The sequence below is a fragment of the Sus scrofa genome, chromosome 8 (assembly GCF_000003025.6).
Source record: "Sus scrofa isolate TJ Tabasco breed Duroc chromosome 8, Sscrofa11.1, whole genome shotgun sequence".
In the NCBI taxonomy this organism is placed as follows: domain Eukaryota; kingdom Metazoa; phylum Chordata; class Mammalia; order Artiodactyla; family Suidae; genus Sus; species Sus scrofa.
In genome coordinates, this window is record NC_010450.4 from 40,753,529 (window position 1) to 40,868,757 (window position 115,229).

The 115,229-nt window shown below is 39.4% G+C and overlaps 1 protein-coding gene and 1 pseudogene across 1 annotated transcript; one reads left to right on the forward strand and one right to left on the reverse strand.

The window, feature by feature from the left end:
• On the reverse strand, positions 27,837 to 93,187 carry CHIC2 (cysteine rich hydrophobic domain 2). Its single transcript, XM_003128983.4, has 6 exons — positions 92,650 to 93,187; positions 71,667 to 71,721; positions 71,369 to 71,524; positions 43,292 to 43,348; positions 43,066 to 43,125; positions 27,837 to 39,908 (listed from the first exon to the last, which is right to left on the reverse strand). Exons 1-6 carry the CDS (start codon positions 92,766 to 92,768, stop codon positions 39,858 to 39,860), a joined length of 498 nt encoding a protein of 165 aa, XP_003129031.1. The 5' UTR covers positions 92,769 to 93,187; the 3' UTR covers positions 27,837 to 39,857.
• LOC102161838 lies at positions 46,009 to 52,946 on the forward strand (annotated as a pseudogene).

Sequence of the window (115,229 nt, forward strand, 5' to 3'; positions counted from 1 at the left end):
ACTTATGCCTTTCAGCTTAGGAAAGGTTTCATAGAAAGCTCTGCTTTCAAAGAGTGGGGGAAACCTATATTTGATTTTTTCACTACCTGGCCTTACAACAACTTTCGAGGAAAACCTATTTTTCAGTCTACTAACTATCATGAAAAGTAGTCTTACTTAACTTCAAAAAGTTAAATTTTTGTTAATATACATTTACAGACCACTTTGTTTGTGTTACTGTCCTTGGTCTTTCTCAACAGAATAAAACGACAGCAAGTTAGGGATTTCTAGGGCAGCTCTGTCTACTATCACTTTCTGCGAGATTGGAAATATTCCATATCTGCACTTTCCAAGACAGTAGCCACTAGCCACTTGTGGCTACTAAGATCTTGAATGAGACTAGGGCTACTGAGGAATGAAGACTTTTTGGTTTTTTGCAGGGGGTTTTTTGTGAGCCAATTTCCTTTTACTTTTTTGGCCTTCCTGCAGCATATGGAATTCCTAGGTGGGGGATCAGATCTGAGGCCCAGCTGGGACTATGCTTGCAAACTGTGGCAACAACGTTGGATCTTTAACCCACTGTACTGGGCTGGGGATTGAACCTGCCTCCTGGCGCTGCAGAGACACCACCAATCCACTGTGGCACAGTGGGAACTCCCAATTCCTTTTCTTAAATTTTGATTTTATATTTCAGTATAGTTTGACTTAAATGTTGTGTTAGTTTTAGGTGTATAGCAAAGTGATTCAGTTAATATTATATATATATATCTATTCCTTTTCAGATACTTTTCCCAAATAGGTTATTACAGAATATGAGTAGCATTCTGTGGCAATCAATAAGGACCTTCCTGTATAGCACAGAAAATGATGTTTAAATTTACTTACTTTGGATTATTTAGATGCTAAATTAAACAGCTAAGGTGGCCAGGGGCTACCATATTGGACAGCACTTTTTTTTTTTTTTTTTTGTCTTTTTAGGGCCACACCTGCAGCATATGGAGGTTCCCAGGCTAGGGTCGAATGGAGCTACAGCTGCCGGCCTACACCAAGCCACAGCAACACAGGATCTGAGCCGTGTCTGCAACCATACAGCACAGCTCACGGCAACGCCGATCCTTAACCACTGAGAGAGGCCAGGGATCAAACACACGTCTCATGATGCTTGTCATATTCACTTCTGCTGAGCCACAACGGGACTCTACTGGACAGCACATTTCTAGGAAATGTGGGTGAACCGTTATGTATACAGAGAAACTCTGAAGCAGACTCCCTGGACTTGAACCCTGATTCCTTCCACTTACTGGCGGTGTCACATTGAATGCATTACTCAAACCTCTCTGACTGTTTTTGCTCATCTGTAAAATGAGGATAACAGGGAAACACCCTACTGTGTTGTTCTGAGGGTTTCAGTGAGTTAGTATTTGTTAAAGCAACTGAACAAGTGCTTGAGCATATAGCTGCTCAGTAAACAGCAGATGTACCATTCTTCCCTAAGAAAGCAAATACAAGAGAAAAAAAAAAAACTTGAGGGAGGAGACTGGGAAGAAGTTTGAGTGAATAAAAGGGGTACGTACTGGACTTCCTTCGTGGCGCAGTGTAACGACTCCGACTAGGAACCTGAGGTCTCAGGTTCGATCCCTGGCCTCGCTCAGTGGGTTAAAGATCAGCTTTGCCGTGAGCTGTGGTGTAGGTTGCAGAACATGGCTCAGATTGGCGTTGCGGGCTGTGATGTAGCCCGGTGGCTACAGCTCGATTTGACCCTAGCTGAAACCCCATATGCCGCAGGTGTGCCTAAAAAGACAAAAGGGGGATTATCTCCCAGAAAGGTGAGCCAGCAATTCAAACAAACTTCGGAGGCCTCTCAGTGTAGTTTGGACCTGCCCTCAGTGATGGGGGAGGTGGGCAAAAAGTCTGGTCTGGAAATGAAGGGTCAGCCAGTTATTGAATTCTTCCTTTCCCCAGTGGGACCCTCCCTGCAGAGATGCTTGGAGCCCTCTGCCCAGCTTGAACCCTGCCTGAGGCCTTTTGAGACAAAGCCCCACTCAAGGCCAGCCACCCCTGAGGCCTCTGCCTCTGAGTCACCTCTGAGCCCAGGTGGCCACCCAGGCCTCCCGAGCCGGTGGGTGAACAGCAGGCACAGTCTTCCCAGCCCCCAGGGCAGCCAAGGTCCCGCGGCTGTTTTAAGGCTCATACCAGTAAAGGGCAGGAAAAATGAATCTAACTTTGTCACGGAGGTGGGATCTTTCTTCCACAGGGAAAAGAGAGTCAGGGTAGATAGAATGAATTGATGAAGTGAAGCAAGTCTTTCCTGCCCAGGCTGTTTAAGAGTTTACAGACTCATTTGGGCTGTTAGCTCTTCCCTCCTACACACACACACACACACACACACACACACATCCTGTCCAGAATGCTTGGAATGTGTTTCCCTGGTTATTGCCACCTCCTGAGACACCACTGCAGGCAGCAAGATCAACTGACCTATTTGTCTCTCTAACCCTTGCACAGAGTGTGATTCATGGATGGAGGAATGAATGAATGACAGAGAATGGAGTCCCAGAAAACATTCTAAAATACACAATCTGAACATTAACCTTCTTCTTTACACACAGAATTTGATAGAAGGATTCAATTGCTTGTTTTTTTTTTTTTTTTTTTTTTTTAGGGCCACACCAGCGGCATATGGAGGTTCTCAGGTTAGGGGTCGAAAATTGGAGCTGTAGCTACTGGCCTACACCACAGACACAGCAATGCTAGATCCAAGCTGCATCTGCGACCTATACCACAGCACATGGTAATGCCGGATCCTTAACCCACTGAGCGAGGTCAGGGATCGAACCTTCGTCCTCATGGATGGTAGTCAGATTCGTCTCTGCTGAGCCACAATGGGAACTCCGTAGGATTCAATTGTTATAGGCCGTGGGTCAGTGTGGATTATAAAGAATGCCAAGAAACACCCCTGTTTAGGAAAAGTCACCACCAGCCTGGCCAGAAGGATGACTGGTTTTAAGTTCTAACTTTGCCCTTCAGCCTCCACTTCTTTTCTGGTGAAACATGGGGGAGATACAGACAACCTCCATGATGCCTCAAAGCTCACACATCCTGCACCGCCTGGGCTCCCCCAATGGATGTCCGCCTTGACCCATCTGCCCACACTTTTCCCAGCCAGGAGGCCACTGGGCACCCTTTCTCAAGAATGGCAGGATGTCACTGCTCTTGCTACAGCTTCTAAAAAGGCCAGTTATCCCAGGGGCACAATGGAAACATCCACGGCAGTTATCTTAGGGGAGCCAACCCCAGCCCTCCAGACACCAGCGACAGCTCTGATCACCTCACTGGCTGATGAGGGGAGATTTCCGTGCACAAAACCCCATTCAGAGGCTTTTTGGAAGCCTTCTGTCCTGGGGCAATGAAGCAGGCTGCCTCTTTTTCCACCAAATGTCCAAAGGGAAATGACATGCACCAAGAATTTGGACAAACTTTTTTGGAAGAAGAAACAGTGTGAAAATTGCACAGATTCTTGTTACTTAAAGCATTTGAGAAGAAAACTGCAGGAAGTGGTAGATTCGGGACATAAAGGACATCATTTGCCTGCCTTATTATCTCATTTTTCAGTGGAACTGACAGGACAGCTGCCTGTTATTACAGGGCACACCAGGAAATGTTTAGCTGCCAAACAGAAAAGAACGAGTGAGGGATTAGCAGCCCTGTTCATGCCACACAAATAGAATTCTTGCACCTGGTAGTCATGCAGTTAGATTTATCATCTTCGCAGGGTATGTTACTTAAATCCCATTTACAAAGAAACAAAAACAACCCCAAAAGGCGCCTTAATGTCATTGTAATTATGATCAGTATTAGTAACCATTTTGCAGTTTTTTTAGTCTAGTTTAAATTAATTGGTGGCGGTTTTCATTTAATTGCTCATCTTTTATTTGGTTTCTAAAATGTTGTAAATTCACTCTTCCGTGTTTCAAAGCAAACGCATTCTTAGAAATGAAAGATGGATAACAGTTTAATCCGCCGGAAGGCTGCTGTCATTAATGATGTTGCGTAACAATAGCCGTCTCTGTGCAAGGTGGCAGATCACCTACAGAAGTGACATTTCAAAGAGTCAATAATCTGCTTCTCAGCTTCGTTTTCTAATGCTGGGGGATGGGGGTTTGGAAGGGTGGGGCCGGGAGGGGGCGGTGAAGGGATAGGGAGCCAGTCCCTTGAGCGGCTAACACAGCAGAGATACTGCACGCAGAGGTGGAAGAAGCTGCTGATGACAGCAGAGGCCCTAAAAGCCTGCTTTGTCCCCATGAGAGTGTCTTCACGTCCCTCATGCCAACCCCGGGGAGGAATCTAGCAGGAGGAAAAAGTGAGTCTTAGTTCCCATGAAAACTACCCTTGAGTATATGTAAGAATCGTTGAATTAATGAAACAGCTAAGGAGTTCCTGTCATGGCTCAGCGGAAAGGAATCTGACTAGTATCTATGAGGACACAGGTTCCATCCCTGGCCTTGTTCAGTGGGTTAAAGATCTGGCATTGCTGTGAGCTGTGGTGTGGGTCACAGACACAGCTCAGATCAGGCCTTGCTGTGGCTGTGGCATAGGCTGGCAGCTGCAGCTCCAATTTGACCCCTAGCCTGGGAAACTCCATATGTCATAGGAGCAGCCCTAAAAAGACCAAGAAAATAAAAATAAAATAAAATAAAAATCTAACCCCTCATGGACCCTTGTTGGTTAAATTACTAGGGTAAAAACCTGAGATGGTTAAGTTTTCATTCCTCTCTTGCCACTTCCTAGGGCCTCTCTGTACCAACCAACCTTTGATATAAAGGAGAATGGGACCACTCTGAGCACACCCACCTTGCCTGGAAACATTGGGAATATTTAAGTGTTCAAAGGGGTATTAGTTCTCTAGGGGGCAGGGATCAGGGGCATTCTGGATGGAGGGAACCATACAAAAAGTCTGAGGGGGGAGTTGCTAGGAGTCAGGTAGGATCAGTGCTCAGTCTGGCTACAGAGGAGTGAAGGCTGGAGCCAGAGACCAGAGGGCCGTGATTGCCCTTTTAAGGGGCATGGTCTCTGCCCGCCACATGATGGAGATGAGTGATAACGCATTGGTGATATTTGTGAAATTTGCTCCTACAGCATGAATTTTAAGGAAAAGAGGTTGAAGACGGGAAGACTTAGGATACCCTTAGAATAGTCCAAGTAGGAGCTGCAAGCAGAGAGCATGAACAAGAAACAGGTCCCAGAGAGCTCAAGGGTAAAGCTTAGACAAGAAGCTGCAAACTGGAAATAAGGAAGAGAGACTAGATTGCATCCTTGGGTGTGTGTGTGAAGCATGGTACCATTATTAGAGATGGGGGATTCAGGAGAAGAACAGACTAGGGAATGAGGGGAGAGTTGATTTGTGCCACTTGGGGTGCTGTGGCATGTCTGTGTGGAGGTATCTGCTCTGGACATGTCTGTCCATAGAGAGCATGAGCACTGTGTCCTGGGGCTCAAAGGGAGCTCAGGGAACAGACTTGGTACTTACTCTTAGAGCTAGTCTATGCCGACCTGAATAGAGACAGAGGTTGAGTCCACTGGATTCAGTATAGTCACTCAAGGGTGATGTGTAGTGAGACTAAATGCAGGCTGAAAACCAGAGTAAAAGAATACTGCTTGGGAGTTCCCGTCGTGGCGCAGTGGTTAACGAATCCGACTAGGAACCATGAGGTTGTGGGTTCGGTCCCTGCCCTTGCTCAGTGGGTTAAGGATCCGGCGTTGCCATGAGCTGTGGTGTAGGTTGCAGATGCGGCTCGGATCCTGCGTTGCTGTGGCTCTGGCGTAGGCCGGTGGCTACAGCTCCGATTCAACCCCTAGCCTAGGAACCTCCATATGCCACGGGAGCGGCCCAAGAAATAGCAGCAACAACAACAACAAAAAAGACAAAAAGACAAAAAAAAAAAAAAAAGAATACTGCTTGGAGTTCCCGTTGTGGCACAGAGGAAACGAATCTGACTAGGAACCCTGAGGTTTCAGGTTCAAACCCTGAGGTTTCAGGTTCTATCCCTGGCCTCACTCAGTGGCTAAGGATCCAGTGTTGCTGTGAGCTGTGGTGTAGGTCGAAGATTCGGCTCAGATCTGGCGTTGCTGTGGCTGTAATGTAGGCTGGCGGCTATAGCTCCCATAGACCCCTAGCCTGGGAACCTCCATATGCCACAGATACGGCCCTAAAAAGACAAAAAAGAATGCTGCCTATCATGAATGGAATGTTTGTGCCTCCTTAAACTTCATATGCTGAAGCCTAATTCCCAGTGTGATGGTATGCAGAGCTAGAAACTTTGGAAGATGATTGGGTCATGAGAGTGGAGCCCTCATGAAGGAGATTAGTGCCCTCACGAGACCTCAGAGGGCTCTTTTTCCCCTTCCACCATGTGAGGACACAGTGAGAAGACAGCCATCTGGGAACCAGGAGGCTGGCTCTCACCACACATCAAATCTGCCAATGTCTTTATCATTTATTTCACACCCACCAGAACGGTAAAAAATAAATGCCTGTTGTGTTAAGTCATCCAGTCTATGTATTCTTGTTACGGCAGCTGAAGGAACTAAGACACTTTTTTAATTTTATTTTTGCTTTTTAGGGCTGCACCAGAGGCATAGGGAAGTTCCCAGGCTAGGGATTGAATCAGAGCTGCAGCTGCCAGCCAGTACCACAGCCACAGCAACTGGGGATCTGAGCTGTATCTGCGACCTACACCACAGCTCATGGCAACATCAGATCCTTAATCCACTGATCAAGGCCAGGGATCAAACCTGCATCCTCATGGATAATATCTGGGCTTGTTTCCACTGAGCCACAACGGGAACTCTGTATAGTAAATACCGATATTATTATCATCATCATCATTATTATATTCAACTAGATAATCTCTGAGACCTTTTCTGCTTAAGTTCTAGGATTCTTTCTCTCCTAGTGCAAGCAGAACTTACCTATAAAATATGTGGTTTATTTGTTTATTTGTTTGTCTTTTTGCCTTTTCTAGGGCCGCTTCCCGCGGCATATGGAGGTTCCCAGGCTAGGGGTCTAATCAGAGCTGTAGCTGCCGGCCTATGCCACAGCCACAGCAGTGCAGGATCCGAGCCTCGTCTGCAACCTACACCACAGCTCACGGCAACGCTGGATCCTTAACCCACTGAGCAAGGCCAGGGATCAAACCCACAACCTCATAGTTCCTAGTTGGATTCGTTAACCACTGCACCATGACGGGAACTCCTGTTTGTTTGTTATCAATGGCCACAATCACAGCATATGGAAGTTCTTGGGCCAAGGATCGAATCTGAGCCACAGCTGTGACCTATGCCACAGCTGCAGCAACGCTGGATACTTAAACTCACTTTGAGGGCCAGGGATCAAACCCCACCTCCACAGCGACCCAAGCTGCTGCAGTCACATTCTTAACCCACTGCCCCACAGCAGGAACCCAATTTGCACATATATGATAATGCACTAAAGCCAGGAATTAGGGTAAATACTACACTTATTTTTCTTTTTTTTTCTTGGTGGCACCCACAGCATCCTGCAGCATGCAGAAGTTCCCAGGCCAGGTACCAAACCCACGCCACAGCAGTAACCAGAGCCACAGCAGTAGATGCCAAATCCTTAACCAGCTGAGCCACCAGGGAACTTCATCCTACACTTAAAATTCAAAGTAGGAAAAAAGTTAGCACTTGAAGCAAACTAAGAAAACAACCCTTCCATATTCCTTCCTGTAAATGTCTCCTGTAATTAGCGGCTATTAAGTTCATTCATCTGTTCACTATACAGATACTTTTTCAGCGCTTATGTGAAAATTGCTCGGAAGAAGCACAGGGAAATACAGGATGAATAAATACAAGCTTTGCTGTGAGGTACTCTGGGCTGGGGTAAATAATAAATATATACCAATCAGTACTATGTGATCTAAGGAGGTACCCAAAGAAATAGGAAATGCTTCAGGAAGAGAGAGGGTACAGCAACAATGATGATGAATCTGCACCAAGATCATCCATTTAGAGAAGCAAAAGCCTCCTGAGCTTGCTTTTCACCGTACTAGATGAAATCATCTGGAAAATTCAGGCTGTTTTTATGGACTTCCTTCTCTCCTTAGCTCCAATTCTTCAAAAGGTGGGAAAAGGGACAGAACTCTCAACATCCAGCACCCAATGGGCACAATGGCCAATGGCCCAATGGGGCTCTAGCAGACTGGTTTCAAGGTGATTTCTGTTATTAAGCCAGCTGGATTTATCAAGCTGCAGAGCGATTTCTAGAAAGTTGAGGTAAATCTTTTTTTTTCTCTTCTTCTTTTTTTAAAGTCCGCAGAAGAGCCAACAGAATCAGAGTTTGAAAGAGGCATTTTGGCCGACTGTGGAAGCCCACAGCTCCTTGAATTTGGATATCTAGCTGGCTCCCTGACATTGCCATCAGCAGGAAGGTAGACTTATGTCCAAGGAAAATACACTCTCTGCATGCCAAGCATCACCTTTTTGTTTGTTTGTTTGTTTGGTCTTTTTAGGGCCGCACCCAACCCACACACACATCTGTGACCTATGCCACAGCTCATGGCCCCACTGCTGATCCTTACCCACTGAGAGGGGCCAGGGATCAAACCTGTGTCCTCATGGAACTAGTTGGGTTCATACCACTGAGCCACAAGGAACGCCCCGAGTGTCACTTTTAAAACAGAATTCCAAACCTCTGCAATTTGTATACAGACTTCACTTCTGGGTTTTTGGAGAAGGAAGGGACAAACTGTGGGATTCTAATCAGTGATGTGGACAGCAGACATCACAGAAGAACATCATCTCTTGGTTCATTGGCTGGCTTCTCTTCTGCTGTCACGGTTTCCAGGTGTGAAGTGGTGGAGACTTAAACAAATGTTTGATGGTGCACTGATAGCAGGGAACCGCTCTAGACGACTGGCACAGTCTGTTGGCCAGTTATCTATGGATGGATACTGGAGAGCCTGATAGTATTGGCTTGGAAGTCTTGGTGCAAAGGATGTCCCACGCTTACCAAAAACATGCTCTTGGCTTATAATGCTAAACTTAACCACATACTGGTGACAATTTAATATTATGTCAATATGTTTTGGTGTCCTTATGGGAGCTAGAGCATAATGAAGACATTTGCAGATACCTTGAGCTTTTTAAGAATATGAGATTATTAAGAAGACATTTTAATAATTCTAAAATTTAGTTTTCTGGTGTTCCTGTTGTGGCTCAGTGGTTAACGAATCCGACTACGAACATGAGGTTGCAGGTTTGATCCTGCCTTGCTCAGGGTTAAGCCGGCGTTGCCATGAGCTGTGTGTAGGTTGCAGATGTGCTCAGATCTGGCATTGCTGTGGCTGGGCATAGCCAGTGGCTACAGCTCTGATTAGACCCCTAGCCTGGAACCTCCATATGCCAGAAGCGGCCCTAGAAATGGCAAAAGGACAACAAATAAATTTAAAAAAAAATAAATTAGTTTCCTTAACCTAAGTTCAATGTAGAAACCTTATTATCCTATTTATAAGTCAAGAATTTTAACATCAGTTGCAAGAGGATTAAGCTGTCAACTAAGGCTGCAGGAAATAAATTCTCCTAAATAGTCTTGTTTAAATACTCAACTAATTAATTCCATTAAAAATTTCAAGCTACAATATATATTAATATAGCGGATCTTTTAGTCCTCAGCCTCTAAGAACAAAATGTTCTCAAATACTTATTGACTCATAGCAAAATGAACTAATCTCCAGATTCTTAAACAAAAGGTTTAAAACTTAGTCAAAGCTTTAAATCTCTTTACATTTCAGCTAAAAATACAAATTAACTTTAAATTGGGATCATAATTCTCTAACAGGTTAAATCCTCCTTAGAAATATTTGAAATACCAAACACACACATCATCCTCAAGATTATAAACTCTTCCTGAATTTACACAAAAATGCTACTAAGTCTGAAGAGGATTAAAAGTCCATAAGAAAACAACTTACACTGTCCCAAACAAGGAGAAGTCACCACTCTAGTGGAATGAGCATTCATATTGGCTGGAGTTGGGCCAAAATCTCAAGTGTGAGATTTTATTCTGAACAATGATGAGCAACACACTGAATTTTTAGGGTATTGGCTTTCAGTTCAAGATACATCATTACTTGTTTATCTATAATGCGATCCCACCATTTGCTTACCACTTTATTGGCTAGAATAATATTTATCCTGATTCTATTTTGAATGTTTCCTATCTTATATCCTCCATTTTGACCAGACCATGACCTATAAATGCATAACTGACATCTAATGAAACCGTGCCTATTTCCCTCCTTTGTCTGGCTGCCTATCACTCGATCAAAGTGATGGCCCAACCAAAATTTCCCCATCAAATGACTCACCTTGTCTCCCAAGATGAGGGAAATTGACATGGTACTAGCAACTTAGATATAAGCAGTTCTTGTTTCCCAAAGCTCACCCAATAACACGCAGACCGAGTGAAGTGGCAAGTGGTCTTTAATAGCACTGCCTCTCAAACTCTGCATGAATATGAACAACTAGATTTCATTCAAGTGGCAGATTCTGATGCAACAGGTGGGCTGAGGCCCAAGATCTCATGTCTAACAACCTCTGGTGATGCTGATGCTGCTGTCCAGAGACAACAGAGAATAAAAGAATGTGCAACGATGGATTTGACTGTAAGGTCAATTTTTGGCCCATACTAGATCATGCATAGCAAACATCTAATTTTTTCTCTAAAGTTTCTCTCTCTCTCTCTTTATTTTTATTTATTTTTTTTTTTTTTCACCTTTTCTAGGCAGCTCCCACTGCATGTGGAGTTCCCAGGCTAGGGCTAATCAGAGCTGTAGCCGCCAGGCTACTCCACAAACCACACAAACGCGGATCCTTAAACCCCGAGCAAGGCCAGGGATAGAACCCACAACCTCATGTCAGATTCATTAACCACTGTGCCACGACGAACTCCTATCAAGTCTCTTTTCAGTCATGGGTTCTCACCTCATCATGTAACACACACACACACACAACACACACACACAACACACACACACGTATGTCTTCTTCTGCCTTTTTCAAACCTGCCTGTAGAATATAATACTTTAGCCACTTAAAAGTACTCACTATGCAGAGCTGGAAAGAAGGCTTTAGAGAAAGACACCCATTTCAGTTATGTGTTAACAATCAGCTATGTGTCAACAATAATAGTTTCTATTTATTTATTGATTTATTTATGTCTTTTTGCTTTTCTAGGCTGCCCTGCCATATGAGGTTCCAGGCTAGGGTTGAATCGGAGCTATAGCCACCGCCTACACCAGAGCCACAGCATGCAGGATTTGAGTCACGTCTGCGACCCTACACCACAGCTCACGCAACGCTGGATCCTTACCCACTGAACAAGGCAGGATGAACCCGAAACCCATGGTTCCTAGTCAGATTCGTTAACCACTGTGGCCACAACGGAACCCAATAGTTCCATGCTAACACATGCAGTCACTAGAACTATTGTCTCATATAATATAATCCTATGAAAAGGTATTATTATTTACACTTTCAAGGAAGAAGAGAAATTGAGGTGCAGAATGGTTAAATATCTTGCCCAAGTCAAAGAGCTAATACATGACTGAGTGTGGCAGCTGGTTAAAATCTTGGAAGGCCATCCACCAGGCTAGCCTTGTGACCAACTTTAACTGAGAGAATGTAGCAGAAGTGACTTTCGACCCCTAGCCTGGGAATCTAGGTGCTGCCCTAAAAAGACAAAGACAAAATAAATAAATAAATAAAATGAAACTCTTTTCTCAGAGTTCCTACTGTGGCTCAGCGGGTTAAGAACCCAACATAGTCTCCTTGAGGATGCAGGTTCAATCCCTGATCTCACTCAGTGGGTTAAGGATCCTGCATTGCCACAGGCTGTGGCCGGTTGCAGATGAGGCTGAGATCTGGTGCGGCTGTGTCGTAGGCCTCAGTGTAGCTCCAATTCGAACCTTAGCCTGGGAACTTCCATCTGCCACAGGTACGTTCTAAACAAAAACAAACAACAACAACAACAAACACACACCACAACACACACACACCACACACAAGAAGAAACTATCTTTGTTTAGTCACCAGAGTCTCTTTAATTAGTTGAATCCTGTGGGGTTTAAATCTACTGCGCTGATGCAATTTGATTGTAATACAGCAATTTGAGTTTAGGTGCCAATATTATGTTTGAAATGTAAGAGTGTAGTTAGTGTTTACTATCTGTATGTAGTGGAATGATGTGTCTTTAAAAGTGTTGCCCTGAGGGTTTGGGATGGAAATGCTATAAATTTGGTTGTGACGATCATTGTACAACTATAAATACAGTAAAATTCATTGAAATAAAAATAATAATAATAATAATAATAATAATGTGTGTGACTGGGCAGGCCACAGACCAATCCCTTTCTTTGCTGTCTTTTTTTTTTTCCTTACTGCAACCATGGCATATGGAATCTCCTGGGCCAGGCACTGAACCCGTGCCATAGCAGTGGCCCAAACTACAACAGTGATAATGCCAGATCCTTAACCACTAGGCCACCAGATGACTCCTGAACCCCTTTCTTAATAAGATCAGAGGTGCACACAGCTGACCCTGTAAATAAGGCCAGATAGTCATCTTATTTGACCTGAGTCTCTTTAGTATTTCTTTAGAGCAACTAGGCTCCAAAGAGGATAACTCTAGACAGACATGGCCATATACTGTTTGGATAGGTGCTTGGAAAATATCTGTTGTATTATTCAGGAATCTTTTTCTTATATCCCTTTTCCTCTTTGACTTGTTGAGGCCTCCTAAGAAGAATGCTCTCTCTCCCAGCTAGAAAAAGGGCCTAGTTCCCCAGACCAATTAGATGCAAGGACAACTCCATCTTCCTTTGACATGGAGTGCTGAGGAACTGTAATACTTCTCTCTCCAGCCAGGGAACCACCTCCTTTCTTTGGCCTCTAGAAGAGCTGAGTGGGATTAAATCTTGCTTTGTGTTCCGGGGGTTGTAGTATGAAGGCCTCCTTCTGGAACCATAAACTTAACCTTTAGTTAGCTTAAGACAGGGAGGCCCTGAAGAAGCAATGGTGTGAGACACACTCGATCCTCACTCGATGGCCTAGTGAGGGATCAAGACAACTTCGTGGACGCTAAAGAGGTACACACTATAGGAGTTCCTGTCGTGGCTCAGCAGAAACGAATCTGACTAGCATCCATGAGGACACAGGTTCAACCCCTGGCCTCGATCAGTGGGTTAAGGATCCTGCGTTGCTGTGGCTGTGGTGTAAGGCAGCGGCTGCAGCTCCGTTTGGACTCCTAGCCTGGGAACCTCCATACGCTGCGGGTGCAGCTCTAAAAAAAGACGAAAGACAAAAAAGAGAAGAGAGAGATACACTCTACAATGGGGAATACATGGTGTTAACCACAAGAGCACTTATGAAAGATACCCACGCTAGCCTTGGGAATGTTGGTGGATGGAAATAGGAAAGACTTTCCTAAAAATGATGTCACCTAACCCAGGTATTAAAGCATGCATAGCATTGAGCTAAGCAAAAAGAAAGGGAAGGGTGCCAAGAGCACGTGAAGGAGAAAAACCATTGAGTAAAAGAAGTGCAAACACATCGTTGAGTCAATCTCAAATCCAGGATCAATACAATTAGATATGTGGGCAGAAACTCAGTGGCACGAACTGGGCTGAAGATGGATTGGGGAAGAGCCTGGGGCCTTTTTGCTTTAAACTAGTTATATCTTACCATTATTTCCAGAAAATATAATAGAAAATGCAAAACATTCTATTTATCAGTATCTGGAGTTTTGCTCCATTCTTTACAACTGTGCTCATTTCCAGAAAGCAAGCTCCATATTGGAACGCTTCCTTGGAGAATATGTGATAATTGGACAAAGCTGGACTGAAATTTATCTTTGTTGCACCTACAAAGGATTTGTTTATGATAATGAATAGAGCAACCAAAAGCAAGGATGTATTTAATCTATTGCAAGGACACTTTCTCAGCATTTTATAAGCACACAATATGCAAATGACATTATGCATTAAATTAAAAACCAGCCTCATCCAATCACCAAAGCAAGTCATGGCTTAACATTACTAGGAAACACTCAACCATTATAAAATAAATGAATTTAATTACATAATGCAGCATTTCATAAGTACTTTCATTAAAACTTTGTATGAACTCAGCCCAACCTTGTTCTAACTTATTTGACCTGTGAGGTTGCACCAAATTTGATAGATACTAACATATTTGTGATTGATTTGGGAAAAAGTTTTAAAATCTTCTGTTACCAGTTTAAGCAGGATCATAATAGTCAATCAAAATAAATTTATTAATACAAAACATAGGCCCAGTCTTTTTTTTTTTTTAAGGGCCACACCCACAGCATATGGAAGTTCCAGGCTAGGGGTCAAATCAGAGCTACAGCTGAGACCTATGCCACAGCCACAGAAACATGGGATCCTAGCCATATCTGTGACCTACACCACAGCTCACCGCAACGTGAGCCTTAACCAACTGAGGGAGGCCAGGGATTGAACCTGAATCCTCATGGATACTAGCTGGGCTTGTAACCTGCTAAGCCACAACAGGAACTCCTAAATTTTGTATTTTAAAAATACCTGGCCTCAAAGTTTCTAGATAAATTATTATGAATTCCAATCAATAGCTATTTATTATTGAGTATCTGCCTTGTGCCAGATACAACCCTAAGATTTTAGATGCATTTTCATAATCTTTTGGACACATTCCATCCTGACCTCCACCACCTATCTGTCTAGCACACGATCTGCAGGTGCCCCATTCCTCCAATCCTTCAAATCCATGGGGATTTCTTTTCTTTTCTTTTTTCTTTTTTTTTTTTTTTTTTTTTTGTCTTTTTAGGGCCGAACCACAGTATATGGAGGTTCCCAGGCTAGGGGTCAAATCAGAGCAACAGCTGCAGGCCTACACCACAGCCACAGCAACTCGGGATCCAAACTGCATCTGTGACCAACAACACAGCTCATGGCAATGCCAGATCCTTAACCCACTGAGCAAGGCCAGGGATCGAACCAGCGTCCTCATGGATGCTAGTCAGATTCATTTCCACTAAGCCGTGATGGGAACTCCCCCTGGGGATTTCTAATCCATTTGGTCCTTCCCTCTTTTTACTTGAGGTCCTATCTTCTCTCCTTATTCAGCTTAAATTCTCTGGTCAACCATCATGTTGTAATTACTTCAGAACCCTTGAAGTCCCTTGCCCCTTTCTAGCTTTGTCATTCTTGGTTATCAGCAAAACCAACTCTTTGTACCAGAACAGTTGAATATGCCTGGGGAGAGACTCAACTGTGCTGACTGGCCTCATTTTGAGTTTGTGATCATTAACCATTAAGTGGACCCACAATGCTGCCTGGCATTCATATATTCCCCCCACCCCCACCCCCGGTCCATTCACTCTCCTGTTCTCCTAGAGGGCAAGTTCATACCCTTCGTCTCAGCTGATTACTCTGCTTCCTTCATCTCTAAGACATTTGAGAATACCAGAAGAAAACTTCCACAGACTCCCACAAACTACCCACCTACCAGCAGGAGCTGCACCCATGTTCTCTGCCTCTCTGCCAGTTGCCTTCGAATTCCCTGTGCCTCCACCTAGACGCAGTTACTTCTTCCTCTCCAAGCCACACTGGCTCCTTTGTTCTTTGCTTTCAAATATGCCTGGTATACTCCTGCCTCTGGCCTTTTGTACTGGTTACCCTTTGCCTAGGATTGTTTCTAGTACACACATGGCTTACTTTCTCATCAACCTCAAGCATCACCTTCCCAAAGAGGCCCACCTTGTCTCCCTCGTCTCCCCTCGATAAAACTGCAAGCCCACTTTCACCCTCTCCCATCCCCCAATTCAACCTTGGGAACTCTTACCCTGCATTACTCTTCTTCTCTTAGCACAAAGAACTTCTAACATATCACAGGTTTATTTTAATATGTTTATGGTTCTTGTTTGCCTCCCATTCCCTTACCCTAGCTAGATGACAACGACGTCCCAAACGCTGAATTACATCCACCACAAATATATCACCATCCAGTGACACAGCATCTATTATGTTCCATGGGGGCACATGACAGTTTGGGAGTTTTCGATAGGGATCGAGTAGGATAGCTACACAGGTAGTTGTAGTTCTGGAAGTCCCAGTAAGAGACCATAGATAGAGAGGGAAACTAGGAAATTTGGGGAGACCACTGTATGTTAATAATCACTCAAGAAAGCCATCAGAACATCTTGGAACAAGGCAGGCTTGCTTAACTATAAAACCATAAATAAAAGCAGGAGCTATGCTTTAAGTGAAAGACAAAATGAGGCCTGGATTCGCGTTCAGCTAGATAATGATCCTTAGGATCAAGGACAGGAATTTAAGGGAAAGATGAAATTCCAAAGTAGGAGACCCCATTATACAGAAATGTGAGATGATTCAACATATTTTAGCATGTGTAACTGCTCTTCTGCTGACTTGAACAAGCATCATGACAGTCCTAGTTTAACCTCATAGGGTCAAATACACTCTTATTGGATACAAAGAAGGAGCTAATGATATAAGCCTTAAGTTTACTGGAAGAATGAGGAAGAAGGCAGTCTTCTCTCACACTCCACTTTCCTTGGATTATAAAAATGTAGCCCCTAATTCTCAGGCCAGAGTTTCTTGGCCTGCCCCCCCATCTCTCACAAGTGTCCTATGTTAATAAATCTATTTCTTGCCTTTCACTTTGTCTCTCGCTGAATTCCTTCTGCACTGAGACAAAGAACCTGAACCTCATTAAGTCCAGACACCAGGTGAGTGGTTCTAATTTTAAGTGAATGAAGCTTTACGATAATATTTTCATGAATGAAATCGAGCATCAGACAGAAACAGCTAAACAACAAGAGTTGGACACTCTCCCCCACTGCCGTTAGCACCCAACTGACCCTGGGGCCGTTCGATCGCCAAAAGAAAGTGAACCTGAGGAAACTGTCCTGTGGCTTCACTGAAATTTCTGATAGATAACACCTCATCGGAAACCCCCAGCCTGACCGGTCTTGGATGGATGCTGCACCAGCGGCTTGCTATCAGTGCCTTGCTCATTCTGAATAGCCCTGTGCTGCATTTGAGGAAGTGTGCAGTGCTCAATATGAAGCTTGTTTGGCTTCAGGGATCATTTTAATTAATTAATTATCTCTAAAGGACACTTAGAGCTTTTGGTTCTAAACATAGGTACTTGTTCCCATTCCTAATAGGACTCATTGTGCGGCGTTCTCGTGGTGAGCTGAGGATAATACACCACCAGATACTGAAGGCAGGCCCTTGCCTCTCACTCCTTTTCCCCATTCTCTTCTGCTCTCTCCTCGCAAAGACTGTAAGGGCTTTCAGAGAGGACGGACGCAAAGCCTGGGAGATGTACATGTTTGGAATATACATAAGGGCACTTCAGTGACTTCCTAACTTGTCTCTGTCTGGTGCTTTGGTTGTGGAGAAGTGCACGTCAGGCCACTCGAGGTGGCTGTTCTCTTGCTCTCTGCACACCTAGTGTTCAATCTACACCTTTACTCACAGGAACTGAACCTTCCTACACGCCTGCCCCAGGTCCCGGCTAAGTGACTGTTTTTAGCAGAGGGGTGAGGGCACGTTGCCCCTCTGCTAGTTTCCCTGGTAACTGATGAGTCAGCCTGATGTAATGCCCCCTCTAACTGGTTACCAGATTAGCTTCACATAATGATATTAGGCAACTGGGTGTTGAAAGAGGTGGCTAAAACCCAGGCCACAGCCTAAACTGGTCCCATCTGTTTTTTGACTACCCGCTATTATTTAGCAAGCAGGGTTTGGTCAGCAGTACCAGCAGCAACTTCACTATTCTTGAACTAAGTGATAAGTAATAAATGACACACAGAATTATTTTTAAATTTTGTTTTGTTATATTTTAATTCATTGGCAAATATTGGAAGAAAAGAAGGAAAACAGGCTTATTTTATCTTCCATTGTTACTCATAGGAATAACAAAGTGTTTGGTTTAACTAAAATCTCATGACTAATTGTTAAAACCTGTTTGTTGTTTTTTCTTTTTTTTTTTCTGGCATGACCCATTCCCAACCTATCTTGCAAAAACCACTGCATTGTTTGGAACACATAGTAAAATTCCAAAATCTTTCAAAAGTCATTGTTTATAGATAATCAGGTGAGTAGATGAATAGCAAATGACCAGTTTTTAAAGTTTTTCTAATCTGTCTTGGCACCACTTGTTTAGTTCCCTAACAATACTGACACTAATCCACTTCTACAGGAAAGGAAAGCAGAGACGCAGTAAAGATTAATGGCAAAAATGAGCACTGTAATTGATTAGATTGAGACAACCCTCAATTCATGAATGCTAAATTTCATTTTATCCCATGAGTTTATTCCTAAGATTAACTATCTTAGGATACAAAGAATTTCCCTATTTCTTGTTTGTTTGCTTGCTTTCTTCTTTAACCTACGGGCCACCAGGGAACTCCAAGAGTTTCTATGATTGAAACCAAATTTTGACTAAGGAAGGGAAAAGAGATGAGTTAAAAGAGTAGTAAATCAGATTCGGTTTTGTTTTTTGTTTTTTCCTCTTTATGCCGTGTTTGTGACATATGGAATTTCCCAGGCCAGTAGTCGATTAGAGCAGCAGCTGCTGACTTATGCCACAGCCACAGCCACACCAGATCAGAGCCACACCTGTGACCTACACTGCAGCTCACAGCAAAGTCAGATCCGTAACCCACTCAGTGAGCCAGGGATCAAGACCCACATCTTACAGAGATATCGGGTCCTTAACCTGCTGAGCCACCATGGGAACTCCCACTTTCTACTTTTAAATGCTTAGTAAAGTTTACTGGCACATACACATCCTTACATAGGAAACCTGGGTGAATTACAACTAAGTTTCATTGCTTCATTCACTTGAAAAAAATGTTTAGAAGACAGTTTAGAGAAAGACGAAAAGATTATTCTGTGTTCAGAAGAGAGTATACTGCACCCTTGGGACTGTCCTCTACATTCTGCTTTGGACAAACACAAAAAGAGTAGAAATGTTTGTGCTGCTTTTCTAATGTTTTCCCTCATAGGATTGTCTGGGTGTGATCCAAAATCATGACCAAAGATTTACATTTTTTTTTCTTTTTTTCTTTTTGGGTTGCACCTGCAGCATATGGAGGTTCCCAGGCTAGGGGTCAAATTGGAGCTATAGCTGCCAGCCTACACCACAGCCACAGCAACACAGGATCCAAGCTACATCTGCAACTACACCACAGCTCACAGCAACACCGGATCCTTAACCCACTGAGCACGGGTAGGGTTCGAACTGGCAACCTCATGGTTCCTAGTTGGATTTGTTTCCACTGCGCCATGACAGGAACTCCAGATTTACTTATTTCAAAGTAGACTCAAGCTTTTGTCTCATCGCTCTTCACATCACATAATACTGCATTACCTTTCGTCAGACTTACCAGGGAAGTATATTTATTTAAATCAAGGGTCAAGCCAAGTACTCAACTGTATGGGCGATTTCTATGACAGCGTCTCTCTTTTTTTGGGAGGCCTATATTGATCACTTACTGATGAGCTTCCTCACTGATGTTTATTCAAAGATACCATACCATTCTTCTTTTCATTCTCAAGGGGTTTGGTATAGATGTAAAGAGCTGCAAAGCTTCTCAAAGTAAGAAATGAGGTAATGAAGCCATAGGAAACACGGGAGGCACATTTTCCTAGGGTCAAAGTTGTAGGGGTGAAATCAGTTTTACATTAAAATAAATAAGGTTATACATTTATTTATGCAACAAATATCCACTAAGTACTTATCATGTGTCAGGCAATGTTCTTAGTGCTAAGAATACAGTGGTAAGGTCCCCAATTTATAGATTGATACCCTAATAGCAGACATACCAAATGACAAAAATATGATTGAGATCAATCCAACAGTGAAAAGTATATCGAGACATACAGAGGGATGCTGACTGGGTAAAGGTGCTAACTCAGAGTATATGGTTAGGTAAATTTTCACCTTTCACCGATCCAGGACACTAGTTCTGAGACTTGAATGTCAGGGCTTAGCATTCCAAGCAGAGCCCATACTGAACCAAAGGCCCAAAGGAGGACTTTGTCTTTTTTTTTTTTTTTCAGCAGACTGCAGTGGGTGAGACTGGGTGCTGGGTGCTAGGAAATGTCAAAAGCTAAGAAACAGCCAGATGAGGTAGGAAGCTGAGAATAGTTAAGAGGTACCATAATAATTCAGATAAGAACTGACAGAAGATAATGGAAGCTTAGACGCAAGTGAAGCAATGGATTGGAGAGAAATGTACTGAGGATGTATGTCTGAGGTAGAGTATAGCGAGGCAGGGGAAATGGAGAGAAAAGGCCCACTCCGGGGTTCCTGTCCTGAATATCTATCTGAGTGAAAGGAGGTACCACATACTGAGGTGAGGAAGAATGAAGAAAAAACAGTTTTCACAGGGAGAAAACCAAGACTCCTGCTTTGGCCATTTTAAGTGTGAAATGCCTCTGTTTGTTTTGGCTGAAATTCCCAGGCCAGGGATAGAACCCATGCCACGGCTGTAACCAGAGCCCCAGGAGTGACAATGCTAGATCCTTAACCCACTGAGCCATGAGGGAGCTCCTGAAATGCCTATTTGTTATTCAAGGAGAGAAGGGTTAAGCTGACATCTAGATATCTAAATTTATAGCTCAGTGAAAAGGTCAGAGCTGGCAAAATAAGTTTGCATATAGATGGTATCTAAACCCAGGGATTCGATGATACAGAGTAGAAAAAAAAAAGAGAAGAGCTGAAGTCAAGCCCCAGACCTGAGCCTTGGAGCATTCCAACATTTAAGGGTAAAACGGAGGAGCTGCAGCCCATGGATGAAGCAAGGAGCAAGAGACTGGGAGAGCATGCTGTCAGGGAAGCCACGGATAGACAGCGTATGCATGAAGAGGATGCAGTGGTCAACTGAGTAAATGCTTCAGTCTAACCCAGAGGACTGACTATTGCCTTGGCAAAGCGGAGGTGTTTGGTAATCCTGACAAGAGCAGTTTCAGGGGAGTGTGTAATGAAAACCTAGTTAGGGTCAGGAGAGGTAAACTGAAATGTGAGGGAGCTTTTAAGATGCTTTCTGTGATGTGTGAGAGACATGGCAGAAGGGGCTGTGAGGCTCAGGAAGGGTTTTATCTTGTTTAAAGATAGAAGACAAAAGAGAATGTTCATATGCTGATGAAAGATCCAGTAGTAAGAGAATGGTGGTGCCGACGACGTGGGAAATGAAGGTATGACAAAGTAATTTTGGAGAGTAAGAGAACAAGATTATTTGTGAAGTATGGCAAGATCTTTGCATAGTACCTATTTGACATTTGGGACAACAAACCAAAAGGAAATTAGCAGCAGTTGTAGGTTTTTCTCCAGCCCCATTCAGCTGTTAGGTGCCAGCACAGGGTCGGGGCGGGGGTGGGGGTGGGGGTGGGGGGGGCTGTGTTTAAACCAATTTGAGACTCCCAGGTGATTATAACAGAGGGAGGGTAGCTGAAGGAGTCCATTTAATTACAAAGCAGCAATTGCTAATGACTGGCTTTGATAAATTCAATTCCCAGCGCAATATGAGTGTTTTTATTAAATGTTTGATGCATGACACAAGTCTGGAATGGAGTTTTATCACCTCCTAGAACAGCAAGTTACACACCGTCAGCTTAAGTCAAAATTTCCTTCACAGAAGATAAATACTAAACTTTAGGTCATTTCCTTATAACTTTTGTTAACGTGCTAACAATAGTACCTGGCATTGAGTAATTGCTCAATATAATTTAGTTGCAGTACTGCTTCCTAAGCACAATTTTTTTTTTCTTTTCCTCCTTCTGTTATTCAACAACCATTTCTTCAACACTTACTGTGCCAGGCACTGCACTTTACACTAGAGATAAGACAAGGCTAACAGGTTTTATGGTATATTAGGGAACACAGATAGTATACAAATAACTACACTTAGCATTTAAGTTCAGTCGTGAGAAACACTGTAAGGATTGACCAATGTTACACCAACATAAAATGCAGATGTTGGAATGATTATGTTTTTAAATTTTTAAACCTTCATAAAAATGTTTAAAGAACCTGTGGTTTCGAAGTTTACCATTCTGATTTATTCTTTTGTGTATGAGAAATACTAACTCAGAGTAAAAATCTAAAACATAAGAAAAATCTTCTCACATAGAAAAGGAGTAAGAAGGTGCAGGCCGATAGGGTAGGTTGAAAACAGACCAAACTGTCCATAAACTTGGACTGAAATATATTTGATCCTGTAATGTTGGCTCAATATTACAATTCCTCAGGAAGTTGTCTTTTATTTTTATTTTTTGTCTTTTTAGGTCCCCATCTGCAGCATATGGAGGTTCCCAGGCTAGGGGTCGAATCGGAGCTGTAGCTGCCGGCCTATGCCACAGCCACAGCAAGGCCAGATCTGATGCTCGTCTGCAACCTACAGGGCAGCTCACAGCAATGCTGGATCCTTAACCCACTGAGCAAGGCCAGGGAATCGAACCCGGAACGTCATGGTTCCTAGTTGGATCCATTTCCACTGTGCCCCGACGGGAACTCCTCAGGAAGTATTTTTTAGGTGTTAAGTTTATGACAAGCATTACGATGAGAGGAGAAAAGCAGCCCCTGGCATCTGGGAAGTGGCTTGTGACTATCAGTGAGGTCTTGCTGTTCTCTTGCAGAACATAAATTTAATTTCACAGAACATCAGTATTAGGCAAGGTCACTCTATGACCCTGATGAAATAAGACAGACAAGATCTCTTCATAATTTTGTCTAAGTACAGATAAAAACCATGTTACAACGCAAAGCACAAAATACCAAATGTCCCCTGCCCACCTAGGTGACTGCTGCTTCTTTACCAATTACAGCTTTAACTCCCCTTCATTTTTTCCACCTTCTGAACAAGCTCTATTAAGATACCCAGTCATAAAATTACCCCCCTGCCTGAGAGAATGCAATCCAGAGCAAACTCTTCTTTCCTTGAACTTCTAAGTCACTTAACACAAGCCCCAATGCAATAAGGCCTTTTGAGCACCCTTTTGCAGAACACTTCCACTGATAAACCCTACCGTGTGTGCTCTAGTTTCAACAAAAAATAAACCCACTTTTGTTCAACTCCCTTGTGTTCCTAGTAGTCTTACATTCGGTGGCATTGTTAATAGAATACATGCATTACATTATTTAATACTCACAGCTATTTCTTGAAACAAGTGCTACTATAAATCTACTTTACAAATCAGAAAACAGAGGAACAGAACTGTTGAGTAACACTTCCAAGGTCACACAGCCAGAAAGTGGCAGTCAGAAGAGTTCAGGTTTGACTCAAGAGATTCCTTGATACTGTTCCAGATAACAGCCAGAATTGTTAGGATAGTCTTTCAGTTAAACAAAGGCCAAAACTGTTTTTCTATACCACTATACTTCCCATCTTACCTATTATTTGGTCTTACTGCTAAAATAGTAAATTCTTCAGTGAGAGATCCGAGCAAGTCCACAGACCTTCTAAAAAGCTTCAATATTTTCAGGTTAGAGTTAAAATTACAGCATGATACACATGTTCCTTCTCCCTTTTCTGGCCTTATCTCTTAATGTTTCCCCATAATCCATTAATTTGAGATAACTACTATGTACCAAATAATCTTTCCCTATTTTCCAGTCATGCAAAAAACATTTTTAAATGTGACATATTTATATCACTCTCTGTGCCTCTGCATCTACCCATTTTCAAACCGATCCTTCAAAAGTCACCTTGACTGTCTCCTCTGAGAACTTCACTGACCATCTCTCCAAATACAAAATTTATTGCTCATTTGTGCTCCCACTACACAATCCAATTCCCTTGATTACTGGGAATTATCATACCACATTATTCCTCCAGCCTCAATTCTTCAGATGTAATGTTAATTCCCCTGCTATCCCTTGCACTTGGCACAATGCCTGGGAATGAACTAAGCTTAACACATATTCTTTAAATGATTCCCTCACCAAACCAATTCAGAGTACGGCTCTAATTTATTTATTTATTTATTTATTTTTTGCTTTTTAGGGCTGAACCTGTGGCACATGGAAGTTCCCAGGTTAGGGGTCTAATGGGAGCTACAGCTGCTGGCCTAAGTCACAGCCACAGCCACACAGGATCCGAGCCATGTCTGCAACCTACACCACAGCTCAAGGCAACGCAGGATCCCTGACCCACTGAGTGAAGCCAGGGATCAAACCCACATCCTCATGGATACTAGTCAGATTCCACTGTGCCACGACAGGAACCAGTGAGAGAATGGCTGTATTAAGGAGATAAAGTCAAAATGTCTCCAATTTCATTAGTAACATTATTTTTAGCTCTGTTACCTAGTACTCAAGAAAACTACATTAATGATTTAGTAATCTGTGCATTAGCCATAGTGGCAAACAACTGGTATTCAGACTATTTTCCTAAAGATCTACTGTGGATTGGAAAATAACTTATTAACTGGATTATTTTTAACAGGTCTTTACATTACAGCAGTGTCACCTCTTGGAACTAAACATATATTTTAAAGAAAGTTTTCATCTTCTATTCCAGAACACTATTTACATGATTTGGGGACACAGTGCAGTAATAAATCTCTTTGATAACTAATAGAAAAAAAAAAAAATAATAAAACTCGCAATAGAATTACTCTGTGGAAGCAAACTGAAGAGAATACAAACTAGCTACTACTCTTCAGTACTTTCTGAATATTTGAATTGATGCAAAAATTATTAAAAGTATTATTTAAAATACTTTTATAAAGTATTGACATAGTGTTCTCTTCAATTTCAGCTGAAGTTCCAATTATTGCAAGTAACAAAAATGAAGTCATATAGCTAGTGTGAAAATAATTAAGAGGCAACTTAATTATCTACTTAAATGTAATGGATGGTCCTATGAAGAAAAGTGCATTGACAGAGCAGATTTTAAAAGTTGAGCTGGATTCCTTTGTGTTTCAAGAAAAAGATTACCCAATCATCTATTTTTTAATTGTTAAGAATAAAATTGAGGTCAAAACATATGATTAAAGTGGCACTAAAGTAACAATAGTATTTAAAAATTTGTTTCTCCCTTTTGTTTCTGAGCATAGTTATCTTTGGAAGGTAATTTTGTGAATAAATAGATCTGCTGTAATAGTAAATTCTATCCTGTTTGAAATAGATTTGACATTCTCTATTTCTATAGGATTTGTTTTAAAAACTTAATTACATCTAGAGGTTTTACAAAGTGCAAAGCCTTAAACCCTCTCTTGTTGAAGAAAGCAAAATAATCTTTTTATTGAAACAAACATAAAACTCAAGGGAGTTCCTGTTGTGGTGCATGGAAACGAATCGACTAGTATCCATGAGATCTGGGTTTGATCCCTGGCCTCGATCAGTGGGTTAAGGATCCGGCATTGTTGTGAATTCTGTGTAGGTTGTAGATGCAGATCGGGATCTGGCGTTGCTGTGGCTGAGGTGTAGGCTGGAGAGTGTAGCTCTGATTCAACCCCTAGACTGGAAACTTCCATGTCTCAGGTGTGGCCCTATAAAGCAAATAAATAAATAAAACTCAAATTCTGAAATCTAAACTTTCTTTGTCCCTCCCTTCCTTCCTTCCATCCTTCTTTCTCTTTTTTATTTCCACAGCAATGCAGCCATGTCTGTGACCTACACCACGGCTCACAAGCAACACCAGATCCTTAACCCACTGAGCAAGGCCAGTGATCAAACCTGCATCCTCATGTATACTAGTTAGGCTGGTTACCACGGGGCCACAATGGAACCTTCTAAACATTATTTCAAGGCAGGACTAGCCTTGACTTCCTATCTCTGGCCAATATTTTGAATTACTTAAAAATAAAAATCATTTTTTTCCTTTTGTTTTTAAGCTATTTAAAAATATTACCCCCAAGCATACTTTATATCAATTTTAACATACTATTTAAGAATCTAGGTTTCAACATTGCCAGCTCCTGCACTTTTATCTTCCTACTTAAAAACATTCTCCAGTTGATTTTGAATTATTTAATGAATTTCATTTGTGATCATGATACAAATTCATTCCAAGAATGCAATTTTGATGAGTAAATCAGGGTAGTTCAAGGGGAAAAAAAAGGAGATATTCAAGAAATTGTTCATGTTTACCCTTTCATGTTTGAAAATGTGGCCATGAGAAACCATAGCACATCTGAAGCACAAGGACTCCACACTGCTAGAGGACAATGTCAAGACAGACACTGTGAGAGTTCAGTAATCCTGCAATATCAGTATTCTTTACTAAGGGTTGATTCCTCAAGAAGAGAAGTCCAAAACCATGTTAAGTTTCTGAGAGCGCTCCAGATGTTCAGTACAAGAAAAAGCACATCATACAAGTCTTTTTTTTTTCTTTCTCTTTTTGCCATTTCTTGGGCCACTCCCGAGGCATATGGAGGTTCCCAGGCTAGGGGTCTAATCGGAGCTGTAGCGGTCATCCTACGCCAGAGCCACAGCAACGCGGGATCCGAGCCACGTCTGCAACCTACACCACAGCTCACGGCAACACCGGATCCTTAACCCACTGAGCAAGGCCAGGGATCGAACCCACAACCTCATGGTTCCTAGTCGGATTCATTAACCACTGAGCCACGACGGGAACTCCAAGTCTTAAACATTCTGTGATTTTCAAAGTATACTTTATAGTTTTCCTTGATCAAAAATGTATCTAAAGCTGGTAAATTTCAAATTGCACAAGAACAGGGTCTTAAATGAGATATTCTGGTCAAAAGGCTTTCTTTTGGTCATTAAAAAATTTTTAGACACTATTAATTTCCTGCAGTTGAAAATCAACACACTTTAAATTCAAGATATACTACTCTACTCTCAGAAAGTATCTTCTTCAATCATGGCCTAAAGCCATAATGTCATTATCACTGATGCCAATAACTAAAAATAGGGTCTTTCCCGTCATTTTTTTCAAGCACCTGCTCGTCAATTACCATCAACTGGCAGCCGGCTGGACAGCCAGCTCCCTTGAGCACAGAGTTCTTAGTTTCAACGTTTCAATTCATTACAGTCAGCCACCATCTCCTCCAAAACCCTTTCAGATTGTTTGTAATTTCACAGAATTTCCCAAAGTAGAACATATTTGAAAGAATGGCAAAGAATTGAATTCTTTCTTAATCTAGTGAATGTTAATCATCAATGATTACATTTTCATATTGTCATTCATTATCAAGACAGGTGATTTCTATTTATGGGCTGAAGAACTAGAATGGCAAGTCTGTGAAGAACTGGTTTACTACATAGCTGAGTAATGATGCTCACAGTACCCTTCATTACCCTGAAGCATTTATTACATAAGGGAACATGATAAAGTTTACATGCATAAATTCATAGATAATGTCATCTATGCCTTGCTGAAATTAACACATTACAGTTAGCTTACACTTCAAAATAAAAAGGGAAATAGTAAGAAAACAATACAGTTAGCATTACATTATTCACCATTCGCTTGGAAAATGCAATGAGAACACACACACACAAATCAGTATTTGTAGACCTGCCTTTGTAATTTAAAATGTTAATGAAATGTAAATTTTTTCTGTACAAAATTCATGAATGTTCATCTCTAGGCTGCATTGTGTCCAACCTTGTTGGAGTCCTTTTAAAATTTTATTAGTACCAAAAGTCCCTCACTGTCCATTTCTTCTCCATCTCACCACCACCAGAGAAAATACTTTTGACAATCACAATTAGAATGTGGCAGTAAAACATAAAATAATTTTAATTCAGAAAACAACACACCCTTGGGTGTGTTTTTTTTTTTTTTTTTGGTAACAAAATCAAGTTTTTGGGTTCCAAGCTATTCATCATGAAGAGAATGTGTTTAATCTGATGTGAAGTTGGCTACCCAGCAGTCTAGTCAGGCTGTAGAATGTTTAACTCAGGGTCTGGTAGGCTGCCAGCCATTCTAAATGTTTTCACACGGACCAACAATAAATAATTAAATGTTTAAGTCACAGTTCTCAGGTTGGGCAGCAGATAGAGCTAGAATTTCTTCACTTAGGGAGATAAGCAATTTTGCAAATTTTTTTACCTTTAGATACTCTAGGCACAGGGGATAATCTTTCAGTTGCAAAGAATCGATTTTCATAATGCTTTCTGGATTTCAAATGATAGTTTTAGGATTTTTTTTTTTAATAGCTAAGTATGTAAAACAGAAGATTCTACTTATAGTATTTACTGCAAAAAAGACCTCACATGACTCTGTCACTAACAATATGAGCATAAATAAACGAGAAACTCCTTAGGTCATTATAAGGTTAGAGGTGGGAGGGATGACATTATAATTGAGAAAAATCTTTCTACATATATATATGTTCCCCTTCCAATTACAACTGGGGAGGGGGGCACAGTCAAGTGCATTTGAAAAAACAAAAGCAAAAGCTGCCAAGGTGACTTCAAGGCACGGCCCCACTAGGCACTGGGGTTTCTTCCGGCTCTGAGAGTCTTTTTTAAAAATGGCCTTGTGCTATATGGCTAAAGAGCAAGACTAGTGCTGGCAGAACAGGAAAAGATAGTGCTTTCCTACACACATACTTTCTGCAAAGCTCTGTTTCCTGGTACAGCCTAATTATTGATGGTTTTGACAGTATTTAAATGCAGACTATATATTTATAGATTACCTAACTCATCTTTTCTCTCAGCAGTAGATAAAAGAAATACTGATCAGACCATCTGGGAAGAATGGTTGATTTCTTACACTGGCATTCTCTTACAAAAATACCTTGCAGTAGGTAGAGTAAGTTACAAACAGAAGACTAGGAAGAGCTGGCTTTTCAGAGTTTATAAATCTTAAATACCTCTGATAAATTTTACCTATCTTTGGAAAACAGTTTAATTAGCTTTTGTTAGAGGTCTGATGCTCATGAGCATCAAACTTATTGCCTATTTTTATGTACATCAACAGAAGACATTTGCCTACCTCTTAGGTTTCAATAGATTAATTCCAATTTGGAAAAAAAAAAAAAAGCTCTCAATATAGAGTACAAAAATATTTGTTTGATGTTATATTACCTTTTACCTATAATACAATTTTTAAATTTAACATTATAGCATGAAAGAATTATATTATTAATATAGAAATCATTGACAAACACACCTCCAAAATACCAAGCTGAAATATAAATGCCTACCTGTATGTTTTGACTTTAGTCTTTGAGCTGTAGTTAAGAACTTTTAAAAGCTTTAAAAAATTACAGGGAAATAAAACCCCAGAAGTACAAGTACACCAAGATTTTGGGATATAAGACATATTTCTTACCACATTTAGTCTGGAAACTGGGATTTTAACCATGAAGCACAGTATTTGACAAGCATCTTTTGGGGGAAAAACTCTGAGACACTAAATATAGGAATGATAGATTTTCTTTTCAGATGTTTTTATGTTTTATGTTTTTATTTCCCTATGATAAGGGAATGCCTCTGCAATTTATGCTTCTTGCCCAGATCATACAACATTAAAGGAATGATAATTTAGACTTTCTTTTGCTGAGTAATTAATAAGTTATTTTGACAGAAAGAATCATTTTCATCTCTAAATAATGCAGGCTTGTTCTTTTAACACTTGAGATGCTTATTTCCTCAGATAAGTGCAGAAATTTTTTTCATAATTTTTAATATATCATTTTTGACATTTCTATTAAAGTGACTAAAAATTCTTCAGGCTCTACCAATGCAGTATTTATGCTTTGATTAAAAAAACAAACAAAAGCATAAAGGTTAACACCAGCCTGACTGAACAATGTAGCCCACTAAAGGGGTATGGCTGTGCCATAAAGCAGGTATTCTTTTTTTTTTTTTTTTGCTATTTCTTTGGGCCACTCCCGCAGCATATGGAGGTTCCCAGGCTAGGGGTTGAATCGGAGCTGTAGCCGCCAGCTACGCCAGAGCCACAGCAACGCAGGATCCGAGCCGCGTCTGCAACCTACACCACAGCTCACGGCAACGCCGGATCGTTAACCCACTGAGCAAGGGCAGGGACCGAACCCGCAACCTCATGGTTCCTAGTCGGATTCGTTAACCACTGCGCCACGACGGGAACTCCTAAAGCAGGTATTCTTTAGCACTTTTGGATACTCTAATGTAAGTAAATCACCGATTCAAGACATGCCAAGTAGGATTCTCCTTCCATTCACAGCAGAACATATGAGGTTTTTTAGCAAGAGGACGGTCTTTGGAGTCTAAAATATGATACAAAGTAAGGAGTATATAACTAAAACCTTCAACTTAATCCAGTTAACATCCTTCTCACTGAGAGACAGTATCTGAATATCCTAATCCTCATAATCATCCATAGGGCTTCCTTTAATGGACAACTTAAGGTCATAAGTTATACAAAGTCTAGACTCGGTCATGCTCAAGGAATGATTTAAAAGAGATTTAGGTGTGAGTGGGAAGAGGAATTTCTAATTTTTTTAATGGCCCTATATTCGTCAATGAGGTAATCTATAGTATGCCAGCCTGAGCTCCAAAAAGTGGGTGGTCTTTGTAAAGGGAGGTGCTCACTCACTCTACCTCTGGCCAGAGCCAGTTCCTGCAGCTGGACCGAAGGCAGCCCATAGACTACACTCGGCACATTTCTTCATTTCTCACTTGAGTGCCCTTCTTTAGTTCCCTTTCAACTGCCCACTTTATATCGGCTTCATTACACCACCGCTCCATTTGTAATGTAAATTGGGAAACTCGGGGAAGTTTTTCTTTTGGCCTTGTCTACGGAAGAATACGGAGAGGTATTCAAAACGTATTAACACAAATCAATGGCACCAATAAAAGCAAAATCTCCTTAGCAACATAATCTTGATTGCAAAAGGAGAACTGAGAGCATTTAGCAGAACAGTGGCCCACATGGAATACGCATTTGTCTGGAAGAATCCGGCACAAAGCCTAAAAGAGAGATTTTGAAAAAATCCAAAATTAACTCACAGGGAACAGTTACTCTTTTTTTCAAAAGTACACAATTGGCTACATTAAATCTATGGTATGCTTTTGGCTCAGCAACATTGTATCACACTGCTTTGCAAACTGAAATTACAACACCCTGCATGCTTCACATGAGTTACAGGGTGTTTTTTGTTTGTTTTGTTTTGGTGTTTTTTTTTTTTTTTTCTTCCTTTCCTTGATTTCTTTAGTAAAGCAAACAAAAAAGTCTCAAGAAATATTCATCTCACACACAATGTAAAGAAAACTGAATGGCTACCTAACAATATCTAAAACTATAGGTACAAAAGGTTGGGCTATCTTTTGGGCTTTCTGTGATGGATTCTAAGATTGTAACTACCACAAGTGGTAATGGCATTTTTGCATAAGTCTCCATGTGTGGAAAGGGAAACTTAATATAGTTCTGAGAATTCTCACATTTTTTCCTGTCAGGATGAAAAGAAGAAAAAAAAAAAGATTAAAAGAACAGAAATTCAGAAAATAAGAAATCAATTCTTTTAAGACTGTAATAATGAGATGATTCAAAGGAAACATAAAAATCCATAAATACAAAATTCCCCTCTTAAGTTTTTAAATGTTTCAAATAGCATCAATTGTTGTTCTGCATTTTAACTAAAAACTCCAAGTGACAGAGTATAAAAGCATCTTTACTGCCTATTGCAGAGATAGATGTCTCAGTGAACTGAGCTATTACTTTATCTTAGAAGTATGCATGTATGTGTGTATATGTGAATACACATACACTTTTTTTCATATATATGTAACTATTTTTTTTAAGGTCTGCACTAGCATCTGAATCAATAAAGTAAAATGAAAAAATAAAAGTTTGTATAACAGTTATTTGATATAATGTGACAGATAAACCTTAGCTAAATGCTAAATATGTGGATTTACAGGAGTGATTAGAATTATTTCTGCTCCCCCCTCCCCCCTAAAAACTTAAAAACAAATGTTAGCCCTTAATAACTGTACTGGCTTTAAAAATTTAGGGACAACTTAAGTAAGACCTTTGGGAGTTCCTGCTGTGTCACAGTGGGTTAAGAATCTGACTGCAATAGCTCAGATTCAGTCCCTGGCCAGAGAACTGCCAAGTGCTGCAGGTGTGGCCATAGAAGTTTTTTAAAATATTTTTTAAAAAAAGGAATTCCCGTCATAGCTCAGTGGTTAATGAATCCGACTGGGAATCATGAGATTGCAGGTTCGATCCCTGGCCTTGCTCAGTGGGTTAAGGATCCGGCATTGCTGTGAGCTGTGGCGTAGGTTGAAGACATGGCTCAGATCCTGTGTTGCTGTGGCTCTAGCGTAGGCCAGCGGCTACAGCTCGATTAGACCCCTTGCCTGGGAACCTCCATAGGCCATGGGAGCGACCCTAGAAAAAGGCAAAACAAACAAAAAAAATTTTTGGAGGGAAAAAAAGGTAGTCCAATTATAAAGCAAGTTCATGAACACAATAGTAAAAAATTTTCTTTAATAAGTTAATTGCTAATACTTCCTAAATAATATTCACAATTTCAAATATTTTATTCCCAGTTGTTACTATTTTTTTTGCCACACCCACAGCATGCAAAAGTTCTGGAGCCAGAGACTGAACCCATGCCACAGCAATGACCCAAGACACTGCAGTGACAACACCAGATCCTTTAACCCACTGGGCTGGGCCAGAAATAGAACCTGCATTTCCAAAGCAACCAGAGCTGCTGCAGTAGGATTCTTAACCCACTGTGCTACATCGGGAACTCCCCTAGATATGTGTACAGGTCATGGCTACAGAAGAAATATGTGTGTGTGTGTGCATGCGCGTGCGTGTTCATTCACATAGTCATTTCAACAGACATTAAGTTTGGTCATTTTCCTTTAAAGTGATTTGATTACTAAATTCCAGAATCCCTTTCCCAACTTCACCTAAATTGGCTTAAAATTTTATATAGTCTTTAGAGATCAAATGAATTAACCTGTATCTCAGTTCTGAGTATGGAATCATGTTTGAAGTCATATGTTACAACGAACTCACTTAAGAACAGCAAAAACTCAGGCAAAGCAAAGAAGCCAAATTAAAAAAAAAAGAAAAAATCCTCTTGATTTGTTTACTAGAAAAACAAAAAAAAAACTGAAAAAAACAAAAAACCATGTCAATGAAGACTTCCCTTTACAAGACTAAATACACTGCAACTGGAGTTCTCTTGTGGCTCAGTAGGTTAAGGATCTACGCCTGTCACCGCAGCTGCTCAAGTTGCTGCTGTGGTGCAGGTTTGAAACTTCCACACGCTGTGGGTGCAGCCAAAAAATTTAAAAATAAAAATAACAAAATACACTGCAACCAACACTGGAACAAAAACCAAGCCACCTTGAGTACATATTTCTTCACATTATAAAAGCTACTAAGTTTTTACCTAACCAAAAGAAAAATCTCATCTTAACAGAAACAGGAGACTTTCGTTTGCCAATGGCTCTAATTTCTTAATAATGAAAGAAAAAAAAATACATAATTTAAAAATTCAACTGTATATTTTATCAAAATTATTTTCATTTTTGTTAATGTTACTAAAGTTGGTTGGAGGTAATTAGAATTACCTAAAAGCATATATAGGGACCCTGATCTTGGGTCTGTATAAATGCTTACCGATCAAAAATTTCTGATGAGTTATTTTATTTGAAAACTATTCCTAAACTATTTAGGAACAAATGCCTAAAATCCTTTATTTGGTTCTTTTTAAATTGTTTATCACACTTAAATTACAAAAGATAAATAGAAGAATACTGTATTCAAGGTAATCTTCCACTATCTTCTCAAAGGACATTACATAGCAGAGAAAAACTATCTAGACTAATACTTTTTAAAAATAATATCCATTGCAATACAGAAGACATCTATAAAGGGAGCATAAAACTGTGTACAATTCCTGGCCACTGTGTAACTTTCCCCTTTGTAAGTCAAAGTGTATGACAACAATGCAATTATTTCTCTCAGCCAGTAGATTTCAGCATATTGCTTTCCAACCATGTCTATATACCTTCTTGCTTCCCCTGCCAGTTTCACAATGCTTAACTATTCTGAGAGGTCAAAATGTCATTAGCTCTAAAAAACGTAAAAAGAAATAGAGACTTTAAAAAGGCTTTGAAAACTTGAGTTAAACTCTTTTTATGAATATTTCATGGCAATGCAATGAGATTGTAGTAACTACCTAATAAGCTGCTATTAGAAGAAGGAAGAAAAAGTGATCTTTTATTTAGTACAAAAGATTTCTTGAGGAACTAGAATGTGCTTTTCTTCTAAAACAGTTTAAATCTAACAGCACTGGGAGTTCCCTGGTGGTCTAGTAGCTAGGATTTGGCATTTTCACCATGGCCTGGGTTCAATACCTGGTCTGGCAACTGAGATCCCACACCAAGTCACAGCAAGTGGTGGCAAAAAAAAAAAAAAAAAAAATCTATAGCATTTATATTGAGAAAGAAAGAATCAAAACTAGCTTTATTAAGAACCAGTAGGAGAAACAACAGAAGAGAAAAATCTGCAGTTTGAGGTACACTATGGTCCAATAGAGCAGAGTAGCCAAAATACCTACCTTCTCTTAAAGGTTGGTTGATATTACGTTTCTTAAAAAAAAAAAAAAAAAGACAGCTCATCTGCCCAAATTAAGAATTACCCTAGTTATTAGTCATTGAAATATTTCTGAGATACAGAACAAGGAAGGCAATATACTATTTTTCATGAAAAGGAAAAAACCAGTCAATTCTCAAATTCAGAGCACCATGTTTATGAAGTAAATGCTAAAAACCCCCCAAAAGAGCGTAATTTTGCTTAAATATCAGAGTTACATGTAACTATATTTTAAAAGTCTTATTAGAAACCCTTCTCATATATTATATTTAATGTTTACCTGATTTTTAAACAAGCAAAGCATTACTCTACATATAGGGAGTACTTAACTCTACTTTTTAATGCAAAATTTGATAACTCAAGTTTCTGGTGATACTGTAAATAAGTCAAAAAAGCTATTCAATCATTACTATTAAACATCTAGCTACTTACTTCCATATAGGATTAATAAATAACAGCAACATAATTAAAAAATATGAGGTAGTCACAGTATCATCCTTTCATAGAAATGAAAAGCAAAGAGGCCAACAATTTGATTATCTTAATTCAAAATCAGGATTAGCAATCTGAATTTCTATTTTCAGAACTGTTTATTAAGGCTATAAACCATCTCTGTTGTTTTAATTTACCATGGGGTTGTGGTGGGGGTAGGGATAAGTATTGCTTCCTAGAACAGAAACAAGTAAACAGAATTATGATTAATAATATAAACAATATCTTTATGATTCTCTAAAATTATCATCTAAAAATCTTTGTAAAAGTACAGAAAAGATAATTTAAAATTTAAAAACAAATCTTCAAATCTCGATTTATATAAAAGGTATGTTCCTAAACACAACCCAAAGTTGGCTATTTTATCTACAGAAAATTAAGAGTTGTTTTATTTTTTTTTAAAAGGGTATTTACTTAAACACAAACTATTACGGGATAACTAACAGTTTGGTTTGGGATTGATCTTGAGCCTATTCTTTCCGCCCTGATATGAAACATAAATCAGCTTTCTTCAGAAATAGTGGCTTGAGAAGCCCCATATGCAACCATTCTATTACTCCCTTCCTCGAAGGTCTAGACTTATCGATAGGGTCTGCTGAAAAGGAAAATACCAATTGTACCACTGCACTAATTGGAAATTTACGTTAAGAAAGTCCCTTTTAAAAATGTAAGTAAGGAGTTCCCATTGTGGCGCAGTGGTTAACGAATCCGACTAGGAACCATGAGGTTGCGGGTTCGGTCCCTGCCCTTGCTCAGTGAGTTAACGATCTGGCGTTGCTGTGAGCTGTGGTGTAGGTTGCAGACGCGAGGCTCGGATCCCGCGTTGCTGTGGCTCTGGCGTAGGCCAGTGGCTACAGCTCCGAATCGACCCCTAGCCCGGGAACCTCCATATGCCGTGGGAGTGGCCCAAAGAAATAGCAAAAAGACCAAAAAATAAAAAAATAAAAATAAAAATGTAAGTAGCAGAATTCAGCCATTTATCATTTAATGTGACTGACTTGCTTTAATTGTCCTTCTAAACACTTAGCTAAGAGTGCAAAAAAATTAACATTCTTACTGGTAGCTTAGGGGAAGGAAGACACAAAGGCAATTCTGAACTATGTCCATGCTAGGTGAAGACTCTGGACATCAAGAGGGCAGCAAAAGGACCCACAGCACTTCAGTGCGATAGGAGAAGGAAAGAGAGTCCAGGACTAGATGCTGAAATTTAGTCAAAGACAATTTTAAACTCTATGTACTTCTGACCAACAGTAGAGCCAAAGCAAATATTTACAGTGAAACATCAGGTAAGCAACTAATGGTTATAACTGCGAAGAAAATACCATAAAAGTTGAAATAGTCTATATGTACAGAATATTAACTAAAACTAGTAGAGTCTGAACTCATGCAACTATGGATTCAACTAACTGTACATGTTACTATTTAATATCATTTTTTATAACCAAAGATTGATGTGGAATGTTGTCAAGGTTTTATATGGTTGCCCTGTGTCTGCTGATACAAAGAAGCAATCAGAAGCTCTCTACAAGTAACACTGAAAATACAACCATGGAGAAAGTTGTGGTTTTTCCTAATTTAAAATTATTCAATTACAAAACTGGTTTCTCTAGTAAGAAAAGGAATTGTTGATTCCTACTATTCATTGTTTGAACACTTCTTGATTTTAGGCCCAAATACATGTTTACATTTTGTTTTGTTTTTACTTTTTTAGGGCCACACCCATGGCATATGGAAGTTCCCAGGCTAGGGGCTGAATCAGAGCTACAGCTGCCAGCCTACACAGCCACAGGAACGAGGGATAAGCCGCTTCTGCAAAGTACACCACAGCTCACTGCAAAGCTGGATCCTTAACCCACTGAGCGAGGCCAGGGATTGAACCCATGTCCTCATAGATCCTACTTGGGTTCATTACCACTGAGCCATGACAGGAAGTCCACATGTTTATGTTTTAAATGGATGAAATCTAGTCATTAAAGAGTGTACTAATAAAGCATCTGAAGATCATTTTATATAAGGAAGGTAACTTTCTTGTGAGAGAGGGCCTATCTACCTTAAAAGCTGAATGTGTCACTTCAGTTTTACTACAGTATATAGTATAAGGTTTTGGGGTATATATTTTAACTTAGGTATAAAATAGTCATGTACTAAAATATAGTATGGTTTGCAAAGTACATTATTTGATAAAGGAATGTTTGTACACAGGAATGCTGGACTAATTATAAAATGCTAGTAATCATATGAACAAAGATCATGAGTTATTCACTTAGCCTACATAAAATCTATACTAATTTTCTGCCAATAATACCTTTTCCTGGCCAAGTACTATGGTTCATATCTCACAAACAGAAACTGAAGAACAGTCATCATTTATTTTAAACATTTCCTTTGGACTAATGTTCAAATAACACATAGCCATCTCCGACATTTCTAATTTCTTATAACATGGGCACTTAAATTCCTGATTCAAGAAAGGATAACCAGAGGCCTTACACTGGGGGCTGATAATGAAAACCCAAGCAAGGAAAACTAACTGCTCAAAGCATAATTGGCTTATGGTAATGCCACTTGTTAAGCACCGTAGATAGCTCTTTTTTATAAATTCATTAGAATTGTAAGAGTGCCCATTTCTAGGGAATCTTTAAGCAACTGACATACTTCTCAATAAAATTAGAAAAGCTTTTAAAAATCCTATCCTTAACATTATCAAGCATGAAAACTACCTGACTGTTAAAATATTCTTATGGGAACATAATAGTGTTAAAATTACATTATATTATATATTACATTATAGAAGAATAATAGGAGAAAAAAATTATGCCTAAATAGTCATGGTTCTTCCTATAAAACTGATTAATACAATGCTCTACAAATTTATAAAATTTTAGATTTGGAAAACTGTGTTGCATGGTCTACATGGTCTTCATATTTTTCTGTTCTTTCTGAATCCTGAGGCAGAACTGGCATTCTCCGTGCAACACTCTGTCACAGGGAAACCACCAAGGAACACTAGAGTTTATGAACGGCACAGCCTTTTAATTGCACTACTTTAAGGTGATAGTCACACCCAAGACACCAGGTAAGTAAAAATGAGAAAAGTATGAATTCTTTGTACTTTGAGCTTTTCACAGGAAAAAGTGTTTTATAAATTCAAGTTGGTCTTTTATGGGGGGAGGAGGCGCAATGAAAAAATATCTCAAACAAAAGAAAAAAAAAAATCCTAGATTTTAAGATAGTTCCTAATGTTCGATATAGGATATAAGATACCGGCATTCAACTACTCAAATTTTTATAGACTTACAGTACTTTGGAGAAGTACAAAGAAATACTTTTTAAAAATACATGTATATAAATTAATGAAATTTGTACTTAAAAGATTTAATACAAGGAAAAAGGGTATTAGAGAGTGGTACCAATTCTAAATACAAATTAAGCATAGTTTATATAATTTCAAAAGTTATTCACATTATTGCTCGATACCACAGTTGTATGGAACAAGTTCTTGACACACACAAAATCTGTATAATTTCTGGTTTATAAAAATGAAAATTTATACATAGGCTTTTCAGAAATTTAGCGAGTTTAAAAATGCATGGAGCTATGTACAACCGAAAGGAGAAAAAAAAAAAAAAGTATGTTTGTATGTATTTTAAAGAAACAAAACTGATCTAACTCAAACTTATAGGTCACACCCTCAATCAAAAAAGTATACATAACTGACCTGAAAGCAAACTAGTAGATTAAAACAGTACTATATATGTCCTCCCTTTCTTAGTAATCATCTGCTTTAAATATCAATGGGGTATTTACATATCAGCTTACTTTAATGCTAGAACTTTTGCTTTCTTTCAAAAACTTTTTTGGAAACATAGATCCATTCTACAATTGGGTTAGACTGGAGAAATATTTTCCTTAGAAATTTTTAAAAGGAGTATCTCTACACTTTTGTATATAATATTTGATAAACAATAAAAAAATAACACAAATAAGGCCATTTTAATCATCTTGATCAAAAATATACAGATTGTAATGCTACTATATTTTGTGATCCTGAGCTCTAGTAACCATTAGATGCATGCATACCATTCATTGATTTATCTATTCTAATGAAAATAATTTACTCTTGCCTTACTACTTTTGAAGACAGAAATACTTTCAAAACTTTTTAATAGGTCTTCATAATGTTACAGGTATTTCTGCTGTAAACAGAGCATTAGGAATTGTATGAGAAAGAATATATTAGGGTTCAAAAAGCTATCAAAGAAAATTTACTATTTTATAACAATGACTACAATAAATTTAAAAAACAAGAAAAATAATAAAAAGTGTGTGCTTGCTAGAGTAGATAAGTAGAGCCTTATAAAGGTCTTTTTCTATATTAAGGAATTAATAAATAAAGGATTGTATGTACCTTGGTGGTAAAATAAAAAAGGCTGGCCACTCTTTATGCTAAGTTCAAATGTATTTTTTTTTTGATAATACAAAAAAGTAATCCTTGAAAATCAGAATACATAACAGAAAAGAGCACAATAACTTAAGTATTAAACATCTGTATGAAATAACTGTTGCAAAGTTTGACAAAAATGCACACTTAGAACATGCGGTTATTAAAAAACAAAACAAACAAACAAAACAAAAAAACACCACACGATTCTGTAGAACCAATGCTATGTCACCACCAGGAGAGCACCAAGCAAGGCACCATTGGAAAGACAACATACTTGGAAAGTCTCTATAAATAAAGCAAATGCTAATCTGGTCGAAAAATCGGTGTCTTTGGTAAAAATTCTATGAGGATGACCTGTAGGAGGAGAAAAAAAAGTTTTAAAAAGACTTTAAAAGATTTTTATCTCAGAAAAACTTCAGTTACATTCCATCACTTACAAACAATTTTAATAGTGCCTCTGACAAACAGGAAAATGCACGCATGCATGAATGAAAAAAGGAGCTAGCATTTACTGAGAACTACCTAACCTATCAAGTGTTTCATTCTACATAGATCTATTTAATCACAACAACTTTCGACGATTCAAACACTATCATCCTCATTTTACAGATGAGAAAACCAATGGTCTAAGAAGTGTCACACCATGGATTGCATTTGAACAAAGGTCTAGCTTAACTCCAGAGCTCTGCTCTTTCTACTGCCATATGTAGCTGCAGCTGACCCAGTTCCTCAGGCTTTCTCATTTTATCTAACGCCCCATTCCATGGGTCTTTAGGGTTCTAGAGTTGCTCTCATTTTACAGTACCAGGATATGGGATCTCTAGACAAAGACAACTGATTGGTGCTTTACCTCTTTAATTTTTTTTTAATATCCTATTCTTCTTAGGGTTAGCAAAATTAAAGGTTAAAATTTGTTGCAGAGAACTTTTCACTAGGAAACTACAGGAAATCAACAAAAACAAAACATAGTAACACAGAATGACACTAGATGACCAGAACTAATTTTCACTCCAAACTTGAAACTATCCTAAATTGTAATTGATTCTTCCCTTTGTTCAAACTCTGTATGGAATAGATGCTAAACAAAAAAATTATTTGATTTGAACAGTTTCCAACTCTTCATTCTTTTTCAGAACTGGTGTCTTGATATGACCTCCAGGTTTGGATACTCTTCCACATTTAGTCATCTGGGTCAGAAACCTTCATTTTCACTCTTCAGTTTTCCTGGGCTTTGATCTATCTCAATAAAGAAGGTATTTCTACACATGGCTCAAAAATATTCCCTTCTTAGTTGATTTACTATCAGGTGCCCCCTGTGCCACTCTTTTGACCTGTTATTTGCCGACAAAATGTTTACTAGCTTCCGATCCAGCTTCCTCATTTGAGCTAGATTCTCCTGTTCCTCAGTTTCCTCATCTATAAAATAAGAGGGTTGGACTAGATGACAAGACTCATTGCAGCTCTAAAATTTGATTAAATTATATTTTATAGTGTATACTATATAATGAATAATAAAAGCTATCTTTGATTATATTCGAATCATTACTAGTTTTTAAAGAGTGTATCCTACAAACTTTTCTCTTTAGAAGCCACATATAAAAATAAAGTTAGTAACAAATTTGCACGTTCTTAGATTGACTCCAATATTTCAAATATAATAGAGGAAAATTATTTCCCTTTAACAAAGGAAATTTCTCTAAGTTAAAGAAAAGTTTAGGTCAAATATATATATATATATCTGATAGATCATTTACTATCTTAAGTTTTCAGAATTATTTTTGGAAGCTTTAAAAATTATGTTTTCCCTTCATTCAACTCTCTCTCACACACACACACACACACACACACACACATATATATACACTCTGTGAAAATTTAGAAAAAATACATTTTTAAAGCAAATGTTTTAAAGCTACTCTTCTGGATATCTTCTATGATGATGTGAAAAATATAATGGCCCTAGGAAAAGTGTTTATCTAAAAATTTATGATAAATTAAAGGAAACTATTTTATACACAGAGCACATAGTTCAGAATGTTTTGGAAGTAAATTATGTAAATGAATAACAAATAATAAAAAATAAACATGAATATAATGAGCATATTTTATAAATGAATGACATTCTTCCAGTTCTATCTAGAAATTGGGAATAAGTTGTTCTCCTTTTCAAAGTAAATTTAGAAATGTGCAAAATAAGTAAATAAAAAATAAGTAAATAAACAAAAGCCTCAATTTTGAGCTTAGTGTTTGGGTTTATAGTCAGTATTTTTTCACAAAAGCCTTTAAATCTCTTAGATATCCATCCCTCCTCACAAAATACATAATCTTTCTCATCATCTATGATGAAAATTCAAATCCAGCATTTCCAGAGGTCTATCTCAAAATAAGTTATGTGAATGTGCTTTTATTATATAAAGAGGTATCAAGTGCCTTTTTATCATCATAAATTAACATGTTTGATGTAATAATGATAAAATCTTCATTACTTGGTTCACTGAATAGAGCTATTCTATAAAAAAAAAAAAAGACACATCTTTAAGACATCTTTTATGTTCAAGGCTAGAAATGGGATTTTACTGTGTGATAATGAAAGAGAAAATGCTACAGAGAAAAATGATTGTATGATAATTTCCAACTATTTAAGCACTCTTTTAATCAATCTTTTATATATACACATACATATATACTACTTATGATGGCTATATTGTTTCAAAGAATAGATGAAATTTGTTAGAAATGATGTTCCAGGTACTTAACTCTTCCTCAGATCTTTTTCTTTTAATATAATAACCTTTCCATATTTAAAATGAAACACCCAAACTCAAGGGAGAATAAAGAGTCACAATTTTCTATAGCATTCTGAACTTTTCAAAAGGAGAAAAATAAAGTAAATCAAGTAGTCAGCAAATTAAATCCCATTCTAAAATCCATTGAATATACATGCTCATTTAGATAACTTAACGAATAAACACAGGATAAGTACCATCTCATCTCCCGTTTACTTTTAAGATACTTTTTACAGAATAATATTCCAATAACACTTTGAAAGATTCTCTAAAGGCCACGGAGGTATGGGCAGTTAAAATCTATAAAGGCTAAAGGTTTCTTAAGCTCCAGTGGCTTGGCTGAAAGGTTTTCTTCCATACTTGGAAACCTGATTAGCATTATATAAAAAAGCCATATCTGACTTGCTGCGTAACCAAAGTTGTGGTTATTCTTTATACAGCATCTAAAATTTCACACTCCATCAACACATGTTCAGGCTATTTTATCTTGGCAATTAATTTATTATTTTTCAGAACACAGTGAAGCCTTGTTTTCAAGTCATTCATAACTTTATAAATCAGTCTTGCACATGAAACCATGCATCTGTGAACCGTAGAAAATCCTTGCGCTCAGGAGATTAAGCTCCTGACACCTTTGCTGATTAATAATCATGGAAAGAATAAGATCAGAAGCAAAATAAATGATCATTTAATAGAGAAACTCACAAAACAGCCCTTTAACTTACATATTCCATCATGTTATTCGTTTCACATTTCCTTTTGCTCAGTCTCCAGTGCAAGCACAGCTAGACAAGTAGGAGAGTAAAAGAAGAAAAATGAGCTCTATTTTATTGCAGCACACAGACTAACCCATTTATCCACCTTTCATATTTTTAGTTCAACAAAAGCATCTGTTTCCATACTGTGCAATTCAGACCCCAACAGTACGAAGCTGCTCCCTGTGGTACTCACCTTGTGGTATAACCTATTGTTTTCCCATTCTAATAACTTCTCAATCGATCTTCGTGTCTGGAAGACAAATGAGGAAAAAGTTTACTCTTGACTGGTTTTAGAAAAACTTTGTTTTGCAGCTGCTTTTTGTGTGAAAAGGAGTGAGGTATAAGACAGTGACTGAGTATAGGGTGGTCTATAAACACTATCAACATTCGAGCACTATAATAGCTGCCTGAACAGAAACAGAACACTATTTTGATTAAGACATGGTTTTGGTTTTTCGCCATTGCGTTTCTTAACTGTTTCAAACACACTATGCTCTGATTTAAAACCAGCAAAGTCTAAAAAGCTAATTTTCACCATATGATACAAATTTAATCCCAATTTCTTTCAGAAATATTTTTGTAATGCTTAAATAGTAATAAGATTTCCTTATACATCTTCTATTTTTTAATATATATTTTAAAACAAAGGTTAAGCATTAGGTAACAAAATGCAAAAGGCTTTTAGAATAAATTCAAGAAGGAAATAATTGAAAGTTAATTTAAAATCAATTTGCTATCGAATCAAACTAATTTTTACGTTATAAGAATGATGACCAAATTTAAAAGCTGGTTTATTATTCCATAGGTAACTATTTTCAAGCAGAGGCAAAACTGCATTTAAACCAATCATTTTTGTTGGTTTTCAAACAAAATGAGTTTTATTGAAAAATCTCTTTACTAAATATTACTGTTAAAGGAATCAACTAAGAAATTTATGTTTAGGATCACATGATTTTTGCAATATATACTATGAAGCATGAAATGCTTCTTCCTTGGGAAGAATAAAAGGGAGCATAATTCATGGTGCCAGGTGTTAGGATGAGACCAACACAGCTGCAGGTGCAAACAGGACAGTTTTGCCACAAGAATCAACTGCAACTTGCTGCAGCTGCAGCTTCCTTGCAAGGAAAGGGAAAAAGCATCTAGCTCTATTAATGTGGCACAACTAAGTAAGTATTAATCATCAAATATGAAAATGTGCATGTCAAGCAAGGATGAGCTAGGTGAAAATTGTTACGATCAGCTAGTTTTGAATAGCTCAGTGTTATAAAATGTGTTAATATTTAAAGTATCTACTGTAATCTAGTTACCATGTTACCTTTTAGCATGCTGAACATGCTAGAGACATACCACAGTCACAGAGGTGCCAATTATAATTCATAACTACTACTACTACTGCCTTACATTTTCCAAACTTATGTCATAAAAATCAGAAAATCAACTAACTCTCTGGGTAATAATACGCCAATGACTAATTTATTACACTACTTTTTTTGAACAGTTTTTTGGGCAAGAATTTTAAAGGGAAAAAAGTGCCCTTGTTAACAATGATCAGCAGACCTCACTTGTTTCTTTGTAAAGATAGCCTTTTAGAGGCAGCTCTCCTTTTAAATGAAAATAGGGCAGCAGTTATGGTCACACTTTTTGTTAATTTAGTTGCCAGTCAGCCCCAAATCAAAAGAAAATAAGGCTGCAGAGTGTAATTAACATTCAGTTCAGTCGTTTTGTCCCTTGTCTAGCCCCCAAGCTTTGTTAAAATTGCCATCTGAATGCTGAAGGCTGTAGGGAAATCGATTTGATTCTAATCGCACCATGAAAAGAACATGATCTAACTGCTTTCAGCCCTCCGTAAATCTGTACTAGGTCTTTAGCACAATGCAACTTCCAATTTAAAAAGCACTGAATGTCTCGTCAATGACTTTGTGAAGAAAAAAGAACAAGGAGCAGACATAAAAATTCCAATAGTTGTTTAAGCATTAAAGTTCATTTGCATCACAGCGAACCTGAAAAGGGCTGACCTCTCAAACCGCCTCTCAGGTCTATGAAGTTGTAGCCTTGACAAGCTCACATTGACAGAGCTCATTGACTCTGAAAGGCTACTCTATCAATGGTGAAAAATGGCAATAGGTTCTACTCTGAGCAGGCATCTGCCTGCCCACCCGCTGCTAAACCAATGGCAAAACCGATTCAAAACCTGAATCTACCTTGTAATCTTCCTTTCTAGGACCTTTTAATAATAGATTAAGATTACTATACAATTTGAGGTTTTACTTTTACTGATGGTTTAAAAAGGGGGCAGGGGGTATGAAAGAACTAGGGTGGGGAGAACAAGCTCTCCATGTCTGTTGTTTCATATTAATGTATGAAAATTAAAAGTTTTACATTACATTCATTAGTCAAAGAAAAAAGTATAGTTACCACAATCATTTCATTACAAATTTAATCCCATACTATATTAACAAATATTATTATGAATGGATTTAATGGTGTATATGACACATACACATCAATTTAGACACTTAAAATATTTACTATAAATAATTCAAATCAACTACTAGGACTTGAATAAAAGGTAATGTTAATTATAAAGTGTGAACCTTAAATTCCAAAATATTTATGCAGAAATTTAGGCTTTTTCCTTTGCCTCTAATTGGGAGTTTAATGATAGGGTTTGATAGAATAATTGTATCTTACAATATTTAAGAATTCTAAACCAAACAAAACTGTAGTATGCCATATTCTAAATAAGCATGTAAATATAAAATATTTCCTCGCACTTGACAATCTGGAGTAATAGCTGCGAATTAGCATCATCTAATCTTGCTATAAGACTTCTTTCCTGCTTGACAGGTGAAGGAAAAAAAAGCACTTGCACGTGCAGCTTAATTAATCATTGCACTTGACATCTCAATGATTTACAGTGAGGAGCAGGTGAGAACATACAAAACCAGAAAGGAACCCTTGATCTGAGTGGAACATTTCTAGCACACTAAGGTGACAAGTATATAGATTGTAACAGTCATTGAAAGAAAGAAAGAAAGAAAGAAAGAAAGAAAGAAAGAAAGAAAGAAAGAAAGAAAGAAAGAAAGAAAGAAAAGAAACTGTGCCACAAATTATTTGTTAGTAACAACAAAAGCTCAAATTAAATGGAAAAAAAAAAAGCTTTAACTACTGAGAATGTTTAATACTTACTTTGCAATTATTTTTAGTTAACAAAATCAAAAGATATTTTCAGATTAAATACAGTACCAATTTGGCAGATATTGAAAAAATACACAACGCTTTAGCATTTACAAAAGCTATTTAAAGGCCTTTAAACTTTTAAGAGAAAGCACCTTATTATCGCAGTAATCTAGAAAGAAAAGTTAAGAGTTTATGTCCACATGGTTGTCAGATAGCTACTTCTAATGAAATATAAGATTCAACACTGCCAAACTCTATAATTACTAATGGACAAAAAAAAAAACCAACCACATAAAAATGTGTCCTTGATTTTTAAAAGTCTATATTTATCAACAAATTTAACATAAATTAAAACAAACTAATATCCATCAGAAAAAAACAGTATGTATAGGATCTGTCAAGATGAAATACCAAAAGAATCATCTTGCAGTATCCTAGGCCAATAGATTTCTAAAAATAAGTCATCTTAATTTTCTTAAAAGAATTTGGTGCTTGTGAAAAGCACCAGATTGATAGTCATGGGAACTGAAAATCTTCTATTTAACTGAAAGAACAGGGGAAAGGGCAGTGCAGGCTTCCGTGCAAGCTTCCCTACAGTGGGCCTTAATCCCTTTCAGTGCTCACACCCTAGGGGCAAGAGGACAGGTTAGCGGTTCTTAACCAATGAATCCTCAGTCCTTCTGTATACGATGATCATCGAAAAATCTAATTTTTATCATGGATTCTTATCCTTAATTAAAAGGACCAAGATCACCAATCCACATCATGTAATCAAAATAAGATAAGTTTTTTTTATAAGAATAACATCATGTCAACTAACTTGGGAAAAGGATTGTTCTAAGCATCTGGACTTCTACCCTGATCACAGACCTCCCTTTAATTTTTTTATTCACACTTTTCCTCATTTGCTAATTATATTTTTCTCACTGGAAAACTATGTCTAATATAGCCATTCAGCAATGTTAAGTGAAAATAGATTCAAAAATTTCATTTCAATTATAAAAAACTTATGTATTAAATAGACAACTTGAGTAACAAGTACAGTAACAGCAGGATAGGAAATTTGGCTTTCTGTGGTTCCTTTTAAATTTCTGGTAGAATTGTGGAAATTAAGTCAAGATATGAAAACTGCAAGAGGTCAAATGGCCTGGACAATTCACAAAATAGCTAATCAATAAATAATTAACATTAGTAATGATGTATCACTATAAATTTCCAAAAAAGCATCTAAAGTAAGCTTACAATAGTCAAATACATATGAAACACCTAGTAAGCTACTGCAATTGAAATTCAGGGTATTCTGAAAATTCAAATTTGACTAATAAGAAGCATTTTTGTAATTTTTTATAAATATCATAACTTTATAAGGAATAAATTATTATTCCCTATAAACAAATTATCTGCCACTAGATACAAATCTTTCAGATCAATAAGGAATCATTCAGAAAATCTTCAATGTATCACTTCCCTACTTTGCTACCACTAGTACTTAACAGTACGCTCATTACCAATGATTCATTTACTCACAATCAATTGTCTGAAAAAGTGGTTTTTCAAAGAAGAGGTTTTCTAGAAGTTCCTTACAAAATCTACAGAAATCTCAAGGATTTTACAGTACTCAAAACCAAAGGAAAAATGTTAAATGGATGCTGTAACAGTATTTCTCTGAATTTTCCCCAAAGAAATAACACTCTTACCAGTCTTTAGAACATAAAGATGCTGAAATATGTTAACAAAATGTATAAATAGAATCTCACTAATAACTATTTGTAAAAGTTCAGTAAAGCTTTTTTGAAAAGGACTTATTCATAACATCACAGAAGACCAAAGTACAATTTCAAATGTTCAGTTTCTTATTTAAAACAAGTTTTAATTTTTAACTACATTTATAATGCTTTAATTAAGCTTTAAGCTTTAACTAGAATAATGCTTTGTACGTATTTTTAAAGTATTTTTTAAATAAGAACTATGCTTCCCTTTTGACATCTATGCAAATTAAAATCATTACAATGAGTGAAACGAAATGTTCTTAGTTATAAGTCATTAGAAGGAAATCATAAAATTTTAAATATAAACTTAAAAAACTACTTGATTCACTTCTGTTCCAGATTTATATAAATCTTATAGTTATATACAGAAAATTAAATGGCATATCTCAGTATTATGATACATAAAAAAAATCTAGGTTCACCAAAAGACAAACTAGAATATGATTAGATTTCTCAAAAAGATTTTTAAACAAATTCCCTTCCTGTACTTAAAGCGCCCTTTTAAAAATTTCACATAATATTAGCTTTTAAGTAATCTTAAGTAATCTAGATAAACTAAAAATCCACCAAAATGTATTTGAAACAATCCTTTTCATACTATTTGTTACAAGTACTATTTATAGATGAAGATAAGCTAAACCACTGTGGATTTTGTGTATCAAAAATGTCCTCTGAATGTAGTACTGAGCAGTGACTTAACAGGTACTAATCTTAAATGAGGTAAGCTTGAATACAAATTTGATCAAGAATTTATGACATATGCTAATGGTTCTTAACTTTTTAAGGTTACTCTGACTACTTTGTGAATGATGAAAAAAGCATTTATGTACCAATATATACAATGCTGCACACAATTTTAAGGGGTTATCCACAAACCTCTGAGAATATTTCAAAAAATACGATAATATCTCAAAACACTAAAACTGAGTTCGATTACAGCAGAAAATTAGAAAAATTATTCATAAAGACAAGTGAATTTCCCTAAGCAAATGCAATCAAACCTATTACTACTAGGGGTTTTAAAAACCTATATTAATTACACAAGGAAGAATCACTGGCTAGGACCAACCGCACTCACAGCATATGCAAATTCCCAGGCCAGGAATCAAATCCAAGCAGCAGCTTTGACCTATGCAGCAGCTGTGGCAATGCCAAATCCTAAACCCAATGTGCCACAGAGGGAACTCCTACCTGCTGATTGATTACAATGGACAACTAGAGAAACAAAAAGGAGTAAAAAATATCTGTTGGAATTCCCATTGTGGCTCAGTGGTTTAAGAACCTGACTAGTATCCATGAGGATGCAGATTAGACCCCTGGCCTCACTCAGTGGGTTAAGGATTTGGCCTTGCTGCAAGGTGCAACCTAGATCACAGATGCAGCTCAAATCCTGCATTGCTGTAGGCTGGCAGCTGCAGCTTCAATTCAACCCCTAGCCTGCCACCACAGGTACGGTCATAAAAAGACAGACACACACACACAAATAGTATCAGTTGGTCCTCATTTGGGATCTGACCCTATGCTATGTGTATTCCTTCTGTTACATTATTTAATCTTCATAATCAACCTATAAGGCAGCTTGTATAATTTATTTTACATATGAAAATTGCATCTTAGTGAGGTTGAGAAACTTAAAGCCACTCTAGGAAATGGTGGAGATGGGATCTGAATGGCCTTCAACATCATGATCGCTCCAAGAATTTGTAACTTGTAGAATAACATGCTATGACATTCAAGGTATCTTAAGCTACTAACTAGGTTATCAGCCTTGAACAGCCAACGTAATCTACAACAAAATTTTCTCCAGCTCAAATACTCTCTGGTTCAAAGGTCTAGGAAATAGTCATTTTACTCTATTAAATCTTCATGAGATATATCCAAAATATATTTTGTTTTTGTTTATACCTCGCTTTGTTCAATAAAACATGAATTGAGATGTATTTCCATTTTACAGACTAAGTACACAGACTTATAGAAATTAAATGGTTTGTCCAAGGTCACACAACTAGTAAGGGTAATGACAGGACTTTCAAGTTTCGATCTCTAAACTTTAAATCTAATGCTCTTTCTACTTGGGATCAGTGAGCATATGTATCTTTACTTAATTAAGTGACATCAATTTGTAAATCCTTCCACTCATGGCAAAAACATAAGATGAATACAATGTCCTTAAAATATAATTTCTTCAATTCCAAATATGAAAAACATTTTTTTTTAAGTTAAAGAACAAGATAGTAACAATAACACCATTCTTTCCCTCCCAACATGCAAAACAACATAAATCTTTATGTAAAGTAAAGGCAATTGGAGACATATATTTCTGGGTAGCATATCAACATTCAAGCCAACATTCCCATCACAAATAGAAATGCATAAATTGAAAAAGAAAAGAATTATTTTTTAAAATATCAGAAATCAGTGGAAGCAATAAAGGCTAGATGAAATAAAATCCAGAAAGGAATTTCTTTAGAAAAGAAAGAGTCCTTTCTAAATCATTTGATAATTATATACTGGCCATTTTCTGTCTTTGTGATTCAAGGGGTCAGTTAAGAATCAGGCTTGGCACAACCAGTGCTACTCTTTTGGGGAAATCAAGAGAGCTTTCATAGATTGTACAGTCTGGCCCAATGGACTGGAAATGAGATGTATCCTAAAATGCAAAGCCAGTTTCCCCTAGAGACATTAGTGAATTCTTGGGCTGTATGGAAAAGTGGGGCACCAAGCCAAAAAAAGCAGAGAAATATTACTCCTAGTCTCCCAGTACTTAAGAGACAAAAATGCTGTGAGTGGGAGAAGGATTGGCAACAAACTCATGATTGGTCTTCCCTTCAAAAAACTTAAACCTACATTAGATGAAGGCTCAAAAGTCCAACTCAAAATATCCTAAGGACACAGCCTTTTGAGGAGAGGAGATGAGACAGGGCCTCAATCGAACATCAACAAGATCATACCCAAGAAATAGGAAACCAGAGCAATCCCTTTTCCACAGCAATGGAAATAAGACTTCAAAGAGGTTAAACCTATTTCCTTATCCTGTATTTTATAATGTGAGAGATACTGAAGAAGGGGCAAGAAACTACAAACTGAACACCTAGGGGTAGATATAGAAAATCCAACTCTACCTTCAGTTAGAGTCCCCTGTCCTTCCTACACTGCATTAACTCAATACATGACATGCTCAATCTCTCTAAGAGTAAATATACAAGTTTCAAGGAAGTGTATAGTAACATTAAAAAAAAAAAAAACCTACCAGGAATGTGTACTTATTTATTAGGAAGTGAGAACCTGATGATTTTTCAAAGACAGAGATGTTGATTTTTGTTGTTATAAAGCAGAAGGTTACCAAATGGAATTTTGTAACAAAATATGAATAAAATATTCTGTTTTCCTGCATCTTTACCTCTTTTATAACCTCCTTTCTTTACTGTGAGTTTGTATTTTTAAGAAATATGAATTTGTTTAAATATTAGGGAAAAATAACTGGAAAGCTAAAAATCTGCTGAAAAAAATAAAATAAAATATTGCAAAAGCTGACATAAAATGCTTGAACACTGTTATCATTTATAAAACAAATGGATAAACAACATCCTATGGACAAATTTCCTAATTTGTGAAGTAATGATCTTTTAAGTTTCTTCCAAACCTCTAAAATCCCTTGCTTCTAGGTATAAAACTGAATTATAACTCATTAAAAAATAGCATGATTTTATATTCTTATCAAATAATTGAAAAAAAAGCATGAGATTTGTAGCATGCTTGAGGTTCTAATATGGCTTAGCTTTAGAGACTGTGGGATCTCAAATAGACTATTTAACTTCAGAACCTCAGTTTTCTCATCCTTAAAATAGGAATAATATGGAGTTCCCCTGATAGTTCAATAGTAATGAACCCAACTAGTATCTATGAGGATGTGGGTTCAAATCCTGTCCCCACTCAGTGGGTCATGGATCTGGTGTTGCCATGAGCTGTGGTATAGGTCACAGATGCAGCTCGGATCTGGCGTTGCTGAGGCTGTGACACAGGCCAGAAGCTGCAGCTTTAATTTGACCCCTGGTCTGGGAACTTCTATATGGCACGGGGGCAGCCCTAAACATGAATGCCTATTCATGGAATTTGGAGAAGAATGAACGACAGTACAAGTAAATCAATTAACTCAGTAGCTGGCATAGTGAACACTTAATAATTATTAGATGGGGCCTGGAGAAATGGAGTACTCGAGACTCGCTGTAGGTGTGTCCCACCCTTGTCCACGCAGCTTTCTGTCATGGGTCTGGCAACCAGCACATAGGAAAGCCCACCCTAGAATTCCAGGCCACTGCTGTGGGGAATGGCGCCTTCAAGGAGGAGAAGCTTTCTGACTCCAAAGGGAGTACTTGGTCCTCTTTTCTTACCCGCTGGATTTCATCTTTGTATGCCCCACACATATCACTTTCAGGAATTGAGCTGAGGAGTTCCACAACCTAGGCTGCGAGGTGCTGGGTGTCTCCGTCGACTCTCAGTTTACCCACCTGCCTTGGATCAACACCCCCCGGAAGGAGGGAGGCTTGGGCCCCCTGAACATCCCCCTGCTGGCTGATGTAACCAGAAACTTGTCCCCTGACCATGGAGTGCCAAAGGACGATGAAGATATCGCCTACAGGGGCCTTTTTATCATCCACCGCAAGGGTGTCCTTTGCCAGATCATGGTCAATGATTTGCCTGTGGGACACTCCGTGGATGAAGCTCTGAAGCTCTGTAGCTGATCCAAGCCTTCAAGTCTGTCCTGCTGGCTGGAAGCCAGGCAGTGACACAATCAAGCCCAACATGGGCGACAGCAAGAAATATTTCTCCAAACACAACTAGGCTGGCAGATGGATGGTAAGCTTGGGCTTCTGGCCTCTATCTGTGCACCCTGCCTCGGTGCCCTGTACCGACCCAGGTGAGGCCAGACCAGCCCCTTAAGACTCCACAGTCCATAATCCTAGAGGGCTAGGTCAAGGCCTTTTCAAGCTCCTAGCTGGGAGCTGGTGAATGGTGTCCCCCTTCCCTGGAATGCACATAGCTGGGTGCAGGCCTTTTGGTTACCAATAAAGTATTAGGGACAAATGTTTTTAAAAAAAAAAAAAAAACAACCCGCAATAAGTATTAGATGTTATCATGACATTTACCATAAAGGATTGTTGTAAAACTTAGAATGAATGCATAGGTTTTGCAATATATATGCGTATCAAATCATCATGTTGTACACCTTAAATTTACACAATGTTATATATCAACTGCATCTTAATAAAGCTGGGGGGAAAATGCACAGGGTAGCTCCTTTGTTAAATGTTATCACATACTTACACAAAAAAGAATGGGAGGAAAGGAGTAAATTTTTGGAAGCTACGATTGGGTTTATGGCATTGTTTATAATAGGTTTCATAGGTAACTACTCATCTTGAACATAAGCAAGCCCTTATAAATGTTATATTTATAGAAATAAAGCAATTGGATAGCATTCTTTGTTAAAAAGTTATCATTGATTCTCCTCTATCTTCAATCAATAATGACTGCCACTTATTGATCTTCCCTTGTTTGCCAGAAACTCTTCAAGACCCCCCTTCACAAAAAGTTCATGAATATGCTTGTTCTGCTTTCATTAGCTACAATATATTAGAAGCATTTTTCTTATGTAATTCTTCATCCAAATGTTCACTACCATTCTCATCTTAAGATTCAGAGCTACTGACTACAACTGCTCAAATTCCAAACACAGAGTAAATGAGAGTTCTGAAAGTTCTAGGTAACTTCTAATACTGTCAGTATCACTTAGTAAGTATATTTCAAATTCCTCACACATACAAATATTTGTAGCTTTCTGGTTATGATTCTTCAGGTTCACTTTCCCTTGAATTCCTTTAAGTCTTACGAGGCTACATTCTCCATCAAAACTCTCTATTCCTGACCTCTCCCATTTAGATTCTCCACTCCTACTATACCCCAAACAAAGTAACTCAAAATTATTGGATAACTAAACCTGAGGTTGAGAGAAAAGGTATGGAAGTAAATCTAAGCATGCTACAACTTAAAATACAGTAGCCTTTTTTAAAATCAAAATTTCAAACCTAAATAGCAATTATCTAAAAACCCTCAGAGAAGCTAAAATAGCAAAAGAAAAACTAAAAAAAATTTTTTTTACTAAAATGTTAATTCTTTAGATTTGAAATAAAAATCAATATTGAAAACTTCTTTACTTAGAGCTTGGAAATAGATATTTTATAGACCTACACAGCTCAGTTTTCAAAGAATTACAGATTTTTCAGGGCTAGAGAGTATCTGGAGAGATCAGCCTGCCTCGCATTTTTTGAGAAGAGAAAAAGAGAAAAAGAAAGTAGGGGTGGTGAAAATCCAGGCTCAGAGAGGTTTTAAGTGACTTTCTTGAAGTCACTCAGCTTAAACAGTGATTTGCTATCTTTTAAACTTTATCACAATGCCTCTGCAGAAAAAGTCTGTTATTTACTCTAAAAGACAAGATGCTTGGAGTTCCAGCTGCGTTGCAGTGGGTTAAGAATCCAACTGCAGCAGCTTGGGTCACTGCACAGATGCAGGTTCAATCCCCAGCCCAGCAAAGTGGGTTAAAGGATCTGGCATAGGTCAAAGCTGTGGCTTGGATTCAATCCCAGACCTGGGAACTTCCATATGCTGTTAGTGTGGCCATTAAAAAAAAAAAAAAAAAAAAGACAAGATGCTTTTATTTACTTGGGAATCTTGTTTTGAATGGTGAGGACCATATCTTCTAAAATATTATGATCTTACTCTTCAAGAAATTCAAAAGCCGAAAAGTACATTCACCCAGCAAATAGTTATTGAACACAAAGTAGATGAGAGACACCATGAGAGGCCCTGAGGACATAGCAATTAACAAGACAGTCACTGGGAAGAATAATAATTAAATAATGATATTAATAGCAACTAAGCACAACTATAGCCAAAATACTATACTACATACTCTACATGCACTTGCTCTAATTTTTAAAACAACACTACAAGGAAGAGATTAACCCAATCTTAGAGAGAAAAAAATGGAGTTTTAGTTTTTCCAAACCAGTTTTCTTGCACCAAAATGCAGGTCCCAGCTACCACACATTGCCACCTACTCACCTATTCCTAAAGAAATAATTCCCTGATATAGGACTAAATACAATATAGTATAAAGGAAATGAAAATATACACTATTTACAACAAATCCATACAGGAGCACTTCTAGAAAGCCCTGCAATTTTGGTCATGATATGTAAGAGACAGATTAAAGCACTAAAACTAAGAGGAAAGACAACTCACAAGATTAAGAAGATGGTGTTTAAACACTATCAAACTTAAGGTTTTTTAGTCAGAAAGGATATGGCTGAGGGCATATATATAAACAAAGTCCATAAAATCACTAAAATTGGGAAATTATATACACACACACACACACACACACACATATGCAAAATTTCAGAAGACTGAAACTAATAGTTACTTTAGGATGGAAAACAAACCAAAACAAACCAAAACATGCTAGAACACAACAGAATGAAAGTATGAAACTTGGAGTTCCCGTCGTGGCGCAGTGGTTAACGAATCCGACTAGGAACCATGAGGTTGCGGGTTCGGTCCCTGCCCTTGCTCAGTGGGTTAACGATCCGGCGTTGCCGTGAGCTGTGGTGTAGGTTGCAGACGCGGCTCGGATCCCGCGTTGCTGTGGCTCTGGTGTAGGCCGGTGGCTACAGCTCCGATTCAACCCCTAGCCTGGGAACCTCCATATGCTGCGGGAGCGGCCCAAGAAATAGCAGCAACAACAACAACAAAAGACAAAAAGACAAAAAAAAAAAAAAAAAAAAGAAATCATGAAACTTGTTTCCTCAATAAATGAGCCAGGCTGAAAGCAATACAAGTCATAAGTACTTCATTTACTTAGACATCAATTTTTGAAACTATAATACTACAATTAATACACAAGTAAGAAGCAAAGTATAAACAAAAATATCAACAAAAATAAGCTTTTGCAAAGTACATGCCATAAAATGTATTTAATGAAGCTGAAGCATTTCATTTGCTTATAAGTGCCACATGCTCTTAGAAAGAACCTTCTAAAAGATTGGGGTTTCCTGTCTTATTTTCCAAGCATTATTACTATTTGTCATTACCTCATTGCCTTTTATCTTTTAAGAAACACATAACCTCTAAATAGTATCTAAATGGCATCTAAAACAGTACCAAGCCCACAGTGCAGCTTTAGAAATATTAATTGAATTCATGAATAAAGTAATTTCCAGAGAATGGCATACTAGCAGCAAAAAGAAATGGCAGTTACAACCAGCAATTTCATAAGACAAATATGCTTATATTCCAAGAATATCAACTTTATTCAATAAATCCTTTTAAACACTGCCTATTAAAATAAATGTTATATAGAATGTGAAAATCAAATGAATGTCTGCACATAGCGTTTTTTAAGACTCAAATATAATTCATAACTGTAGGTAGCTACTTCATATTTCTAGACCCTAAAGACACATATTTATTGTCTTCTGTTATTAGAGCTACTTCATGAGAAATACAAGTACTTAAAAACCTAAACTATCTCTGTACTTACCTAGCCAAATATCCATATGCTCTTTTGAGTATAGCATTAATATGTCTTTCTATTCTCAGCAAAGTAGATATATGTCAAAAAGCTTCTATAAGAACAGGTCATTCAGACTTTCATTTTCAGCAAAGATTACCAATAGGCACCATATGTACCCTCTGGCCTGAAACCACCCAAGACAAACAAACAACAGCAACAAAAAAACCCAAAACATATGAAACTGTTTTCAAGACAATGGACAAGACAACAAAAGACCAGAATTCCTGACAGACCAGAAATGAATGAGAAAGGCCCTACAATTTCCCAAGATTGATGTAAGAGAGCTTCCAGGCCACAGCAAATGGAGGGAGAGCACAAAGCCAGGTGACTCCCTGAGTTAAGGACACAGAGCTAAGGATTTGAGGAGAACAAGGCACCTAGTAGCCACAGACAGTACCAGAAAGAAAAGTGCTACAAAGAACTCCAAAAATCTGCAGATAGTCCATATCAAGTATTAAGTTTGGGGCAATACAACTAGAGCAGTACTCAGAAAGGGAATTTGTAACATAATGACCAGAAGGATCTCAAATCAACAGCCTTTGATTCTACCTTAAAAAACTAGAAAAAGAATAAATTAAACCCAGAGTAAGAAGAAAGGAAAAGAGTAATAGAGTGAAACTTCTGAAATATTAATCATTAAATCAATGGAAGTAATAAAATCAAAAGGTGATTGCTAAATTAATAAAAGTAATAAAACTCTAGCCAGAATGGTCTGAAAAAAAAGAGAAAAAGAAAAGGGAAAAAACAATTTTAGCAATGTGAGAGGTGATATCACAAGAAATGTTACAAATAATAAAAGAATAGATATAAGGGTATCAAAAATACAATTCTTGTTGGAGTTCCCTGGTGGCTCAGCAGATTAAGGATCCAGCATTGTCACTGCTATGGCTCGGGTCATTTCTGTGGCACGGGTTCCATCCCTGGCCCAGGAACTTCCCCCTGCCACAGGCATGGCCAGACAACCCCATGATCCTTTGTAAATGTTCTGATTTTGTTTTTCGGAGGGTTTTTTTTTTTGGTTTTGGGTTTTTTTTTTGAAGGGTTGTCATTTAATGGAGTTCAGACAACTCCTTTTATGGAGTGAAGGGTCCTTTTGTAATGCAAATAATATTTCAGTGAGCCATGATTCTGTTGTGGCTTTCTTTAAATGAAACACACTTCTATGGGGCTTACGTGCAGTGTTTTATTTTTTATTTTTTTTTGCTTTATTTTTAATTGATGTAGAATTAACCTAAACACTGTGTTAGTTCCAGGAGCACCACATAGGGATTCAGTATATCTACAGTACAAAATGATCGCCACAAGTTTTTAACTTTTAAAACAAATATTTTATGTGCCTTTGAAAATATCTAGAACCTCTAAACAAATAAAACTTGATTTTGTTGAGTGTCGGGTTACGTAAGATTCTCTGTGGGTTCTATATTCAAAATTTATGCCAAAATTTAAAGAAAATATTACCTATGGTTTGAAAGATGTTGAATTTGAGGCAAAATGACTAACATTAATTATTAATTATGTATGTAAATTTCTATAAGAACCCATACATTTCTTAATATGCATATGTGATAGCAATGGATGTCTAAATTTTTACATAACTATACTAAGTATTTAAATATGTAAAAAAAAAAAACAATAGAGTATTATGAACTGTATAAAAATTCGACAACTTAGATAAAATGGACAAATTCCTTGAAAAACAGAAACTATGAAGCTCAAGCAAGATTAAATATGCAGAGTTCCCTTTGTGGCACAGTGGAAATGAATCCAAATAGGAACCATGAGGTTGCGGGTTCGATCCCCAGCCTCACTCAGTGGGTTAAGGATCATGGCGTTGCCGTGAGCTGTGGTGTAGGTCACAGACACGGCTCGGATCTGGCACTGCTATGGCTCTAGCATAGGCTGGCAGCAACAGCTCCAATTGGACCCCTAGCCTGGGAACCTCCATATGGCGCAGGTGTGGCCCTAAAAAGACAAAGATAAAACGTGCAACCTGAAAAGTCCCATATATATTAAAGAAATTGAATTTGTAGTTTAAATAATTTCAACAAAGAAAACTCCAGATCCTGATGGCTTCATGGGTGAATTATTCTAAAATATAGGAAGAAATAATGCACAAACGTTTCCAGAAAACTGAAGAGGAGTAAATACTTTGCAACTCATTTTGTGAGGCTATCACTGCCCTAGTGCCAAAATCAGACAGTACAAAAAGACTACAGAAAAATATCACTCATGAACACATCTGTAAAACTTCTAAACAAAATTACAGTCTATCAAGTACAACAAAAATATTAAAAGAAAAATAGACATGGCAAAGTGAGGTTCGTTCTAGGAATGTAAGATTGGTTTAATAGCCAAAAATTCAATCAATTCCTATTTATAAATTAAAAACAAATAAACAAAAACAGAAGCAAAAAAGGTATTTGACAAAATTTAACACAAACTATTTGATAAAAACTCTCTACAAACTATCAGAATAAAACTTCCTCAAGATTATAAAAGGAAGAGTTCCCATTGTGGCTCAGCAGAAACGAAGCCAACTAGTATCCATAAGGGTGCAGGTTCAATCCCTGGCCCTGCTCAGCTGGTTAAGGACATGGTATTGCCACAAGCTGCGGTGTAGGTCACAGACACAGCCTGGATCTGGTGTTGCTGTGGGTATGGCATAGGCTGGCAGCTGCAGCTCTGACTGGACTCCTAGCATGGGAACCTCCATATGCAGCAGGAGCAGCCCTAAAAAACAAAAAATTAATTAATCAATTAAGTGTAGTACAGCAGAAATTGACAGAACATTGTAAATCAACTATAATAAAATAATTTTTAATTAAGTGTATTTATGTTCAAAGAAACTAAAGGGATATTAAAAAGTATAACTATATGCTACACCTACAGCCCTTAAAAAAAATGAAGATAAAAGGACATCTACAGAGAGACAGGATTAAGATCATGGAATAGAAGGACTGGAGCTCAACTTCACTTCTAAAAACAACAAAATTAGGAGTTCCCGTCGTGGCGCAGTGGTTAGCGAATCCGACTAGGAACCATGAGGTTGCGGGTTCGGTCCCTGCCCTTGCTCAGTGGGTTAACGATCCGGCGTTGCCGTGAGCTGTGGTGTAGGTTGCAGACGCGGCTCGGATCCCGTGTTGCTGTGGCTCTGGCGTAGGCCGGTGGCTACAGCTCCGATTCGACCCCTAGCCTGGGAACCTACATATGCCGCGGGAGCGGCCCAAGAAATAGCAACAACAGCAACAACAACATCAACAACAACAACAGACAAAAAGACAAAAGACAAAAAAAAAAAAAAACAAAATTACAACCAAATGCTGAGCAAACTTCTACCAAATGGACTGGAAACTTTGAAAAGATATCCTACTCCAGAAGACAAAGAAGAGGTCACATCAAGAGGTAGGCGAGGGGTGATTACACAATATAAGCAACCCCATACCTTCTGGGTGGGAAGCCCCACAGACTGGAAAGTAAGTGTATCACAGAGACTCACCTACAGAAGTGAGAGTTCTGAGCCCCATACCAAAATCCCACACGTGGGGATCTGGTACTGGAAGAAAGAGCCCCTGGAGCTTCTGGCACTGAAGGCCAGTGGGGCTTGTATGTAGAAGTTCCACGTGACTGGGAGAAACAGAGACCCCATTCTTAAAAGGTGCACACAGACTTTCACATGTATTGGGGTTCCAGGGCAAAGCATGGTCTCCATAGGAATCTGGGTCAGACCTGACTGTAGTTCTTGGAGGACCTCCTGGGAAAACAGGGGTGAATGTGGCTTGTTGTGGGGAAAGGACATTGGAAGCAAAGCTCTTGGGAATGTTCATCAGTCTGCCTTTCTCTGGAGGTGGCCATTTTGGGAAAATCTGGCCCCACCCATCAGCACTGAGAAGCCCCAGGGCAAACAACAATCCAGGTGGGATCACAGCCCCACCCAGGCTGCCTAAAGACCACCCAAGCACACAGCTGCCTCTAATCTCATCCAGAGACAAAGTCCCACCCACCAGAGCAATAGGAATCAGCTCCACCTACCAGTGGGCAGGCATCAGTCCCTCCTATCAGGAAGCCTACAACAAGCCCCCTTACCAACTTCAGTCCCAAGGGGGGCAAGACATCAGAAGTGAGAGAGGCTACAACTCTATTATCTGTAAAAAGGTCACCAAACCAAAAACCTATGCAAAGGAAAAGACAGAGAACTATAACTCAGGTACGGGAGAAAGAAAACAACCCCAGAAAAACAACTAAGTGATCAGGAGATTCTCAGCCTCCAGGAAAAAAACTTTATACTGTTGATGCTGAAGATGATGCAAGACATTGGAAATAAACTGGAGATAAAGATGGATAGGTTACAGAAAACACTGAGCAAAGAAATACAGGATATAAAACTTAAGCAAGAAGAGATGCAAAATACAATAACTGAAATAAATAATTCATTAGAAGCAGCTAACAGCAGAATACAGGAGGCAGAAGCAAGGTGGAGGAGAGACTAGTGGAAATCACTGATGTGGAACAGAAAAGAGAAAAAACATTGAAAACAAATGAAAAGTCTCAGAGAACTCTGGGACAACGTTAAACACACCAAATCTGTATTATAGGGGTGCCAGAAGGAGAAAAGAGAGAGAAGGGGACAGAAAAAATATTCCAAGAGATAATAGTCAAAAACTTCCCTAACATGGGAAAGAAACCATTCACTCAAATCCAGGAAGCACAACAAGTACCACTTAAAATAAACCCAAAGAGGAACACCCCGAGACAGGTATTAATCAAACTGACCAAAATTAAAGACAAAGAGAAAATCTTGAAAGCAGCTAGGGAAAAGAAACAAATAGGAGTTCCCGTCGCGGCGCAGTGGTTAACGAATCCGACTAGGAACCATGAGGTTGCGGGTTCGGTCCCTGCCCTTGCTCAGTGGGTTAACGATCCGGCGTTGCCATGAGCTGTGGTGTAGGTCGCAGACGTGGCTCGGATCCCGAGTTGCTGTGGCTCTGGCGTAGGCCGGTGGCTACAGCTCTGATTCAACCCCTAGCCTGGGAATCTCCATATGCTGAGGGAGCGGCCCAAGAAATAGCAACAACAACAAAAAAAAAAAGACAAAAGACGAAAAAAAAAAAAAGAAACAAATAACATACAAGGAAGCCCCGATACAGTTATCAGCAGACTTTTCGGCAGAAACTCTGCAGGGCAGAAGGGAGTGGCATGATATACTTCACGTGATGAAAGGAAAAAACCTCCAACCAAGATGACTTTACCCAGCAAGGCTCTCATTCAGATTTGAAGAAAAAAACAAAAGCTTCACAGATAAGCAAAAGCTAAGAGAATTCAGCAACACTAAACCAGGCTTACAACAAATACTAAAGGAACTTCTCCAGACAGAAAAGAAAAGGCCACAACCAGAAACAAAAATACCACAAATGACAAAGCTCGCCAGTAAAGGTATATATACAGTAAAGATATGAAATCATCCATGCACAATTATGGTGCCAAAATCAGAAATCATGAGGAGGGTATAAATGCAAGACACTGGAGATGCACTTGCAATTAAGAGACCAACAACTTAAAACAATCTTGTATTCCATACAGACTCATATTAAAACTTCAGAGTAACTGCAAACCAAAAAGCTACAATTGATACACAAACACATAAGAAAAATCAACTCAAATACAATGCTAAAGATAGTCATCAAACCACAAGAGGAGAGAGCAAGAGAGGGGAAGAAAAAAGAGCAACAAAAACAAATCCAAAGTAATTAATAAAATGGCAATAAGAAGATACATATCAATAATTACCTTAAATGTGAATGGAATAAACGCCCCAACCAAAAGACGTAGACTGGCTGAATGGATACAAAGACAAGATCCATATATATGCTGTCTTCAAGAGACCCACTTCACTTCTGGAGACACATACAAATTGAAAGTGAGAGGATGGAAGAAAATATTCCATGCCAACAGGAATCAAAAGAAAGCTGGAGTAGCAATATTCATATCATATCAGACAAAATAGACTTTAAAATGAAGACTAGTTTAAGGGACAAGGAAGGTCACTATCTAATGATCAAAGGATCAATCCAAGAAGAAGATATAACAATTTTAAATATCCACACACCCAACATAGGTTCTCCACAATATATAAGGCAACTGCTAACAATCTTAAAAAGTGAAATCAACAATAACACAATAATAGTGGGGGACATTAACATCCCACTTACAGCAATGGACAGATCATCCAGACAGAAAATCAATAAGGGAACACAGGCCCTGAATGAAGCATTTGACCAGATGGACTTAACAGATATTTATACGACATTCCATCCAAAAGCAACAGAATACACATTCTTCAGTGCACATGGAACATTCTCTAAGATTGACCACATCCTGGGCTACGAATCAAACCTCGGTAACTTTAAGAAACTTGAAATCATATCAAGCATCTTTTCCAACCAAAACACTATATGACTGGAAATCAACAAAAAGAAAAAAACTGCAAAAAACACAAACAGGTAGACACTAAACAACATGCTGCCAAACAACCAATGGATCACTGAGGAAATCAAAGAGGAAATTAAAAAATACCTAGAAGCAAATGACAACAAATATATGACACGCCAAAACCTATGGGATGCAGCAAAAGCCGTTCTAAGAGGAAAGGTTACAGCAATAGAGGCCCACCGCAGGAAACAAGAAAAGGCTCAAATAAACAACCTAACTTTACATCTAAAGCAGCAAGAGAGAGAAGAGAGAAGACCTAAAGTTAGTAGAAGGAAAGAAATCATAAAGATCAGAGCAGAAATCAATGAAATAGAAACAAAGAAAACCATAGAAAAGATCAATGAAACGAAAAGGTGGTTCTTTGAAAAGGTCAACAAAAGTGATAAGCCCTTAGCCAGACTTATCAAGATAAAAAGAGACAGGATTCAAATCAATAAAATTAGAAATGAAAAAGGAGAAGTAACAACGGACATTCCAGAAATACAAAGGATCATAAGAGACTATTATATGCAACTGTACGCCAATAAAACAGAAAACCTAGAAGAAATGGACAAATTCTTAGAAAGCTACAAACTTCCAAGACTAAACCAAGATGAAATAGAAAACATGAATGGACCAATCACAAGTACGTAAATTGAAACAGCGATTAAAAAACTTCCAGGAGTTCCCGTTGTGGCGCAGTGGTTAACAAATCCGACTAGGAACCATGAGGTTGAGGGTTCGATCCCTGGCCTTGCTCAGTGGGTTGACGATCCGGCGTTGCCATGAGCTATCGTATAGGTCACAGACGTGGCTCAGATCCCACATTGCTGTGGCTCTGGTGGAGGCCGGTGGCAACAGCTCCAATTCGACCCCAAGCGTGGGTACCTCCACAGGCTGTGGGAACAGCGCTAAAAAAGTCAAAAAGACAAAAAAAAAAAAAAAAAAAACCCAAGAAACTTCCAACAAACAAAAGTCCAGGACCAGATGGCTTCACAGGCGAATTCTATTGAACATTTAGAAAAGAGCTAATACCTATCCTTCTGAAACTATTCCAAAAAATTGCAGAGGAAGGGATACTCCCAAACCCAAAACCACCATCACCCTGATATCAAAACCAGACAAAGATACCACAAAAAAAAAAAACTACAGGCCAATTTCACTGACGAACATAGATGCAAAAATCCTCAACAAAATACTAGCAAACCGCATCTAACATTGCATTAAAAAGATTGTACATCATGATCAAGTGGGATTTATCCCAGGGATGCAAGGGTTCTGCAATATCCACAAATCAGTGTAATGCTCCACATTAACAAACTGAAGAATAAAAACCATAGGATCCTCTCAATAGATGAAGAAAAAGCCTTTGACAAAATCCAACACCCATTTCTGATAAAAACCCTTCCGAAAGTGGGCACAGAGGGAAACTACCTCAACATAATAAAGGCCACAGATGACAAACCCACAGCTAGCATCATTCTCAATGGTGAAAAGCTGAAAGAATTCCCGCTGAGCTCAGGAACAAGACAAGGACGTCCGGGCTCTCGCCACTACTCTTGAACATAGTTTTGGAAGTCCTAGCCACAGCAATCAGAGAAGTAAAAGACATAAAAGGAATCCAAACTGGAAAGGAAGAAGTAAAACTATCCCTATTTGCAGATGACAGGATACTATACCTAGAGAATCCTAAAGACGCTACCAGAAAACTGTTAGAGCTCATCCATGAATTTGGCAAAGTCGCAGGATACAAAACTAATACACAGAAATCAATGGCATTTCTATAGACTAACAATGAAAGAGCAGAAAGAGAAATTAGGGAAGCAATCCCGTTTACCATCGCATCCAAAAGAATAAAATACCTACGAGTAAACCTACCTAAAGAGGCAAAAGACCTGTACTCTGAAAACTATAAGCCACTGACAAAAGACGTCAAAGATGATACAAATAGATGGAAAGATATGCCATACTCTTGGATTGGAAGAGTCAATAGTATCAAAATGACTATACTACCTAAGGAAATCTACCAAGGACATTTGTCACAGAACTGGAGCAAAATATTTTAAAGTTGGTTTGGAAGCACAAAAGACCCAGAAGAGCCAAAGATATCCTGAAAAAGAAAAATGGAGCTGGAGGAATCAGGCTCCCGGACTTCAGACTATACTACAAAGCAATAATCATCAAAACCATGTGGTACTGACACAAAGACAGACATACAAATGAGTGGAACAGGAGAGAAAGCCCAGAATTAAACCCACGCACCTACAGCCAACTCATCTATGACAAAGGAGGCAAGAATATACAATGGAGAAAAGACAGCCTGTTCAATAAGTGGTGCTGGGAAAACTGGACAGCCACATGGAAAAGAATGCAATTAGAACACTCCCTAACACCTTACACAAAAATAAACTCCAAATGGATTAAAGACCTAGATATAAGACCAGATACTATAAAACTCTTAAGAGGAAAACATAGACCAAACACTCTCCAACATAAACCACAGCAACATCTTCTCAGATCCATCTCTTAGAGTAATGACAGTAAAAACAAAAATAAACAAATGGGACTTTAATAATTAAACTTAAAAGCTTCTGCACAACAAAAGAAACCCTAAACAAAATGAAGAGACAACCCACAGAATGGAGAAAATCTTTGCAAATGAATCGATTGACAAGGGATTAATCTCCAAAATTTATAAGCCCCTCCTACAGCTCAATACCAAAAAAACAAACAACCCCATCCAAAAATGGGCAGAAGATCTAAATAGACAGTTCTCCAAAGAAGACATACAAATGGCAAATAACACATGTAAAGATGTTCCAACATCACTCATTATGAGAGAAATGCAAATCAAAACCACTATGAGGTACTATCTTATACCAGCCAGAATGGCCATCATCCAAAAGTCTACAAACAGGAAGTGCTGCAGAGGGTGTGGAGAAAAAGGAACACTGTTGGTGGGATTGTAAATCGTTGGTGCAACCACTGTGGAAAACAGGATGGAGATTCCTCAGAAAACTACAAATAGAACTACCATTTGATCCAGCAATCCCACTCCTGGGCATCTATCCAGACAAAACCATGACTCAAAAAGACACGTGTACTCCAATGTTCATTGCAGCACTAGATACAATAGCCAAGACATGGAAACAACCTAAATGTCCATCGACAGAGGAGTGCATCAAGAAGATGTGGTACATATATACAATGGAATATTACTCAGCCATTAAACAGAAAGAAATCATGGCATCTGCAGCAACATGGATGGACCTAGAAATTATCATGCTAAGTGAAGTCAGTCAGACAATGAGACACCAAATCAAATGCTATCACTTGCATGTGGAATCTGAAAAAAGGACAGACTGAACTTCTTTGCAGAACAGATGTTGACTCACAGACATTGAAAAACTTTTGGTCTCTGGAGGAGACAGTTTGGGGGGTGGGGGGATGTGCTTGGGTTGTGGGATGGAAATCCTGTGAAATTGGATTGTGATGATCATTACACAACTACAGATGTGATGAAAGAAATACATAAAAAATAAAGGCAAAAAACAAAACAAATTAATTAATTAAAATAAAATAAATGGGCCATAGATCTAAAAGTAAAACACAGAAGAGATCATAGGAGAAAAATGTTGTGATCCTAATTTAGGCAAAGAATTCTTAGATGTAACACTGTTGTGGCTCTATGGGTTAAGAAACTGACATAGGGTCCATGAGGCCACAGATTCGATCCCTGGCCTTGCTCAGTGCGTTAAGGAATCTGCTTTGCCACAAGCTGTAGTGTGGGTCACAGATGCGGCTTGGATCCAGTTTGCTGTGGCTGTGGCACAGGCCTGCAGCTGCAGCTCTGATTTGACCCCTAGCCTGGGACCTTCCATATGCTGCAAGTGTGGAGGGTTTTTTTTTAAAAAAAGGAGTTCCCATCATGGCGCAGTGGAAACGAATCCAACTACGAACCATGAGGTTGCAGGTTTGATCCCCGGCCTTACTCAGTGGGTTAGGGATCCGGTGTCGCCATGAGCTGTGGTGTAGGTCGCAGACGCAGTTTGGATCCCACGTTGCTGTGACTCTGGTGTAGGCTGGCTGCTATAGCTCTGATTAGACCCCTAACCTGGGAACCTCCACATGCCGTGGGTGCGGCCCTCAAAAAAAGACCAAAAAAAAAAAAGATATGACACCAAATGGACAATCAATTTCTTAAAAATTGGTAAACTGCACTCATTCAAAATAAACTTTTGCTCTGCCAAAGATAGAATGAGAATGAAAAAACAAACTACAGACTGGAAAAATATATTTGCCAAGTTACATATGACAAGGGACTTAACAATCTGAACATATAAAGAACTCTCAAAAAGCAACAGTAAGAAATAATAACTTAAAAATAGACAAAATATATGAATAAATACTTTAGAAAAGAATGAGTGGCAAATAAGCACATTAAAAGGTGTTTGCATTACTCTCATCAGTCATGAGAGTAATGCAAATTAAGACCACAATGAGATGCCATCACATCTATCAGAATGACTAAAATTTCTAAAACTAACAATACCAAGCACTGGGAAGGATGCTGAGCAACTCTCATAAATTGCTGCTTGGAATATAAAATGATATAACTACTCTGGAAAACTGTTTGGAAGTCTCTCCTAAAATTAAGCATACACTTACCGAAAGACTCAGCAATCCCACCCATAAAAATTAAAATTCACATTCACAAAAGTTTGCATGTGAATATTTACAGCAGCTTTATTCAAAATCACCAAACCTGGAAACAACCCAATGATTTTGAGTTGGTGAATGAGTAAACACATTGTGATACAACCATGCAATGGGCTACTACTCATCAATATAAAAAAGTAAACTATTGATAAATGAAACAAAACAGATGATTCCATATGCACTACCTGAATGAAAGAAGCCATACTCAAAATGCGTACACACTGTATAATTCCATTTATAGAACATTCTAGAAAAAGCAGAACCATAGGGATAGAGAACAGATCGATGTTGCCAGGATTTCAGAGTTGAAGGGACAGAAAAGGGAAGTTCTTTGGAGTGAAAGAAATGTAATGTATCTTGATTACACAACTTCATGTGTTTGCCAAAAATCATAAAACTGAATATCAAAAAGAGTGAATTTTCTTGTATGTTAAATAATTTTCAAAAATAGACTGCAGTAACTAAGGCAATTTGGAAGGGCTAAAAACAGTAATAGAACAGATTAAAAATAAGTTTTCCAGAACAAGACCAGTTCATAAAAAGGATCACTCAGTCGGGGATTGGTTTCAAAGGCAAGGCAGATAATCTAGTTATCCAAACTACTGAATAATGTTAGGAAGGTGAAAATGCTAAGCTGCAAACAGAGTTTGCCTTTGGTCCTGATTTGCCTTAGAGTCTGAGACAATTCTAACTGTATAAGAGGATTCCACATCACAAATGAGGACAAAAGAGACGTTCAGAAGCTTGCAATCTGGCAGGGTTTTAGCTTTTATTTATCCCACTACCTCTAAATCAAGGGTTCTTAACATGAAATATCTAGGTAGAATTCTAGGAGTCCGGGAAAATGGAGAGAATAAAAATTCATCTTTAATTTCACTAACCTCTAACTGAAATGTTGTATATTTCCTTAGATTATGAATGTATGCAACTAACCGGTAGATTAAACAGGACCTGTATCTTTAACATTCATAGAAATCATAGATTTTTCCTATCACATCATATTACCATGCGATCCCCTGCATGCATTGATAAAGAATTATCTAGGGAGTTCCCGCTGCACCACAGTGGGTTAGGAATCTGACTGCAGCAGCTCAGGTTCAATCCCTGAGCCCGGGACAGGGGGTTATAGACTCCAGGGTTGCAGCAGCTGCAGCATAGGTCACAACTGTGGCTTAGATTCAGTCCCTGGCCTGGGATCTTCCATTTTCCGTGGGTGCAGCCATTAAAAAAAAAAAAGAAAAAATATTTATAAATCATATATTTGAGGGGTGTTAGAATTTTGATAACTATATAATTGATTTCCTTTATAATCCTATGTATTTGATTTTACAAATTTAATATATACTAAGCCTCTCCAAATCAAATAAAAAACATTATTCTAAGAAAGGGTTCATAGGCTTTCCCAGACTATCGAAGGGTCTACAACAAATAAAAGGTCAACCCTGCTCTAAATTATCCTGCCCCATCTTACAAAGCACTCCTTTTTTCAGGGCCTCTAACGCCCTTCATACCTGCATGTAGAGTTACTCTCTCCAATGATTTAATAGTTTACATCCAAGACAGGTAAAGGCAGGTTTTTAAGCAGTAACTGCATTTGTTTACGCTCACTGGATGGTAAAGTCTATATAAAATTAAATCATATATACACACACACACACACAAAGAGAGACTTTAGTGTAATATTACAAAGTTGAATGAAATGTACTTTCTGAAACCACAGACTGAAATAAGCTAAAAAAAGTCAATATACTTTATGTCTCAAATAAAAAGGAATTTAATGAAAGCATCTGAAAAATGATCTTATTACCAAGAAAGTGTGGAGAAGGGCAGGAAGTTTATTTTTGTTTTCTACATCCAACACTGTGCACACATTTTAACATCTTGTTTACTCATTTAAAAAGCAAAAAACGGAGTTCCCGTCGTGGCGCAGTGGTTAACGAATCCAACTAGGAACCATGAGGTTGCGGGTTCGATCCCTGCCCTTGCTCAGTGGGTTAATGATCCGGCATTGCCGTGACCTGTGGTGTAGGTTGCAGACGCGGCTCGGATCCTGCGTTGCTATGGCTCTGGCATAGGCTGGTGGCTACAGCTCCAATTAGACCCCTAGCCTGGGAACCTCCATATGTCGCGGGAGCAGGCCAAGAAATGCCAAAAAGACAAAAAATAAATAAATAAAAATAAATAAAAATAAAAAGTAAAAAAACAGGATCTCAAAACCTTCAGAAACAAAAATAACTATATCGCAAAGGTTTCTACAGTAATAAAACTTTGATTCTTTGGGTTAAATAATAGTAAGCTGCCAAGCAAGTGAGACTCAGCAATCATTTAAACAATGGAAATGCCTGAACAGTAGAAGCGAGTGAAGGGACCTAAACTACAAAGAGCTACAAATGCAACAGAAACCAGATTTTAAAAAAACTATGGTAGGAAGATCATCTGCTGAGAACTATGGGAAAAAAGAAATATTCTTGGAATATAAAAAAGTAAATATTACAAATATTACAATAAATATTACAAAATTATATTACAGAGGCAATTATCTACTTCCTATCAATAAAATGCACTAGTTAAAATTTGTTTCCAGTAGAAATATACATCCTGTTTTATAACAAAGAACAAACATAAGCTTTCTTTTCCATATTTCCTGTTATTACTGGATGATAAAATGAAATGTAGTCACACAAACTATTCACTCAATTTCAACATAATGGTAGTTCATTTTTATACATATAACTACCATTTAATTTTTAAAGCTTTTTAACAAAAATATAACACATTCAATCTATACTAATTTGCCATACCTTTACCCAGATCTTGGAAATTTCCTACTATAAAAAGTCAAAACTATTACTCTTTAGATCATTTTTATGATTACAGGATTAGTATGTATTCAGCAAAACTTGTAAAATACAAAAAAAAAAAAATTCTTTAAATAAGAAAACAGAATTCTCCACAATCTCACCAATTACAAATAAGCATTATCAGATTTTATTTCTTCCATTGGTACTGAAATATCAGTAATAACGTTTTAATCAATATGCATTAGGTTCTTACTTTGAACTATTTAGCTAAAAGCTTTACAAACTATTTGATCTTATCCTTACAACAGTCCTATTCAAGTAGGGAGGTAAATACTGTCATTTTACAGATATGTTAACTAGTTGAAAGAGGTTAAGAAACCTGCCTATGATCACATAGGTAAGTGGTATACCCGAGCCCAACATTTTCAATCACTAATTATACCATAATGTAGAGAGAGCATGCTGTATTCCATCCTGACATAATGTGTTGTATCATAAGAATCATAACTATAATTTTTAGATAGCTATTTCATATAACATCATGTGGACATAACTTAATCATTCCTCTACTGGATCAAATTATTTTTCTATGGTATTCAGAATAGTGTGACTCATTCAAAACAAAAAAATAAAAACCAGATAAGTGCAAGATCTGACATGTCTACTTCTAAATTTAAATTAAAATATATAATTCAACTTACTCTTTTACTGAGGCAAATAACTGGCCACATACTGCAACCTAATGTGCAGCAGCAACAAAGGCAGCCACAAAGTAGCCAACGTACATTAACAGGAAGGTTCTTCTTAAGACAACTGTTAACTCTGTTGATGCTGGCTTTAAATTCTTCAGGAGCTACCTAAAGAAGAATTTTAAGAAATAACACTGCAATATTAATGTGAATAAATATGTCTCATTAGCATAATTTTTTCTAATTTGTTAGGAAAAGACTTCAGTTCTAAGGCATAAAAACAATACCTAAATAACCAACAGATACTCACTTTTCCAGTTAAAGAAGAAGGGAATTCTGATTCAAATTTGTTGCTCAGTCCAAATCTGTTTTTAAAAAAGGAGAAAAATGTTATTATTACATGTCATTGTTGCAAAGATAGACTATTTATCTTAATCAAAGGTCAAGTAAATAGAGTGCAACTTTATATACAGAATAACAAAGTTTGAGACATAAACTTAATTAGCAATTTATGAAATGTAACAAGCAATTTTAGCAGCTGAACCAAAGCTTTTATATAAGAGGCTGAGACTGCAGAAAAATATGACTTCTTCGGAACTATCTTTGTAAGCCAAATATTAATGTAATAGAAAACAACACAACTGCCCAATTTTGTCAAAATTACTAAGATTCTTTCAGGAGTTCCCGTCATGGCTCAGTGGTTAACGAATCCGACTAGGGACCATAAGATTGTGGGTTCGATCCCTGGCCTTGCTCAGTGGGTTGGGGATCCAGCATTGCCGTGAGCTGTGGTGTAGGTCACAGACACAGCTAGGATCCTGCGTTGCTGTGGCTCTGGCGTAGGCTGGCAGCTACAGCTCCAATTAGACCCCTAGCCTGGGAACCTTATATGCCGCAGGAGGTTTGCCTCAGGGTGGCCAAAAAAGAAAAAGCGGTTGATTTAATTTGAGCTACTGCCTATACCTTAAAAACTAACTTCAAAGCATATTATTTTAAAAGATGACTTTATTCCTAGCTTTAAATGTTACTGATGGAGATAGGCAATGGTTGTGAATTTGAACAAGTGTCCTTGGTACACCTAAGCAATAAAAGCAGGAGAAGAAAAAAATGTAGGGCAAAGTTGAAAAAGAGTAGAGAAAACAAGGAGAGAAGAAATGGAAGAAAAAAAAAAAAAAGGTAAGGATTGGCAAAGTACTACCAACAACTGTCCTATCTGGTCACCACTCAATACCTACTGTCAGTCCATTCAATATCTGAAAGAAAATGTAGACACGTGCTACATCTATCTCTCTTCCTGTTACCTAAAAGCTCTTGTCCCAAATCACTGTTAAAATATTCGTGGCTTTGGAATTGATAAAAGATTTAAACTATTTTCAAAGAATAGCAAATATAACAAGATAAAACACATTAAACTTAACCTATTGTACTGTTACCTAGTATAAGTTTACAAGTCTACTAATATTTGGAGAAAAAGAGAATTCATTCGAATCAAACTACTGAGCAACTTTTATGTAATGCTTCATGATCACAAGGTCCTACAGCAGAAGGTTTATACAAAATTTTTTGGAGTCCCTTCATGGCTCAGTGGAAACAAACCTGATTAGCATCCATGAGGATGCAGGTTTGATTCCTGGCCTCACTCAGTGGGTCAAGGATTCAGCGTTGCCATGACCTGCAGTGTTGGTCACAGATTAGGCTTGGATCTGGCTTGGCTGTGGCTGTGGGGTGGGCCAGCAGCTGCAGCTCCAGGTCACCCCCTGCCTAGCCTGGGAACTTCCATATGCCACACCTGTGGGGAAAGGAAGGGAAGGAGAGAGGGAGGGAACGGAGAGAGAGAAGGGAGGGAGGGAAGGAAATGTTTTTAAGAAAGCATGTACAAGGCCAATTTTTATTTTTAGATAATTTGAGGTAATTTTGAAAGTTCTTATAATATACGTGATAAAGCCCTGGAAAGGGACTGCAACTTACTCCTAAATGGAATCTTGAAATAGGCTTGTTTTACTCATATCCCATCTACATCCATTTCACTGTCACCTCATTTCTAAACCTACAGCCAAAACTCAGAGTAAGCTACTCTAATCTGTTACCCTCCCTTCTCATCTTCATCCAATTTACAACTCCCCCTTTCCTGACAAATCCTCTCTGTTCCAAATTCTTTTAATATTTAACTTTGGAACCTCTAGTCTGTGGATCTGCTACCTGGATATCTGTCTACATCTTCTCTTTAAAAATTGTTTTTTCTTCACTTTAACCAAAAATCCTGTTGAAATGCCACTTTTTCCATAGAAATTCTCAACTATAGCTCATTCCTTAGAGTCCATCTGCCAGACTCCATCTTCCATATTCTCACAATGCTTGACTATTTATATCTCTTGTATAATCCTTATCATATCTCACTATAACTATGTCATAAGTCTAACATGTTACCCTGATAACCAATGAGTTATTTATAGGTAGGCATGGTATCTTAATTATCTTTATACCCTAAATGTCTGGCCCAATGCCTGACAAATACTCAATATTTGCTAAATAAAGTAACTTTCAAGCCAGAAGAAATGTCTACATTCCACTAACTCCTCTTTGCAAACTTCCACACCACTGTTCTTTCTTTGATGTGAACAACTTCCACACTGTTTCAAGCCCCAAGAGCAGTTTTTTCAGTCTTCCAGCTCACTACTTTTGTACTGGGGGTCCCCAGGACCAACCTCAGGTTTGATGATTCACTAGGAGGACTCAAAAGACTCAACATACAGTGGTACTCACGACTAGACTTATTACAGGGAAAGGATGCAAAGCAAAATCATCAAAGGGAAAAGATATATGGAGCAAAGTCCAAAGGAAATCAGGAACAAGCAAGCTTGCAAGAGTCTCTTCTCAGTAAAGATACACAGAATGTTCTTAATTCCTCCAGCAATTAGTTTTGACAACATGTATATAATGTCTACCAGGAAAGCTCATTAGAGAGTCAGTGCCCAAAGCTTTTACCAGGGACTGGTCACAAAGGCCCCATCAATTTGCCATGCACCAAAATTCCAAAATCCCAGAAAGAAAGTAGGTGTTCAGTATAGACCACATTGTTTGGACAGTTTAGGCCCAGTGAGCCATTCTTATCAATTCTGGGAATACTGGGAACCCTCCCAAAGTCCAAATTCCCAGGTACCAACCAAGAACTGACAGTGAAAGTAAGACTTTCTAAGGATGGCAGTTTCAAGTCTGCTATGCTTTTTCTGCACAATTTCACACTCTTTATTCAGGATACAGATAATCACATTACAGTTTTTCCTCTCTACAGGAACTCTTTTCTTCATCCCAATTAATTCAATATCTAGTGCTAAAACCTAATTAATTAACTGACCTCACCTATTCTGAGGAAATTCACCTCTATTTAACTCAGCAATCTAAGTCATCATTTGGAACTATATCACCTCTGAAATTCTGAAGTGTAAAGTTCTCCTCTTAACACTACCATCAATAATTTCATCTCCTACCCTTACCTTTTTTTTTTTTTTTTTTTTTTTAATGGCCACACTTGGGGCATACGGAAGTTCCCAGGGCAGGGACTGAATCCGAGCTGCAGCTGAGGCAAATATACTAGGTGGAGGATTGAACCTGCACCTCCCCAGCAACCTAAGATGCTGCAGTTGGATCTGTAACCCACCGCAACAGCAGAAACTCCCTCAATTTTTTTTTTCTTTAGTCTCTGGTTGTAACCTACTCTTAACCACTCCTCCTTGCTTTTCCACTACAAATCAGCTTCCTGTGACTCTATTTTCTTCCTTATCTGTCAGATCTAGTCAATCATTTAACCATACTCCAACAAAACTTTTTATTTTTTGTATCTCTACTGTCTCTTGTCAATTCAATTCAGCTGAAATGTTTATTTTCTTCACTTCAATTACCATGGCCTGGAGCTACAACAGAAAAACCACATAAATTTCTAACTTCAATTAAACATAATGTTATAGTAATCTTTATTCATTCCGAATCAACTCCGTTTTCCAACTTCATATGTGCTTACATGTGCTTATTACCCTTATCCTCACAATCCACTTTTTTGCAGATAATCATAGTTCATTAACTCCAACCAGAGGAAAAAACACCAATGAACATAAACTGCTTAGCCTTCTCTCCCTTTCATTTTTAGATCTACCAATGTCTTCAGTATCTTTACCATCTTTCTCAATGGAAGCAAACTAACCCTTTGCTCCTGGTTGCACCTCTTTGCAATCCACTCATTTTCCCTCTCTTCTGGCTCCTTACACATAGATTACAAATCTGCATAAGTTCACCCAGCCCTAATATCTGAACCCCTATTTTCTTTTCCCTCAGTGTATAATGGCATCCATCTCTTTTCCTTCCTCATCCAGGACCTTGAAAGAATCCTCTACATTCATTTCTTTATCTCACCTCTCATTCACTTTTCAAACTACTACAATACAGAATTTAATCCACATTTCTTTTCAACACAGTAGTTGGAAACATTTTTTTTTCCAGTAAGTCCTACTTCATACAGCATATTTTCTGCCAGCAATAGCACAGAGCTTGAGTACCAGGGTGGGGAATGTCTTATTTAGTATAGGCTACAGCATGAAAGAAGAGCAATGGGTAGGAAGCTAAACTCCCTTCAAACCTAATAACCTAACATTCTATTAATCCAAAAAAGCTGGGAGTAGCACTTAAAAATTTTAAAAGATATTATTCAAGGTTGGAAGCATCTCAATTTAGTTATCTACAAAGACTAATAAATTAAATAAAGCTAAAAAACATTGTATGATGGCAAGAAAATCTTAAGATGGAAAATATCATGTATGTCAGTGGAACTCCATTCCAGAAATCAATTTGGCATTAAAAACATTCATACCTTGGAGTTCCCGTCATGGCACAGCAAAAATGAGTACAACCAGGAACCATGAGGTCAAGGCTTCGATCCCTTGCCTCGATCAGTGGGTTAAGGATCTGGCATTGCCATGAGCTGTGGTGTAGGTCACAGATGCAGCTCGAATATGGTGTGGCTGTGGCTGTGGCATAGGCCGGCAGCTGTAGCTCCAATGTGACCCCCTGAGAACCTCCACGTGCCGCAGTGCAGCCCTAAAAAGCAAAAAATAACTATATATATATATATATACCTTTGTCACAGTAATTTCTCCTTCAAGGATCTTGCCTAAAAAGTCTGAAGTGTGCATAAAAATATATGCATAAACAAGTTCCCATGAAACTGTAATCACAATAGAGAAAAATAAAATTAAAAAATTATGGGACGAGTTCCTGTGGTGACTCAGTGGTAACGAATCTGACTAGTATCCATGAGAACTTGGGTTCAATTCCCTGGCCTTGCTCAGTGGGTTAAGGATCTGGCAATGCTGTGAGCTGTGGTATAGGTCAAAGACATGGATTGGATGTGGTATTGCTGTGGGCATGGCACAGGCTGGCAGCTGCAGCTCTGATTCGAGCCCTGGCCTGGGAACCTCTGTATGCCATGGGTTTGGCCCTAAAAAGACAAAATAAGATAAAATAAAATATTTTTATTTAAAATTTTAAAAAATTATGGGAATGTTAAGTAAATTACAGTATCTCAGCATAACAGAATATTAGACAAAAATGAAGATTACAAATAACATGGAAAGTACATACGCTGTTAAGTAAAAAGAAAATACAAAAATATACATATAACATACGATCTAGAAGGTAAAAGAAAAACACAAAATGATAGACCCTTCAAGCATACCATTTGATGGTAAGTAAAAAGTCTTAAAAAAAAAAAATCATTGGAGTTCCTGCCATGGCACAGTGGTTAACAAATCCGACTAGGAACCATGACGTTGCAGGTTGGATCCCTGCCCTTGCTCAGTGGGTTAAGGATCTGGCGTCGCCGTGAGCTGTGGTGTAGGTCGCAGACACGGCTCAGATCCCGCGTTGCTGTGGCTCTGGTGTAGGCTGGCAGCTACAGCTCCAATTAGACCCCTAGCCTGGGAACCTCCATATGCCGCGGGGCGGCCCAAGAAATGGCAAAAAGACAAAAAAAAAAAAAAAAAAATCATTAACATTTGTGGTTCAAGGGCTCCAAGTGAGTAATTCCCCACAGGCCTTGTTTACTATAGGGAGTAACATCCCCACAGGCCCTGTTTACCATAGGGAGTGTACCTACACCCAGATGGACATTAATCCCTAACCACTGTGACTCAGTTTACGGAAAGAAAATAGCAGAGAAACTATGAGACTTATGGGACATGGGACATTTCCATCCCTAAGACCCCTATCGGACAAGGACTGACATAGGTAACTGGGCAAGGCCAGTGGGAGAAACCACATCTTTCTGGACCCACGATGGTACCCCCCACCCCCATCTTTAAGGGATAAAAAAACCCCTATAGGACAATTGCGGGGGGGGGGGGGGGGAGGTCTCTTCTCCCACCTCCCAGCAGCCCTGGGAGCTACCTGCTTTCCTATAATAAAAATTTTGCTTCCTTTAAAAAAAAAAAAAAGATTCATACCGGAAGTTCCCACTGTGGCTCATGGTAACGAACTCAACTAGTAGCCATGAGGATGCCAATTCAATCCCTGGCCCTGCTCAGTGTGTTAAGGATCCCGCATTGCCTTGACCTGCAGTGTAAGTTGCAGACACAGCTCAGATCTGATGTTGCTGTGTGGGTACAGCTGCAGCTCCGATCCCACCCCTAGCCTGGGAACGTTCACATGCCACAGGTGCAGCCCTTAAAAAAAAATGTGTACCCTTTGACCTAGTAATTCTACTTCTAGAAATGTATCAGAAGAATATAATTCAGTGGCACAGATGTGCTCATGAATAATCAAGTATTCTGCAATGCTAATTTGTTGAGGGAGTATTAGACATTTTGTTTCACTTGTTTCTTAAAACAGGAAGTATTTTTCAATAAATGTATAGTAATAGCTAAGTAAATACATTAAAAGCATTTTATAATGTATAGTAACATCTACATAATTTTCTCTATTCTTTTATTTAGTATTAACTAGTTATGTTATTGTAGGTAAACAAGGAGTTTGGGGTTCACTAATTAATAGCTTTCTTGAATGCACTTCAACCTTTTCTTCAGTTCTAGTTCCTATAATCCCCAATCCTTTTTTTAATCTTCAATTTTTAATTCTTCTATGCTGCTTGTATCTCCTCATATTAATGTCTCTTAGAATTCACTAATGCATTGTTATTTTGAATTAAGATACATTTTGAACTCATGGTGAATTTTGCCCTTTAAATATTTAGTTACAAGAATTTGATTTCTTCAACTTTGTTTTGTTCTGTTTATTTTCCTTGCTTCTAAATTGCAGTGCTTTTTTTTTTTTTTTTTTTTTTTGTCTTTTGTCTTTTGTTGTTGTTGTTGTTGTTGCTATTTCTTGGGCCGCTCCCGCGGCATATGGAGGTTCCCAGGCTAGGGGTCGAATCGGAGCTGTAGCCACCGGCCTACGCCAGAGCCACAGCAACGCGGGATCCGAGCCGCGTCTGCAACCTACACCACAGCTCACGGCAACGCCGGATCGTTAACCCACTGAGCAAGGGCAGGGACCGAACCCGCAACCTCATGGTTCCTAGTCGGATTCGTTAACCACTGCGCCACGACGGGAACTCCCTGCAGTGCTATTTTTAACAAAGAAAGTCTTAAAACAATACAAAGACTACAACTGTATGAAATTAATTATGACATTAATTTGAAAAATATTACGCAGCTCAAAACTTTGCACACTTGAGAGCAACCTGCTAACCCTGTGTGTCTGACTAGGAGCTCCCTAAGCTCCGACGAATTAGACCACAAACGGGCATCTGCTTTAAGAACAGCTAATCCCTGGGCTGGCTAGTAACATATGGGAAGGCAGGGTCCTATCCAACTTGCACAACATTTACTAACTCAGCCTGATCCTCTTTCTTGAGGTATCTGAATAAGAGGCAATGGTTGGTAACATGAAGCTAAACTGAAGCCAAGATACAGTAAAGTCATGAATCAGTAGAAGTTAAGAATAAGCTGAAACCAATAATAAGCAGAAACTATGGGATAGAGGGAAAAAGCAGTCTGCCAGCTCACTCTGCAACAGCAAAAGCTAAGTAAGGTAAGTAACTGTGACAGACCACTTGACCAAAGGACACATGCTGCTGAGAAAAATGACAGAACAACTTCATCACAGAGCTGCACTTGAGTATCCAAAACAATATTATTTCAGTCCAAATGACAGAACACTGTAAACCAACTATAATGGGAAAAATAAAAATCATTATAAAAATAATAATAATAATAATATGATTCCTGTCTCCTTGAAGCCTGTCTACACAATGGCCAAGTTTCCTGTCTTCTTGGTCTCCATGCAGTCTTACAAAAAACTTGCACTGCTTAAGACCCCCTCAGTGGTTCTGTTCTTTGAAATCTAATAGTGCCTAATGTTTCAGGCTATATAAGAACCTATAAAGATATCGGCAAATGTTCCCAACATCTTAAATGAAAAATATAAAGTACAAAATACTTTAGAAGTATGGTCTTTTTTTTCTTTTTTTTTGCTTTTTAGGGCTGCATCTGCAGCGTATGGAGGTTCCCAGGCTAGGGGTCCAACAGGAGCTGTAGCCACTGGCCTACACCACAGTCACAGCAATTTGGGATCTGAACTGCATATGTGGCCTACACCACAGCTCACAGCAACGCTGGATCCTTAACCCACTGAGCAAGGCCAGGGATCGAACCTGCATCCTCATGGATGCTAGTCAGATTCGTTTCTACTGAGCCATGAAAGGAACTCCAGGTCTCAATTTTTTTAATAAAAAGTTATATATACACAGAAAAACAGAAAAAGTTTATCCATCAAAATATTAACAGTGGTTAACCCTGGGCAACAATATTATGAGTGATATTTCATTTTCATAATTTCATGTTTTCCAAAATTTCATTAATTACATATATTACTATTTTAAACTAAACAAAAAATTTTAATAAGGACTAGGAACAAATATATCAAAATATTAAATGACCTTTTCCTCTTGGTGATTATAGATGGTTTATTTTCTGCTTCACTGGGAAGTACTACTTCCCAATTTTTTAATAACCTTTATGTTTTTCATTATAATTAGAAAAAGGATTAAGCCTGAAGAAAAAGTACATGATTAAAGGGGTTTTGTTTTTATTTTTAAGAAAGCCTAAAGAAATATATGTACATTTGACATGTCTTGATTTCAAGATAATTCTACCAGTTTTAAAGTGTATTTTAGAGTTTAAGGATTTTAAAAGTATGTTTAATATTAAGTATACTGTAAAGAATTTTAAAATTAAATAGAAAAAAATAATTCCTCATTCCATAACAACAGAATCTCAGGGCTAGAAAGAACCACAACCATCATTTAATCCAAATATTTATTCTTACAGAGAAGAAATTGATGCATAAAAGGCAAGTAGCTTGGGTCTCATGGCTAATTAATATGCAGGATCTAGGCTATTATCCTTATTCTCCTGAACCCACACCTGAGGCAATTTCTACTACAGGACAATGCCTCTAATAACTTTTTCTGTAAGCATAGAAAATGTTTATCTTCTTGAACTAGAAACTTTAAATTGAGAAAATATTTGCGAATTGGAGGGAAAAATTTTTTTCCATCAAAGAGAAATTATAAAATTAAAACTAATACATAACAAATGTTAACATTCTCATATGGATCTAAGAAAAAAAAAAATCTAGTTTTGAGTTTTTCACATTTCTATCTAAAATCCCAAAATATACAGGATTTTGTTACCAATGTTTCTGATGATGAATAATATATAGAACACTTAAATTTGCTGCTTTGGTTCTATAAAATAAGAACAATTAAACAAACAAGATTCTGAAGCCAGACTGCCTATACTAAAATCTTGACACTGCCATTTTCTAGATGTGTTACTCTGAGCAAATTAGTTACCTTTTCTGAGCCATCAGTTTCTCTATTTACAGGTCAAGGATAAAAACAACCCCTAACTCATTAAATGAGTTCATATACATAAAGCACCAAGAGTACATAGCATAAACCCTGTATATTCAACTGTGTATGTTTAACTGCTTTTATTATTATAAGACAATGTAAAGGTATGCTATGTTTATATTGCGTTATCACCCTTCTAATAAAGTGGGCAATATCATCATTTAATACCCCTATAGATAACTATAAATTAAATAATGTCTAAATCTCAATGACTCCACAAATATCCTCAAGCAGCTTAGCCAATAGAACAGCTAATGATAAAACTGGTTAATGTTAACTGTCAAAGATATTCAAACTTTATGCCAACCTCTTCAAGGTCGGGGGTAATATGGAGGAAACAGGGTACACATAGAGATGCTGGGTTCAGGAAAGCCAAGCAAAATTAAACAGTCATAGCTAATACAGACAAGCATGAGGCTAGGAATCTAGACAGGTGAGACAAAGGTTGAAAAGCACCTAGAAGTTATTGTGGTGAAGTCAAAAGAACAACAGGATGTTGAGACACAATGCCTGAATTCTAATCCTGGTTCAGATATCAACTAGGTATATTATCTAACTAAACCCACTTTCTGGTTTTATTTACCTCAGGTAAAACAACCTGCTTCTCAGGGTCATTTATGGTTCAAAGGTCAAATGCATTACCAAACTTTAAGAAAAAAAAGTAGCAAGCTTTTCTGGGTTCACCTTTTATTCATGGGTCAGCTGCTATAGAACAGCAAGAAAGTTTTAAAATTTTATTCTTATTTATTTATTTATTTATTTATTTATTTTGCCATTTCTTGGGCCACTCCCATGGCATATGGAGGTTCCTAGGCTAGGGGTCGAATCGGAGCTGTAGCTGCCGGCCACAGCCACAGCCACAGCAGCACAGGATCCAAGCCGCATCTGCAACCTACACCACAGCTCACGGCAACACCGGATCGTTAACCCACTGAGCAAGGGCAGGGATTGAACCTGCAACCTCATGGTTCCTAGTCGGATTCGTTAACCACTGCGCCACGATGGGAACTCCTATTCTTTTTTTAAATTTTTTATTATAGTTGATTTACAATGTTGTGTCAATTCCTATGCACAGCAAACTGACCCAGTCATACATTATATACACATTCTTTTTCTCATATTATCTTCCACCATGTTCTATAACTAGAGTTCGAAATGGTTCCCTGTGCTATGCAGTAGGATAAAACTTTATTCTTGCCAAAAAAGTTTTGGGAGTTTTTCTCCTTGCAAGAGAAGGTTGTCTAAAGTTTGTACTCTTTGTCAAGTCTGGCTCATCTCACATTCTGACAGAGGAAGCACTATGAAAAAAAGAAAAAGATAGCACTGAGTATGAGGAAGTAGATGAGTTTTAATTTCAAGTACAAAGAAGAGAAGGACTCATTAAGTATGAAAAGATTTGAAGAAGGTGAAGGAGCTAGCTAACCATTTGGATATCTGGGGGGACTATTTCAGAAAGCGGGACCAACCAGTGCAAAGTCCTAAGCCAGGAATGTATCTTGAATAATTCAGGGAATGGAAAGGATGCTTGCAGACTGGGGTAAACAAGTGAAAGAATGGTAGAAAAGAAGTCAGAGAAATAACAATGAGGTCTTGTAGGCCATCCAAAGGAACTTTAACTATGAAGATGGGGACCTTGGGCAGTCTTGATACAGAAAAGAGACATGATCTGACTTACCTTTTAAAAGATTCACTGTGGCAGATGTACCAAAAAGACTGTTAAGATTGAGAGACAAAGGTGGGAGCAGGGAGAAGAAACGTATCAAGTACAAGGCACAAGAGAAACAATAACTCACCCAGCATTACAGATGGTAAAAAGTGGCCAGATTTTGAATATATTTTGATGAAAGCCAACAGAGTAATTTCTTGACAGATCTGATACAGTGAAAGAGAAAAAGGGACATCGAGGATGTGTCAAAGATTTTTTAGTCTAAGCAAACAGGATGCCAGATCTACCATCAACCGAAAATGGGAAGGCTGCAATTGAAGCTGATTTGGAGGAAAAATTATAAATTCAGTTTTGGATATTTTAGACTCAGAGAATTTTATCGTTCTATAGGTAATGACAACGTATATGGACATAAGAATTAGAATTTTCAGATTTAATCTAAACACATGGGTTATGCAGATGGCAAGTGAAGACACCACTTATTTCCTGATGTTTAACTCTGACCTTTTAATGGAATCAGCTTTTTAGCTATTTTGAGATGAAGTTATAACCATAGAAGAAATTAATGCTTAAAAAAAAAAAATCACACTTTAAATTCATCTGGCTGCCTTAATATACATCTGAATATCAACGTGGCTCATGAAAGGATAGAACTGCAAATGAACTATGTTTATAGCACAGATTACCAAAATATCAATTTCAAGAACCCCTGGAGCTGGAGACATAGAGTCTCCTAACACAATTCTAAAAATTTTAACTGTGTGAGTTAAATCTCATTCATAAACTAGGATTATCAAAAACTTAAGTCATTAACTATATTTATCAAAAACCTCACCATTATACATAGTTCTATAATATTCTGACATTCGAATTTACTAATTTTCAAATACTAGTAAATTTTGAAATATTAACAGATAATTAAATATGGTTTTAAGCAGTGAAAGTTATATAAATGTATACAGATTAAACATCATGGTATTAACTTCTAATGATACAGGGATTCAACTAATCCAACTCAACCACTTTAAATTATCTGTACCAGACTAAGGAAAAAAGATTTTATGTCACTAATTTATACATATCCTAGAACACTTTTCATACTTATATAAATATTATGAGCGGCACAATGAAGATAAATTAGGTTTATTTAAGAAACAATATATAGGAGGGCACAGTCTTTAGGGCATTAGCCTGCTGTAGCCTCCTTTGCCTGGCAAAGCAATAAAGCTAATTTTTTTTTCCTTTGTCCATTCCCCATCAAAAGAAAGAAATAATATATGGATGAATTGGTTAATAGTATAGATCACCAAAATATCAATTTCAAGAAACTTTTATCATTGAATAGTTTAGAAAAGGCAGAGAAAGAAAGCCAGATACATAGGAGCTCCTTCACTGGACTAATCAAGCATTTCATTGTAATTACAATGCAAGACCAAAGAGAATAAAATAAGGTGCTCTCATGGGAAGCATACAGATAGGCAGACAAATAGAAATACATATACATTCACTTCCCCTTTTCTTGGTCACATCCACAGCATGCTGAAGTTCCTGGGCCAGGGTCAAACTTGGGCCAGAGCTATAAAAATGCCAGATCCTTAACCCACTGAGCCACGAGGGAACTCCCCACATTCACTTATAAATCAAAAACAAAAACAAAGACAAAGACAAGTTAACCCAAAGTCCAACCAACTCTACCCTAGGTAAACTTCATTTACTATATGTAGGATGGAAAAGAGCTTAAGAAGAAGAAAGTCGTTTTTCCAGATTTTTTGAGAAAATTTCAGCCCTTTTACACAGTTTAAAGTATAAAAAGGTAAAAAGCACAGTCGTTTCCTCAAATCTAATGAACACAGACCACTGTCAAACTTCACACATGCTGTGGCTGAAAGGTACAAAGGTCTTCCCTCACTCTAAAATCCATGATCTTGTGGGAAAGCCCCTCCCCACTTCCGGCACATGCAGTTCTCCTGGCATTCTAGTTGCCCTGTGGCAACAGAACAGGAAATGCAGGTATGTCATCAAGACAGTCTCCAGCCAACAGTAAGGGCAGCGCCACAGTTCTTTGACCTCACCCTCCACAAAGCTAAAACAAAAACCAAAAACAAAGCAAAACAAAAGATACCACAAGTGGGGAGTGAGATGGCAAAAGAGGCCAATGCAGTGTTTCACCATACCTCACAGGAAAGTCTGATAAATTTGATGGCGTACAACCAGAACTGCAATACCTCCTTTATCTGAAATCCATCACCCAGGACCCAGCCACTATCATCTCACTATACTGTTCCAATAGCTCCTAACTACTTTTCCCAGTTTCATTCTAATCCCCCTCCAGTCCTGGCTGGCTCCTCTGAGCTTACCAACCCCATTTCAAGGCACTATCTCCTTTTTTTACAGCATTCTAGCCACAATACAGCGGTAGTATCCTTTCAGTTTCTCAGGCAAGCCAAACTTATTTTGCTCTTCTCCAGAGCTGCCAGAGCTCCTCATAGGACTCTTTCATCCTTCCTAACTGTTACCTTCTCAGAAAGAAGTTCTCCCTGATCACATTACTTTCTGAAACTGTCTCCTTCCCAGCAATTTTCTGATGTAATTTGTCTATTAGCTGTAAGCTCCAAGGGAGCAGAGGAACTATGCATGTTTCACTCATAACTATACACTCAAGAGCCTCACATAATACTCAGCATAAAATTTAATAAATTTTTGGAGTCCCCTCGTGGCACAGCAGGTTAAGCATCCAGCACTGTCACTGCAGAGGCTTGGGGCGCTGCTGTGGTGTGGGCTTGATCCCGGGCCCAGGAACTTCCACATGCCTCAGGCATGCACCACCCCCTCCCAAAAAAATTCATACTTCCTAAGTGATTTATCAGGAAACCTCAATAAAACAGTTGATAATGAAGGAGTAATCAAAAATACTTTGAGGAAATAAGTATCTTAAAACCAAAGTACTATAATTCAAGCATCTAAATCCAGCCCCCCAGAACAAGCTTCTCTTACTTTATACAAAGTTCTAATAAGGTTGGTTGTCTATTCCCAATCTACAGCTGATTAATTAGAAAGAAAGAAAGGTAAAGGAAAGCAAAAGCCCCCCTACACGTGAAACTGACAAGAAAGTATCATCCAGAGAAGATCCTCAAACCCCAAAATACTTCCAGAGCCTTCATCACTGTGTATCAATCTGATAATATCTTCTTTTGATTAAATGTTTCCTCTACTCAATCAGATAATTCTGATTTATGCTCAGAATCTTGTTTTAAAGCAGGAAAGCATATATCACCCTTTAGACTGATTTCCAAGAAAAGAGTAATAAGGATTAACCAAAAAATATGCATGAAAGGATAAATATCAAAATATGTGGCAATAATTTGCTGAATGCCTACTATGGGTCCAGGTCATGAGATAAATTATTTCTGCCTCTCACCCATAATCTCTGAGGTAGATGAGAAAACTATAGTTCAGGAAGGTTAATGGTTACAGTCAGGAAGTTCCTGAGAACTGAAATCAATCTGCTTGACATCAAAGACCACACTCTTTCCATAGTACCACCCACTGCTTGGCAAATGTGTCTCACATATGAATTACCTAAACTCTTATAAAAAATAAAAATTCCTAGACTCTTGGGGATGTCTTGGCTGAGAACCTGAAATGCATATATTTTTTTTAAATGCTCTTTGTGGTTTATGTCAATCAGGTAAGTTTAAGAAATACTGAATTGGATTAAGCAGACTGCATGAACATGGAACACTGATACAAGATCTGATTTTATAAATGCACTCTGAAACAAATTATAAAAAGTAACCAACAAATCTTACACAGAAGAAACTAGAGTTAGGACACCTTACAGCATCTGTTGTTACATGTTATATTTTAAAGCTTAATTTTATTGAGAATGAAATCTTAAGCTTTAGAGTCGATTAGAAAGCTAAGCCAGACATGGATACTAGAGACTTAAAAGATTCCCTTCCAAGCATACAGTTGGTCTAAAAACCTGGGTGTTTAACCTGTTAGGATATAAACTCAAGCTGGAATTCAAGAGCAGCTCTCAAAAATATTCTTTGGAGTAGTATTATTATTTAATGTTATTTAGAATAATCATAGTAAATTTAATTATCTACCATTTAGTTTCTATATTCCACTTAGCAAGTCACAAAGTACTACTTAATTTCACGTTATGTGGGCAGGCAGAAATCCCACATTAAACTGTCTGGACTGGAACATTACATAAATATCAAATTCAAATACAGTAAAAATTTTGTGTTTTGTTTTGTTTTTTTAATTAATTTTTTTTTTTTTTTTTTTTTTTTGTCTTTTTGCCTTTTCTAGGGCCGCTCCTGTGGCATATGGAGGTTCCCAGGCTAGGAGTCTAACCGAAGCTGTAGCCACCGGCCTAGGCCACAGCCACAACAACACCAGATCCGAGCCATGTCTGCGACCTACACCACAGCTCATGGCAACATCGGATACTTAACCCACTGAGCAAGGCCAGGGATTGAACCCGCAACCTCATGGTTCCTAGTCGGATTCGTTAACCACTGAGCCACGACAGGAACTCCAGTAAAAATTTTGAAACTTCAGTTTCCTACCATATTTCTCATTTCTTCAAGAAAGTTTACCCATTGAGAAGTTTTAGCAGTCGGTCCAGTTAAAATGGTTAGCATCTTCTCCTCATGTTATCAAAGATATGTCCAATGCTATGTTTTAAATCAAACTAATTTTTCTTTCAAATTATAGAGTAAGAAAAATCACTGGGAAAAAATATCTACTTTAACTTAACAATTTCCTCAAAATCACCAAATTTTATTTTTTTAAAAAAAAGGCCATTTATCATTTTTTGTAAAATATTGTTTGCCTTAATTAGGAGATACAGAAACGGAAGAAAACAGTTATTCCTTTGATAAATCTGACAAGATCCAAAGATATATGCAATTACCTCACTTATTTAGAGAACATTTCCGGACCAATAATATTCCAGATGCTATATTAAGTAGTGGAGAAATAAAGACCACTAAGCCTAACTCCTGGCATCAAAGAATTATATACAGCTTTGTGGAGAAATATCAAAAAAGTCTTCAAAAATTTCAAACAAAAAACTTAATCTTTAAAAATGAAATAATTTTTCTGGGTAGAGGAAAGGAGATGGGACTTAACAAAGTTAAAAAAATGTTTTAATTAAAGTGATTTTGTTATTTGGGCAAATCATGTTCAGGTCTCTTGTTGCTAACCACAGCATCTAGCAGCAATCTTGAAATATTAATACCATTTAAGATAGACAGTTCTTTTCAACTCCTCCATTTGAAAGGTCAATAGATACTAAAGAGTTCTTGTGATGTCTCCTACGCAGAGTTCCTATTGTATCCCAAAGCGTTTCCATATTTCTTCAAGTCACATTTCCAAATCTTTCCATTTTCCAATGCATACTTGCGATGAAGACAAACAAAAAGAGTAATCTCCCACAGCCATTGATAAAAACTGGTAAAAGATGAGGAATTATTTGTGGAGATGGTAGGAAGATTATATCTCAGAAGAAAGTACCTGAAGACACAGTAATTTAGTGAAGAGAATATATTAGAAATAAACTTCAGTAAAATAAGTTGGCTTATGTTAGAAGTCAAAGATTCCAGTGCCCTAGGAAAACTCCAAGTTTGCTTCTGATATAGGAGGGCATGAAATAAGATGGGAGCAAATAATGTCAGTTATAATGAAAGATTAACTAGGAAATAATGACCTAAAAGGAGTTTTAAATTCTAATTTTTAGATTAACGTATCACTATAATCATTGTGGAAAATCAGTCTTCAACAAATGTTCTCTATATTTTACACAAATTTATTTTAAGGGGCAAAGAATGCCATAATTTTAACATATTGACCAATTTTGCCAATACCCCCTAATATGTTAATCACTTTTTCCCTCATCTTCATGTTAAGCACAATCCCTCCTCCCCCTGCCACGCACAAAGGCAATCTTTTTTTTTTTTTTTTTTAAGCTACTCGTGGCATATGGGAGTTCCCAGGCCAGGGATCAAACCTGTACCTGAGCAGTAACCACAGCCACAGCAGTGACAATGCCAGATCCTTAACCCACTGAGCCACCAAGAAACTCCCAGGAAATCTGCTTTTAATTGAACTACGATCTCAAGCCCTTTAACTTACATGTACATAAATATTATGCAGTAACAGAGATTTATCATTTCCCTCTCTCCCTTCAAATACCATTCTTCCTCAAAATACGCTTCTGCACAAGATTTCTCCGTTGGAGCTACAATCTTGATCCATATTGCTACAGGCCACTCTAACACTGAAGGAATTATACTCATCTAGAAGAATATCAAGAAAGAATACTGATCTTAATGTAAGGACAAAGTTTAAGTGTGATTTGGGGTCGATATGAAAATATTTTATTAAAACCACATTAAAGCAGACTTCACTTAGGCAAATTACACATTTTAAATCCTCATGTCCCAAAAGTCTGGGTAGGCCCCAAAACTAACCAAGACCTGACTGCGTAATTGAAAATGGGAGATAACTTACTTCCTTATATCACTATAATGATATGCCAAATTATGTCATGTGAGAATATAGTGACTTTTAAAATAAGAGTAATACTATGATATATTAAAGTGGGGGGGGAAGAGTGGAAATATTCAACTATGAAGATCTACTCAAAAGTGAAATCTATGAAAAACACATATGGATGGATCTATATCTTTTCAGATTTATCTGGATTATAGATGATTCTATACTTTATAATTTATTTTTAAATTAGCAAGGGAAAACTACTCTGAACAGCTCTTTAGTTTTAAAAAAGAGGGAGAAGGTAGGGCAGAGGCAATGATAAACTTAACCAGTCTTTTTATAACTGTTTTAATAGGTCTTCCCATTTATACCTAAAAAAAAAAAAAAAAAAAAATTGAACATGCTCAACAGTCATAGCAACCCAAAAGCACCAATTTCAAAATCCTTTACAGGTGTTAACTGGGCTCCAAGCACCTCGGTATGCCTGTGAATTATACATGACAGAATCACGTAAAAAGGAGTTTTGTATTACTATTACTATACTTATCTATGTCACCACAAAACAGGCTTAGGTTTTCAAAAGAATCATAGTAATTCTCATCCAAAGACTTCACACAATAATTTAGCTTCATACAAATCATCTAGAAATGGAAAGATAAGACTAAGGTGAATCACTATTAGGTTTGAAAATGGCAGTTCAGATTTCTCAGTACTGTGCTTTACACCTAAGTTTCTCAAAGTGGAACACGCTGTGTAGACAGTAGTCAATAACGGCTAATATTTATTGCACAAAGTACCGTACAATGTGATGAATTTTTTGCATGTATTATCTCACTTAACCCTCAATAATCTTTTTTCTTTTCTTTTTTTTTTTTTTTTTTTTTTGCCACACCCGAGGCATATGGAAGCTCCTGGACTCACAGATTGAACCCAAGCCACAGCAATGACAACACCAAACCCTTAAACGCCAGGCCACCAGGGAACATCAATCCTTAATAATCTTAAAAGCTAGAAACTGTAACTATCCCCATCTTAAATGAAGAGGCGTAGATAATTTACCCAAGAAGTGGCAAAGGGTCCATCTTGAACCCAGAGCCTAGCGCCAAGGTAACAGGAAAGAAAGAGAAGTTGAGGAGGGAGCTCATAGAAACATTAAGTCCCCACGTAGAAAGGCATACCGTTCAGCGTTGGCATATAGTTCCTCTTATGCTCTGGAATAGTGGGTTTCAATCCTGGATACATATTTGAATCACCTGTGGAACTTTTTAAAAAAACGAACCAAGCCTGGAACTTTCGCTCAGATACTTGGCTTTCAAGCAGCCTGACCCGTGGCAAAGGAAGGGTGTGTGTTTAAATCTCCCCAGGTGATTCTAATGGACAAATGAGATTGAAAACCACTTAATTAGTGGTTATTATTCTCTCCCACTCTGTTAACCCCTCTCAGCAGCCAACCAAAATCAAATCATCCATTGGTTCTGAGCACCTCACCTATTATATTTTCCATTATGCCCAACAAGTACTTAGCTTTTTTCCTTCAACAGCGGAAACATTATATCTATAGCTGCACCTTTTTAAATAAAATTTTTCTGGTTCTTCTTTGACATGAGGAATGTAAGAGGAGGAGTGGGCACATATGATAAAATTTGAAAAGCCCTTCTTTAAGCACCCCTACAACTCCTTAGGTTTAAAACAATGTAAAAAGGTCCTAAAAAAATAAAAATTAAATGGTGGGCTATGATATCTGTTAAAGAAAGATTTAATATCCAAATATGTGGTTCTATTTCTTAATGTGGCTGCTGATGACAGTTAAAAAACTAAGTAACAGTTATTGTGGCCATAAATTCCATTGTCCTTTCATGGCTCTGTGACAGTGATTGTGCAGTGTTTTTACCCTGTTAAGTCATCTGAATATAAACTAACAGGTGCTAAAGAAATCAAAGCATTACATAAGCACACCCAAACAACAGCATGGTTGGTCACATCATGTATTGAGAAATGCCAGGATTTTGCTGACAGTCTTCAATGAGAAGTCTTACTGTTTCACCAAAAGTTATTCACTGCACACCCCACTCACCCTAAACCAAAAATATAATGAAAAGTGTTCCAGGCAGTCTTAGACGTGCTGGCCCTTTAGTTTTACTAAAAAGGTGGAGTGTGGAGATATCTGACAAGTGTGAAGTTTGATCTAGGATTTGAACAAGAGACCTAAAATGAAAAAGTATAAATACTTCAAGTTGTACAAAACTCTGGACTTCTCAGAGAAACATTACAAAACTTCCTGCTTCCGGACAGCTCATTATTTGGTTCAAGTCTTCACATTCCTTTATTAGTCATGACCTTTCAGAAAGCTCTCCTTCCTTATTGTTTGAACAATATCAGCCTTTTATAGGTTGCCAATGGGACTTTACGGGAACCCTTATCAAAAGAAGAAGCCACCCAGGAGCTCTTGCCCAAAAGAAGGACTTAGATAACAGAAACCCTCACTGGGCATTGTGTGCCCATCACGTAGTTTTTTAAAAAATTATCTGTAAACCTAATCATTCTGCATCTTAAAAATATATGCTCATCTATACATTTTTTTATCATATACAATTACAGGAACTTGCATTCGATCCGCAGAAACTGACTCTGCAAGAGACTGGGAAGACCTGTGGGTGTGTGTGAAATACAAACATAGGGACAACGAACTACTCATGACCCACACTGTCACTCGGGTCTCACCTGGCCCAGATCCGGCCTCTGAGCCATATGTCACTATGCTCAACCGCACAGACGAGGAGACAGAGAGCCACAGGGTAACAGGATGAGAAAACAAGGGGGAGGCGCCTCAGAAATACGTGGATTTCCACCCCGAGGCCGAAAGGGTGGCCGGAAGGGCAGACCCTAAGGAATAACCTTCCCTCCTGGGATCCGACACAGCGCCCAGGCCCGTAGGGCCTGCTAAGAAGGCAGCGGGGGGAGGCAGGGCAGTGTCTGGCTCCACTCTGGAGACCGCAACAAATGAAAATAAAGCAAGTTCTCACTTCCTGCTCGCCTACTCCTCCCGCAGGCCTCCGACACCAGACAGACCCCAGGGAGAAAGAGCCCCCACGGAGCACGGGGGCCGCCCCAGCCCTGCACCTCCCGCCCTCGCCCTCGCCCTCCTCCGGGCCTTACACGGTGACGTGACCGGAGCCGCGGACCACCACCGGGTCCGGCGAGTACTTGAGCAGCTGCTCCTCCAGGGCCCGCTCCTCGTCTTCTTCCTCCTCGTAGATCTCGTCGAAATCCGCCATCCTGAGCCTCCGCGGCCCCCCGCCCGAAGGGGCCTGACTCCAGGGGCTGCGGCCGGGATACGGGCTGGCGAGGCAGCCGAGGCTGAGCGGAGTCGCTGCCGCGGGCTCCGAGGCCGCGGAGTTCGCTCTGGATTGTCTTGGCTTCGGCTACAGAGGAGATGGGGTCCCGGCCGTCGCCGCCGCCGCCGCCATTACCGTCAGCAACAACAACAACACAATGTCAACATCCGCCCAAGGGCCGACACCTCCACCAGTACCGCCGCCGCCGCCGCCGCCGCCGCCGCCGCCGCCGCAGCAGCAACTCAGGCAACCACAGCAACAGCCAGAGCCACCCGCAGCGGGAGCACCCGGCTACGACATCGCGAGACTTCCCGGGAGTGCGGGCGGGCGGGCGGACGCGTGGGCGCGCGAGCGCGCAGGCAGGCGGCGCGGGAGCGCGCACGTGAGGCCTCGCGCGCTCCCAAAGGTCGCCTTCCCCCACTTCCACCCAACGAGGGTGTCTTGGGCTCGCGCTCCCCCCGCCCCCCGACGCGGCCCCGCCCTCCAGAAGAGGGGTCGCCGACCGGCTAGAGGACTGTGCCTAAGGGCTGGTGCCATTGACCGTGACTCAGAAAGAGAGCTGAGTGTCCAGAGGGGCCCTTAGTTCCCTAAAGTACTCTCTAACCAGAACAACTAAGAATAAAAACCCTGGCCGGAATAGAGAATTTATTGTGCATGCGGTTGCCAGTTTATCTAAAAATCAAATCTCACTTTTCGTCAGTATTTTTTAGTCTGTGATGAGTACCAGAGTCTTTACTTTTCCAATTTGAGGAACCCAACACACAGACTGCAAATATTTTTGTCCACTATAATACAAGATTTTTCAAAACTGTCCAAATTCAAACACCTTGTCCCATCACCACCTTAAAAATTGTCCAATATGTGATGCCAGTGATGCTAATGTTTTGTTTTGTTTTTCCTTACAAGAAAGCTCATCGAAGTCATGCCATGAAACAAAATTGATAATGTCTCTGGATTCTGGATTAGAAGATGCATTTTCCTGCCCAAGCTTCTTCATCAACCATAACCTCTTATCCCCTAAGACCTTAGGGCCTACCTTTCCCTTCCTTAAGCTCCTCCCAGGAAACGAAAGGAAAAAGGGAAGCAGAGGAAGAGTTTAATGGATTCTGCTTATTGGTCTAGGCCACCAACAAAGGCCTAAGTAAGGGTCACGCTGGGTACTTGGCTTCATAATCAATAAGCCGCCCAGGCATACAAATAGATCAGGGGCAGGAGTGGCTCCTGAGAGCGTTCAGGATAAGGAGCATACACTGTGAGAGCTAGTAAGGGTGGTCATACCTGACTCAGTGCTGGCCATAATGTTCACCAAATGTAGTGTTCACTTCCCACCAGTTTAGATGGGTCATTGCAGATTGCAGTAGCTGAGAAAGTACAAAGTGGGGCAATTAGGACAGGGGGAAACAACAAAAACCTCCTACTGGTAATGGTTCAAGAAAATGAGCACAGTTAGTCAAGAAAAGAGGAAGGAGGAGTTCCCATCCTAGCTCAGTGGTTGAACAAACCTGACTATTATCCATGAGGACACGGGTTCAATCCCTGGCCTGGCTCAGCGGGTTGAGGATCTGGCATTGCCTTAAGCTGTCGTGTAGTTTGCAGATGCATCTGGGATCCCCCCTTGCTGTGGCTGTGGTATAGACTGGCAGCTGGAGTTCTGATTCGACCCCTAGCCTGGGAACCTCCATATGCCATGGGTGTGGCCCTAAAAAAGACAAAAAATAAAAATAAATAAATTTTTAAAAACTCAGGGGTTTCAATTCAGGGCATGGATAGGCCAAGCTCCTGCCTGAATTTCCTTCTTGGCAGGAGCTAGGAGGCCAAGTGGCTGTACTCAGTCAAAGGAACAGCTGCAAGTGGGAGGACGAGAAAAGGGAACCACGGGAGTGAAGGTGAGCATGTTCCAGGCATGGCCCACACCCTGTGTGCTTTTACTGAGAATTCACCTTTTTGTGGAAATAGTGGCCAAGATGAGGGACTGGGGCCCCAAAGCACATAAATCTTCATAGAGCTGACAACTTCCCAAGAACAGAGGAAGTCACTTTAAGTCTCCAGCTCTTTCCACACACCCTGCTTCAGAGAGGGAGCTTGATGAATGTTATCTGAGTTGAGATGTACTGTGACTGGTGCTATTTCCAGACCATCATGAGTTCATGCAGCTTCTGAGGACTGTGAGAACCTCACCCTTAACTTTGGTTTCGTGTGGGAGAGAAGTTCTCAGATCTATTCAACAGAGAAAACTTTGTAACTCCCACTACCTCGGTGTAAGGTGGGGACTACCTTATTTTTGCCCTTCCTATTTTGCACTTCTTTTTCCTGTTCTGAAAAAGCTGTCAGAGCCAGCAAATGTGTGTAGGACCTGGGAACAAGGCCAAGAGGGTGATGGAAGATGAGTCGAACATTCCCCTGATGACTTTGGGGCCAACCTCCACCTCCAGCCCTCCAGGGTCCAGCTTCCAATCAAAGGCCTTTCCCAGTCTCTTCCTGGGCACAAATATCCCATCCAGGTCTTTTGGCTCAGCTCCCAGGTGCTCTCCTGTGCCCTGCAGTCTGGCTTCCTTTCCATTTAAGGGCCCCTTCACATTCCTGCTCTACACACTTTCACATTCACCTTCATACCCAGTGGCACAAAACCAAACAGCATAATGTCTTAAGGACCACAGGAGGCAACAAATCTGGAGTTGCTGTTAAGGCAAACATTCCCAGATTTGAAAACTTTCAAATTCTGGCATTACCTAGCTGAGTGGCCGTGGGCAGATTCAACTTTGTAAGCTTCCTTCTCTTCATCCTGAAGGGGGATCTATGTCATGGGGTTATGAAGGGTCAAACAAGGTGATGCATGCCCTATGGGCTGAACTGTGTCCCCAAAATGTGTATGTAGAAGCTCTAACCCCCAATACGACGGTATTTAAAGATAAAGCCTTTGGGAAGTAACTAGGTTTAGATGAAGTCATGAGGGTGGGATCTTCAAGATAGGATTGGTATCCTTATAAGAAGAGACAAGAGGAGTTCCCGTGTGGCACGGCAGAAATGAATCTGACTAGTATCCATGAGGACGCAGGTTCCATCCCTGGCCTCCCTCAATGGGTTAAGGATCTGGTATTGCCGTGAGCTGTGGTGTGGGTCACAGATGTGGCTTGGATCTGGCGTTGCTGTGGCTCTAGCCTGGGAACCTCCATATGCCGCGGGAGTGGCCCAAGAAAAAAAAAAGAAAGAAAGAAACAAGTTTCTATTGTTTAAGCCACTCAGTCTATGGTAGTTTGTTATGGCCTCCCAGGCTGACTAAGATGGCATATAAACCCTTATTTGTTTGCTCATTCACTCATTAAACAAGTATGCATTGAATTACTCCCATGTGCCATACTCTGCATCAGGAACTTAGGGGTTAGCAATAGTAAATGAAATGCAGTCCCTGCCTTCATGAAGCATAAACCCCCTGGGGGAAGGGTCCTATAATTATAAAAATAATTAACTATTAGAATTTTGATCAATCCTGTGGAGAAGTACAGGGGACCATGAGAGTTATCCCAACTCACTCTGTGAAATCAGTAATTCTTCTCTGGGGAGGCAACATTTAAGTTGATGAGCTAAGCAAAAGTATGAGGGTGGGGCAGTAGGAGAGGAGAAAGTTCTAGGCAGTGAAAATAGCACGTTTGTCTTAGTTTGGGCTGCTGTAACAGAATACCATAGACTAGGCAGCTTATAAACGACCAAAATTTATTTACCTGTCATTTATCTGTCCTCATGACTGAATCATCTACCAAAATCCACACCTCATGATACCATCACATTGGGGGGTAAGATTTCAATATAGGGAATTGGGAGTAACACAAACGTTCAGTCTATAGCAATATTTAAAGATTCTGAGACTGAGGTGTTCCCTGGTGGCTCAGCTTGTTAAGGATCTGGAGTAGTCGCTGCTGTGGCTCTGGTTACTGCTGTGGCGCAGGTTCGATCCCCAGGCTGGGAATTTCCCTATGCTTTGGGCACAGCCAAAAAAAAAAAAAAAAAGACTTGAAGCGGGAAACAGCATGGCCCAAATCAGTGACAAACAAAACCAGTGTGATCGGACCACAGCAAGGAAGGCAGAGCCAAACTGCAATAGGGTCAGAGAGGTTGATAGAAACTTGAAGCCCTTGATAAAGAGCCAGAAATTCATCCTAAAAGTGAAGATGTGAAGGCAAGCCATGACATACATACAGATGTACATTTTTAAATCCCCAAACGGGAGACCAACAGTCCACCCTATCCAGTATGTAGCCCCCACTTCTGAAAACAGCACCTTTCTCCCCTTCCCAGACAATTTGTGGTAACCATATCTCCCCTATTCTCAGGAAATGTGATTGGGTTAAGCTGATCACATCCCCAGTTCCAAGAGTGAGCATATGACCTAAGTTGGCAAATCAGAGAGAATGAGATTACCCTGGGGCACAGTGATTGGTTTGAATGGATACATGATTCATACAGAACCAACGACATTCAATACCAGGACTTTTCTTTTTTTTTTTTTTTTTTTTTTTTTTTTTTTTTTAGGGCCATACCCATGGCATATGGAAGTTCCCAAGCTAGGGATTGAATCAGAGCTGCAGCTGCTGGCTGACACCACAGTCACAGCAATACCAGATGTGAGCTGCATCTGTGACCTACACCACAGCTTGTGACAACGCCAGATCCTTTACCCACTGAGCGAGGCCGGGGATTAAACCTGCATGCTCATGGATACTAGTCCAGTTCTTAACATGCTGAGCCACAATGGGAACTCCTCAATACTAGGACTTTTAACAGAACTATTGGGAAGAGGGGGATCTCTTTTTCTACGAATCTGCTAGGAGCCATGATGTTTTTACAATGGTAGAAACAGTCTAAGAATGATGCCAGCACTGAGAAGAGAAGATCCAAGGGATGAAGCAAACATGACCATATCCTGATGACTTTGTCCTGAGTCCCCTGAGTTCAGCTACACATAAAAATCTCTCAGGTTTGTAGCAGAGGATAATGGATTTAGTTGGTGGAATGTAAGATACCCAATGGAGATGCCCAGGAGAACATAGATAGATACACAGAGATATTAGATAGACAGATGGATGGATATGTAGGTAGATGAGTGAATAGATAGATAAGACAAGGATGGAGAAAGAGAGAGACTGAATCAGGGGAGAGGCTCAAAAAATAAGTCTTGGAGTTCCCGTCGTGGCGCAGTGGTTAACGAATCCGACTAGGAACCCTGAGGTTGCGGGTTCGGTCTCTGTCTTTGCTCAGTGGGTTAATGATCCTGCTTTGCCATGAGCTGTGGTGTAGGTTGGAGACACGGCTCGGATCCTGCGTTGCTGTGGCTCTGGCATAGGCTGGTGGCTACAGCTCTGATTCGACCCCTAGCCTGGGAACCTCCATATGCCACGGGAGCAGCCCAAGAAATGCCAAAAAGACCAAAAAAAAATTAAAAAAAAAATAGTCTTGGCAGGAAATAAATACACTTGGAATCCATCAGTTCCTAGATGGTAGAAGTAGTTGTAGAAGAGACCAAGATGGCTCAAAAGCCAAGAGATGAGGTGGCCAGGGAGAGAAGGAGACGATGAAAGCATGCAGGATGAAGGAATGTCAGAGAGCAGAGATGGGGAGAGGAGGAAGGACAGGCAAAGGAAATGGAGAGAGAAGCCAAAGTGGTGAGAGGCAAACAGAGAGAAGCTGGTGTTATAAATAAAGGAGGGGAAACATAAAAGAAGGAGGCAGTGAAGGTTTAGGTGAGATGATGCGGAGATGATGTAAGATAGGAACGGGTGTCTGCTGCATTGAGAAGCACAGCAAATCCTGGGGAAGGACTCAATGTCTACAACCAGTAATTTGACAGAGCCACGCTGAACCCCTTAATGAAATATAACCACTAAAATCAGTAATGAAAGGGAGCATAACTATCCCCCCTCCTTAACGGTGGACTATACATAGACTTCCCTCCAAGAGAAAGGGGAGAAGACTGACTTTACAGTGGCGATACCTGACCAACACTGCTGTAGCCAGCTAATCAAGGTCAACATCCACAGCCATAAATCATGTTGATTGCATGTACTTTTTTTTTTTTTGTCTTTTTGCCATTTTCTTGGACCGCTCCCGCGGCACACGGAGGTTCCCAGGCTAGGGGTCAAATCAGAGCTGTAGCCGCCAGCCTATGCCAGAGCCACAGCAACACGGGATCTGAGGTGCGTCTGCAACCTACACCACAGTTCACGGTAACGCCGGATCCTTAACCCACTGAGCAAGGCCAGGGATCGAACCCACAACCTCATGGTTCCTAGTCAGATTTGTTAACCACTGAGCCACGAAGAGAATTCCTGATTGTATGTACTTTAGTTATGATATAATGAAAATGGCACTTAACCTTTCTAATCTTCTGCCCCCAAACCCATAATCCCCTTCCAATCATGATAAAAACACTGGACAAATTCTAATGGTGACACATCCTACAAAGGACCTGAACAGTACTCTCGAAGACTGCCAAAGTCATTAAAAACAAGGCAAGTATGAGAAACTGTCACAGCCAAGAGGAGCCTAAGGAAGCAGGACAACGTGTATCCTGGATGGGATTCTGGAAGAGAAGAAGGAAATTAGGTAGAAACTAAGGAACTCTGAATAAATTCTGGACTTTAGTTAACAATAGAGCATCAATGTTGGTTCATTAAGTTTAGCAAACAGATATTAATAATAGAGAAAAATGTATGTAGTATTATAGGGAACTCTCTGTACTGTCTTCTCAATTTTTCCTTAAAGTCTAAAACAGCTGTGAAAAAATGAAGCCTAACTTTTCAAAATTAGTCATTCAGCAAATACTGAATTCAGAAGAGAGAAGGAGAAATGTTTTAGTGCCAGAAGCAAAGATAAAGCTTAGAGCTTGAAGGATAGACTCTTAGATGACATCATAGGGCTGGGAGGGGAAGGGATGGGGGAGTTACTGGACCACAAGTAGGTCCCAGCAGCTAAAGGCAAGAGTTTTAACATGCTGTGAAAGGAACCTTGGCCCTGGGCAGGTTCAAGGCAGGACCGTGGCATCCAACCAGGAAGGGCTGCAAGAAAGAAACCAGAAAAACTGCCCATGGGCCAAGCAAGCAATGTGGAAAATTTTTTCCCTAGAATTCAGGGTTGGGAAAACAATGGTCTCTGCAGAAAAATCAAAGCCCCAGGCCTGCACCTGCTTGAAGACCTGTCTCAATTTACATCAAACCTGTAGTATTGGGTTGGCCAACCTAAGAAATTAGTTGAGGGAGGAATCATATCTAGCACATAATTTCTACAAAAGGCAAATGAAACAGGATCTGGAATACGGTGCCTGGAATCTGGTAATCATGCAGAAGATGTTAACTATTTCTCTTTATATTACTCTGTCTAGAGTGATAGAGGCAGGAATACCAATAATAACCTATGATTTTGTATATTCTTGAGCCTAATGGATGTGGATAGGGTAGTTGCAGTGTTAGGGAACATAGCCTTAGGAGCAGAAATACTTGGTGCCAGCCATGAGTCCCATTTTCCCAGGTGAGAGGAAGAATTTTAAATCACATCACGAGAGTTCCTATTGTGGCTCAGCGACACATAGTTGCTAAGAACCCAACATAGTCTCTGTGAGGATAAGGGTTCGATCCCTGGCTTTGATCAGTCCATTAAGGTGAGGCATAGCTCACAGATTCAGCTTGGATCTGGCATTGCTGAGGCAGTGCTGTAGGCCTGCAGCTGCAGCTCTGATTCAGCCCCTAAATTCAATCCCTGGCCTGGGAATTTCCATGTGCCACAGGTGCAGCCATAGACATAAATAAATTGCATCAGGAGAGTTTCTTTCTTCCTTCTGGGAAAATAAATAAAATCATAGGTGTAATTCCAAAAAAAGAAATTTGGAGTTCCTGTTGTGGCTCAGCAGAAATGAATCTGACAAGTATCCCTGAGGACGGAGATTCGATCCCTGGCCTCACTCAATGTGCTGTGAGCCGTGGTGTAGGTCATAGATATGGCACGGATCTGGCATTGCTGTGTCTGTGGTGGAGGCCAGCAGGTACAGCTCCAATTCAATCCCTAGCCTAGGAACCTCTATATGCCACCAGCATGGCCCTACAAATTAAAAAAAAAAAAAAAAAAAAAAAGCCAAAAAAAGAAATGAATCCTCTCAACCCACACTGATCACTTTTAAAATCCTTTTTAACATAAAATTGGCAGGATGTGTCCCAATGTTCGAGATGGCGGTGCTCAGAATATAACTAATGAAAAATAGCACTGCTGCTCCAGTGCCCTAAGATTAAGGAAAGGTCATGTGCAGTATAAGGATGTGAAAGGCCTTTGAGGAGCAACAGTCATTGTCTTCTGCTTCCACAGTCATCTTCACAACTGTGCTGACTGAGGATGAGGGAAAGAAGGCGATCTAAACTAGACTGCAAGCTTCCTGAGAGCAGACTCTTATTTGAGCAAAGAAATATATTCCAGACACTGTTCTGAGCACTTTGCGTATGTTAACCCATTCAGCCTCACAAGCGTCCCTATGCTATAGGGAGGTTCCATGCCTACTTTACACACATGAAAACGGAGGCAAAAGGAAATACGGTAATGTGGCCCGAGGTCACACAATTAGGAAATAGGAGAACCAGGATTTGAGCCTAAACATTGGTTCCTCACCCCACAATCTTACACTATGCTCTGCAATACACACACACACACACACATTATGTGTGTGTGTGTGTATATATATATATATATATTTTTTTTTTTTTTCTTTTTAGAGCTGCACCTGCAGCATATGGAGGTTCCCAGGCTAGGGGTTGAATCGCAGCTACATCTACCAGCCTACACCACAGCTCATGGCAACACCAAATCCTCTTGGATACTAGTCGCCTTCATTTCCACTGAGCCACAAAGGGAACTCCCTGCAATCTTAAACACTCGACAGAGATATATTCAGATTACTTATATCTTCCCAACACCTACAACAGAGCCTAGTACATAGTGCTTTAAAAATATTAAACCGGAGTTCCTGTTGTGGCTCAGTGGAAATGCATCTGACTAGTATCCATGAGGATTTGGGTTCTATCCCTGGCCTCGCTCAGTGGGTTAAGGATCCAGTGTTGCCATGAGTAGTGGTGTAGGTCACAGACACGGCTTGGATTCCAAGTTGCTGTGACTGTGGTGTAGGCCGGCAGCTGCAGCTCTGATTCAACCCCTAGCCTGGGAACCTCCATATGCCTCGGATGCAGCCCTAAAAACCAAAAAAAACAAAAATAAAAATAAAAAATAAACAATGACTACACATATGAAAACATTGTTTTCATTTCTCTTTTGATCATCTCACACTGTAAGTACATATTTAACTCAATGTTTATCTCCAAATATTTTATAATAAATCTGTAAAATCCATATGAATTCTCTTAGATTACCCTAGAATAATATCTACAGTTGCTTATCTGATTTAAACCAATGCTGTAAATACAACAAAAAGTTGTTTCTGTGTTTCCCTCACTGCCATCTGTTAAATTCGCAAATGTCTGGAGACTACCCCTAAAATCACAGGCCCATAAAACCAGAATGAAGCCCAGAAGGCATTTTGTCTACACTGGCCACCAAAGTCATGCTCCAATCTAAATCATGTGCTTCCTCCTTCTCTATGTGAACATTTTCAATAATTATATTAATTATCTGTAGCATACTGAGCATGTGGATGTTCCCAGGCTAGGGGTTGAATCGGAGCTATAGTTGCTGCCCTGCTCCACAGCCACAGCAACACCAGATCTGAGCCTCATCTATGATCTATACCATAGCTCATGGCAATGCCAGATCCTGAGTGAGGGCAGGGATTGAACCCATGTCCTCATGGATACTAGTCGGGTTTGTAACCCATTGAGCCACAACAGGAACTCCCTTCCCCAGTTCTTAATGGCTGAATTTTTTAAGTCTAGGACTGGAGCTATTTTTTTTTTATTCCAAGCCCTTTAATATTGCCAGGAATTCAAGAGTCATCGCTGTATCTTCCTCTGTTAATTCTCTCTGCAGTCTCTGGGGAGCCATACATTCAGTTTATGCTTTCTTCTATGTGACAGTCCTTCAAATAGGTAGATATCTCCACCCAAAATCTTTGTTCTTTGAGCTAAACATGCCCATTTACCTCATTGATTTTTCCTCCAAGAAGGTAGTTTCAAGTTCCTGACTCTTCAGAGATTGTATCTGATTTATCAACTTTGTCGGGTCAATAGCCATGTAATTATTTAGGGCTCAGAACCAGACACAGTGTGATTTGACCAGTGTGACAGCCAGCCTCTATCTAAGATGATCCTTAATGAGCCCCATCCTTGGGTGTCCATGCCCTTCTGAAGTCCCCTCCCACAGAACAGAGAGGACCTGTGTGACCAATAGGATTTGTGAAAGTGACAGTATGTGATCTCTGAGGCTGGGTTTTTTTTGTTGTTGTTGTTCGTTTGTCATTTTAGGGCCGCACCTGCAGCATATGGAAGTTCCCAGGTTAGGGGTTGAACTGGAGCTGCAGCTGCCTGTCTACACCACAGCCACAGCAACACAGGATCCAAGCCTTGGCAATGCCAGATCCTTAACCCACTGAATGAGGCCAGGGATCGAACCTGAGTCCTCATGGACACTAGTTGAGTTCATTGCTGCTGAGCCACTAAGGAAACTTCCTGAGGCTAGGTTATAAGAGGCAGGACAGCATCCATCTTATTCTCTTAAGTCACTTGCTCTGGGGGAAGCCAGCTGCCTTGTCATGAGGATGCCCACACAACTCTGCAGGGAGACCCACATAGAGAGAAAAGGAGGCCTCCCACCGCTCATGTGAGTGGGCATCCTAAAAGCAGCCCCAATCAGGCCTTCAGTTGACTGCAGCCCCAGATAACAGGTTGACTGAAACATTATGAGAGAGCCTAGTGCCAGACCACCGACTCCTAACCCACAGAAATGGTCAGAAGTAACAAATGTCTATTGCTGTTTTAAGCCACTAAGTTTTGGGTAATATGTTACGTTGCAATAGATGATTATTACAGCCAAGTCCAAAGATAAAGGGACTAACACTTCTTTCTTGACCCTAATAGGAACAGTAGAAAGACAAAAAAAAAAAAAAAATAGATTCAATAGTTTGTTTTTGTTTTGTTTTGTTTTTGTCTTTTTAGGTCCCCGCCCACAGCATATGGAGGTTCCCAGGCTAGAGGTCTAATCGGAGCTATAGCTGCCAGCCTACACCACAGCCACAGCAACACTGGATCCGAGCCACGTCTGAGACCTACACCACAGCTCACAGCAATGCCGAATCCTTAACACGCTGATCGAGGCCAGGGATCAAACTCACGTTCTCATGGATCCTTGTTGGGATCGTTAACCCCTGAGCCATGAAGGGAACATCTAGATTCAATAGCTTGGTTAAACTATTCGTTTTTAAAATTTAGGGGAGATTTGTTTGTGTGTGTATATGCGCCTGTGTGTTCACGTCCATGTGTAAAAGTTTGGTATTTTTTTTCTAGCGGTTTTATGCCTCTGTATATTGCCATAGTGCCATACTCAACTTGTAGAGACACTCAATATACAACTTTTGAACTATTGAGTTTCATCTTTAAGATGTGAGGGGCACAACCAGTCTTTGCTCCTGAATTAGATGTGGTGAAATCTATTCTTACCCTTCTGGAACTCTCGCTGGGAGCCAATGGCCTTCCTACTCACCAATGTTGAGATGTTTCTACACTTGTTTGAACATGGTACAGGGAAGAGTTGGATTTAATAGTTCTAGTCCTGCCAGACTTCTCAGTGATTGAGTTAAGCAGCACCCGGCTTCACATGGGAACTTAGGAGAGAACTTGCTTCTGTATGCTGTCTCTGTTTCTGTCTCTGTCTCTGTCTCTGTCTCTCTCTGTCTCTCTCTCTCACACACACACACACACACACATAGCTCACCCCAACCCCCAGCACATATACAATGGCCTCGCACTGCCAGTAGATAACTCATATCTACTTTTTTCTTATAGTATTTTCCCATATTATTTTCTTTTCAAATGTCTGCTTTTTACATTCATACATTTTTTCCCCTTTTTTGGCCACCCCCACGGTATATGGAATTCCCAGGCCAGGGATCAGATCCAGTGCCACAGTTGTGGCAACGGCAACACTGGATCCTTAACCTGCTGTGCTGGGCCAGGGTACCAACCTTCGCCCCAGCGCTTCAGAGACACCACTGATCCCGTTGTGCCATAGCGGGAACTCCTGATATTTCTTTCTTTTCCTACTTTTATTGGCTAGTGTGATTCAACCTCTTCTTAAAACCTGAGTTACGTTTATAAAGAACTAAAATGGGAAATCCCATTGTGGCTCAGCAGAAACAAATCTGACTAGGACCCATGAGGTTTTGGGTTCGATCCCTGGCCTCGCTCAGTGGGTTAAGGATCCGGTGTTGCTGTGAGCTCTGGTGGAGTTTGCAGACGCGGCTCGGATTTGGCATTGTCGTGGCTGTGGCATAGGCTGGTGGGCACAGCTCCGATTTGATCTCTAGCCCGGGAACCTCCATATGCTGTGGTTGTGGCCCTAAAAAGCATAAAGAAGAAAAGAACTAAAATGGTAAAGAACACATTCTCTCAAGTAAGTTATCTTTAGGACTTTAATACCCAAGACGTTATGTTGCTCCTGGTGATGTTAAACATTTAAGGGGGTTCATAAATAATTTTAGGCTTTGGGAAGTTATCTAGTAACTCTGCACTTGATATATTTAAAGATACCCATGTGTCCTTTGAAGATGTAATGCACTGTGAGGCAACCTGGAAGTTCTAAAAATTTAAAAGACACGTTATTTCCATTAGAATAACTTAGACGTGGGAGAACAAAATAGTTCTAAGTGCACGTCTTCAGAAGTCTTGCTATTGTCTTTTATGTTGTAGTTAACTGCACCATTTGGAAGTCATTTGGATATGAACATGTAAAAGAATGCAATGTCTTCAGAACAATAAGGGGAAAAACAAGGAAGAAAAAAGATCATCTGTAAGTAGAAACAATATTTATATCAGTGTTTACATGGTACTTATCACTTTATAAACATTTTCCTTTAGAATGTCTCATCTGACCCTAGGAACACTCCAATGAAATAAACAGAGGAATATTATTTCCATTCTATAAATTTCAGTGGAAACTGAGTGAGTTTCCTCTGAAATAAACCCAGTTAAATGAGTTACTCAAGTTCAACTGGCTCCAAAAGGCAGAGATAAATGAAGACCTAAGGCTCCTTTTGTTTCTGTGGGTAAGTTTCCACCACAAGGAAGGGAAGATAAATAAGAAGGAATCAAACAAAGACAATGAGAAGACAAGGCTCACCATTTTTACGCAACATAGGGAGGAATTGCTGAGTGGTTATTAAAAAGCTCTTTAGCTCTTCATACACTTAACAATTCCAGGACAATATTTAAGAACCAGGAAACTGGGTTGACTCAATACCTGTTAGCCTTATTTGTGCAGCAGAGCTAATTATAGTATTGACTGCACAGCATTGTTGGGAGGGTTAAATGAGATAATACATGTTAAGAATAGTAAGTACTCAGTAAGCATTAGTTGTTATGATTAATGATGATGTTATTGTAATCAGGGTGGAGGGAATACTAAAGAATAGTAGATATGCATTTACATGCTGCATTGCAATCAACCTACTCTAAATTACCTTCCTTCAATCCTCTTATCTAGAGAATGAAGACAACATTTCTTCCTAGCTGCCTCTACAGAAACAATTTACCATGCTGGATCATATTCTGGGCACCTGTAAAGCCTTGTAGAAATACAAGAAATACTGAAAACCATTTCTCTCTTCCAGTCTTTCCCTCTTTGCCATTCTGGGTAAAGCCACACTGTGGGACAGTGGAGGGTTTTCTGAGTACTTATCTGTTCAGACCTACATGGTTGCCTGGCAACTTAAGATTCAATGGCTGAACTGGAAAGAACAGTCACCTTGACTTTATTATTTTCTGAGGTTTAGAGAACAGCTCCCATTATCTGTAAGAGGCTCACCGAGGAGTTCCTGTTGTGGCTCAGTGGAAACGAATCTGACTAGTACCCATGAAGATGCAGGTTCAATTCCCTGGCCCTGCTCAATTGGTTAAGGATCCGGCATTGCCATGAGCTGGGATGTAGGTCACAGATGCGGCTCATATCTGGCATTGCTGTGATATGAGGCTCATTGAGGTGGCAATGCAAAGAGCACCTAAGGAATGGACAAATTATTTCACTGTGGATTAGCATAGTGATTAGCCTGTGAGAGGTTTGTCCACAAGGACATGCTTCCTCCAAATGTCCTTGCAGAGATGGGGTGACTGCTGCTCATCTTACAAGTAGTTTCACTCTGCCCTCCATCTGTCAGGTCCCATAAAGTTTGTTCTTGCAGCAGCCTTCCTGCCACCCACTGCCAACCATGAGGACCTTTTGTTTAAGAGCGTGTCACATGAGGAGATGATCATTCTTGTTAGTATCACAGAGCAGCTGATCACTCATGATTAGAGCATAACTGTTGACTAAATCAGACCCCTTCAGACTCATTTATACTCTATGGCATCAGCATGGGGTGTTATCCTGTCCTGCCTGATTTCAGATGCTTTATGAATGATGTAACTTGGCAAATGAATCCAAAATCAAAAGCTCTTGTAGTTCCCATCGTGGCGCATCGGAAACAAATCCGACTAGGAACCATGAGGTTGTGGGTTCGATCCCTGGCCTTGCTCAGTGGGTTAAGGATCCAGTATTGCCATGAGCGGTGGTGTAGGTCACAGATGCAGCTCGGATCTGGTGTTGCTGTGTGGCTCTGGCCTAGGCCGGCGGCAACAGCTCTGATTGGACCCCTAGCCTGGGAACCTCCATATGCCCCAGGTGCAGGCCGAAAAAGACAAAAGACAAAAAAAAAAAAGCTCTTTTTTTTTTTTTTGTCTGCCACAGCCACAGCAATGCCAGATCTGAGCCACTTCTGCGATCTACATCACAGCTCATGGCAACACTGGATCCTTAACCCACTGAGTGAGGCCAGGGATTGAACCTGAAACCTCATGGCTCCTAGTCAGATTCGTTTCTGCTGCGCCACAATGGGAACTCTCAAAAGCTCTTTAGATGATAATCTCAGATCAACAATGAATGACACCAGTCAACACAGTGGTCTCTAATACATGTTGATTGTATAATTAATACTAACTAATATAGGTTTTTTCAGGTTACTGACTGAGTTTGCAAACTTTAGGTAGCCTAGGACCTACCATCACATATGCATTGAATGCAATTTTGATAAATGTCATTGGCAATGGGTCAGATACTATTTTCGGTTCTCTCATTCCTTTCTTTCTTTCTTTTTTTTTTTTTTTTTGGCTTTTTAGGACTGCACCTGGGGCATATGGAGGTTCCCAGGCCAGCTCAAATCCGAGCTACACCACAGCCACAGCACAGCCACCCATGCCACATGGAAGTCCCCAGGCTAGGGGTCAAATTGGAACAGTAGCTGCCACAGCCACAGCAATGTCAGATCTGAGCCACATCTGCGACCTACACCACAGCTCATGGCAACACTGGATCCTTAACCCACTGAGTGAGGTCAGGGATGGAACCTGCAACCTCATGGTTCCTAGTCGGACTTGTTTCTGCTGCGTCACGACGGGAACTCCTATTCTCATTTCTATTTTTTTTTTTCTGTCTTTTTTTAGCTATTTCTTGGGCCGCTCCCGAGGCATATGGAGGTTCCAAGGCTAGGGGTCAAATCAGAGCTGCAGCCACCGGCCTACGCCAGAGTCACAGCAATGCGGGATCCGAGCTGCGTCTGCAACCTACACCACAGCTCACGGCAACGCCGGATCGTCAACCCACTGAGCAAGGGCAGGGACCGAACCCGCAACCTCATGGTTCTTAGTCGGATTCATTAACCACTGTGCCACGACAGGAACTCCTGTTCTCATTTCTAAAATGATCGAAAACAGCATTTTGAGGGTTATGTTGAAAAGAGCTGTTCAGTCTGATTTAATTGAGTCAGATTAGGTTCATACCATTAAGGAATAGTCCTACATGAGTTTCCGTTGTGGCTCAGTGGGTTAAGGACTCAACAGTTTTCTCTGTGAGGATACAAGTTCAATCCCTGGCCACACTCTGTGGATTAAGGATCTGGCATTGCCGCAAGCTTTGGCATAAGTCACAGATGTGGCTTGGATCTGGTGTTGCTGTGGCTGTGGCATAGACTGGCAGCTGTAGTTCCAACTGGACTCCTGGGAACTTCTATATGCCACAGGTGTGGCCATAAAAAGAAAAAAGAGAAAAAACTCCAGTAAGTGTTTTTTCTTTCTTTCCTTTCCTTTCCTTCTTTCCTTTTTGTCATCATTATTGTTTAGCTATGCTTTAGTTGCAATTAACAAAACTGAATTCAAAAGGTAGACATTTGTAGATGTCACTGATGATTAAAGTCTAGAGATGGGGCAGGCAAAGTACAATTTGATCAGGCCTCCAGCTCCATTTCTGGACTCTATTTATATCTGTATATTAGATTCTTCCTCTTCTCTGCAAAATGACTGCAGCAGATCCAGCCCTCATAGCCACTCCTCACACTCTCCAGAGCACAAGAGAGGATTAGTGTTCTTAAACTCCACCCCCACCAAAAGTTCTGAGATTTGCTTTTATTGGATCCTCTTGGGTCACAGGCTGTGTACCAACCAGTCATTATAGGAGGGATAACATATACTGAATAGCTTAACCTACATCACATTTTTCTATTTGGAGCCATAGCTGGTATCAGCTTCCCTGAAATTCCAAGGCTGAAACAAAACATCATGAGTGCTGTAGAAATAACTAACTGGTGTCCACTGTAGGTAAATTTGGGAAATATTGACTTATACCTATTTCTTTTTTTTTTTTTTTTTTTTTTTTTTGCTTTTTAGGGCTGCACCCGAAGCATATGGAGGTTCCCAGGCTAGGGGTTGAATCAGAGCTGTAACTGCCAGCCTACACCATAGCCACAGCAATGCCAGATCCTTAACCCACTGTGCGAGGCCAGGGATCGAACCCACAACCTCATGGTTCCTAGTCAGATGCGTTTCTGCTGTTCTACAATGGGAACTCCATACCTATTTCTTAATTCAAGTACAGTCTTGAAAATCAAGAAGACTTCAAACCTGGAGAATAAGCATTAAGAAACCAGCTTTGGAGTACCCGTTGTGGCGCATCAGAAACAAATCCAACTAGGAACCATGAGGTTTCAGGTTCGATCCCTGGCCTTGCTCAGCTGGTTAAGGATCTGGCATTTTCATGAGCTGTGGTGTAGGTCACAGATGCGGCCCTAAAAAGCAAAAAAATAAAAAATAAAAACAAAAAACAAAAAAGAGGAGACCAGCCCCATGAGATTTATTGCACATCCCTAAAACTTAATATAAGTAACAGTTAGACTATAAGCCCCATTAAGAGAAAACTTGACCTGTTCTTTTCCCTAGTGTCATGAAGACTGTTTTGACAGAAAAGCACCAATAACTATTTGTTGAATTAATGAAAGAACAAATTTCTAATGAAGGGCCTTTTATATGACCATGACCAAACTTGATTGTCAGAGGGAGGAAGATCCATAAATCTCTAAGTAAGCCCCTTCTGAGGAAGTGAGTATAAGGAAGAGAGATTTTTCCAATTCTCCAGGAGGTCTGGTTTGTGGTTGCTGAGACATATCTTACTTTCCTTTACTTCCAGGTCTATTTTTACCAAAAACACTCAACCTGTTGAGGGAGATCAAGCATCCAGGAGCTCCCTGGTAGCTCAGCGGGTTAAGGATCCAGCATTGTCACCACTGTGATTCAGGTTGTTGCTGTGGTGTGGCTTTGCTCCCTGGCCCAGGAATTTTCACATGCTATGGGCACAGCCAAAAAAACCTGAAAAACAAGAAAAAGAACCAAGCATCCATGTGTTCCTGCAACCTGAAAGAAGCCCATGTAATTACGGCATTCAGGACACAGCCCTGTATGAAGAGGAATGGAAAGTGATAAAGAAAATTATCGGAAACTATTTTTGTCCTTTAAAAAAACAAACACTTGGGAGTTCCCATCATGGCTCAATGGTTAACAAACCAGACTAGTATTCATGAGGACTTGGGTTCAATCCCTGGCCTCCCTCACTGGGATAAGGATTCGGCGTTGCCATGAGCTGTGGTGTAGGTCGCAGACAAGGCTCAGATCCAGCCGGTGGCTACAGCTCCAATTAGACCCCTAGCCTGGGAACCTCCGAATGCCTTGGGTGTGGCCCTAAAAAGAGTAAAAAAACAAAAACAAAAACAAAAAAAACCCGAATACTTGGAGTCCTCATTGTGACTCATCGGATAAAGACACCGACAAGTATCCAAGAGGATGTGGGTTTGATCCCTGGGCTCATTCAGTGGGTTAAGAATCCAGCATTGCCACAAGCTGCAGCACAGGTCTCAGATGTGGCTTGAATCTGGCCTTGCTGGGCCTGTGGGGTAGGCCAGCAGCCGTAGCTCTGATTCAGCCCTTAGCCTGGGAACTCCTATATGCTGCAGGAATAGCCATTAAAAAAAAAAAAAAAGCACTAAAATATGATGCTTTGGCAAGATTATGAACTCAAAGACATGAGTTTGAATCCAGGTTCTGCTTTTTACTAATCACGTGATCTCAGGCAAATAAACTTCTCTGAACTTCAGTTTCCTCATCTGTAAAATGAGGATGATATCCTCCTTACTCTTGACTTTGATGATCAAATGTAATAATGTAGAAAAATGCTTAATCTGGCATAGTAGACATTACTAATATAATTATTCTCATTGGCTACTTGACTTGAATAGTTAGTTCATTTAACTCAACCATCTCACTAGGTGTTGCTGAGGGCTAGTCTATAAGATATTGCTCTTTTGTGTGTATGTGTGTGTGTGTGTTTTCTAGGACCAAACCCTCGGCATGTGGAGGTTCCCAGGCTAGGGGTCTAATTGGAGCTGTAACCGCTGGCCTACACCACAGCCACAGCCACAGCAATGTGGGATCCAAACCTCGTCTGTGACCTACACCACAGCTCACAGCAACGCCAGATCCTTAACCCACTAATCAAGGCCAGGGATCGAACCCACAACCTCATGGTTCCTAGTCGGATTCGTTAACCACTGAGCCATGACAGGAACTCCCAAGATATTGCTCTTGAAAGACTGTGTCTGCATAAAAAGATCCTGAGAAACTATGCCCCATGATACACTATGTAGAGATAAACTTATAGTTACCATATATAAACTTATAGTTACCATATATGTAAACACTGAGGATTTTTAGATGGTTTGAGTTTTCACCATTAGGAAGGGAAAAAGCTCTATGAAAAAGCTACAGTTTTGGAGTTTCCTGGTGGCTCAGTAGGTTAAGGAGCTAGGGTTGTCACTACTGTGGCACAGTTTCGATTCCTGGCCTGGGAACTTCTGCATGCCATGAGTATGATGGAAAAAAAAAAAAGATGTCAGTAGGAAGGTTTGTGTGCTATAGACCACAAACAGGCCTACCCGGTTAAAGCAGAAAGGTTGGTCCAGGGAGTTCCCTTTGTGGCTCAGAAGTTAATGAACCCAACTAACATCCATGAGGATGCAGGTTCTTCGATCCCTGGCCTTATCAGTGGGTTAAGGATCTGGTGTTGCCATGAGCTGTGGTATAGACTCAGTCTCGAGTGGCTGTGGCTGTAGCGTGGCATAGGCTGGCAGCTGTAGCTCTGATTCCACCCCTAGCCTGGGAACTTCCATATGCCACAGGTTTGGCCCTAAAAATAAATGAATAAATAAATAAATAAATAAAGGTTGGTTCAGAAAGTATTAAGATGAGGGCAGTTAGATAGGAAACGAGGTGACTGATGGAAAATAAATAGAAAGTTACAGTAGCTGATGATAAATGATAATGTATATGATTTCATGCACTGATGTGCCATTTCTCCTTGTTTTTTCCATCTACCTAGGATCTCAACGATAAGCAGCCTTTTCTGGAAGTGGATATGACAGATCATTTTGCAATCACTGTAAGTCCTTTGAGAAACACAAATATCTTGTGACCTGGAGCAGTCACTTAGGATTCTGACTCACACTGGGAAACTGGGCAATGCTGTTGTTCAGGACGAGGCTATAAACATCTGGCTGCCCTACTTGATGGGTCCTTGGCACGCTAAATTGTCAATAGGTCCTATGGAGATTAAACATGTCAATCAGAAAACATCTAAGGTCTGCGTGGAAAAGGAAGTCTTTTGGAAAGAAAAAAAAAGGCGGGGTATTTGAATACTACCTTAGGATTTCCCTACTCCACTCTGTTTCCATTACATGGGTTGGGATGAGAAAAGAGCATGCAGGCCAAATTTCTAAGACCCCTAATAGGTTAAAGGAGGCTTTTTTTTTTTTTTTTAATGTCCAAGGAGTTTATAAAATATTTCACAGTAAATATAAGGGTGTCTGACATGGAAGCTGATTCTCCTCTGGACATTTTAATAAGCTATTCTCAGCCAAAAACCTTATCTGAGTCTCTCCTGTATAGTTGGTTATCTCAGGATAAAGGAGGCTATTTTGAACTCCAATCCCGTATTCCCACCAGGCCACCATAAAACCTTGGTTGGTTTCCAAATCTACCATATTCTAGTCCCATTGTCAAGTGGCAAGGACTTGATTACCCTTAGACAGAATGTCCAAGAGATTAGACAGTTCCTGAAAGCAAGGAAGTGAAACTCTGGAACAAAGCCAACTTGCAACAATTATGTCAAATACTATGTGCCAATTAGTCTGATGGGTACTATGTCAAAACAATGACCTTGAAACCTTTCGTCACCACCATCCTAACCATCACCTCAACCCCCAGTAATTTCATCTTAATGCTGCAACTCTTATACAAATACAGTTTAGGAGTTCCTGTCGTGGCACAGCGGAAACGAATCCAGCTAGGAACCATGAGGTTGTGGGTTCGATCCCTGGCCTCACTCAGTGGCTTAAGGATCTGGCGTTGCCATGAGCTGTGATCACAGACATGGCTCGGATCTGGCCTTGCTGTGGCTGTGGTGTAGGTCGGCAGCAACAGCTCCGATTAGACCCCTAGCCTGGGAGCCTCCATATGCCGTGGGTGTGGCCCTAAAAAGACAAAAAAAAAAAAAAAATACAGTTTAAATGTTACAGAGTGATGCCCAGTTTCTCAGATCAGATCCATATTTCCAATAACTACGATACATATGATACATATGACATTTCTCCTTGGCTGTTCTGGCCATACTTACAACTTGAAATGTTTAAAACTGAATACTTTTTCTTCTTCCTCTTCCGCCCACTCTATCCACAAGCCCATCTGAAGTAATGGAAAACTGCTTATCTTCCATCTCTAACCACTCTGTTGGTTAACACCGTCATCACCAACACAGACACCTGAGCTCAAAATCCAAATTTCCCGCTGACTCATTTCTCTTGCTCTGCCCGCATCCCATCTAGTTAGTAGCCAAGGACTGCGGGTGCTCCCTTCCAAATGACTCTTGAATTTATCCACTCCTCTCTTTTCCTGCCACCACGGATTAACATGATCTTCATCATCTCAGGACTGCCCCTTGACTTTAACTGCCTTTGGTTTCTCTCTCTCCCAGCCCATCTTTTACAATGACCACCATATAATCATTTCAGTTTTCTGCTTAGCACCCTTCCAAGACTGCCCATCTGATATAAAGCCATCTCATAGTACTTCACCTGCCACCCAGACCCTTCCATTTCTTTCTTCTTCTTCTTTTTTTTTTTTTTTTTAACGCAGAAGTTCCCAGGCCAGGGATTGAACCCATGCCGCAGCAGTGACAAGGCTGGCTCCTTAACCTGCTGAGCCACCAGGGAATTCCCAGACCCTTCGCTTCCTGCTGGTAAGCAGCCCTGCTGTTTCTCCCTGCTGCATGCAGCTATTCCACTCCAGGTAATGCACAGCCATCTTCTAGGCAGACCTCCAGCCTAGAAGTCCTTTCTTTCACTGTTATGGTGATGTTGTTAGCGCTGTGTTGTTTTGGAGGTGAGCATATTCTAGAAACACTTCAAGGCCCAATCCCAGAGTATCTGATGCCAGCTAGAAGAAGGGATGACTCTCTTCTCCATGAGTTCATAGGTTACATTCTATTACAATTCATCCAGGGCTGTGGTTAGGTTCTAGCCATCTTTCTAACCCGAGCACCAAGCAAGCACGAGAAGGCATTCAGCAAATGATCGTGAATTAAACTGAAATGAATTTCAATAGCAACTATAGCTCTGTTTCCAGAAGTTCCTCTAGCAATATGGCCCAGACCTTTTTTTTTTTTTTTTTTTACTTTTTAGTGCTGCACCTGAGGCATATGGAGGTCCCCAGGCTAGGGGTCCAAGTGGATCTACAGCTGCTGGCCTACACCACAGCCACAGCAATGCAGGATCGAGCTGTATCTGCGACCTACACCACAGCT

Coding starts and splice junctions, on each gene's coding strand:
- CHIC2 (XM_003128983.4), bottom strand. CDS start 92,768: ATGGCGGATTTCGACGAGATCTACGAGGAGGAAGAAGACGAGGAGCGG. Junction 71,722..92,649: donor GGCTCCGGTCACGTCACCGT/GTAAGGCCCGGA, acceptor TTTTAAAAACAG/ATTTGGACTGAGCAACAAAT. Junction 43,349..71,368: donor TTATTTGCCTCAGTAAAAGA/GTAAGTTGAATT, acceptor TTTGTCTTCCAG/ACACGAAGATCGATTGAGAA.